Source organism: Capra hircus, chromosome 2 (assembly GCF_001704415.2).
Source record: "Capra hircus breed San Clemente chromosome 2, ASM170441v1, whole genome shotgun sequence".
Lineage (NCBI taxonomy): Eukaryota > Metazoa > Chordata > Mammalia > Artiodactyla > Bovidae > Capra > Capra hircus.
This window is the reverse complement of record NC_030809.1, coordinates 100,895,225-101,017,120: the sequence shown is the minus strand read 5'-3', so window position 1 is coordinate 101,017,120 and position 121,896 is coordinate 100,895,225. Positions and strand designations below refer to the sequence as shown.

Genomic DNA, 121,896 nt, shown 5'->3' with positions numbered 1-121,896 from the left:
TCATAAAAGAGAAGCCATACCTCAAACATTTTAAAAAATTGAGAGTGGGGTGGGGGAGGGAAGAGAAACCTAAATGACAAGAATCATAGGGAAGTCTCATTTTAAACAGAATTCTGCAGTCTTCTGAATTTGGTATCCTCTCTCTTAAATATCCTCCACTGGCCATCAATCAGGCTGCTAACACTGAATTAACAATTTCTCAACCAGAATGTGGATATTTCTAATGTAAATTAATAAATATGAATAATCCTTACAAGGTTTTAGATTTGCTCCCATTAAAGACAAATGTGTTTCTTTAGAAAGTTTACCCTGAAAAATAATTTTAAATTTCAAAGTGATCTATTAGTTGTAATAAAATGTCACCAGATCTGGTATTACCCTTCTTTCAGATTACTGGAAAGAAACATGAATTTTATGAACTTCCCCCAAATGTGATTTATTTTTTTATTCAGGAACAAAGAACACATTAACTATCACAACGTAAGTAACTCTTAATATTTAACTAACTTCATCATGTAGCTATACATACAGAAAAAATTAAACCTATGTCTTTTATTAAAGAAAAAAAAAACACTAAAGGTTTTAAATAATCCCACCAGTGATTTTTATCACTGAGCAACAAATGTCTTAAGTTTGGTATTTACTCAGATATTTATCTTGTCTGCTATTCTCTATTATAGGTTTATTCAAAAAGAACACCCAATGCATAAATAATCTAAATTTTAAAATGAAAACAAATTTTAAAAACCCTATAAACATCTGACTTCACCACATTCAATAGTTCTAACTAGAAACCCAAGCAATAAGCTTAGACATTTGAAAAAACATAAATTATTGTTACACAATTGCATAATCCCATATATAATAAACACTGTAAACATGAATACAATGAATTACAGCTTTGTACAAAACAATCTTTTAAAAGGCAATAAAAGACAGTTACAATATTAAGTTTAGAAATTCAAATAGCAGTGACTGGATTTTTCAGTAAATGATCTTGAGCTAAGTTTGCAATCAAGTATTAATATATAATATTACAAACCCAAAATCATCACGTAGAACTTGACATGTCTGTTTTCAAATGCATCTTAAGTCTCCCCATTAAAGTGTGAATTAAGATGCCGGAGGAAATCCCCCCTGGATGTAATGGATGGTGGGAAAACTGCTTGACAGAATTCACATACGCGAGGTATACGCAGTTCGGAGCCTGTGCCACTTAGTACCAATAAGTCACTGTCTTGATTAGGAAAGGGCTTCCAAATGGGCTGCAGGAAACAAATAAAAACATCTTCTGTTATTTGTATTTAAAATCAACTTGCACTGAATTTCTAATTCAAATTTTTTGAATGGGATATATACATATATATGAAATTCCCTAATATGAAAGCAAATTACCTTTCCATAGAATTAGCATGAGGACATGACTCAATTCTTTTTCATAAAGGGTATAGCTTAACTTAAAGAATCACTTAAAATACACATTCACACACTTTATCTTCACAAACTAAAAAGCTTCCAGTTTTAACACAAGCATGTTTTAATACCCATTATCACAGTGATAACAGTTCTGAAGCAACAGTCAATACTGAGACTTTAAAAAAATTAAAATCTATCTTTTTTATTTTAATTGGGAACTTTCAGATATAGGACCTTTATTAATACACAACACACTAGACCTGATGTGTGTGAACATGCATTTTGATCAAGAGTAATTTGAATTTTACTACTATTTACCAGCAAATCCACAATGAATAAATCATAGAAATAAGTACTTTAATTTTTGAAAATAATTTTTTAAGTATGAAATGAATTCTATTGATCAATTCTCTTTTGAAACCTCAAATATTTAATCATTCAACAAAATCCAACATTGGGTGCATTCTTCTGACTTCTTATTTTGCTTCTGTTATACAGTGCATACTTTGGCCTTCTTACCCTTTCTTGTGGCTAAATAAAGTGAAGCCTGTCAACAGTTGCCCAATTAAAGAATTATGGAAAAGCATAATTCAACAGCACTACCTCCAGTATAATAAGCAGCACATATATACCCTTAACTGCATTTACTATTACAAAAAATACTTAGAAGGGCAAGAGAAAGCATCTAGTTCAAGAGTAGGTGCTCTGTAAATGTTTGTTGACTAGAATATCTTATTTTCCTGAAATGCTATAAGCCAAATTATTTCTAAAATTTGCTTTCTTATCTTAAAATATCTAAACTCTGGCACTTTGAGGAAAATCACCTCAAAAAGCCAACTTAAAGAGACCCCTTTGTGCTATTACTAATTTGCTTTTAAAATAACAACCTAATCCAACTCTTGACACAGTGCTAGTTTTCATTCCCTTAACCAATCTCTTTCATCCTGGTTAACCAATCATTACGTAAACAGTATATTACTAACTGAAGCATTTGGGTTTTACGTCATCACTGTCTTCTTATAAACATTTTACTGGACAGCTGTGTACAGTTGGTGTAAATATACAAAGTCTGTCTAAGCACCCAGATACATTCAAGTATCAGTACAGAGGGCTTATAACATTGACTCAAATCCTTTTGTGAGAAGTGGCAATTTTATAACAAAAAACAGTAATATTTAAAGTACATATTTGAAATTTGGGGTGAAATCATTTCCTTTCTCCCATGATAAAAGAAAAGCAGTACTAACTGTGAGAATATAAGAGTTAACTAGACTTAAATTTTAGTGTTGGCAGTTTAACCAAAAACTACAATTAATAGTACCATTCTAATGGGAAATTGATATGGATATAAATGAAAGATTAATAAGTTAAAGATACTTTTAATTAAAATCTGTAAAATAGTAACAGGCTCAGGAGCAAACATTTGATAAACCAATCTTCTACTACCAATTTATTTTCAAAGTTCATACTTATCCTTCTCTGTTAGGAGCTATTAGTTCAGATTTGATCTTTTCACAGAATTTGGTTGGGACCCCCAATGACTGACTCAGCAAAAGTAGGAAGAAAAGAAAATCACATAGAGCAAAATAAACAGATATGTTTCAGACTTTATTATGATAGCTGAATGTATAAAAAAGGTGTTAAGCAGTAATGATATAAAAGTAAAAATCTGAATTATGAAAACCAAAATTTCACTTCCTTTTGTTATCAACAACTCAAGAATTCTGTATTCCTCATAGAAGCTTTACTAAAGCAAATAAAACAACAAAATGTTTTAAAAAACCCATTTTAAGAAATATCCTTTGAGTCCTAAACTGTAACACAGCATTCAAAACAGATGAATTTCTCTGCCTCTTCTGCCAAAATATCAATTATCTAACCTTATGCCCCATGTCTTGTGACAGCTCAACACCAATTCTCCTGCATTTTTTAAGCTGAATACTTTTCCATCAAGTTGTAATCACATACCAGCTGTTTCCCTTGCTGTAGCACAGAAAGCAAATGCACAATGCAGGGTGCCATCTACTGAAACATGACTGCACAGACTAGTAAAAGAACAAGCAAGAGATATGATGGAGAAAAAAGTAACAAGCATTAGAACGGATGCACTTCACAGCTCCACAGGAATTCTACTTGCAATAAATGAAACTGTTTAATTTGTTTCATTAAGTAGTAACTATAACTGTGACTATGATGTAAAATAAGGTACAATGTAGAACATAAGTGAGTCAATAATTAAAGCTTATTGTCAGAGCTGCCTCCTTTTCTCCACTGCTAAACTATACCACAGCTTGACTATTGCCTTCTTTGTATGTGGATTTAAAAGTCTATAACCTATAAAAATACTGACGAAACCAAAGAGTATTAATCAAGTCGTTGGTGTGTTTTGGTTTTCAGTACGTATCTCAAGGCAAAGGGAAATCAAACAAATGTCCTCAATTTGTTTTAGACACTTGTAGCAATCTGGATTTTTTTAAATAAGCTTCTGTTTATTTTAACAACTGTATATTTTTCAGTTGTCTTCAGGCATTAAACAACCCCCCCCCCATTTTTTTTAAACTTAAAGAAGCATTTTGTAATAGCACCTGAATAAAAGGGAGGGTAGGAGGGGACTGGGGTGGCATTAAGGATGGGCTATAAATAGTCTGCAAGCTTTAGAAGCATTAAAGAATTTGATAAAAATTATACATATGTAGAGACTATTTAAAAAATATATTAGGCTGCATTTTCAGGGCCAGATTAGAAACCAAAACCAAACCCTCCAGATTCTAAGTACTGTATAAATGAGACTGCACAAAAGTATTATTTGAAAGACAGTTCACTTATTTTCAGAAATAGAAACATACAATGTGATTATTTACTTATTAAAAAATGATGCATTCTTATAAAGGTAAGTATGTATATACAACTTTTTGATAAAAAATGGCATCTGCTTCACAGAATGACATTTAATAAAGAATCTTATTATAACAATGATACCGAATAAAAATCTGAGTCAGGGACTAGGTAAGATAATGAAACACACTAGATATAGATAAGGTTTTACATGTATTTCTAAATGTGCCATAAATTTTAAGGTACTTTATAACAGACCTTTGCCATAATCATCTTTTAAATTTCATGTCATTTATTACAAGACCTGGATTTTGTTAGTTGAAAGCTTAACTTTGGCTAGTCAGTAGTTTAAAAAGATGTCTGATAACCTGAAAGAGATGCCTATCTGTGCATGCATAGCAAAATGTGTGTTCACACATAATATATTTGTTAATGCAAAACAGTTACCTGCTGTGGTCCTCGGATAGCTTTTCCTGGGGAATCCAGTGAAGGAAAAGGTGCATCAGATGGGTCCTGAAGTGGGAATGTATTTACAAATAATGCATTATGGTCTCCAGGTGGCAAACACGGAGCTCTATCCAGAGATGTCCTAATACAAGTATTTGAGGGTTTTGTTTTGTCAGTTGTTTTAAGGTTTTGTATAGCTGAAGCTATGGGGTCAATTCCCTGAATTTCAAATAAAGTTTCTCCTGTTTTGACAAAGTTTCCTGGATTGTCTCTGGGCTCCATATTAAATTGATCCTGGCACACAGTCTCAGATGTGACAGAACCAAGGACATCAGGTCTTTCTGGAGTGCTATGTAAGAAAGTAGAGTCATTGTCCGTAGGTGGAAACTTGACATTCAATTTAGAAAGTGATTCAAAAGATGTGTCTTCCTCATCTTGGCCCAGTCCTCTTGGTGTGACAGATGTGACGCACGGTGCACCTCTATTTATATCATCTTTTGCCTGAGGCTTAAACAGCACTTCTTGTTTATCTGTTTTATCCGTACACTGTATAGGCATAGAGCACTGTGTCTCTGCAGGGAAAAAAAACACAAAAGGAAAACAGTCACATTTCAATCATTCTTAAAAATCTGAATGTTCAATTAGCTTTGGATAGATGAGTATTATTTTTTCTATTGGTTTTTATAGTAACTGAAGACAACTGGCATTTTTTTCTTTACATTTGCGACCATCTTACACAGAAATATTAGCAGTCTCCAGTGGGTGAACTGGGATATAACTTACTAGTGCAAGTTTAACTACTTTGTCTTTCCCTAGGTCTTGTGCTGTTGTAAGCCTTGAGTCTTGTTCAGTTATTCTGCTCTACACTTAAAAACATTTGCTTATAGTATACACATTTCAACATTTTGTCAGTAATGGAAGCTGCAACTGTGAGCTTGCTTAGACGAGTAAGTTATTAAAAGGGAAACTCCTTACCAGTCATATATATATTAATATACTGTACAGGTTAAGAATCTGTATGAATTAGGTCATTTACTCCCCTATAACATGTCTGTGTGACAAATATTAATATATCACCAATCAGCTTAGCTACTGTCTACTCTATGTGAGGGAGTGGTGGCGGTGGGTGTTAGGGGGAGAAAAGATTGGAAGCAAAAGAAGGATGAAATTTTAGGATGCATGTTCAGAAAACTCTACGTGAATATAGGATTTTCTCATTTAGAAAAGGCCTCTCTAGATAAGGTAGTTGCTACTGCTACTGCTGCTGCTAAGTCACTTCAGTCGTGTCCGACTCTGTGCGACCCCACAGACGGTAGCCCACCAGGCTCCCCCGTCCCTGGGATTCTCCAGGCAAGAACACTGGAGTGGGTTGCCATTTCCTTCTCCAATGCAAGAAAGTGAGAAGTGAAAGTGAAGTCGCTCAGTCGTGTCCGATTCTTAGCAACCCCATGGATTGCAGCCCATCAGGTTCCGCTGTCCATGGGATTTTCCAGGCAAGAGCACAAGTTATCAGGTATATATTAGAAACTCCAAAGCTCATTTATCTAGAAGATACTTTTCCAACAAATACAGCTCTCAAGGACATAGGCAAAAGCTAGAAAATAAGAAAATAGTGCTTTTGAGGGGTCAGGTTTAGAGCCTCAAGGCCCACAGATGAATTTTGCTCTTATTCTCATTTTAGATTCATTCTAACAAGCTTGATGATGCCTGCCTAGTTCATAGCTGGTTAGAAGCAGCAAACTACAAGGCATGGACCTGAGCTGTTGAAAGCAGATGCAGTTATCAGTAAGAGCTGAAGGCACGAGTCAAGAAAAACAAAAAAGCAGAACTCAGAGAACACTACAGCTCAGTGTGGGGCCAACGAGGGCTATGGTTTTCAATGCAAGAAAAAAAATGATCAAAGCACTCTCCATGTTGATGATATTGGGAGATTAGAAGAAGCTAAATTATGCCCCACAATGTTACTTCTAGAAGACAGTGAAATTGGAGGCTGCTGATATGTATATTTTCATTAAGCGGACAAATGGAAAAAAAAAATTTTTTTTTAAGTGAAAGTGAAGTCGCTCAGTTGTGTCCAACTCTGTAACCCCACAGACTGTAGCCCACCAGGCTCCTCCATCCATGGAATTTTCCAGGCAAGAGTACTAGAGTGGGTTGCCATTTCCTTCGCCACTGGATCTTCCTGACCCAGGGAATGGACTCAGGTCTCCTGCATTGCAGACAGACGCTTTATCATCTGAGCCACCAGGGAAGCCTGGTGATTTTTTTTTTTAATCAGCACGCTAAAAAGGTAGCCATCAGTGAAGCTGTACCTTAACCAATGATGCCAATTTAAGCAGACAGGGTATAGAGAGCACTGTGCAATACAGCATTTGCCCAGATCAGTAAGCACTTAAATGTCATTCTTTTCCTTTCCTTTTGATGTTTACAGTCTCATAACACCTTTCTCTTCTTTGCCAAGACACATTCCAACAGAAGATGTTTACTGTTTGGACATGATTGTAGTCCAAATGCCACGATGCCAACAGCTTCTTTAGTTCATCCTGTTACATACCTCTGCCTCTCTTTAGTATGTACTATCTTCTCTTACTGGATTAACTACAGCAGCCTTTGAACTGCTTCCTTGCATCTAAATTTTTCTCATATTCACTCCACTATCTACACTGCTTTCCCCTACCCTGCCTTAGTTTTTCTAAAATATGTGTTTGGTCAGGTTATTTTCTTAATAAAACCTTTTCATGGCTCTCCAAGACCTTCAGCCCTAAAATTCGTATAAAACTGTGCATGACTGATGCTTGATCACCTCTCCCTGCTGTCATCTTTCACCACATCTGCTCCATTCACTCCTTACTCCAGCTTTAATGAACTTTGGTACAGCTGTCCAAAAGGCCATACTCTCTTGTCTCTGGGCCTTCACACATGCTGTGCAGACTATCTGAACTGCCTCCTTCTGTTACTCTTTGCCTCACTCTTATATGCTCTTCATTTCTTGGCTTAGGCATTCACTTCTCTGGATGGCTGGCTCTGGCTTCCCAAGACTGGTTTAGTCATGACTCGTGGGTGCCCTGAGGACTAAACACTCTGCATTTTATTTGCAAATTACCTCTTTCTCCCATTAAGGTAGATATCTTGAGTTCCTAAACTGTTTTGTTTCCCACTTTCTCCAGTACCCTGCTCAGAACTTGCACATAGTCTGCCTTCAAAAAACGAATTCTAAATCAATCTGTATTCTCTTTTGCATGGAGCTTAGTATAATAATCTACATTTGCTAGATGATCCGTCTGTAACTAGGAGTGAAAGTCAAAGTGCAAGTCTCTCAGTGGTGTCCCACTCTCTGCGACCCCATGGACTACACAGTCCATGGGATTCTCCAGGCCAGAATACTGGAGTGGGTAGCCTTTCCCTTCTCCAGGGGATCTTCCCAACTCAGGGATCGAACCCACGTCTCCCACATTTCAGGCAGATTCTTTACCAGCTGAGCCACAAGGGAAGTGGTACAGTAATTAAGATCAAGCACAACTGGTTGGCAGGATTTCTCCGTCCTCTGAGGTTCTTAAAGTCCATTAACTTTCAAGTAGTCATTTTTCCTCGTAGTAGACTTAAAAATGGTAGGAAATTCTAGGAAATAGTACTTTCTTTGTAGATTACACTTACTAATCGCAAATAATAAATCAGGAAAACCACCTCTTGAGGCAACTAAATTTTGTTAACACCTGAGAAGGAGGAAACACTTATCTAAATGTTCTTCAATAGGAGAACAGGGTGAATGCAAGAGAATCTGCTGCTGCTGCTAATGACAACTATTAATACTAACAGAACTTCTACGTGCCACACACTTACAACCATTGTATGTGTGTTAATTCAGGGGTTAATTCCAGGGCTACACAGCTAATGAATGAGTGGTAGATCTGGAACTGGAACTCAAGCAGCCTAACTCTAGAGCCTGTGTTCTGAATCATTATGACACATTGAACGTGCTGCTTTCTACATTATAGAAAAGAATCTCCAAAATGATAGAAATGTGCTTGAAATTTCTTTTCCAGAAGTAGGTCTATCCCGTTTGTGAACAAAACATAGAAAACCCAAACAAGTGTAAAAAAGCATATATTTTCTTTCAGTATAGCTAGTTGGCATACCTCTCAGCACATTAATCTTCTGAATTAATTTGTCCAAGGAATAAGAGTTACTATTTACAAAAAATTTTTTTTTGTTTAAACCTAAGATTTCTAAGGCTACTAGAAATCTAAGCTTAGAAAATTTAAAACTCAAGCTGCATGAAAGCACTTGTCATTCTGACACTATACTAAGAAACATGATCAGGTGAGCTAATTGTCTTTCTACTTTGTTTACTTCAAGGACACTTATCTCTAAATTTTAGATTTCTAAATTTTAAGAACAGGCTGTCCATTTGGACTACTTCTCAGTTTAATTATCTGATATATGACAAAAGAAAAAGATCTGACGGTTGTTTTAACTTATAGTCCTATATCCTCATCTCCTGATCCCCACTGAAATATGACCCTGCTTCATGGACCAAATAGTACTTCTTCCTGAAGCCATAATTGCTTAAGCATACATTTCATCTTTATCCTTTCTCAAGGTTATTGTCATATGTGGATAAGAAAAAAATTAAAAGAAAATTTATAATTCTACTAATTCAGCAATTTATGAATAATATCTGTTTCTTAAGAGTAAAAATCAAATTTTAACAAAAAATAAGACAGGGGACAACCATGTTAAATATACTCTTTCCAGCTATATTATGCAAATCACATTAAAACAGTTACTTTCTATTTGTATTCAACGTAGTGTTCACCCTTAAAATAACCCTGAACAGGCAGGCATCTTCCTCAACCCATCTCCAAACATTTCTTTTTCTTTTTTCCCCCTTTGATCTACTCCTTTCAGAAGCATATTTGATATGGTGGTTTATTTGGAGTCAGAAAACTTCATTGGAGTTTGTAGCACAAAAGACCTAAAATATTTCAAGAATAATGCTGTATTTATTATTTGTGACACAGTTAATATAAAATGTAAGAATATTGTTATGAGGCAGTTTTAGTGGGAAAGAAATTGAAGTTAAACACTCCAGTTGTTAAGTATTCCAGTTGACAGATACATACTCAGATTTAGACCTGTGTAACTTAAAAATGGTCAAAGTATTATGCCACTGATAATGGGTAGGTTCTCTGTGTAACAATGAATATGTCACCATTAAAATGTTTTGATGAGATGCTGATGTTCAAAGAGGCATGTTTATGATTTCTTAGGTACTACATCTCTACAGCTAGTAGATTTTAAATAAAGATAATTCTTTTACTTCAGAAGTACCGAGTGTTTTCAGTCTGTAGAAAAGATCAATTTCTCATGAAAATGACAGAAATTGAAGGGTAAAAAATCAGAGCTCTTTCTGGGGAAGCACAGCAAAGGGAAGAGAAGTAAACTAAGATTGTTTTGCTTTTCCAACAGAGCACTGTGTACCTTCTCTGAAAACAAAATGGTAGGAGTAGGCAAAAAGTAAATTTACACGATAAAATGATTTCTTAAATAGCCGAGCTATGAGTTTTAAGAAATGGGAAGTGGTCTTGAATTAAAGGGGTGTTAGCACTGCGGCAACATCTTTCAGATTGAAACCTGTACATCACATCTCTTCGGAACTGCATGCAGAATATCTCAAATCACAAGGGTAAAGGAGAATTTATCATTATAAATGATCAGTTCACCTTCTTTTTGTTTACAGAGGTGCTTGGTAGCCAAATTCAATCCTTGGTAATTTGCTATTCATATTTAACTACTGAAGCAAATACCAGGAAGTCTGTCTGGGGTTTTAGGGAAGGGTAGAGCTTTTAAAAACCATACCAAACTATATCTGTAAAACAGATATTCCTTTTGAGTTGTATTTTATACTAAATTTGCACTTTGTGCCTTCAACAGAACTGGACTAATAAAAGGTGAAATGTTCATTTCTTCATTCAAATTAGAAGAATGTATCTATGGTGTCCAATTAACTTTCAGGCAGAAGTTAAAACACAAATCTAATGTTATAATTTTATTTAGCTCATATATGATAGTGTAGCTTCTAGATTATTTAGTAATATATCAATTAATTTTAATAAGATACCCAATAGCAAATGAAGATTTTGAGAGATATAGCCTGTATTTATTTTTCCAAGGTAGGACTTCTTATTAAGAGGATTAGTAATTATGTCAATCAATTCAATCTGTACAGCACCACACAAAATAGACAGGGAAGAGGCCAATAATTCTATAATTAATAATTATAGAATTAAACAGCACTTAGCCATTATAAGTGGTGAAAGGCACAAGTCACAATCCTCAGCACTTAATAAGCATTTAGAAATATTTTCACAATCAAAAAGAAATCAATTTCAACCAATAAAATTAACATTACTGTATATTAAATTAAACCTTACCAGTTGCAGTGGTTGGTACATTAAGTTTGCTTAAGTGGTCTTTTTGTGCTTTAGCTAGCAAGCATAGTCTATGAAATTCTTCTTTCAGATCCCAGAAAGTCTTCTCTATATAGCTTTTAAAAATAAATCAACATTTTAAAATGTAAAGACTATATCTTCAAATTTTAGAAATCATGATTGAATTTACAAGCACCTTTGAATGTACCACAAAATAATTACTGAAAGGTTCAAGTTTAAAAATATCATTTTAAATTCCTAGATAATATTTCCTAAAACAACTTTAATATTTGGTGAGCCAGGCACAAAGTAAGTGATAAAGTTCTAATACATACATATTGCACAAACTAGCATGTCTCCTTATTCATATATTCTACTTATGCTGGCTGTCTCATTTTTACATTAGAACTGCAATGTATTGACTTTTTGTCCTCTGTGGATATTTTAAACAGATAAAACTTAATTTTTTATTTTTCACATTGAAAAGATTAAAGATCTATCCATATAAAATGATGTGGCCATAATACTTATTCTACTGAAATAGAAGAACTTCAGAGAATTCAGTTTTTAGAACCATCTCTGATATTAACTATATGACTTATTTACGTCATTTTAACATGGAGAAGCCTTGAGTTCACCTCTTCTAGTTTCAAAAGGCTGCTGTTTCTTACAATTGCTAAAAACTTAAATATGTAAATAAAAATGTATTTCAATATTTATAATTTGTAGAGTAGGCAAAGAAGGATACAGAACTACCTTTCATGGAATAAAGGAGTGCTAAGACTCCTTGGTGAAGTTTCTTTTCTTGGAGAGGAAACCTCTTGTCTTCTTACCTTAAAGATATAAAATGATTACCACTTTAAATTGCTTCCAAACTCAAATGAGAATGGATTAACAGAAAACAATGGAAAATTTACCTTCCTCACTGAAAAGTAAATTTAGTTTTACATATATATATGTTTATATATATTACAGTGAAAGTGTTAGTCCCTCAGTCGTGTCCAACTCTTTGTGACCCCATGATTGTGGCCCGCCAGGTTCCTCTGTCCATGGGATTCTCCAGGCAAGAATACTGGAGTGAGCAGTCATTCCCTTCTCCAGGGGATCTTCCTGACCCACTGATTAAACCCTGGTCTCTTGCATTGCTGGCAGATTCTTTGTTTACTTCAAAGGTAAGGCATCAGGCAGGGAAGCCCCATATATATATTTATATTACAACAGATTTTTAAAAAATGAGAACATTCAGTGGAAAAAGGAAAATGAAAGCAGAAAAATAAGATGAAGTCATGAAGTATTTCTGGTAACTTCAAAACTACTTCCAGTATTGATAATTCAAGGAATTTCCTCAAATTCGTACCTTGATGAAATTGCTACTCTGATCACCAAGCATCTGACATGACTAGAAACTTTAGGAAAAAAATCCATGTGAGTTTACTTCTTTTCCATTATTGGCCTATACATCTAAACCAATGTCTTTGTATTTTGCTATAGATTCTTTGATGAGAAATGCAGCTGTATAAGAGGAATAAAGAAAACCAAGTTACAGCTCTTTAGCATTTAACAAGCATTTTTAAAGACAGTGCAATTATGAATTTAAGCTCCTTTAACACAAGTTCTTGCCACCACCCTGTGGCTTCCACTGGTATTACACTTATCATGACACAGAAGTCAGCAGTAAAGAACATGCAGTAATCTACTGCATAATTTAGATTTTTAAAAATCTTCAATCACACCTAGAGAACTTTGTGTACCTTTTAAAACTACAAATTGATCAATTCAAGTATTTGAAAAAATCTTAATATTATTCAGTTATTTATAATTTGGCCAAACTGCATGGGATCTTATTTAAGTTCAAATTCAAACCAGTATTTTGTATTAAGTGCCTTTTCAGATTTTTATTGAATTAAGGGTATTGTAGCTATTACTAACATGGATAATTTTACTTCATTGCTTACCACCTGAGTACATCTCCCTTATAACCTTACTTTCCAATAGGTTCTTTCAATTTCTTAAGAGTATTGTTTGTTCTTTAGGGAAAAATCTGATTCTAGTTTGTTTTTCTTAAAATTCATATCTTCTCCAATTTATTCAGTTTATTGTTCTACTTTTCCAGCTTTTCCTAAATACTAGTGTTTGCTTAACATCTCTAAAATAGTGTTATTAGTTTATAGTAAGTAGTAAAATATGATCTTGGCAACACAAACATATGCGATTTTATATATTATGTTTTCATACTGAGGTAAAACAAAGATCATCTGTTGATGCATATTTTTTGTCTGCAATATTTAGGCCATTTCTTCTTCTGGATTAAAACTGCTTTGCTGAGCTTTATGGCTTCCCAGGTGGCTCAGTGGGTAACGAAGCCACCTGCAAAGCTAGAGACGCAGGAGAATGGATTTGATCCCTGGGTCAGGAAATCCCCTGAAGAAGGGTGCTGCAACCCCTCCAGTATTCTTGCCTGGAGAATCCCACGGACGAAGGAGCCTAGTGGGATACTGTCCAGAGTCAGACATAACTGAAGTGACTAAGCATGCATGCATGCACACACTGAGCTTTTCAAAGCAGTCATATAAAAGATATTTTCACATTCACAGTTTGTTTTAAAAAGTGGTAGACAAAGGTTTTTCTTTAGTGTTATGTGCAATTAGAACACTCAGTAGATTTTAGTGTGGAAGAGGCAAAAAGGCAACATTTTAAAGCTAACCAATCATGTCAGGACACTGCAAGAATAAAAACTTCTTAAAAGGTTATATTAAATCTATAGTAACAAAATAGAGAAGAGGTAATATTAAGAGAACAGAAACATCTGACAATTTAAATAATAAAAAAGGTGACTAAACTGACTAATAATCTCCTTTTAAAATTTAGTATCTGAAATACTCAACATGGAAAAAAACCTCTCTTAGGAGCTAGAAATAACCAAAGAGAAGTAACTCCTATGATTTTAGCCTGAAAATGAAGATAGTTAAAGAAAACAGTGAAGACTATTCCAGTTTTCAAAGTATACTGATTCAGACCTAAAGTAGGAATGATTACTTCTGAAACTAAAGCCTGAAGACTAATGGGGGTGGGGGGTGGGGAGAAAGGTGAAGAAAAGCGTAGGAAAAGAATGATGAATTTTTGTTTGGCTTGCCAAATAACTCATGTCGACTTCTGAATTTATCTGGAAAAGATTCCTGGGTTGTACTGGCGGGGGGTAAAGGAAGACAGACTTACTGAGGAATCTCTGAAGCATCTAAATTAGGGACTTCAAGCTTTTTTGGAGTTAGGAATGGCTCTACTTACTATTATTTCTGTTACTATTGATATATTTCAAATGAAATTTTTATGTCACACATCCCAAGAGAAAATTCAAGAGATCTTAATATGACAGTTAAAACGAACAAAGGAAAGTAATTCTCTGACATTTTGAAGCAGGGTTTATCTAGAATGGGTAGAGAAAGTTAATGTTATTTTCCACTGTAGCAATCAAATGCAATTTTCTGAAAAAGATTATCTATTTTCTCATAGGATTTAAGATTAGTATAGTTAATAGCAACTCAGAAGCTCAGAATTTCTTTTAAAGGTAAAATTATCTTACCTAATGAAGACTACTCAGTTTGTGAGCATTTCAGAGAGTACGTAAACATTAGAAAAGATAACTAATATTTTGCTGTTTTCAAATATTATCCAGGTGGGTCCTGTACTGCAGGAAGTTGAAGTTACTACAACTTTAGATAAGGAAGCAAGAAAACTCTGAACGTTATATTTTAGGAGATTTTAACATGAAATCATTCAACAAATGAATTTATTTCGAGGTACTAAAACTTAAAATACTTAACATTATAAACTGTTCCAAGTACTAGTTTGGAAATGGCGAACTTGTGGAATGAATACTGAAATAAGAGTTTTACACGTCGTACTTTTCATTTACACTTCCAGTATGGCACTGGATAAGTCATTCAACTAAATCATTAAGATAAACCCATTTGAAACAGTTGGAAGACGTTGTGAAATGATTCCTTAAATTTCCTCTTATGTAAATTGGGAGAATTTGTTTTAGTGTAAATCAATTTAGGTTTCTCATAGATGAGTAGTATATATAAAAAAATGTTCTGTTCAAGACCTAGTTAAATATGCAAAGATACTTAAGGAAAAAAATGAAAAAGTGCTAATATTTCATTAGTCCAAAACCTTCTTATTCTTAATGCATATGCTAACGGAAAATATTTTTGTGCTGGAATCCAAGATTTGTCACACATCAACATTTCAAAGAAAGAAATGTATATCTCCCCCAACGCCTGCCTTTTTAATATCTGGCACTAAAAGTATTTTGTTCTTTTTATAAATCAATGTAAAAAATACAGAAATGATTCACAATAGCAAACATATGAATTCAATCTCTGTGTCAATTGATGATGGATGAGTAGTGAAAGAAAACGTGGTATATATGCAACAGAAGATTGTGTGTGTATATACACACACACACACATTTTAAGGCTGAAGACATCAGCTTTAAAAAGGAAGAAAATTCTGTCATTTGAGACAATATGGATAAATCTAGAGGACATTATGTTATGTGGAATAAGACAGGCACAGAAAAACAAATATAGCACAATCTCGCTTATATGTGAAATCTAAAAAAGTCAAACTCATAGAAGCAGTGTAGAACAGTGGCTGCCAGGGTTTGGGGGAAAGTAGGGGGGAGATGTTGAGTACAAAGTTTAAGTCATGCAAGATGGATCAATTCTGGAGATCTAAAGCAGAATATGACAACTGCAGTTAATATTACTATACTGTATACTTGAAATCTGCTAAGAGTATAAATCTTAAATGTTTTCACCACAATAAAAAATAAAAATAATTAATGAAGTGATAGATATGTTAATTAGCTTGACTGTGGTGATCATCTCATAATGTATACATATATCAAAACATATTACACACTGTAAATATATATAATTTTTATTTGTCAATTTATACCTCCAAAAAGCTAAGGGAGAAGAAGAAATGCAGAAAACAACTTCAATCAGAATTATTAGTTGACTCTATTAGTTTTTCTTAAAAATCATTAGTTTTTAAAAATTTTGAACAACTAAAGTCAGCAAAATTAAACTGAGTTATTTCAAACTCTTCAATACTTTTAGGGTCTATTCTCTCATGTGGAAGGAATCTTAACTTTACGAGGCTAATACTGAATAAAGGTGGTAAGTCTTCAATGATATGTATTTGAACTATAGCAAGGAATATCACTTTATTCTAGGATTCATATCAAAGATTCTCTCTAAATTTAGCTGAGATCCTTTCGTGCAAAAGGAATATTTATTTTCCAGTATCTCAGGCCACTGAGTGTAGGCTATATTTGATTTTACTTCTGAGATTATGCTTTTAAAACAGAAAAGAGACCTATGTTTTTACTTGGAACCAATATCAACCAAGAAGTCAGGGTGAGATGGGATGGATCAGTAAAGGGAATATAAACTGTGGAACAGTTACAAGCACTAGCTTAATAAAATTTACTACAGAAAAAGAAAAATAAGCAATGGAAAAAGAAACTGAAAATAAGGATTCAGTTATCACTTAGATTTCTGAAACTAAGAATGAAATGTTAAAGGAGAAACTGAGGTTGCATTTATTAGTTTAGATATACTGAGACAAAAATGGACTGAGAAAGGGAAGAGCTTAGAGTAGAAAACAGGAACAAAAAAGTTACAAGAGATTTGATAAGAACATAAAAGCATATTAAAAGTTTGAAGACAAAATATAATTTTAAAAAATACATAGAAACTGTGTTTCTAAGAACTTATGGCCATGTGAAATCTATGGTTCTCTCACTCTCAGTAGCATTACTGAAAATCTAGAAAAGCAAGAGGAGCACAAATTCTAGGAACCTTATTGGTTCTGCATGATGCAATGCGCTAGGCAGATCCACTGCCAGTGCAGGAACAATTCCAGGGCAAGATGGGATCCATCCCAGAGTTCTGAAGGAAGTGACAAGAAAATACACAATAGAAAAATAATGTTAAATATCCCAATTATTCCCAAGTGCTTCATAGGGTTTTGGTTTAATGTTAATACCCCCAAACTACTATCAACTCAATGTTACAATAAAACATCAGAAAAAGTTGTCTTGCTGAGTTTTCTTGACAAATAATTATATCTAATTGTGGGAATGCCTTTTTATGTGGAACAGAAAATAAATGATTAATTTTAAAAAGTAAGGTTTCCCATACTTCCCTCACCCCTTTGCTGAACACTACATTTAAAACAAAATAATCTGGGAAAATTCTTTTCATTAACTACTCATTTTATGTTTTATCATTACCATGGTGAACAGAGAATATCTTCATGAAAACAGCTGTTATTTAAGCAACTTGCATATATTATTTAACTTAATCCACATAATCGTGTGAATTGTTATTTAGTCGCTAAGTCGTGTCTGACTTTGCAACCCAATGGACTGTGGTCCACCAGTTTCCTCTGACCATGGGATTTTCCAGGCAACAATACTCGAGTAGGTTGGCCACTTCCTTCTGCGAGGGATCTTCCCAGGAATTGAACTTGCATCTCTTATGGCAGATGGATTTTTTTACCACTGAGCCACAGAGGAAGCTCAATCTTATGTATTAAGTATTAATACTTGAATTCAATTTTAACACTTGCTAGAGGCTTTGCTAGAGGCCTCCCTGGTGGCAGAAGATGCAGGTTCGATCCCTGTGTCCAGAACATCCCCTGGAGAAAGAAACGGCAAGCCACTCTAGTATTCTTGCCTGGGAAATCCCATGGACAAAGGAGCCTGGCGGGCTACAGTCTATGGAGTTGCAAAGAGTCGTACATGACTTAGTGACTAAACAACAGTTACTAAGGCTTTGGAAAGGTCAAATAATTTGTCTACCGTCTAGTAGAAAGTAAGTAAGTGAAGTCACTCAGTTTTGTCCAACTCTTTGCGACCCCATGGACTGTAGCCCACCAGGCTTCTCTGTCCATGGTATTCTCCAGGCAAGAATCCTGGAGTGGGTTTACAATTGAAACCCATGTCTTACTGCCCCAGGCTTCGAACTTCTTGGTTTATAGGTCCTAATTGCTAGAGAAGTAAAATATTAAGGTTATCTAACCTGGAGAAGGGAAAGGCTACCCACTCCAATATTCTGGCCTAGAGAATTCCATGGACTATATATAGTCCATGGGGTCACAAACAGTTGAACATTACTGAGCGACTTTCACTTCACTTCACTTCACTTCATCTAGCATGGTGAGGAAGATGGATAACACTTACACATTGCATCAGTGGAAACTAATTTTAAGATTCTAAAACTTGTCTGTCATATAACAAATATAGTTCTCAGCGAAGCATAGTTATAAGCCAAGTTTTGAAGTTTAAATATTACCTGGGGGAAGAAACTTTTGGTATGGCCTTTTTTTTGTGCTCAAGAATGTCAAGAAGAAATTTAAACCCCCAAATCACCTGGATAGATTTACTGAAGCTTTACAAACCAGTTCATGTATTCTCAGAAGCAATTTGGCAATAGTTTCTTAACCAAAATTTAAGTGTGTTTCTCAACCTTGTCATTAAAAGCTAACCATCTGACAACGCATAACTGGAGTACCTTACTGTTAATTCTTCTTTCAAAACCTTACTTCTCTACCTGCCTTCCTAAATACCTAATAGACATAGTTATAGTAGCTGACTGAAAATCCCTGTCTGATCATCTCAGTTGGTACATTATCTCATGATTGATATATGTTCCCTTGAAACTGGGTGATATTTTCTTGACTCACCATATGTTGAAAAATTTTGGACTATACCCTAAACACTGTGAATATTACATTGGGGAGACACTATATTATGGTGCCAAAGGGTGTTGATGTTTTTTGTTTTTGCCAGGTAATTAGATTGTTTAGACGCAGACTCCATACTGTCACTCCTCTGAAGAGCTGCAGCTCAGATCTCAGCTCATTCCTTTATGCTTTACCTGCAAACTGCTTTCAGTGTGCCCACACATCCTTGGTTCTGGGGAGATCCAGAGACTTAGGCTTAGTTTAAACACAGAACTTTGAGTGTATTTTCTCTGGCTCTCTCCTCTATGGGGCTTCTTTCCTCTCTGGTGACAGTTGTTATTCTGGGCTCAATTTCCTTTCTGGTTCTTGCAGCCAGGATGGTGGTAAGCTTTCATTTGGAATTTTAGCCACTAGAACTGTGGCCACCCTCAAGGCAAAACCAAAGAAAACTTGTGAATTTACTCTGAGCCAATTATATGCTCCACATTTTGACTCCTCTCCAAAATATGCAAAGTTCATATCCAAAGTCCTCAGATAATTGTTTTGTTTGTATGTTGCACAGTTACTACTGTTATCTGTAGAGGACTGGTTTGCTCAGTACTCATTCCTCACTGTAATATAAGCTGAACTTCCAAACTCAATTTTCTTTTGTTAACCCCTCCATTCTTTTGAGGATTCACCATGGTTTTCTAGAGATGTCTTCATCACCAATCCAATGACCTTTCCTAAAGTTCACCTTCTGCTTAATGCTCTTTTGACAGTTTTTCACTGTAGTGAGCAGCTTTTCTTTCTTGATAATTTTTTGGCTACCAGTATAATATTTAGGTTTTCTTAAGTTCTGGTGTTTTCACTGGTCCTTATTCTTCCAAGACTAAAAATGAAGGTATTCTCTAAGATTAAGACATGAGGGTACACTGTTCTTCCCTTATTATCCACCTTTCTTATTATTCATTCTCATGTTACGTCTATCGAGTATTTATTTCTTAAAGTCTATCTTCAGGCTCACTGTATCTCTTGATAGCCACTCTCAATTTTCTTTGAATCCAATATATTTTTACCTATTCTGTTCCCTATTGTAGAGCACCACATTTTAACATATAATGTAATGACCATTTTCTTAAATCTGATTTACACTGCTAATCTTCATTTTCCCTTATTAATATAAGGCCATTCTCCTTAGCATCAAAAAACCTTAGAGAAAGATAAAACCTTAAGGAAACTGAGATTAGGCTTTCCTGGAATAGTAAAATTCAAAACAAAACTAGAGGTCTGATAAAGTGCTACCAACTTTTTATTTTGCCAAGAAAAAGCTTAGTAAAAACAACTAACTATAAAGATCTATTATCTTTTTCATATAAATGAGAAATTGAGGGACTTCCTTGGTGGTCCAGTGTCTAAGACTCTGCACTCCCTAAGATGGAGGCCTGGGTTTGATCCCTGGTCAGGGAAGAAGATTCCATACGTTGCAAATAAGAGTTCACATGCCGCAACTAAAGATCCCACATGCTGTAAATGAAGACCAAAGATCCTGCGTGCCACAACTAAGACCTGGTGTAACCAAATAAAAAAATGGACATTTATCAAAAAAGTAGAAGGGAGAGTTTTAGATTTAGCTTTACCAAAAGTTTTCACTCTGTCCTCAGGACAAGATAAGAAACAAGAGCTGGGGCAAGAACAGGGATTTTGTGACTGCAACATGGGAAAAGAGGAGGAGGAGAGAAGATTCAGTGAGCAGCATCAAAAAAGAAAGCAAGATTTACTGTGGCAACTGACCATCCAGCAGGGATATATCCTAAATTACACTTTCAGGGAATCTGGACAAGTCAGTGACCCCTTGCAGCATTATTTGGATGAAATGTAGAAGGAGACATGCTGCCTTAATGTTAAATAGTGAAGAGCAATTACAGGTAGAAACAGCAGTGGGTAAACCCATCCAATATGGAATATAAAAATCACTACTGATAAACAAAAGAGGAGAGAGAAAACAAAAGATAGCCACCTCAGAATTATTTGGTTTTCCAAAAGGAACTTATCAGAGAAGGAGAAAAACAAATCACATTTAATGGCTTAGAGAATGCCAAGGAACTAATTTACAATAGTTTTATTAGGATTCTAAGATCTTTCTCTCTATTTTAGAGCAAAGTATCAAGTGTATGGAAAGATGTTTAATTGGCAAAGAAAAAAAAATCTTTCAGGGAAAAAGTCAGCTTGCATAACAGGGCAAGAGTGCCTTAAGTAAGCAACAAAGACACTGAAAGAGCATAACATATTAGGTACAAATGATAAATTAGCTGTGCCCTCCCCATCTCTTTCCCATCAAATTCTAGCAATATCTTAAAGAAGACTACAAATTCAATAAGAGTTGTTAAAGTAGCAACTTTCCCGGTGGTCCAGTGGTTAAGATGCCACGCTTCCACTGCAGGCCACAGAGGTTCGATCCCTGCCTCGGTCAAGATAAATTAGGGATGAACAGAGTACAGTAACTCTGTGTTGTGGACTCTGGAGAAGAGTAGAGAAAAGAAAAATGGGAAATGTAAGAAAGCATACAAAAGGGGGAAATAAGGGGAGAAAAGCCACATTTGAGATATTTAAATTTGCTTAGAAGTTAGAGAAAAAGATTTAAAAAATAATATGCCACGTCTCATTATCTTCTCCCCTCAAAATTTATTTCCAGTATAAAAACAAAGCAAAACCTAGCGGTCTGGCACCGATGCTTGGCTCCCCCATGTCGTTCTTTTCTCGTTTTTCTGGCTGAATTCCCACCTGGAGCGTGGAGGCTCACCGAGTCTACTTATTTGCCCTGGCTTCTAAGACCCACGCGAGAGGGAGCCCAAGGTGGGGCACCCTCCGCTATTCAAGCGGGCGCCGGTGGCCTACGTAGACGGTGCAAGTTCCTTGTCTTGGAACTTAATTGGTTTTCCGCGTAAACCAAGTTATTCAGCCTCTTTTCCCCACTAACTTTCCTACTACACTATTCTTTCCTAATCTCTCTTTATATTTCTAAATAAGTAAGTTTTTCCTCGCCAAAAAAAGCAAAACCTAAAATTACATATTAAATTAAAAACCAGTAACTCACCAAGATTAATATAGAGAGATCTGTTGTGTTTCTTTACGTTAACAATAAAGTATCAGAACTGGAAACTATCAATAAAAGAATAATCTCTTTTAAAATCACATCACAAAATAAATAAAACACTTAGAAATAAACCTGATCAAGGAGGTGAAAGACTTATATTCTGAGAAAAAAAAACATTAATAAAGGAAACAGCAGATGATTCAAGGAAATGGAAAGACATTCTATGCTTTTGGATTGGAAGAATTAATATTGGTTAAATGGCTGTACTACTCAAAGTAATCTATAAATTTAATGTGATCCTTATCAAATTACCCATGACATTTTTCACAGAACTAGAACAAATAAGCCTAAAATTTATACAGAACCCTAAAAAACCCAGAATTGCTGAAGCAATCCTAAGGAAAAAGAACAAAGCTGGAGGTATAACACTCCCAGATTTCAGACAATACTACAAAGCTGTAGTAATTAAAACAGCACTGTACTGGAACAAACAGATGGATCAACGGAACAGAGCAGAGAGCCCAGAAATAAACTCACACACCTACAGTCAATTCATCTTCGAGAAAAGAGGCAAGAATATACAATGGAGAAAAAACAGTTTCTTCAGCAATTAGTTATTGGGAAAGACAGAAATCTATTGTTAGAACACACCCTCACAACATACACAAAAATAAAATGGCTTAAAGACTTAAATATAAGACATGACCCCATAAAGCTCCTAGAAGAGAACATAGGTAAAACATTCTTTAACATAAATTGTACCAATGTTTTCTTTGGTCAGTCTCCCAAAAACAAACAAACGGGGTCTAATCAAACTTATAAGATTCTGCATAGCAAAAGAAAGTATAAACAAAAGGAAAAGATCACCTACAGAATGGAAGAAAATATTTGCAAATGATGTGACTAACAAGAGCTTAATTTCCAAAATATACAAACAGCTGACACAACTCATTAACAGAAAGAAAAAAAAACAACAACAACCCCCAATCAAAATATGGGCAGAAATATATATGGAATTTAGAAAGATGGTAACGATGATCCTATATGCGAGACAGCAAAAGAGACACAGATGTGAAGATGAGACTTTTGGACTCTGTGGGAGAAGGCGAGGGTGGGATGATCTGAGAGAGTAGCAATGAAACATGTGCATTATCATATGTGAAAGAGATCGCCAGTCCAGGTTTGATGCATGAGGCAGGGTGCGCAGGGCTGGTGCACTGGGATGACCCAGAGGGATGGGATGGGGAGGGAGGTGGGAGGGAGGGTTCAGGATGGGGAACACATGTACACCCATGGCTGATTCATGTGAATGTATGGCAAAAATCACCACAATACTGTAAAGTAATTAGCCTCCAATTAAATTAAAAAAAAAATATATGGGCAGAAGACCTAAATAGACATTTCTCCAAAGAAGATGTAAGACTGCCAATAGGCACATGAAAAGATGCTCAACATCATTAATCATTAGATAAATGCAAATCAAAACTACAGTGAGGTACCACCTCACACTGGTCAGAATCAGTTCAGTTTAGTTGCTCAGTTGTGTCCAACTCTCTGCGACCCCATGGACTGCAGCACGCCAGGCTTCCCTGCCCATCACCAACTCCCAGAGCTTGCTCAAACTCATGTCCATCAAGTCAGTGATGCCACCCAATCATCTCATCCTCTGTTGTCCCCTTTTCTTCCTGCCTTCAATCTTTCCCAGCATCAGGGTCTTTTCTAATGAATCAGTTCTTCAATTTTTACAACAGAAATTTCAATGTAAATATTAAAATGATTTGGATATCCATTTTTTTTCTTAGAGTTTGTGATATATTTATTATGACACTTTGGGAAAACTTTAAAGAATAAACTTGTTGAAAGCAACCTTCTAATTGTTATTCTACCAGAAAGTTTATAAACAAAAACTAATCATCAAATAAAGTAATATAGAAGTGTTACATATAAAAAGAAGGCATATTTGATCTAATCTCTAAAAATAAAACCAGGGGGAATGGAACATTTGCTCTGAGAAGGCAAGTTATTATACACAAACACGTTTTCTCCAACTCTTTGTAATCCCTAGGCTAGGCTGTGATGTGCCATTGTATAGTGGGCATTTCTATCTAATAAAAGATGAATCAAGCCTTAAGAGAATAAGGGATATATATATATATACTTTTTTCTTTTTACAAAAGTAAGAACGTAAGAAGTCATATTTTTTTTAAAGTTCCTCTCTCAGGAAAGGTATGGTGTATTTGGTGATGTAAATTATATTTTATTTTGTCATGGAAATCACTTGATAGTTACCTATCTTGACTAATGGTCTAATTTCTATTCAAATAATAAAACAATATTTATCATATACCTGTATATGATAACTTTTATTTTAAAGCATTTACTATATATATAAAACCAAGCACCTGATAATATATAGCAACCTAGCCAACCAATAAATCTAGTTTAAGAGACTTACAACAGAGAAAGTATCTACAGTGGTGAGAGAAGCTGTGGGGGCTTGAAACTCAGATGGAAATCTCAAAGTGAGAAGTGCACTTGGAGTCCAGAGTATATGAGATATGAACAATTCAAGGATGGAAACCTCCCAAGGCCATCCAAGACCTAGACTTGTGAGGCAAAGATTTTATAAGCTACAGTGCCTGCCGAAATTGTCACACATAAATGGAGGAACACACCATGGGTAAATGTCTCTCACTGAAGAACTGTCTACAGAATAAAGAAACAAAAAGAAGCACTATCCTCTGAAGTCATGATTATGTCATTTAAAAAAGTTTATAGTAAATGAAATTGGTTTTTCAAAACCCTCAGTTTTAGCTTTCCATTTATTTTATGTTGCCCATAGTAGCCTGGAATAATATTAGTCCTTGCCTAGAAATTATTCTTTTTCCATTAAAATACTGTATAAAACTTAAGTTTACATGTCTACGCATATAATATTAAGATATAAGCAAGTTAAGAATTTGTTTTTTTCCCTCCTACTTAAACTAAATGTTGAGTGCCTGATCAAGCCTACCTTTAGCTCACTGGGAATATTTCTTTCTAAATTAAGGTTCTATATATTTATCTGTGGGCTTCCCTTGTGGCTCAGCTGGTAAAGAATCTGCCTGCAATGCAGGAGACCTGGACTCAATATCTGGGTTGGGAAGATCCCCTGGAAAAGGGAAAGGCTACCCATTCCAGTATTCTGGCTGGGAGAATTCCATGGACTATGTATAGCCCATGGGGTTGCAAAGAGTTAGACACCACTGAGCGACTTTCACACATATTTATCTGTACCATAAAATGATAATTTGGATTTCATTCTGTCATGTAATTAGGGTTTCATATTGTCTTATAATTTGCTTGTTATTACTATGGATCTGCAAATCTCTGTTTCCCCAACTAGGTTGTAGCTCCTTAAAAGAGGCAAATCTTACCTCCTTTTTTTTTTTTTTTTTTGTATTCTTATCAAAGACTAGCAAGACTGGGAAAATAGAAGGGAGTTCAATAAATACTTCTTGTCTAAGTGATTGACAAGTGAATTTTTAGACATCAGTTTTCTTCAAACATGTCATAGCTTCTATATATACTTGCAATTGCCAGGTACAGCATATCTTATTTCCTTACTGTTAGCTCTGATGGCAGCTCCACAGCTCCATCACTGTTTTACTATTCTGAACCTACAAAATTTTTCCTGCTCCTCAAAGCTACCATATATTTGCTGATCTAATCACAATGATTGTTACATTAGAAATTTGCCAAGTGTCTAACTAGCATCTTTCAGCAACAACTGTGTTCTTTGTATTTTCAAACTTTTGTTTAAATACCTCAGATGAAAAAAAGATGCATAAAGAATAAATTATATAAAACCAGAAACAAAGCATAAAAACAGCTCTTTATACACATGAATACATGGTCTCTAATTAAGTTAAAAGTTCAAATAAACTCATATAATATCTACTTTGTATCCTGGATCCTAGACCACTCAATAATGTCTACTTGGTTATTAAATCAGGACTTTAAGTCAAGAGGGCAGTTTAGAGGTACTGAATGAATGAGTGAAAAAATTTACTAATATTGCTAAATTCTTTTATGTATTTTACCTTATTGCTCTCTATATATTGTGTCAAAACACTCTAGACTTTTATATAACTTACACACACACACACACAAATGGAAAAGATGACAAAATTTTTTGACACACCCTATACACCTAGGATAACATTTAGTTTGACAACTGAAGTGGTTCCTAAAGCACTGTTTCAGAAAATTTTGTTTTCAAGATCATAAAAATGACCCAGGGGATTTTTCTGGAAGTCCAGTGATTAGGAAATCTGTGTTTTCACTGCGCTTGGCCTGGGTTCGAGTCCTGGTCAGGGAACTAAGATCCCACAAGCCATGTGGTGTAGCCAAAAAAACCCCCAGTATATTACCATCCTCGCTTTTTTTACAAAAGTAAATTAAACAATGCCAATTTGTATTTACATTAAAATACAAAATTTGCTAAATACTAACTGCCATCATGACATATGTTACTATGTCTGACAATGGTGTCCTGCAAACAACTGTAGTCTTTGCCAAGAATAAGTATATGTATTTGTGACTGATTTGATTCTTTACAATTTTTAATTTTCACAGCAATAAAATGCAAGTTCCTTGGTTCTCTAAAGCACTGCTCAGCTAATCTCCCCTGGAAAGTCTATATTCATATTAGAATTTTTGAAACTACTCTCAAGAGAAATAAGCTATGATATTTCTTTCCTCTGAGATGAATAATAATAGAATTCAGGAAGTCAAATTCATTATTAAATCCTGCCAGATTCCTCTGCCTTACATTCATATTTATCACATGGTAAATGAAGCACTGTGCTGTCCGCCACACACCCTTGATCTTTTTGGTACCCTCTTCTGTACACCACCATCTACAATCCCTGTAATACTTTTAAATACAGTAGGTCTACAAAAACTTTGATAATATTTTTTTTTTTCAAGAGGAAGAACTTATTTTCTTATTTCTGGAGCACTTAGTGATTCATTCCTAATAAGCAGAATAAAGGACTGTGAAGAAAGCTGAGTGCCGAAGAATTGATGCTTTTGAACTGTGGTGCTGGAGAAGACTATGAGAGTCCCTTGGACTGCAAGGAGATCCAACCAGTCCATTCTGAAGGAGATCAGTCCTGGGTGTTCTTCGGAGGGAACGATGCTGAAGCTGAAACTCCAGTACTTTGGCCACCTCATGCGAAGAGCTGACTCACTGGATAAGACTCTGATGCTGGGAGGGATTGGGGGCAGGAGGAGAAGGGGATGACAGAGGATGAGATGGCTGGATGGCATCACTGACTCAATGAACCAAGTCTGAGTGAACTCCGGGAGTTGGTGATGGACAGAGAGGCCTGGTGTGCTGTGATTCATGGGGTCGCAAAGAGTTGGACAAGACTGAACGACTGAACTGAACTGAACTGAACTGAACTGAACTGAACTGAAAGATGTGATTTTAGAGACTAGATTTTAGAAAGCACTGTGGCCTCCTCCTTGCTATCTTGTATCTCCTTCTTTCTTAGTCTGAGTAAAATACCTGTCAGTGTGAGGAGAGGCCTGTGTGGCCAGACCTCTTGTCAACAGCCATCTTGAAAGTGGATCCTCCACCCACAGTAAAGCCTTCAGATGACTGGAAGGCCTTGGCCACATCTTGACTTCAATAACATGGGATCCTGAACCAGTACCACCCAGCTAAGTCATTCCTGAATTTCTGATTCACAGGAAGTGATAGTTGTTGCTAAGTACTAGGGTAAATCTGAGGTGGTTTGTTAGAAAACATCTATTTCTGCTTTATTGACTATGCCAAAGACTTTGACTGTGTGGATCACAATAAACTGTAGAAAATTCTGAAAGAGATGGGAATACCAGACCACCTGACCTGCCTCTTCAGAAATCTGTATGCAGGTCAGGAAGCAACAGTTAGAACTGGACATGGAACAACAGACTGGTTCCAAATAGGAAAAGGAGTACGTCAAGGCTGTATATTGTCACCCCGCTTATTTAACTTCTATGCAGAGTACATCATGAGAAACGCTGGACTGGAAGAAACACAAGCTGGAATCAAGACTGCCGGGAAAAATATCAATAACCTCAGATATGCAGATGACACCACCCTTATGGCAGAAAGTGAAGAGGAGCTAAAAAGCCTCTTGATGAAAGTGAAAGAGGAGAGCGAAAAAGTTGGCTTAAAGCTCAACATTCAGAAAACGAAGGTCATGGCATCCGGTCCCATCACTTCATGGGAAATAGATGGAGAAACAGTGGAAACAGTGTCAGACTTTATTTTTTGGGGCTCCAAACTCACTGCAGATGGTGACTGCAGCCATGAAATTAAAAGACGCTTACTCCTTGGCAGAAAAGTTATGACCAACCTAGGTAGCATATTCAAAAGCAGGGACATTACTTTGCCAACATAGGTCCGTCTAGTCAAGGCTATGGTTTTTCCTGTGGTCATGTATGGATGTGAGAGTTGGACTGTGAAGGAGGCTGAGTGCCGAAGAATTGATGCTTTTGAACTTGTGGTGTTGGAGAAGACTCTTGAGAGTCCCTTGGACTGCGAGGAGATCCAACCAGTCCATTCTGAAGATCAACCTTGGGATTTCTTTGGAAGGAATGATGCTAAAGCTGAAAGTCCAGTACTTTGGCCACCTCATGCGAAGAGTTGACTCACTGGAAAAGACTCTGATGCTGGGAGGGATTGGGGGCAGGAGGAGAAGGGGATGACAAAGACGAGATGGCTAGATGGCATCACTGACTCGATGGACGTGAGTCTGAGTGAACTCCGGGAGATGGTGATGGACAGGGAGGCCTGGTGTGCTGCGATTCATGGGGTCGCAAAGAGTCGGACACGACTGAGCAACTGAACTGAACTGAACTTGTTATATGATAGATAATATAATGAATTCTATCTCATCAAGAAACACTGTACAAACTACTGTGGTGAACAAGAAGTGAAACTCAGGTTTTTCTTTAAACTGAGGACTTCTCCCCTAATGTCTCTAAACTGTTAACAGAATACTAAGGGTCATTCAATGATACAGGTTCTGCTATCTTGACTCCTCATATCCTTTTAGAAATCAAAGGATTCTTGCATGTTCTTTGTGTAAAAAAAGTGAAAGTGTTAGTCCCTCAGTCATGTCTGATTTTTTGTGACCCCATGGACTTGTGGCTGTCAGGCTCCTTGTGTAGGATTACATAGAACAGAGACTGAACTATAAATTTCATATTTCTCAAATACAATTTTCTAAAAGGGCCTCTTTTCCCTTCACTCTGTCTCATTCTCCAAGGCAGCCATAGTTGATATTTACTATAATGTCCAGAGATCTTTCCCTTTTCAAATACCATAACCAAACCCTAAACAAGATAAATATTCCTCAAAACTACCCACCAAATAGGAGGAGGAAAGGGCTGTGAGTGGTTAGTAGCAGCTTCCTTCTGTTACTGGTTCAAAACATTTCTGTTAAGTCACTAATTCATTAGAGACTTGGCCAACTGATTGGGAATGAAATCAATTAGAGTTTTTTATAATACAGAGGACTATATTCAGTATGATAAACCATAATGGAAAAGAATATACAGAAAAGAATGAGTATAGTATATGTATAACTTTGCTGTACAGGAGAAATTAACACAACACTGTAAATCAACTATACTTCAATTAAAAAAAAACAACAAAATTAGTGTTTGAGAAGGGGATAAACATAAAGTCACATTGAAAACAGGAAAAAAATCGTACCACTATCTTAGCCATTTCTGAATACTACCAGCTAGGTTTTATCTTGTGTAACATGCATACTTTTATAAAACTGTAAACAATATGGAATTTTTTCATTTTGAAAAAATCTTAAATGTATCCATACCATTTAAAGTTTTTAAGAAAGAATTTCATTTGTATTAGCTCAAAGTGTATTTAATTATAACTTAATAAGCATAGACCAACATATATGCCAATGGAAAAGATTTTAATTTCAACTGGCCAGTATTCTTCTAAACTAGGTCTAAGGTTTTACAATGAATATATATCTAGCTCTTAAATAGTCATAAATCCAATTTATTCATTCCTTTAGAATATATTTGTTCCCTTTAATCCTTTATGTTTAGTGCTTATTAGCACTTTGGCTCTAGATATATAAAAGGAGATGAGAAAACTGAAATGGAAATCATTAATTTTTATTATAGTACAAAAAGACTGAGTTGAAGAGCTATTCAAAGTATTTAATACATGTATGTGCTCAGTCACTCAGTAGTGTCCGACTCTTTGCGACCCCATGGACTGTAGCTTGCCAGGCTCTGTCCATGGAACTCTCTAGGCAAAAATGCTGGAGAGGGCTGCCATTTCCTACTCCAGGGGATCTTCCTGACACAGGGATTGAATCTGCATTGCTTGTACCTCTTGCATTGGTAGGTGGATTCCTTACCACTGTGCCACCTGGGAAGCCCATTTTTAATGTATGTGTGTGCTCAACTGCACACATTAAATATACAGTTGTCAAATATAGCAAGAAGAATTAAGAGAACTCAATGAATTTTAGATTTATTTCTTATTTGAAGCTTTATATATTTTCCTCTTATCGTCTGTCCACAAATATAATCAATGCAACATTATTAATTTTTTGATAATAAGCTACCTTTGACATGATTCCTGTTACACTTAATTTCAGCTCGTGTTCATAACTGACAGATGCTAAAACTTTCAAGTAATGACAAATTATCCAAATTCAAAATAAACTAAATTAGTAACACATCTTAGAGTTTTTCACATTATCCCTTTTGTTCTAATCAAGATTGCTATTTTCAAAAATACCTTCTATGTATTTTGAACTGGAGATATTTTATTATCTTCAAAGATATTATAATTAGAATAAACATAAGAATTGTGACTAAAAATTAATAGTAAATCATGACATTTAGAAGTCCTTGAAACAAGAAAATGGTCTGCAAATATTACTTAAGCACTACCTCTATAAGTCAGCATTTTATAGTAGCTTAATGATTTTAAAATGTACTTACTAGGCTCTATCACAAAACTGTATTCTAAAAGTCAGAATCACTGTTTCTGAATTTTGTGTTTGGCAAAATAAATCTAAACATATTCCAGTGGCATGGTTTCTTGTGTTTACTAGCAGTTTTAGATAAATGGAAATTGGAGTGAGGGTGGAGAGCTCAATGATTCAAATAAAAAACTAATACTGATTCTTAATAAAGAACTATGAACTGAGATACTGTAGGAAATTTTTCACTCTAAAATTTTTATTTATAGGGAAGTATCAAACAGGATTTCTCAATTTGATGTTAAATAAAAACAAGTTAAGATAGTCTTAGTTCTCCCCATCTTTATTTTTCTTAAGAAAATATGTACCCTTCCTGCATGCATTTTTCTACTTTTATTATGCACTTATGTTTTTATAAGTGATGTCATGCATTACATTTGCAAAAAATCTAAAGAAATTATTCCTATTTTATCACTTTGTAATCTCCATTATTTATTCAACACTGCTTTTGAAATCCAGGTATAGCAATAGGTAAATATTTAGTTTAATTTTCCTAAAATGTTTAATTGTAATGATGTACCACTGTGCTACTGATGGACGGTTAGGTTATTTCTAACCAAAGTACCATGAACATCCTTGTGCATGTCTCCTCTGCAGATATGCAATATTCATTTTTACACTGCTTCAATGAAGACTTTTGCTTAAGCTAGTTAGGTGAATTTTGTTTTTTAATTAAGCACAGGCAAATGAAAAAACAAAAATGCTATTTTTTAGCCCAGAATTGTCTGTGTCTTGCTATATTATTTTTGTCTTTCTTTGTTAAATCTTTTATCTCTTTGGTAAACACCTGTGACATAGAAAAGTAAATACTAGCAAATAAGAAATTTAAGCCTTTATTTTACTTGGAAATAGTGCTTTAAATATATTTAGGAACATGTAAGTTACTTGCTTGTATATAAAGAACTTCTGTTTAGAATTCCAGTGGTGGATTCACTTCAAGAAAACAAAATGAGGAAGATATGTTATATACTAGCATTTAAATTCTACTTCTTGTAATAACAGTGTTAGGGTTGAAAAGAATCTTGTCTGCTTTCTCCCACTTTTCTGCCCACCCCAAATGTAACAGAATACTGACTAAATAATTCAGAAAGTCTGATTTCTCATTTATTTCCTTTAGGGAATAAAATGGCAGCACAGTCTACCTTTGATTCGTTTTCTCTTGGTATTCCTGATTTTGGTTTATCATGAGGCTGTTCAAGAGTCAAATTATTCTTCCTTGCTTCACTGTCTTCAAGTAGGGGAATATAGCCACAACTGTTATCTGTAAGACAAAAACCTCTTGGACCTTAGTAGGAAATCCTTGTTTCAGGTACCACTTAGAAAAGTAAAAAGAATACACACCCACACCCCTAATTTTAAAGAGCAGAGATTCTGAACTATGGGTTTTAAAAATTCTTTAGATAGTAGTTACTTTAACAATTTAGATTTGCCCACTTAGATTCTGGCATATTTGATTCATATTTTTAAATTTTCATTCCCAAGAAGGACACAAAATTCCTACACTTCCAGCATTAGCAGTATATACAATCTGTAGAATTTACAAAACTAGAGGTATGCCATTTGTATCTGATCATCAGCAACTGCAATTAAATTTTTATTTAAGAAATATATTCAGGTATGCATTTGTTGTTTATTTACTTATATAATGACTCTATGCTTATTATAAAAAAGTCAGAAAATGCAGACATGCTGAAAAGAATAAATAAAAAGCTACTCACAGTTTCTATCATCTGTGAATGATTCCTATTAACATTTTGGTTTATATTTTATGAGAATTTTTCCTTTTCAATACATATAAATTCACAAGAAATAATTTTTTTGCATAGATAAAATTACATGTTTTAGTATCTTGCTTTTCTCATTTTGCTACATATCATGAATATGTCTCATGTCTGTAAGTGAACACCTATTATCATCACTTTACTTGGCTACACAGCTGTTCACTACACAAATGACTGTAATTTAATGGTTGAACATTCCATTATTAGAAATTATTACTGTGATGAGCATCCTTGTAATATATACCTTGAGTACCTGAAGAAATATTTTTTTATGATATACTCTTAGACTCAAATTTTTGGTTTGAAAGGCACACACATTTAAAAAGCTTTTGCTATTTACTGAAAAATTGTCTTCTCCACTTTCCCATTTCCTACATGTGTTCATTTCTTAAATAAACATAAAACTTAACTGCCCCACAGTTATTAAGATACCAGAAATACTGAGAAACACAGGAGAAATAAAACAGAAAAGCTTCATTTCCATCTTTCTTTTCCACACAGGTTTAAGAAATACTAAAAAATTTAACATGAACATACCTCGACTGGAATTCACAAGAAGTAACTGTGATTTTAGCTTGTCAATAATAGTTTGTTGAAGTGACAGCTGTTCCTGTTGCTCACGTATTCTCTGCTCATAGTCTTCAGTCTGCTGACATAAAAACCAGTTAGCCTGATATTTACTGACAGACATGTACATTAGTAATTACATATAGGTATGAGTTACCCATAGTACCATTTCCCAGGTACAGGGGCATTTATTTACAAGCTGAAAACAGGATTCAATCATGTACTTATAATCATTACAAACAAAAGTGATTTAAAACACTTTAAGCACTGTAAAATTTTAAAAACCACCTTAAAGAAATTTCAGTTAAGAGCTCAATGTACAGTTTCTTGGATAAAAATTGTAATTTAGAATTTACTCTGTAATGATAACAAAAAAGCATGAATGATAAAATGGATGCTACATTAAAGTTATTCTATAAAACTAAATGCACTTTTGAATTTATTTTTAGAGTACAAAAACACAAAGGAAGTAGTTACAGCTAAAACACTATGAAAATCAAAGGTATAAGCACAAATTATAAAATTATATTGATCAGAAACTTCCAAGATTAAGACTTAAGAAGTCAAGAAACCACATGGTTCATTTCTAATGGACATCTTAAATACCACAATTTCCCTTATATTTTTAATCCAGTCACCTTACTACTATTGCATTGGCTGTGAGAATTAACCAATGAAAGAGTCTATGGCCATACCACTCTGAATGCGCCCGATCTCGTCTGATCTTGGATGCTAAGCAGTGTCAGGCCTAGTTAGTACTTGGATGGGAGCAGTGAAAGAAGACACAAGTTCGCATTTTGCAGCATACAAATGTTGCAAACCTGATATTCGAAAACACTCCATTACAATGATCAAATTAGCACAAAGTCTGAAAAATATATAACCAAAAAATAATAGAGAATTCTTTACCAATTTCTATCACTAGAACATATAAATGACTAAATTGTAAATTCTTTGAAATATGAAATGGGGTTCTAATAATCTTGGAATGTCCTTCAATAGATACTAAATATTTGATTTTGAATTGATTCTTAATCAATGATCAAAATTAGTGAAGCTCTAGTATTTTCAGAGATCTACAAACATTGCTTTATAAATGACACAGCTGTTTCTAGAGTCCCAAAAGAAATTAGCTTAAGAAATGAAAGCAAAATAGCACATTTTCCCAAATAAAAGGTGAAATTTTGTATTATATTTTAAACATGAATAACTGACAAAGCTGGTAAGTAATCCAAGTGGTGTTTTTTGTCTTGCAGGGTAGTCTCATGTAACTTGATATTTCTATGCAAAGTAACTTATACATAGGACATATTCAGTACAAGCTTATTGAAAAAAAAATCCAATTAAAATAAAGTTCAAGTAAATTTTATTATTGTAAGTAAAAGAATGAATCTTTTGAATCTGTCTGAACATACATCCTATGACTAGGAGTGTGATAATAGAACCTTGGATACCAAACTCCAGCCTAGGGCTAGGTTTCTCAGAACAAGACTTATTCATACATAAATTTGCATCCAAGCCCCTAGAAAGAGTGGGTGGGTTGACAATAAGAAGGGTTTAAACCTCTAAAGCTAATTCTGTAATACTTTAAATTTGCCTGTCTACACAGAGCTACCAGGGCTGAGGAATCAGCAAACATGCCTGATATTATGGTTTGTTCTATCTACTTTTGTGTATTTAGAACTTCCTCTAAAGAACTCCAAACTTTTCACAAACATTAACCAAGAATGATCCATTCTTTCACTATTTTTTGATAGGTATATATATTTTACTATCCAGCATTAAATGACCAGTACAAAAAGCTTACTAAGTTAGAGATACACTCAGAATAAACGTATAAGTTATTCAAACCTCAGCGCATCTACTACATATTTTTTCCCAACCTTAATGAAAATACAAATGACCTGTATTTTCTTTTGGAACCAACTCAGAAAGCATCTGCCAGGTAATTTTTAGTTTTGGGCTTAAAAATATACTTTAGCACATCTCCATAACATATTATAATAAATGAATAACGCTGAAAATGTTTTCATTAGCAGGGAAAAAAATCAAGAGATCAACAATTTCAAGTTGAAGTTTTCCACTATTTAGTAAACCACTTAACAAAGTACTTTATAAACTTAAGCAAATTCTGTAATAATTTAAAAAACTGATACTCTGGAAGTATAGCAGGGGAAATAGAAGAGCAATAACCCATGTTCTTTTAAGTTCTTTCCACACACTTTCATTATATCAATTATTAGTCTAGCCTAATTGTTTATATGTATGATTTCTCTTTAGACTATGACCTCCTCGAGGACACAGACTATTTTCTTCTTATATCTCCAGAGTACCTGGCACATACTGAAATGCTCAATAAGTATTAGTCAAATAAATAATCTAATTAAGGTAAGAAAATATAACAGAAATGGATGTCTTCTAAAGTTAACCTGAAGGAATGGAGATAAGGTTTTGCTTACATTTCTGAAGAAAAATAGGAAAAATAGAGACAGTAAGTCAATAAGTAAATAAGACAAAAGAAAATTAAGTTTTAGAAGATAGATGCAAAAAAAATGGCTATGTCTGAAGATTTTTTTCATTTTTCCTTTTTTTGGAAAAAAAGGGAAGCTTATACTGTCAGAAAAAAAATTACTAATTTGAGAAGAGAAAATATTTAGAAACAGTATGAAGATTTTGACCGCAAAGCCACGAAAGGGAAAGTCCAGAAGAGGATATTGTACCAAATTGGGAAATAACCAGCAGAACTGAGTTTACTTGCTATGTTTGGAAGCTAACAGAAACAAGAGGCTTTTCTTCTTTTTATTAAATGCTTCTCGTTCACTGAATAGATGTACATAAACTTATTATCTGAAAACTCCTTTTAAAAGGTCAGATAATTGTTGCACTGTCACAGTATTTACACACACACAAATCAGTACAATTACAAAGCAAGTACATTCTAGCACTACCAAAGACCCTACAAAACAGAAAAATTACTAACAACCACATTGAAAATGTACAACAGCAATGTCTTGTCAACACTTCTGTACAGAGCACAGACATGACAGCTAAAACAGACAGAAGAGAAGATGCTTTTGACAGCCAGTGTGTGTGAATGATTCTTTGAGTCAGATGGCAGCAACAAGTTACCAACTAGGAGATCTGCATGACAACTAACCATCCATCTGTATCAAACACCATCTGGCCAAGATGACTCTGGCTTCTGTGTATCTGACACTCCTTCCAGTTCCAAAGACTAGCAAAACAAGTGGTCTACCAGCATCTAAAGAGGTAAACAGGTACTGAGGTACTGGTGCCAGAATATACTTTATATCCTTTCTCAGTGTTCAAAAGCAAAACTTATAACAATGGTGATCAAATATAGCACAGACCTTGAATTTACTAAAAATGGTTGTCCATATACTCTCTTGACTATCATAAATAAAGCAAAAAGCTTATCTTAAGAAAAGTCCCTTTATCCTGGCAAAATTTCAATCCGTCTTTAAAATTAAGGCAGCGTATTTTCTATAATTTTGGACATACAGCTGCTCAAGTTTTCATGGGTTTCATAAATATTAAAAGAGTTCTATAAACTTATTTTTTTTCTATTGCTGACACTGAAAATAATTCTCATTTCTCATATTTTCCAAAGCACTTATTTCCTAAATGGGAAAAAAAGTTCAAGTGTCCTCAGTCATCCATAATACTCTAAATAGGTCAAACATAATCTCTCTCATCCTCAAGAACTAATCCCAATATTCTGAGAAATACCATTTTTTTCCTTCCAAGTATAAAAAAGAATAGAAATTTAGTAAATATTGAATGGATTCAAAGAAAAAGTTTAAAAACCTTCCAAACTATTCCAAGATTAACAAAGAGAACAAAAGCTTTATTGAAGGGTTTCCTTGGCTACTACAAAAACTCTCAATAGGGAACTCCATAGTTCATGAAGGAAGATAATTAAATATTAATTATTCCAATACATAACATTTTAGACAAAAACTATCTTGAAACTGGCAAACTAAAAACATCAACTTCAATTTTAGGTTAAGAAAAAGAGAGACTGCATAGGATTAGCAACTGGAGATCTAGTTTCTACAGCTCATTTCTAAACCAAACTGTTATATTCTCCTATAACTAGGGAGTTATAAATCCTGCCCTCTCCCACCCTCCTGATACCAAGATTTATCCAGGAGATATGCAGCCCGACATTAGATTATAAACCTGATTATCTACTATTAAGTGATGGTGCTGTCACCAATTTCTCTGTATGCCAAATGGTAAACTATTTTTATTTGCAATATTGTGTTTTGGTTCAAAATTTACTTATGTTCTTTGAGCCTTGGTTTCTTTCACTTTCAAATAAAAATAATATTTACTTGAAGTACTGAAGTAGATGGCATGTATAAAATGTATGGTATGTAGTAAGCTCTTTGCAAATGTTAGCTCCTTTCCTGTAATAATGAACGAGGTTTCTACCTACTATTATAACGTGTGCATATGTCCATTAACTAAAGCTCTGATTATCACTGATTATCATTACATATACAATTTGTCACCAGACTTACCACACAACCACCCCATGCTTTATGCCAGTTTTTTCAATTCTTCTTATAATTCACTGTAATTTAAGACTCAGAAGCTTTTTCTCTGAAAAATCAGTGTGGTATCCTCACTGAATCAAAAACATTCTATGAAGCAATAAACAAATAAATTAATTAATAAACAAACTCTGGTTGTTCAAAGTTTACAAAGAGATAAAATAGGCTCAAAATGATTAAGAAACAAAATAGTTGTTAAAAATTACAAAAGTAGCACATTTGTTGAAAACAATGCAAAAACCAACAGTATGTCCACCATCACAACCATATCAAAACCTCAGATGTGTACTAAGTAAAAAAATAACAGTCTCTTCCTTTACTTTGCCCTCCATCCCTCCTTAGAGGTAATTCCTATTGACATTTTGGTATGTGTTCTTTCAAAACTTCAGCATACATGTGTATATATCTTTTTTAAAAATGTGAATTGTTCTGCAACCAAATTTTTCATCAACACATTATTATATGATCATTTCACTGACTACTATGCACCAGATACAGCTTTATTTTCCCTATTTCATTTAAAAGCATTAAATTAACCTCCTGAGATTATCTCCCACATTTTATAGATAAGAATACTGAGGTAAAGAGCTAGAAAATAACCTGCTCAAAGCTTCTCAGTAGGAAGCAGAGCTGGGATTTGAATCCAGGTTAGCCTGACTGTAATGCCCACACCCCTTGAATAATCACCATGACTAGACGCACAGGAGTCTATCTAGCTCTACCAAGATCCTCTTTTTGCTATTTACTCTCCCTTTGGATATGCAGATGACACCACCCTTAGGGCAGAAAGCCAAGAGGAACTAAAGAGCCTCTTGATGAAGATGAAAGAGGAGCATGAAAAAGCTGGTTTAAAACTCAACATTCAAAAAACAAAGATCATGGCAGCTGATCCCATCACTTCATGGCAAACAGAAGGGGAAAAAACAGGAACAGTGGCAGATTTTATTTTCTTGGGCTCCAAAATCACTGTGTACTGCAAGGAGATCAAACCAGTCAATCCTCAAGGAAATCAACCCTGACTCTTCATTGAAGACTAATGCTGAAGCTGAAGCTCCACTACTTTGGCCACCTGATATGACGAGCTGACTCACTGGAAAAGACCCTGATGCTGGGAATGACTGAGAGCAGGAAAAGGGGGCGAGAGAGAATGAAATGGTTGGATGGTATCACTGAATCAACGGACATGAGTTTGAGCAAACTCTAGGAGACAGTGAAGTCCATGGGGTCCCAAAGAGTTAGACACAACTTAGTGACTGACAAACAACCCTCCCCTCAGGCAATCTCATTCCCAGTGGTTGGTTATTTGCCAGACTTTCAAATTCTCTTTCCAGCAGCACTCTCCTTTGAACTCTCTATTTATGTGGCCAAGAGCTACTGAAAAAGCATTTGTTATTTGTAGCAATGGGAAGAAAATAGATGGAATACTTGGGAAGGGCTGTGATTTAACTAGGTTAGTATAATGATTACGAACTTAGAGAAGGCAAATAAGCTCAGTTTTTAACTAGGTTGGTATAATGATTACAAACTTAAAGGAGTCAGATAAGCTCAGTTTCAGTATCGATTCTGCCACTTACGTTGCAATACTGATTTATTTCTGAGTCTCAGGTTCTTCATTTGAGAATGGGGCTAAGAATGCCAACTTTGTAGGGCTGGGCATATTTACATGTAAAGGATGTGACATTTGTAAAATATACTTATTCATAAAAAGTTAATTCTCCTTTCTGCTTTATGAAGTAATATGAATTTAAGGATTGAAGGAGCAAAGAGAATACAATTGGTTCAGTATTATCTGGATTACCTGACATTTTAGTATGGTCATATGCAGATGACACCACCCTTATGGCAGAAAGTGAAGAGGAGCTAAAAAGCCTCTTGCTGAAAGTGAAAGAGGAGAGTGAAAAGGTTGGCTTAAAGCTCAACATTCAGAAAACGAAGATCATGGCATCTGGTCCCATCACTTCATGGCAAATAGATGGGGAAACAGTGGAAACAGTGTCAGACTTTATTTTGGGGGGCTCCAAAATCACTGTAGATGGTGACTGCAGCCATGAAATTAAAAGATGCTTACTCTCTGAAAGGAAAGTTATGACCAACCTAGATAGCATATTCAAAAGCAGAGACATTACTTTGCCAACAAAGGTCCGTCTAGTCAAGGCTATGGTTTTTCTAGTGGTCACGTATGGATGTGAGAGTTGGACTGTGAAGAAAGCTGAGCACCGAAGAATTGATGCTTTTGAACTGTGGTGTTAGAAAAGACTCCTAGGAGTCCCTTGGACTGCAAGGAGATCCAACCAGTCCATTCTGAAGGAGATCAACCCTGGGATTTCTTTGGAAGGAATGATGTTGAAGCTGAAACTCCAGTACTTTGGCCACCTCATGCAAAGACTTGACTCATTGGAGAAGACTCTGATGCTGGGAAGGACTGGGGGCAGGAGGAGAAGGGGACGACAGAGGATGAGATGGCTGGATGGCATCACCGACTCGGTGGACATGAGTCTGAGTGAACTCCGGGAGATGGTGATGGACAGGGAGGCCTGGCGTGCTACAATTCATGGGGTTACAAAGAGTTAGACATGACTGAGCGACTGAACTGAACTGATCTGACTGAGGATAAAGGCTATCCTGCCAAGAAAACCTAAAAACAGTCAAGTTTTCATAAAGACTAGAGGTCCTTAGACAAACAATTTAATGTCATGGTGGCAGGAGTGTCTAGGTATAACAATGGAAAATTTGGTATTGAGAAGAACACCTCTCAGGTCCCAGGGAAACTGAATATACTTGATGACCAAGAGGACATTAGTAGCAGTATCAGGAATCATCCTTGGAAATTTGAGTGAGATAATTTAGGATAAATAAAAGGCACTATTATTCTACACAGCAACTTATAAGACTCATTACTCTTTTAATATGGTATAGGTAGGAAAAAATAGTGGATGTATAAGCTCAGGTCTGACATTCAGTAAAATATGGCTTCCAAGTGACAATGAGACATACGGATCTAGAGCTCAGAGGATAAATCTGGAGTACAGAAATAAATTTAGGAGTTATTGTCATAAGTATCTGAAGCCATAGAAGATGAAATAGCTCATACAAGAATATAAAGTAAGATACAAAGAAGGGGTTGAATAAGTCTAATATTTAGTGGCCTGGTGGTAGAGAATAAACCTACAGAGAAAAATGAGGAATTGCAACCCAAAAAGGAATGAGAAAAATCAAATATGGTGTTTGAAATGTTAAGGAAAAATAGTGCTTTAAGGAAGAGGTAGCACAAGAGATATTAAATGGAATCAGTTATTAAATGGAATAAGGTAGTTTTATATGTGTGAACTTGAAAGACTATCAATGATTTTAGGCAAAGAAGTTATAGATATGAAATCCATGGTCAAGCAATTTTTTTCAAATCATAGTTCTACTATTTATTAGTGGAGGGCTTGTTATTTCACCTTTTTGCATTTCAGTTTCATTCAAAAAATTTAAATAACAACTTACTCATAAGAGCCATATAATAATTAAATGAGATGACTATAACATTTTGCCAAACATAAGCCTCAATAAATCTTAGTGATAATGATGGTGAAGGTAAACATAGTTTTAAAATTTTAAAACCTTTTTCAAATTAGCACAACTCCATTTTTGAAAAGATATGATTCACATATTCTGGAAGGATAAAGGTATGTTATTAACAGTGGTTACCTGTGGGAAACGAGGGAGAGGACCATCACTTTATACTCTGTATATCTTAGATTATCTGCATTTTTTTCAATAAGCATGTGCTGCTTTTGTAATTTTAGCTAGTAATATTTTAAAAAAATCACTTACCTGTCTTATTTGTCTTTGTCTCCTTTATTGATTTGGAATACTCGGATGTCTTTGCTTGACAGAATGTTCTACAATGGATGTAGCACACTGACTTTTCAAAGAGGAGCTTCTGAATCTTAAACTGAAGTGAACTAGAAGAAACACTGTGAGAAGAACTGGCCTGGAGTATGGACAGCTGAGTGGTAAAAGGTGGGCAAGTATACACTAATGAATGACAGGTGAATAGCAATAAAACATAAAGAACCTATGCTAATATTTTAGTAATAGGTTTTTTTTAAAGTTGGGTAAAATATATACAGCATACAAAATTTGCAATTTTAATCACTTTTAAGTGTATAGTTCTGTGGCATTAAGTACAGTCACACTGTTGTGCAAACATCACTACCATCCATTTCCAGAGCTTTTTCATTTTCCCCGACTGAAATGCTGTCCTTTTCAACATGAATTCCCCACTCCCTTCCCCCAGCCTCTAGGAACCACCCTACTACTTTCTGTCTCTTTGAAGCCAACTATTCTATCCATTCTGTATAGATATTGCTTTTTTGCATATTGTATATACATATACAAAATGTATCTATATTTTATCTATTTATCCACTCAGGGGCACTTGAGTTGCTTCTACCTTTTGGCCACTGTAAATGAGGCTGCTACAAACATAGGCATACAATTATCTCTTTGAATCCTTGCTTTCAGTTCATTTGGGTATCTATCCAAAAGTGGAATTGCTAGACAATATGGTAATAATTCTATGTTTTGTTTTGAAGAAACATCATTTATCTTTCACAGTTGATACACCATTTTACATTCCCGTCAGCAATGTACAGGAGTTCTAATTTCCCTACATCCTCACCAATTCTTTTCTTAAAATTTCATTTTTTATAATAATAGCCATCCCAATGGGAATAGGATTAGTGTGGTTTCAGGGCTTTCTGGTAGCTCAGTTGGTAAAGAATCCACCTGCAATGCAGGAGACCCTGATTCAGTTCCTGGGTTGGGAAGATCCCCTGCAGAAGGGTTAGGCTACCCACTCCAGTATTCTTGGGCTTCCCTGGTGGCTCATATGGTAAAGAATCTGCCTGCAATGAGGAGACCTGGATTCGATCCCTGGATTGGGAAGATCCCTTGGAGGAGGGCATGGCAACCCACTCCAGTTTTCCTGCCTGGAGAATCCCAGGGACAGAGGAGCCTGGTGGGCTGCAGTTCATGGGGTCACGAGGAGTCAGAACACGACTGGGCGAATAAGCACAGTGATTTCAACTTGCATTTCCCTAATGATGTCGAATTAATGATGGCCTCCCAGGTAGGCTACCCACTCCAGTATTCTTGGGCTTCCCTTGTGGTTCACCTGGTAAAGAATCTGCATGCAATGCGGGAGACCTGGGTTCGATTCCTGGGTTACAAAGATCCCCTGGTGAAGGAAAAGGCTACCCACTCCAGTTTTCTGGCCTGGAGAATTCCATGGATTGTATAGTCCATGGGGTCACAAAGAGTTGGACAGGACCGAGCGACTTTCACTTTCACAGGTGACTCAGTGGTATAAAGAATCTGCCTGCCAATGCAGGAGACACAGGTTCAATCCCTGGGTTGGGAAGATCCCCTGGAGGAAGAAATGGCAACCTACTCTAGTATTCATGCCTGGAAAGTCTCATGGACAGAGCAGCCTAGTGGACTATAGTCATTAGCATCGTAAAGAGCTGGACACGATGGCTGAGTGATGGAACAATGATGTCGAGCATCTTTTTATGTGCTTACTGGTCATTTGTATAACTTCTTCGGAGAATGTCTACTCATGTCCTTGGTTGACTTTTTAATCAGGTTGTTTGTTGTTTTTGAGCGTAGTTCTTTATACACTCTAAGTATCAACCCTTTATCAGATACATGCTTTGCAATTATCTCCCCACATTCCTTAGGTTACCTTTCACTCTGTTGATAGTGTCTTTTGATGCATGAAAGTTTTAATTTTCATGAAGTCCAAATTACTAATTTACTTCTTGCTGTCTGTGCTTTTGGTGTCATAGCTAAGAAAGTGAAAGTGAAGGTCACTCACTCGTGTCCGACTCTTTGTGACCCCATGGACTATACAGTCCATGGAATTTTCCAGGCCAGAAAACTGGAGTGTATAGCCTTTGCCTTCTCCAGGGGATCTTCCCAACCCAGGGATCGAACCCAGGTCTCCTGCATTGCAGGCGGATTCTTTACCAGCTGAGCCACAAGGGAAGCCCAAGAATACTGGAGTGGGTAGCCTATCCCTTCACCAGCAGATCTTCCCGACCCAGGAATTGAACTGGGGTCTCCTGCATTGCAGGCGGATTCTTTTAACAACTGAGGTATGAGGGAAGCCCATAGCTAAGAGCTGTCTCCCAAATCCAATGTCATGAAGCCTTGCCCCTATGATTTCTTCTAAGAGCTTTACAGTATTGGCTCTTGCATTTAGGTCTTTGATCAGGTTTAGGTTGATTTGTACATGGTGCCCTGGTGGCTCAGATGGTAAAGCGTATGCCTACAATGTGGAAGACCAGGGTTCGATCCTTGGGTTGGGAAGATCCCCTGGAGAAGGAAATGGCAACCCACTCCAGTATTCTTGCCTGGAAAATTCCACGGACTGAGGAGCCTGGTAGGCTACAGTTCATGGGTTTGCAAAGAGTCGGACACGACTGAGCAACTTCACTTCAAGGGTCCAACCCATGACACAGACTTTCCCCCAAATGTTCTTTTTTTTTTTTGAGTACACCATGTAGTTTGTGAAATCTCAGTTCCCTGAGCTGGGACTGGACCTGGGCCATGGCAGTGAAAGCTTGGAATCCTACCCATTAGGCCACCAGGGAACTCCCTCTTTTTAAAATTTCTTTCAGCAACATTTTGTAGTTTTCAGTGTATAAGTCTGTCACCTACCTGGTTAAGTCGATTCCTAAGTATATTATTCATTTTAATACTATTGTAAATTGAATTTTCTTAATTTCCTTTTCAGCTTGTTTAATGTTAATGTATAGCAATGCAGTTGATTTTTGTGTTTATTTTATATCTTACAACTTTGCTGAATTTATTACTTCTAACAGTTTGATGGAACCTTTAGGGTTTTCTATACATAGGATCCAGAAATCTGCAAACAGAGATAATTTTTTTTCTCCCTTTCCAATTTAGATAGTTTTTTTTGTCTGACTGCTTTGGATAGGGCTTACAGTGCTATGTTGAATAAAAGTAGTGGAAGTGTACATCTTTGTCTTGTTCCTTATCTCAGAAAAATTAAGCTTTCAGTCTTTCACCATGGAGTATTATGTTAGATGCGGTTTTCTCACACATAGCCTTTATTTTTTTTAAAACTGTGGTTATTTACGGCCAGAAGCAAGTGGCTGGCTGTTTGCTAGAAGCCAAGGTGGTTTTTTTTTTTTAATTTATTTATTTTAGTTGGAGTCTAATTACTTTACAATATTGTAGTGGTTTTTGCCATACATTGACATGAATCAGCCACAGGTGTACATGTGTTCCCCATCCTGAACACCCCTCTCACCTCCCTCCCCATCCCATCCCTCTGGGTCACCCCAGTGCACCAGCCCTGAGCACTCTGTCTCATGTTATCAAACCTGGAGGGGCGATCTATTTCATATGTAATATACATGTTTCAATGACATTCTCTCAGATCACCCCATTCCCGCCTTCTCCTACAGAGCCCAAAATACTGTTCTATACATCTGTGTCTCTTTTGCTGTCTTGCATATAGGGTTATTGTTACCATCTTTCTAAATTCCATATATATGTATTAGTATACTGTATTGGTGTTTTTCTTTCTGGCTCACTTCACTCTGTGTAATAGGCTCCAGTTTCATCCACCTCATTAGAACTGATTCAAATGTATTCTTTTTAATGGCTCAGTAATATTCCATTGTGTATATGCAAAACAGCGTTCTTATCCATTCGTCTGCTGATGGACATCGAGGTTGCTTCCATGTCCTGGCTATTATAAACAGTCACATATAGCCTTTAATATATTGTAATAGTTCCATAATGTCCGTTTGTTGAGTGTTTTTACGTTAAAAAAAAAAGGTGTTGAATTTTGTAAACTCTTCTGCATCAATTGAGATGATCCTGTGCTTCTGTCCCCCTCTCATTCTGTTAAGAGTGATGTATTACATTCACTGATTTGACCATTCTTGCAATGCAGGAATAAGGTGTATAATTGGTTAAGGTGTATAATTCTTTTAACACACTGTTGACTTTGGTTTGCTAGTATTTTGTTGAGGATTTCTGCATCACTGTTGATAAGGGATATCAGCCTGTAGTTTTCTTGTAGTGCCTTTGTCTGGCTTTGAAATTAGAGTAATGCTGGCCTCAAAGAATTGAGTTAGGAAATATTCTACCTTGATCAATTTTTTGAAAGTGTGAGAAGGACTGGTGTTAATTGTTTGAATGTTTGGTAGAAATCATCAGTGAAGCCATTAAGTCCTGGGCTTTCTTTGTTGTAAACTTTTTGGTAACTGCTTCAATTTCTTTACTAGGTATTGGCCTATTCAGATTTTCTAGCTCTGCACCCCATTGTTACTGATGTCACAAATTACACCTTTATATACTGTAAACCCATTAATATAGACTTAAAATTATCTTTATATCTTTGTGTTCTAAATCGGGCTGTAGAAAATAAAAAGCAGAGCTACAAACCAAAATTACAATAATACTGATATTTATATTTGTCTATTATTCACCTTTCCCAAAGGGTTCTGTATTTTCACTTGGCTTCAAGTTACTCTCTAGTACCTTTTCACTTCAACTTGGACATTCCTTAGCACTTCTTATAGGTCAGGTCTAGGGGTAATGAACTCCTCCCACTTTTGTTTGTCTAGGAATATTTTAATGTCTCCCTCAGTTTTGAAGGACAGTTTTGCCAGATATAAAATTCTTGGTTAATAGTTGTCCCCCCCACCCCGCCTTTAATACTTAAATACAACACAGCATTGCCCTCTGGTCTGCAAGCTTTTTGTTGAGAAATCCACTGACAGCCTTAGTAGTGCTTCCTTGTACATGAGTCCCTTTCCTCCTGTGGCTTTCCAGATTCTGTATCTGTCTTTCAACAGTTTGATTATAATTTGTCTTGATGTGGGGCTCTTTAGATTTACTCTACATGAAGTCTGTTGAGCTTCTTGGATTTATATATATATATAGTTCCTCTAATTTGAGAAGCTTTAATAATCTATTTCTTCAAAAGAATCTCTCTCTTCTCTTCCCATAGTGCATATTGCTGTACTTGATAGTGTCTTGTAATTCCCGTAGGCTTTGCTAACTTTTCGTTATTCTTTTTTTCTTTTTGTTCCTTGGATTCCAATCTTTCAAATTACCTGTCTTTCAGTTCACTGATTCTTTTCTCTGCTTGTTCAAGTATATTCTTGAACCTCTAGTGTAAAATTTTTATTTTCTCATTTTGTTCATATTATTGCTTTCCTAATTTACTTTAGCCCTTTGATTCTGTCTTACTTTAGCTCTTTGAGCATGTTTACACAATTATTTGAAATTCTTTGTCTAGTAAATCTGATGCATGTGTTTCTTCAGGGGCTGTTTCTGGGAATTTATTTTTTTCCTTTAGAAGGGCCACATTCGCATTTTTTTTGAATGCCTGCTATGGTTGAAAACTGGGTGTTTGAACAGTCACTCTCCAAGCCTGAAAGCTCATGTGGATGATCTTCACTAATTAGCAGGTCCCTTAACTTTGACATTAGTCCAGGGTAAAGGTTTAAGGTTTTCTCAAGTATTTTCTGGGTGTATATCCTGTTTGGTTCTCTGTGACTTTTTCCCTCCTGATTTTTCCTGGCTGTTTGGAAGTGTCTGCTCAGGGCCTCAGATGTTCCATTATATTCATTTTCCCACATCTCTTGAACCATGTGTTCACTGCAATCTCCTCCCTGCAGTTTCCATATGTTATGATGCCCACCACTACTTTCCACAGTTGCCAGTCTGAGACCTAAACTATGCAGTCATTCCCAACTCCAAGCTTCAATTCAGATTAAGACAGAAAACAGTCCCTTGGGTAGTCCACAGGCTGTCCAGGATGTTTCAAAAATGTTCCACTTTGCTTCTTCCTTTCTTCCCTCCTGAGGGAATCAGGAACTAGGCTGCTTCCTTCCAATTGCACCATGCCATACTGGGGATAAGGTGGGTCAAGGGTGAGTAAAATGCCACTAAATTTTCTCTATTTTCAATGTAGGTTTTTCTTGACTAAGTGTTTGCTTTGTTGCCATACACCACTGACTGAGTTCCAGAATTCCTAGAAAATTTTTTCAGTCTGTTTATCTGATGTTTTTGTGGAAAATCAGGGGATTGGAACGTCCTACTTTGTCACCTTGCTGATGTCACTCAACAGACCAATTATTTTAAGCTTAACGTTTGGAAGCACAGCCAAGCTCACTTAGAGTACAGTTCCTGGGGCCTTTTCAGAAGGCCAGGCAACTTCTCCAAGGTTATTTTCTTGCTTCCCTTCTTCCTTTGCTCTGTTCTCTTTCTCCTTAGTACCTCCTTCTCCTATCACTCCAAGTATCATCTCTACAAAGATGATTTCTAAATTTGTATTTTCAATTGGTACTTTACTTCAAAGATCCGTAACTCAATAGTCTGCTGATAATTTTCCCCAATGATCTTCTAATTCTTGAACTCAAAATATCAGATAATACCAAATAACTTCCTTTATCAAAATCAGCATTCTCTTTTTCTGTGCCTGCATCATCAATCTTCCATTTATCCAGGCTAAAAATCTTGGAAGTGTTATTTGTTCTTATCTTTTCATACTGCAAGTTTGAGAATGTGTATATATCTTATTACTAAAGATTATGAATGGGAATACCTAACTTGATTGAACTTTTCAAAGTTCAATCTCACTTCTAGGAGTAGACAGATAAGGAGAAATTAGTAATTTACACTTGGTACATTTGAGTCTGCAATTTTAAAAAGTAAATGCTCCATAAAGTAAAACCCCCAAAATGTCAAAAGGACGTATAATTGTTTTCTCACAAAAAAGTTTTAGAAAAATGTTAATTTTTTAAAAAAGTAATGAATGAGATCAAATTTCTAACTCTTATTTCACTGTACTATAGACAATGTAATGGCCAATAAAATTGAATTTCAGCAAGTCTAGCATCTCATATTAAAATGGGAATAATTATGTTGTTTCCTAATAATTATAGATGCCTCTGTAACCCCCTCATATGAAGCTGTCTAGTGTTATATCAAACAGGGATTGGGCAATGGAGTTAGATGCAGGAGAACAAAAAGATAAGTCATTTGCTTCATTATTGCCACTTCTGGGCCATTATTCCTTTAAACTTAAGCAAAAAGCTATTCACAAGGTATTTTAATTATACCAGTCTCTCCTCAAAACAGTTATCTCCCAAGACAATAGTCCTTTCCTGGGAGAAGGAAATGGCAACCCACTCCAGTATTCTTGCCTGGAGAATCCCATGGAGGAGGAGCCTGGTAGGCTACAGTCCACCGGGTCGCAAAGAGTCGGACACGACTGAGTGACTTCACTCACTCTACTCTACATTCAAGAATTTTTGCTCTTCCCTTCACAATATCACTCTAAATGTTCTTAAATCTACCACCATTCTGTAAGTGCTCTAGTCTTCACTTAAGAGTTTCCTGAATTCCTCAATCTCATTCCCGCTATCCACTTTCATGGCTCATTATGAAAACAGAGATACTAAACATCAATCTTTGCTCACTGACAGTAATCCATCCTTTGAACTCACATTCTTCTACTCCCTCTGTATCTGTCCTCTCACTTCATGAACAACTCATCCATAAACCCCCTTTTTGTTCTTAGTCTTAGACTCCTCCTGGATTAGCTTCTTTCTGATTTTAACTTATATCTCAAAGCACGTAACTTCAATTGCTTTTGTATGTACTTTCTGGTCACCTAACCAAAAATTCTTTTACTTTAACTCTACAATCTCTTAATTTTGGATCTGGCCATCCAATTACTTCTACATCAAGAAAACTGCTGAAATAGCAGCCAGCAAACACAGATTGACACCACTAAAAATTCATGATAAAGGCTGGATGCCACATTTTTCTTCTTTCACTTAACTGAAGCTTTCAAGTCTTTATTATCACTTTCAGACTACCCTAAAATCCTAAAATCATTTCACTCAGTAGATGATCTTATCTTGTATTTCAGGGGAAAAAAATGGACTCTCATAAGAAAATCTACTCTTTCTTTGTTTGATTTTTTAAATTGAATAAATTTGACATAAAATATTATGTAAGTTAAGGTGCATTGTGAATTACTTTGATGCATTTATTTTGTAATATTATTGTTGTAGTCATACTTAACACATTAAATAATTATACAATATTACTGTTTATATTCATTATAACGTGCATTAGATCTCCATGGCTTATTTACTACTTGTTATAAATTTAAACAACAACAATCTTCTCTGCCTCTCTCCATCTCCCAAGTATCCACCATTTTACTGTTTTTTTTTTTAACAGATTTGACTTTTTTTGGATTCCAGATATAAGTAATACATGAGAATCCCTTTAAACTTCCTGCCATCTCAACTTCTTACATACCAACTTTTCATTTGCAGCTATTTTTCTCTCTTGTGCCCTCCAATTCTCAGAGGAATGGGTGTTTCTTCATGTTCAGAGTAAATTCCTTAACCTATTTCTGAATCTCTAGCAACCACTTGGTTGGCCATATTTCCTTCCTCTTCCTCTTCTGTTCTTCAAATATCCCTTCACCCTACACATTATAATTTGGACATGTACACACTCAGGGCTATAATGAAACTGTTCTTCTATAATCTATATCTATAATCTCCAATTCAGGACATTTTCACCTGTATGTCCCAGAGGTAACCAAACGATTGCCATTCATTTTTCTTTAGTAAACTGAAACGTAATATTCAGTTCAGTTCAGTTGCTCAGTCATATCCGACTCTCTGTGACCCCATGGACTGTAGCATGCCAGGCTTCCTTGTCTATCACCACCTCCCGGAGCTTACTCAAACTCATGTCCATTAAGTCAGTGATGCCATCCAACCATCTCATTCTCTGTCATCCCCTTCTCCCACTTTCAGTCTTTCCCAGCATCAGGCTCTTTTCCAAGGAGTCAGTTCTTCGCATCAGGTGGCCAAAGTATTGGAGTTTCAGCTTCAGCATCAGTCCTTCCAGTGAATATTCAGGACTGATTTCCTTTGAGGATGGACTGGCTGGATCTCCTTGCAGTCCAAGGGACTCTCAAGAGTCTTCTCCAACACCACAGTTCTAAAGTGTCAATTCTTTGGCGCTCAGCTTTCTTTATAGTCCAAATCTCACATCCATACATGATTACTGGAAAAACCGTAGCTTTGACTAGATGGACCTTTGCTGGCAAAGTAATGTCTCTGCTTTTTAATATGCTATCTAGGTTGGTCATAATTTTTCTTCCAAGGAGCAAGCATCTTTTAATTTCATGGCTGCAGTCACCATCTGTAGTGATTTTGGAGCTTCCCAAAATAAAGTCTGTCACTGTTTCCATTGTTTCCCCATCTATTTGCCATGAACTGATGGGACCAGATGCCATGATCTTAAGTTTTCTGAATTTTAAGAAATTCAGAGTTTTAAGCCAACTTTTTCACTCTCCTCTTTCACTTTCATCAAGAGGCTCTTTAGTTCTTCTTGCGTATTGCCATAAGGGTGGTGTCATCTGCATATAGGAGGTTATTGATATTTCTCCCGGCAATCTTGATTCCAGCTTGTGCTTCATCCAGTGCAGCATTTCTCATGATGTATGTAATATATGTATATTAATAGGTGGGCTTCCTCAGTGGCTCAAGGATAAAGAAGCTGCCTGCAATGCAGGAGACACAGGAGATGAAGGTTCGATCCCTGGGTTGGAAAAATCCCCTGGAGAAGGAAATGGCAACCTGCTCCAGTATTCTTGCCTGGAAAACTCCATGGACAGAGGAGCCTGGCAGGCTACAGTTCAAAGGGTCACCAGACAAGACTAAGCACACAGGCATGGCATAACAGGTATATAATTATATATTTATTTATAATAAGGTGCAAATTGATGGTTGCCACTTATTTTTATACTCCTGATCTTAGACCACTGCTTAGCACCAATGTTTGTTGAGCCAATTCCACACTACTCTCTATCCTATCTATCCTCTATCCCACTGTCAGGAAGACTTTTCTAAAGCACGTACTAAGTCCTTCAATATATTTTGAATGAATAAGAATACCGTACAAAACTACTTAGTTATAATCATCATGATAAGGCCCTAATCTATCTTCACAGCTTCTTTTCCTGTACTGCCTTCACTTCTGAGTTTCTACTATATATATTTCTCCCCTGCTTTCAGGATCCATCTTCCCTAATTTACCCAGCTCCTCCTAGTCTTGACTCAAGGGTTGGGCTTAGTGGTAGGCTTATGACCTGATCCTCCCAGAGTGAGTTAAGTGCCTCTTCACTGTGCTCACATGTTATCCTATACAGATCTCTACTACAGCACTTAGCATGCTATAATAATAACTATTGATCTTTTTTACTTATTGAAAGTCCTTAAGGACATAAACCATATTTTATTTCAGTATTCTCAGAACCTTATTAAGAGCTCAGTACATAGCAGACACTCAATAATGTCTCTTAAATAAATTAGAATGTCTAGAGTTTAACATTTTTTCTTCTTCTATTTTTGAGAAACATAAAAAATATTTTCCTTTCCCCTCTTTAGGGGAAAGTGTCATAGTGAATAAAGGTTTCTTCCATGGCAGAGATTAAATTATACAAGTTTTCAGATGCTTACTACTGGCCAGGGCAGAAAGATCAGGAGATAGAGAAATACCTGTCTCTGTCTTATCAGAAGAATATCTCAATACTCCTATTCCCTAATTCTGTATTTCCCAATGTTCCTAGAATAGGCCCAGCATGGTTGAAGTTTCTTAACGAACCTAATGAGAAAATAAGAATAAAAGCTGAGAATTTTTGATACTCTTTTTAAAAAGTGATTATGCCTTATACATGAATTGGAAAGGAAAACAAAACCAAATTCTAAACTTCACTTCAATAATCGAGAAAGTGTCTGTCACTATCCTATCTCTATTTCTCTTATGCACCCCTACTGAAGATCTCTAGACCATTAAGTTTACCTATATAACTGGGAGTATTCTTTTGTAAATCAACCTGAGAATCACAAAAAAAAAGGATAATTTTTGAGAAATGGAGTGCAGTATGTATAACACTAGTTTTACAGTAGATGTATCAAATAGCAAGGAGAAAGGGAATTATGTATTCCTATACTTATGGAGGAAACTAAGAACTCCAATGGCTAGCATATTTCTTAAGACTTCAGAATACCAGACTAGTAAAAAAAAAGTTTCTTTTTTAATTGAAGGAACCAACGTAAGATCCTCTACTTTCAACAGCCTTACAGGAATAATTTAACATAGCAGGGCTTAAGCTATTTATCTTCAGAGAGACCTATTTGCAAGGCTGGCCCCCTGAGTGGCATCTGGGAATATAATCTTTGAAAACATTTCTTAAGTGATAAGATTCTAAGTGCTGTGCCAACCTACTTGGACTACCATGAGATTTGTGGTGAATAACTACTTTCCTTCTGACACAGGGTGCCTATGTAACTAACCCTTAAAAATATCCCAAGTTCTTGAGTCTCAAATGGAGTTCCCCATGCCAAAGCAGTGCATATATGCTGGGTGAACTTCTGGAAGCTGGAGAGAGGGTGCACTCTGTATGACTCCTCACAGAAAGGAAAGAGTATAGGAAACCTGCACAAGGATTCCTCCAGACTCCACCTGGTGTCTTTTTCCATTAATGATCTGGCTGTGTTTCTTTACTAGTCTCTGTAATAAACCTTAGCTCTGAATATGACAGTTTTACTCAGTCCTGTGAATCCTTTTAGAGAATTGCAGAATCTCTGGGTGCACTGGGGACTCCCAAAACACTAAGTAATGATACTAACTCAGCAAAAAAAAAAAAAACAAACAGAAAACTCTATGATCATCATTTGACAAATGGGTATGCTAACAAAATTTTGCTCTTTATTCTGACAGTACAGAAACATAGAAACAATATCAGAATAAAGGATAGAATTTTAAATGGAATAAATTTAGCATTATAAGAAGTTCATTACCTTATTCTTGTTTTTCTTATTTTACTGTAGGTTGGTAAAAACCTTATCAAGGACCATTAACAGACATGCCTAGAAACTACTTAACCAGGTAATTTTTGCCTGGATATACCTTTCTTCCAATTTACTTTCTTTAGAAACTGAAAACAATAAGCAGAAATTTTATGTGAACGGGAGTATTTTAAAAAGCTGAAACTTCTGGTAAGACATTAAAGATTTCACTGAAATAACAGTTTATTTTAAACTTATAGTTAAAGAATAAATTAATAACAAATTTAGTTCCAGGATATTTTAAGATCTGTATCGTCTTCCAGTCAGCCAAGTAACAATATGAAAAAAACAAACAAAATAACTAGCTGAGATAGTGATACTCTGACTTTTAGTTTGTCATTTTACTTAAAAATTATTCATGGAAGATAACATACTTATCTTTCCTCAATACAATCATCTTAAAATGAATTTTTTCCATAGGTCACAATATTCTTTAAAAAGTTAGCAAACAAAAACCTCAAATTTTATCTATTAATATATCCCTGTGTTTTAGTTCTTCAAGTTCTTTCTTTAGTTCTAACAATATATTTTCCATTGCAAAAGATTCAAATTCCATTCACCAGGATAAATAACAACTTTCAAAACTAAAACCATATACCTTTTGCTGTAGTTCTTTTACTGCAGAATCTCTATCCATGCATGCCTGTCGAAAGGCTTCATAAGCTTTATTGAGTTGCTCGCCAATGTTTTTATCCATTCCTCTATGTCCTGTTGCATCACTATAAATGATGGAGTAAATGACAGATCTGAAAAATAATTGAACAATTTAGATAGCTATCAAGTAAGTATAAATCATTTTTAAAATGTGCCTCAAAAATAATTCTGTATTGTTTATCATGAACATTACAGAATCAATTATGATAAAGTTTTTACAAGTATATTTATTTATTTATTTGGCCGTGTCAGGTCTTAGTCTTAGCACACAGGATCTTTCGTTGCAGCACACAGACTCTCTAGTTGCAGCCTCTGGGTTCCCGAGCCACAGGCTTCAGTCATTGCGGTGTGCGGGCTTAGCTGCTCTGTGGCATGTGGGATCTCAGCTCCCCAACCAGGGATTGAACCCATGAACCCTTCATTGCAAGGCGGATTCTTAACCACTGGATCATCAAGGAAGTCCCCATATAAAACAGCTTTATAAAGGCAAAAAAGTCTCATATAAAATCCTGATCATATTTTAATCCTGCAATATTGTGAAACCTTAACTTCTACAGTTTTGAAATATTCTTTATGAATGTTTAAGGAGCAGTTAGGGTTCCAGTTCATAAAGATGCTACTTTGCAAATGGTATTCTATAAATGTAAGTTAAAAATGGAAAAATATAAAAGGCCATTTGTTATTAATCTTTCATTATAGAAATGTACAACAGGCTTAGCAATGTGAGAAGGGATTTCTTTTTACTAAATGGACAGTTACTTCCACTTATAAGGTGAATGCTTGCTATACTGAAATTAGAGCAAAATTAAGTAGATAATAAATGTTTGTGGATGAAGATCACACTGTTGTCATCACACAGCAATTAAAATGTGTGAAAATGCTCTTATTTTAGCACAAAATCTAGCGAAAACTGCCACTGGACTGTACATTAAAAAAGAAAAATCATACCCCATCAGTCTTACCCCTACTCTGTATTAGTTTTCTGACTTCTCTGCTATTTCTGAACTACAGGTGACTTTCTCAGTGGAGGTAATTTCGTTTTATCATCTCAATTTGCATTGTATCTCTAAAGACATTCCCTGACTCTGAGCAGAGCATCATCTATCTAATGACTGATTTTTCTTGTCAAGCTGTAATAACCACACCACTGAGCCTTTCTTTTAATCCTCTGAAAGCCACAAAGTTGTCTATCAGTCACAGGGGGTCTTGGGGATACCCAATTATTTCACACCCTTTATGACTGAAATCCTTCATAATATCAGTCTCTTTCATAACATTTTATCTTTGAGTATACCTGCTTTCCATATTTTACATTAAGATATAATTCATATAAAATAAATTCACCATTTGAAAATATACACTTCTGTAGTTTTCTGTATTCACAATGTTGTGCAACTATCACCAAAATCTAATCATAGAACATTTTTATCATCACAGAAACTCTGTACCTACTAGTAGTTAGTCCCAATTCCTATCTCCCCTGTAACTCCTTACAATCACTAATCTGCTTTCTGACCCTATGGATGTGCTTATTCTGAATGTTTAGAATCATAAAGTATATGCCAGTGTGTCTGGCTTTTTTCATGAAGCATAAAATTTCCAATTTTTAAACATGTTGTAGCATGTAATAGTATTTCATTGCTTTTTATGTCTGAATAATATTCTATTTTATGGAATAAAATAGATTTTATTTATAATGTAAATTTTTTACATTTTATTTATCCATTCCTCAATTAATAGATATTTGGGTTGTTTACACTTTTTGGTTATTTTGAATAAAGTTACAATTTGTGCATATATATCTGTGTGAACACATGTTGTCAGTTCTCTTAAATATACATCTAGGAGCAGAGCTGCTGAGTCAGATGACAGTTATGTTTAACTTTTTGAGGAACTACCACAGACAATACAGCCATTTCCACAGAAGCTGTATCATTTTATATTTTTACTAGCAATGCCCAAGAGTTCAATTTCTCCATATTTTCACCAATAATTATTGTTCATTTAAAAATGTTAGGATCCTATGGGATGTGAAGTGGTAGCTCATCACAGTTTTGATTTTGAGCATCTTTACAGTGCTTATTGGGCATTTGAATATCTTCTTTGGAGAAATGTCTAATCAAATTCTTTGCCTACTTTTCATATATATGTGCATATATACACACATATATGTACATATATATATGTGTGTGTGTATATGTACATCAAACATCTAGTCAAATCTTTTGCTCACTTTATATGTTCATGTATGTATATATATTTAATATATAGGCACATATGTGCCTATTATGTGCCTGTATGTGCATGCTAAGTCATTTCATTCATATCTGACTCTTTGCAACCCCATGGATTGTGACCTGCCAAACTCCTCTATCCATGGAGTTCTCCAGGCAAGAATACCGGAGTGGGCTACCATGCCCTCCCTTCTCCAAGGGATCATCCCAACCCAGGGCTTGAACCTGCATCTCTACGTCTCCTGCATTGGAAGCAGGGTTCCTTACCATTAGTGCCACCTGGGAAGGCATATATATACACATACACACGTGTATGTGTATATATACATGTGCATGCACGCTCAGTCGTGTCTGACTCTTTGTGACCCCTATGAACTGTAGCCTGCTAGGCTCCAGAGTCATGGAATTTACCAGACAAGAACACAGGAATGGGTTGCTATTTCCTTCATATATATATATATATATATATGTATATATGTATATATGTATATGTATATATGTATATGTGAATGCATATATAAATTTTCCAATATTTTCTTCCATTCTGTAGATTCTCTTTTTGTTTGATAGTGTCCTTTGTCAAAGTTTTAATTTTGATGAAGTCCAATTTATCTTTTTTCTTTTGTTCTTGTGCTTTTCATACCTAAGAAACCCCTGCCTAATCCAACCAAGATCACACAGATTTTCACCTATATTTTCTTTTAGAAATTTTATAATTTTAGCTTTTACATTTAGACCTTTGATTTATATTAAGTTAATCTGTGTAATACAGTATGAGGTAGGGCTCCAGATTCATTCCTCTGTATGTGGTTGGTGAGTTGTCGTGGTGTCACGTTGTTGAAAAGGCTATTCTTTTCCCACTGAATCCCCTTGGCATCCTTGTTGAAAACCAGCTAACCATACATCACAGTGCCCTCAAATACTGAGGTAATATTTCAATACTACCAGCCAGTCTTTAATAAGATACTAAGCACACTCCTACATCATTTTCTAGACTTGGTAAAGAAGAATTTTCAAGGATTTTATTATGGGGATCAAACTATGGAAACTCTTCAAGAGATGGGAATTCCAGACCATTTTGAGAAACCTGTATGCTGTTCAAGAAACAACAGTTAGAACCTTGTATGGAACAACTGACTGGTTCAGGATTGAGAAAGGAGTACGACAAGGCTGTTTATTGTTACCTTGTTTATTTAACTTACACATAGAGCACATCATGAGAAATGCCAGGCTAGATGAGTTACAAGCTGGAATCAAGATTGCTGGGAGAAATATCAACAACCTCAGATATGCAGATGATACCACTTTAATGGCAGAAAGCGAAGAGGAAATAAAGAACCTTTTAAGGGTGAAGGAGGAGAGTGAAAAAGCCAGCTTAAGACTCAATATTAAAAAGACTAAGATCATGGAATCCAGCCCCATCACTTCATGGCAAGTAGAAGGCGAAAAGGTGAAAGCAGTGACAGATTTCATCTCCTTGGGCTCTAAATCACCGTGGACGGTGACTGCAGCATGAAATTAGAAGACAACTGCTTCTTGGTAGGAAAGCTATGACAAAGCTAGACAGTGTGTTAAAGAGCAAAGACATCACTTTGCTGACAAAGGTCTGTATAGTCAAGGCTATGGTCCTTCCAGTAGTCATGTATGGTTGTGAGCGCTGGACAATAAAGAAAGCAGAGTGCCAAAGAATTGATGCTTTCGAGTCGATGCTGGAGAAGACTCCTTAGAGTCCCTTGGATAGCAAGGAGATCAAACCAGTCAATTTTAAAGGAAATCAACCCTGAATATTCATTGGAAAGACTGATGCTGAAGCTGAAGCTCCAATACTTTGGCCACCTGATGTGAAGAACTGACTCATTTGAAAAGACCTGATGCTGGGAAAGACTGGAGGCAGGAGAAGAGGACGACATAGGATGAGATGTCTGGATGTCATCACTGACTCAGTGGACATGAACTTTGGCAAATTCCAGGAGATGGTGATGGAAAGGGAAGCCTAGAGTGCTGCAGTCCATGGGGTCATGGAGAGTTTCAGACATGACTTGGTGACTGAACAACAACAACATTATGGGGATCACAGTGTTTTTACCTTGTGAAAGAATGAAGTGACTGAAGTAAGTGAAGTCGCTCAGCTGTGTCCAACTCTTTGCTAACCCATGGACTGCAGCCTACCAGGCTCCTCAGTCCATGGAATTTTCCAGGCAAGAGTACTGGAGTGGGTTGTCATTTCCTTCCCCAGGGGATCTTCCTGAACCAGGGATCAAACCCAGGTCTCTCACATTGCAAGCAGACACTTTACCATCTGAGCCACCAGGGAAGTCCTGAAGCAATGAAAGTGATACTTTTTTAGGCATTCTAGTTAGGAAGTCTGTTTCTATTGGTACCTCTGATAGATGGAAAAGATGAAGTACTGTTAAGATAATTAACACTGCCAGGATCTCTAGCATACCATAGACACTATGGAAACAGAGTAATTAGCATTAGCACAAAGCTTCATTTTGAGTATTTATTCAGATACTATTATCATTCAAAAACGGATTTAGGGTGGCTTTAAAAAGCACATGAGATTCAAAGTAAGTATATGAGCAGGAAAAGAAAAATAAGGGTAGGGAGCTATAGGGACTATAGTATACTATAATACGCTCATACAGAAATCAGACAATTCAAGTAGTTATGTGGCTTGACTGCCTAAAACTGTCTTAACAAACTGCAGATGTCATAATAAACTGTCAATGTAAACCACACTTGTATTTTAAAATCTGGGACAAACAAGAATCTTGAACTGGGAACTCATCTACTTTCTTGTTTTATTCTGTCACTGACTGACCGTGGGACCTTAGTTCAGGGCTACTAAATCTTTTTGGACTAAAGTTTCTCTCCCTTCAAACAAAAAAAGATGTTTGGATTTGATTTCTAAGAAACTTCTTTGTTCTACACCTCTTGCGTCTGTGAATCAAAAAATGCATGTCTGTTCCATCAAGAAGGTGCATTCTTGTTTTTAAAAATGTAAATACAGTACTAAAAATAGCTGCATCATATGCAAGTAAATCATGTGGAGTCTTCATTTCAGGTCCTTGAATTAGATCACACAAATGTCACTATGAAGAGTTACTGAGTAAATTCCACATTCTATTTCCTGAAGTAAGAATGTATGCTGGAGAGATACGATTCAGGTCAATACAACTAAATAAATGATACATTTAATTCCTATCTCACAGCCAAGAAGAAAATTGGGTGTCAGATCAGTGACACTGACTAGAGAAAAAGGAAACAGTCTCTGGAACCCAGCTAGTTAAACTGGACAGATTTCAAACATTAACACCCTGAACTTTAAAGCCACTTGTTCCTCTATTTTTTAAAGCATTTGTTAAGTATAAAATTAATTTCACAATTCAAGAGATAGTCACATTTCAATTACATTTTGGTATCCCTTAAAGTTGCTGGACTCCAAGGAAATGGTTTTTATTTATAATAAACATGTCCAAACTCAAATCTAATGGCCACTGTGCTGTGCTTAGTCACGTCCAATTCCTGGTGACCCCATAGACTGTAGCCCGCCAAGTTCCTCTGTCCATGGGGATTCTCTAGGTAAGAATACTGGAGCAGGCTGCCATGCCCTCTTTCAGGGGATCTTCCCAACCCAGGGATTGAACCCAGGTCTCCCGCACTGCAGGCGGATTCTTTACTATCTGAGCTACCAGGGAAGCCCCTAGTAGCCACTACCATCCCCCAAACCCAGGAGGTCCAAGCTAGAGCTACCTCTGCCGTGGAAACACTCTTTTTAGTTATGGCTTCACTCTTTTAAATGTATTTGCAGGAAAGCCTTCTGTGTTAAATTTATTTCTGGGTATGGTTTGCTGGTTTCCTTACACCAGGAAGAGATTAACTCACTGATGTCCAACACTAGAGCTGGGTGGGCAAAACACAAAGCATGCCACCCCTAGGGTAATCCTCTTGAAGCCAAGGTAGTCTTGTCATATCCACCTCTAATACTCTGACAGTATTTCCTTTTTTCCTTAGGGTACTTCCTGTAAGATGGAAATGGAGAGGGTAGCAAGTTCCTGTTCTACCTCCAAGGTCCAGCAGGTGCTCACCCAGGAGGAAGCACTAAGAAAATTCATGGGCATCACGCTGCTTTCTCTTTTCATTGATCCTTGGTGCATAATGAAAGTGTCCTGGAGTAGGAAAGTCAGCATGCACAAGGGGGATAATTTTATTTTCCCTTGGTAAAATTTCCCAGCTCCAACAAAGATGTATTGACTACAACTGCCAAATTTTAATTTTATAAAATATATACCATTACTATCCAATTAAATGAGAAAAAGTAAAGCACGTGTTTGCTGAATACATGTAAGGCACTGTGCGGGATGCAGCAAGGAGCTTTAGGGATAGTTTTATGCGCCACCTTAGTTTTATGTGCCTTTTACGAAGTTTTTTCCCACCAGTTCTTCATTTCTTATTACTCATATTTCAATTTGACTGACAAGGCTCAGAGGAGTTAAATGACCTGCGTATAGCTACAAAGCTATAACTGAGGTGACTAGGACCAAGTTTCTGAAAATCTTAGTTCAAGGATTGCTTATTACAGCCAGCTGCAAAATATTCTCCCAGGATGCCATGATGGATATTTCATTCAATAAAACAAAAAACAAAGCCTGGGCTGGGCACCACTGATGTTCTCACCACTGTGAGAACAAAACAGACACGAAACCCACCCTCATGAAGGCACCACTAGCTATAATTTAAAGAATATATATGAGTACCTGGATATATCTGAAGGCTAGAGTTTGGAAAGCAGAATGCTCACATCTAATATTTATGAGGTTTAGCAAAGGCTTTGAGAGACAGATGTCATCTGATTTGGGTTCTGAATTATGAGTAGGAATGACTTCACCCATTCCTTTTATTTGACTATCAAATAGCGGTCATCCTTTCTAAAACAGGTTCCTGGTAGCTATACAGACGTTTTTAGTGCTAGATAATACTCATTTGTCACTAAAACAGGCCAGGATTATATGTATTTCTTGTGCACTGGCCAGCCTGAACTTTGAGATCAGGACAACTCTGCAAACCTGAGACAACTGTTAAGTATACCACTGACAGTTACTTAGAGAAATGATGACCTAGGCTAGTGTTTGTCCTACGAAACTTGAGATGAAGCAATGGTGGTGTTGACATCAAGGCTAAGTCCTGCCTCCTCTGGACCTCGATTTTCCTTGCTTTTAAAATGAAGGGGTTAAAGATATCAATACAAGATGGTCAATACCAATATCAGATTGATTCTATTCCTTGCAGCCAAAGATGGAGAAGCTCTATACAGTCAGAAAAAACAACACCAGGAGCTGACTGTGGCTCAGATCATGAACTCCTCTTGCAAAATTCAGACTTAAGTTGAAGAAAGTAGGGAAAACCACTAGACAATTCAGGTATGACCTAAAATCAAATCCCTTACAATTACACAGTAGAATTGACAAATAGACTCAAGGGATTAGACACAGGGCCTGAAGAACTATGGATGGAGGTTCATGACACTGTACAGGAGGCAGGGATCAAAACCATCCCCAAGAAAAAGAAATGCAAAAAAAAAAGGTTGTCTGAGGAGGCCTTACAAATATTTGAGAATAGAAGCAAAAGGCAAAGGTGAAAAGGAGAAACATATCCATTTGATGCAGAGTTCCAAATAACAGCAAGGACAGATAAGAAAGCCTTCCCAAGTGATCAACGCAAAGAAGTAGAGGAAAACAATAGAATGGGAAAGGCTAGCAATCTCTTCAAGAAAATTAGAGACATCAAGGGAATATTTCATACAAAGATGGACACAATAAAGGAAAGAAATGCTATAGACCTAACAGAAGCAGAAGATATTAAGAAGAGGGCAAGAATACACAGAAGAGCCATACGAAAGAGATCTTAATGATTCAGATAATCACAATAGTATGATCACTCACCTAGAGCCAGACATCCTGGAATGGGAAGTCAAGTGGGCCTTAGGAAGCATCACTACAAACAAAGCTAGTGGAGGTGACAGAATTCCAGCTGAGCTACTTCAAATCCTGAAAGATGATGCTGTTAAAGTGCTGCACTCAATATGCCAGCAAGTTTGGAAATCTCAGCAGTGGCCACAAGACTGGAAAAGGTCAGCTTTCATTCCAATCCCAAAGAAAGGCAACGCCAAAGAATGTTCAACTACCACACAATTGTACTCATTTCACACGCTAGCAGAATAATACTCAAAATTATCCAACCGAGGCTTCAATAGTATGTGAATGGAGAACTTCCAAATGTTCAAGCTGGATTTAGAAAAGGCGGAGGAACCCAGGTCAAACTGCCAACATCTGCTGGATCATAGAAAAAGCAAGAGAATTCCAGAGAAAATATCTACTTCTGCTTCATTGAGTGCACTAAAGCCTTTGACTGTGTGATCACAACAAACTGTGGAAAATTCTTAAAGAGACAGGAATACCAGACTACTTTACCTGCTTCCTGAGAAACCTGTATGCAGGTCAAAGAGCAACAGTTAGAACTGGACATGAAACAATGAACTGGCTCCAAACTGGGAAAGGAGTACATCAAGGCTGTACACTGTCACTCTGTTTATTTAACTTATATGCAGAGCACATTATGCAAAATGCCAGGTTTGATGAAGCACAAGCTGGAATCAACACTGCCAGGAGAAATATCAATAACCTCAGATATGCAGATGACACCACACTTATGGCAGAAAGCGAAGAGGAACTAAAGAGCCTCTTGATGAAAGTGAAAGAGGAAAGTGAAAAAGTTGGCTTAAAACTCAACATTCAGAAAACTAAGATTATGGCATCCAATCCCACCACTTCATGGCAAATAGATGGGGAAACAATAGAAACAGTGACAGACTTTATTATCTTGGACTCCAAAATCACTGCAGATGGTGAGTGCAGCCATGAAATTAAAAGATGCTTGCTCCTTGGAAGAAAACTATGACAAACCTAGACAGCACATTAAAAAACAGAGACATTACTTTGCCAACAAAGGTCCTCCTCGTCAAAGCTATGGTTTTTCCAGTAGTCATGTGTGGATGTGAGAGTTGGACTATAAAGAAAGCTGAGTGCCGAAGAATTGATGCTTTTGAACTGTGGTGTTGGAGAAGACTCTTGAGAGTCCCTTGGACTGCAAGGAGATCAAACCAGTCAATTCTAAAAGATTGATTTCCTTTAGAATATTCATTGGAAAGACTGATGATGAAAAGCCAATACTTTGGCCACCTGATGTGAAGAATTGACTCATCAGAAAAGACCTTAATGCTTGGAAAGATTGAAGGCAGGAGGAGAAGGGGACAACAGAGGATGAGATGGTTGGATGGCATCACCGACTCACTGGACATGAGTTTGAGCGAACTCCGGGAGTTGGTGATAGACAGGGAAGCCTGGTGTGCTGCAGTCCATGGGGTCGCAGAGTTGGACACAACTGAGCTGAACTAAACTGACAAGATATCATCCTTGTCAACTTTATGATTAGATAACATTTCAAAACAAATACAAAGTACAGAAGCTTTTGTTCGGCAAACATAGTGATTTATTTTTCCTCATAAATGATATCTTAGATTTAAAAATTAAAAACAAGTTAGCATGGCAATTCATTTCCTGATAGTGAGAAGTATGGAATAAAATTACATGGGATGTCCTAGAAGAGATATGATACTGTGAAAATGTGATATGAAAATACATGATATAACACTGTGAAAATTAATGACTTTAACAATTATATATTTCCTCCTAACACTTTACTAGGTAGAATGGGAAAAAAAGTATAGGCTTTGAATTCAGATCTCAGACCTGCCATTTTCTGGCTATTTACTTAGTTTCTCTGAGTTTAGTTTTTTATATATAGTTTGTAGGTTTATTGTGAAGACTGAGATCATACGTGAAACATATCTGGTAACTGTTTCTCAATATCCATTCTCTACTCCTCTGGTATTCCTGAATTTTAGCTGATGTGGTCACGTGACTATGTTCTGGTCATTGGCAAGCAAGCGTAACTTCCAAGACAAGGTCTCTTTCTTTTCCCCCTTCCTTCTCCTTTATTGTGGTGAGTCACCCGAAACATTGTGGTGAGGGCAATACTTCCGGATGGTGGAGCAACAGTGGATGTGGAACGACAGGAATAAAGAAGCCGAGGTCCCTGACCCTGTGGGGCTGCTGTATCGACTCTGGACATCTTATACTTTGAACTGTCATACATGAGAGAAATAAAATATCCATCTTGTTGGTTTAAGCCACTGCCACTGGGGAGTTCTCAGAAGAGAAGCTGAGCTGTATCCCAACTGGTACCATATTCAAGACTGACCCAGCACTGAAGACACAGTAGGTTCCCTTTTTTTCCCATGGGAAAGAGACAAACTTATATAGTCTTTGCCTTTTTCTCTAATTAGAGCTTATAATTAGTAAGGCAAAAACACATGAGCTCACCCAAGGGTTCACTCCAGATCTGTGCATTTCATTATACATAGGTTTTACCTCAAAGGAAGAAGAGAAGAACTGTTCAGTAAAAGTGTAGGCAGTAAAAAGGTATAATAGAAGGAACAATTAAAACGAGAGAACTGTGGAAGGCTCCACAGAGGATCTGACACTCATACTGGGCCCTGAAATATGAGAATGATTTCAACAAGTGGAGTAAAAGGAGAATGAACATTAACTCTGAAAAAGTAGACGCTCTGAGAAATCACTGCTGCTGCTGCTGCTACTAAGTCGCTTCAGTCGTGTCTGACTCTGTGCGACCCCACAGATGGCAGCCCACCAGGCTCCTCGGTCCCTGGGATGCTCCAGGCAAGAACACTGGAGTGGGTTGCCATTTCCTTCTCCAGTGCATGAAAGTGAAAAGTGAATGTACGACTCTTCGCGACTCCATGGACTGCAGCCTACCAGGCTCCTCTGTCCCTGGGATTCTCCAGGCAAGAGTGCTGGAGTGTGAGCTGCCATCACTAGCATACTGCATTTAGGGACTGGTGGTGAGTATATTTACACAAGTGAGGTATGTATACAGAAAGGATGGAGAGGTCAGGGTGCTGAGACAGGATAGTTGGGGCCACCACATATGACTGTCCTTCACTGAAAAAACCCTATGGGTCCCGATCATGTAGACCATAATTGGAATGAAGCACCCTACAGCTACAGAGTGTAGCTGTAACTACACAAGCTGTACACAGTAGACTTAGATATGGCCAGACTGCAATAGACCTTGAATGTCACTCCAATTTTAACCTGCTGACATTAAGGAATTTTCAAGCAGGAGATGAATATGTTTTAGAAAGATAAACCAGATACCAGCAGAATACAAACTAATGAGGGAGACAAAATGAGTAGATCCATAGGAAACCACTATTGTATTCTGGTAAAAGATAAGGGCTTGAACTAGAGTAAGGGAAATGAAAGCTGAATGGATTCAAGAGACATTTTAAAGGCAAAATTAACAGGACTCACTGGCCAACTGGATGTGTACAACAGACAAGAAGGAAGCATTCAGCAATTCTGAGTGAGTTGTCCTGGGATGGAGTCCTAGCATCTATATTTTAATAAGCAAAGTAACCAGTTTATTTTGTCAAAGGTGGTTTGGCCAGCCATATTTTTCAAAACATAGGGCAAACAGCAATGCCAGTCAGCCACAGAGAAATAGGAAGAAAAACTGAGAGAGACAGGAGAGGATACTGAATTCAATTTTGGACAAAAGTGCTGACAGAGGCATAGTTAACAACAGGCAAGAAAAAATGTGCCAGCTGAGTGACAACGAAATCTAAAGGAAGAAATGATGGCTAAGTAAGCCTTCCCTCCAGCTACTATTCTTAAAGTCCTGTTTTTAATGTCCTCTGATACTGCTGACAGTCAACCAGGCCAAAATCTTTCTACCAAAAAGTAAACAAAACCTCTACATTGTTTTAAAAGAAAACAGTGGAGAGAGAAAGAAGCAAAACTCATTACTGTACCACTTTGTGTCACAAGATATACACCTTTCTTTCTCCCAAATACAAACCAAAATATAGGTAGGAATATTGTCTAGTGCTCTGCTATGTTAACCCTTATACACTGTTAAATAACACGAAAAATAACTTTCTGGTAGAGCGTTTGAATGTGTGATTTTTCTTAAGTCTTTCTAGTCTACTCTACCAAATTATGATAATGAAATAGTATTAGTAATCATCTTTCACAGGAGTAGAACAGTTTCTACCTACTTTCTGGTTTTAACTTAAAAAGTTTGAAAAAGAAGTCCCTCCATCCCGAAGACAACAGTATAAGAGATGCCACAGGCCGTACCAGATTCATAAAAGGCAAAGTTTTGCTTGAAAAAGTAGTTAAAATTTCATGAGTTAACAGATTAGGGGCCCCTCCAACAACTCTGAGTCATTTACTAAATCACAATCACTATGAAAGGAGAGAGCTTGTCTATGAAAAGAGAATGAAACTTCGGGAGACAGAGGACCTTTTTCACAAAAAGGCCTATTTCCTCTTAAACTGTAGTTTAAATTGCTGGGCAGTCATATTTAGCCTTGAGAATATTATCAATGATAAATGGGAACAGGCAAAAGTCTACATAATTATAAGCTATATTCTGTGCTCTAATCACTGGCACAGAACTCTTCAAACCCGGCTTTTAATTTCCCTGAGGACACCTAGAGGCTGTTGGGCCAATGCTTGCCAAGTCACAACTTGTTTTATTAGAAGTAATTGAGAGAACTCCAGGGAGAAAATAAATAAGGTTTCAGAGATTTCCAGATCTCCATTTCCAGGCATTCCCAAGAAGTTTAGGGTGTGACTGTAAATGTGTAATATGATAAAAGTTTAAAACCAGATACAATACTTTTATACCATATAACACACTTTCTTACTCCTACTGTTAAATACTCCTGAATACAGGACCCCAAATCTCTGAAGAACCCTACAAACCAACTTCTCAAACCTGTCTCTGCGCCAAAATTACCCACATTTCCACTCTTTTCAGGGCCACCCCAGTTTTTCTCGAATGTGAATACTCAGATCTAATAAGTCCTTGCATTTGCTATGCTATCCTATTGTGGAGAAGTAAGAGTTTTTATTAAAACTTTTGATTTGACACTTCATCTCCTTTTGTATCTGGAAAAAATAAAAAGATGCTATAAAATAAAAATTTCAAATCTTATTTTTAACTGAGGCATCTTTTGTAAAATATAGTAGCCTCTCTTAATACAAATCAGAGAATCAAAATTAAAAAGCCTAGTCAACCAAAGATAAAATCAGAGCTGGGTTGCAGAATACCTGTCCAAGCTAGACATGCTTGTTGATGGATGAGAGGGAACAAGCTATAACCTTTCTGTGAGCCTCAGTTCCCTCATCTGCCCCAGTTTAGAATGTCTGGAGTACAGCATGCTGTAGGACAATGGTTCTCAACCTGTCAGTACATCAGAATAATTCAGGGCAGTTAAAACAAACAGACAGACAGACAGACAAAAAACACATATCAGCAAACCCCGTCCAAGACTTCTAGGACCATAATTTTTTTTTTGGCATGGGGTGGAGCAGGGGGGAGGTAGGTGAGGGTAGAAAAAAGAGAGAAACAAGTGTGAGAGATTTCTAATCATTGCCACAGAGGGCCAAGTCATAATGGGAAAGCACTGAACTCTGAAAAATACTACACTAATATGTACCAAGGCAGGGAAATGGGCTTCCATAAAGTGTCCTTTTGTTCCACAGTGATCTGCTTTTTTTAATTGTTCTGGAAGTGCAGAGAATTCAGAATCAAAAATAGCAGTTGCTAAGGTAGATGTTCTTTTTTTTAAAAAAAGGTATTTTGATACTTTGGCAGATGGTTCAGAGCAACAGCACTCTCGCTGATCTCGGTTCATGAGATCTCCACAATTCACCAGCCTATGTGACAAGCGCTTTCTCTATTAATTGAAGAGACATCATTAATGGCATCTGCATTGATGTTCGTGCTGACACATCTGAGACCACAGCTTTTCTCCCACCAAGCAAGCAGTCCTTATAACTTGATTCTCTCTGCTACCAACATTCCAGATCATCTTAATTCTTTTTAAATTCTCTATCTACAGATAGTTGATAAAGAACAGAGGTCCCAGTGACAGGCCTTCAATCTGAACAGGCACACACAGAGCTATGAACCAGAAGATTCTGAACACTAAGAACCTTGTATCTGAAAGGTAAGCATCCCAACAATGGTGGTCGTTCCCTATTTCCTCCTGGGAAACATTAGGGACAGGGGTAGAGAGTCTTACACCTACTGAGAGAAAAATTACTTGCCAGCTACTTTACATAAACTACCTTATTTTAATCTTCCCTCTCCAGATAAGGAAGCTGGGGTTCAAAAGGTTAAATAAGTTGCCTAATGTCAACAAATTAGAAAAATAGTAGACCCAAATAAATCCAGGTCTCTTTGATGTGAAAAGACCAGTATCTTAGTTCTTTTCACTGTAATTTAATTTCTATTTTATTTTTAATCAAAGCATAATGCATCAATATTTTAATGAGACAAATAACTTTATAAAGTTTAAGAAAAACAGTAGCCCCTTACTCTCCTCTTCTCCCTCCCCACTTCTTGGCAACAATTTTCAGCTCTTTTGATTCTTTTGGTATTTATCTTTGTATTTCTAAATAATTTGCTAATATTGTCACTACTGATTCCTATTTTACTTGTCTTCCCATTATGCAAGACAAGGATTCAGCTCTCTTTTAAGATCTCCCCTCTCTTTATGGCCTCCTCATCCTTCTAATAGTTATGTATTATTTTGATTAGATTTACATTCCACTTTTACTTTCTTATGACTGTGTGATTATTCACTGCTGAGCCATATAATATACTATGGCTCCTTTTCCTTTCCTGAAAAATATTTTTACTGAAAAAACTTATTTGCTTTATTTATTACTATCAGTAATGCAACTCCTCAATAAGTTCAGACATTACTCTATCAATTTCATTTTCTTACAAGGATCTCTCCTTGAGCTTTCTGACTTGCTCAAGTTTAGACTTATTCATCTCTGTGCAGAGAGGAAGGCCTTCACCTTGAGACCTTCTTTCAACCTGAATTTGACGATTCCCTTTATTCATCTCTCTCTCTCTAGCTGAATCTGCCATTCTCAGTATCCCTAATCTTCATCCTCCCTGTTTTACTCCTCAATTTGGTGGGGTAAACCCTCCAGTAGCTTTCTGATGAAGTGCTTACAAAGTAAATTTTTTGAGACCTTGCTTTTCAGACCTTGCTGAAACTATATTTCAGATAACTGAAAATATCTTCACCCTAAGATTTAACTGACAGTTTGCCAGGTTGAGTCCCAGGTTGGAAGGAATTTTTCCTCAGAATTTTTAAGTTTTGCTACACTCCCTTTTGTTTTTGTTGAAGTTCAGGGCCATTTTGATTCCTGCTCTTGTACTTAACCCATCTGGAAGTTCATCCTTCAGTTGTTGCAAATTTTCTTGAATTACTTTTTGGGCCATTTCATTCCTTCTCTGCGCCTGTTTGGGACTCCTACTATCGGGATGTTAAATTTTCTGAAGTGATACTCTAACACCCCCTACCTCCTTCTTTTTAAACAAACATTTACGCCCTTACTTTATAGATACACATTAAGTTTGTTGTCTTTGACAACAAGCACTGTGATGACAAATGGTGTCTAACTAAGCCTCAATAAAAAGTAATAATCAAGGAAAATAGTGTGCTTCTGGAACTCCACTGAGGCTGTGGGTATGTAGCCCAACAATGCTCTACTACCAATTGACCAGTTCAACCAGAGTAGCTCAACTTTGATTAGTTATACACATTTGGATTTCAAGTTTGAAAAGAATCACATGCTTAAAGATAGATTTCCTCCACCCCTTTCGCTTTTCAGTCACCAAGTCATGTCTGACTCTTTGGACCCCATGGACTGCAGAATGCCAGGGCTCCCTATCCCTCACCATTTCCCTGAGTCCCCCCAAGTTCATGTTCACTGAATCGATGATGTCATCCAACCATCTCATTCTCTGTCACCCACTTCTCCTTCTGCCTTCGATCTTTCCTAGCATTAGGGTTTTCACATCAGGTGACCAAAGTATTGGAGCTTCAGCTTCAGCATCAGTCCTTCCAATGAGTATTCAGAGTTGATTTTCTTAAGGGCTGACTGGTTTGATCTCCATGCTGTCCAAGGTACTCTCAAGAGTCTTCTCCAGCACCACAGTTCAAAAGCATCTTTAACAGGGTCTATGAATCCCAGGGATGCGGGAGCCTGGTGGGCTGCCGTCTCTGGGGTTGCACAGAGTCGGACATGACTGAAGCTACTTAGCAGCAGCAGCAGCAGCAGAGACAAGTGTGGGTGATTTAGCAAGTAGAAAAAGGGTCCTCTCCTGGGTTTTCCCTACTGTTGAGATTAGTATGCTTCTGGGTAAGTGTTCTACCAGGGTTGACACTTGTGGTAAGAGGCCAGTTAAACCTAAAGCAGTTTCAGGATGGGGTGATTCTAGATTAACTCTTTACCTCTTCTACTCTGCCCTAGAAAAGAAAGTCACCTGCTTTCCCCAACCCCTTGGGGTATGAATAATAACAGTTCACATTCTACTTCAGAAAAGTTGCCATCTTAGCAAAGGAAGAGGTAAGTAAGTGAGTGAGAGATACATCCTGTCTTTTCTATTTAGCTCTATGTTTGACTCCTCAGCCACAAAAAGCAACAAAAGCTAAAAGCAGGAAAAAAAGTCAATAATGTAGTATATACACATAAATAAAAGAACATCTTCTGTCTTAGATGGTTAAGGTAAACCTTTGACGGCACTGAAAAGTATGTGTGTTTCCTTACTTGAAGAAAGGAAATGGAAGAGAACTGTCACTCCTGACATTTACTTCCAATCATTTCCCACTTTTAAGAGAGTTCCATTAGTACAAGCAGCCAGTTCCCCAAAATGACAGCTTCCATTTCTATTCTCACTTTCCAGGTTGTAAACTTCAGTTATGGATATACCCATAGCACACTGCACTATACTGTCACTGTGTAACACTGTTCCAATCAGGCAGCTGAAATCACAGAAACTTAAGTTATCCAGCAGAGTCAGAATTTGCATTTCGCATTTTTTTTAATATAAGCTGGTTGGCTAAATGCATCAGGATAGATAAGGTAAGACAATCCCACAGATCAAACCCAAAACTCACCAAACTAGGTTCTCTATTTTTCTGGATGTCAGAACTTGGTGAAACTTTTTGTTATCTTCTAAGAGTTAAAAGGAGACTTCACAGCCAAAGACCACACCCATGAGTCTCAGCTTTGCCTCACCTCCTTTTTTATCTCCAGTAGCACTTCTTTCCCTCAAGTTGTATAAAATTCTATGGGTTAAAGTGCAAAATGAAATAGTGTAACACCAAAAGGGAAACTAGACATGTGATGTTCTACCCATCTGAGGCATTGCTCAGTTAGCTTGCTTAGCCATGTTAAGGAGTATCCTTTCCTCTGAGTAGGGGCCATGTTAGAGTCTGGAGATGTGGGAGAAAGAATTATCAGTTTAAAATGGTTACTTATTAAAAAATCTGTCTTTCATAAGTCATATAAAGTGGGGCTCTACAGAATATTCTTGGATGGGGAAAACTTCAAGAGGAAGTTTACATTCAGTATGAGGAGGTATACGAACTTTGTGGGATGAAAGGTCACATTTTTATCTCCTAGGATTTGTGGTATTTTAACGTTTATAAAAAAGGAAATATGGATTTAAAAAGGCTGAAAAACATCAATATGAAGGAAAAGGCATTTTAGTTTAGGGATAGCAAATATATAAAGTCATGAAATTAATCATGGTAAAAGCCATATACTTACTGGCTAGAAATAGTAAAACCACTTACATATCCCACAAGAATAGCTGATTTTTTTTCGAGTAATTTAAAATCATTATCTTGAAGGGACCTGAGTCCCTGATTTCTGTCCTTAGAGCAAATCATTCTTCACAGCAAAATCACCTGATTGAGTTTATTCTGCTGCTGAAGAGAACAATTCTCCATACCTAATTCTACTGCAAATATCTCAAGGATTCCTATAACTTCAGGTAAGTAACCATCAAACTAGAACTCATTATTTTTCTTAGTCCACTCAATTTCCAATAATTCATAACTACAATGACTTGTAGACAGACTGTTTTCACTGTTAACAACCTGTTTTCAATAGACTCTTCTTTTTTTGCAAAGAAAAAAGCATGGTGGTAAGTGAAAGCTACTACAGCTCATTGCTCAAAATCTTTACCCTCATAATTTAGTAATGATAATTACCATTAAAGAAAGTATATCTCTGAAGTTAAAAAGGAAGAAAACAAGGTTGCTGTTAGGACACTTCTCCCACGAGACAAACAATTTAAAAAGTCTCTTAAGAAATGCTTTTCTTGCTTGAACAACAATATGAATACATTCAACACTACTGAACTGTACACTTAAAAAGGGCTAAGGTGGTAAACTTCACATTATGTGTATTTTACCACAATTAAAAAAAATGTTTTTATAGATTAAGAACTGAAAAACTAACATATACAATTACATAGGTCCCAAAGGCTTGTTTTCAGTTGCCAAGGCTCTGGTACCACTGCCTGTTTCAATTCCCCTCAACTTTTTTGAACAGTTTTCAAACAATGCACCGTTTAAAAGATTCCGTACGCTAATTTGCCACCCACCCACAAGGGAGTTGAATTCATATTGTTATCCTTTTTTGAAAATGATTCAGAATCTTGGTTTTGAACTACAGAGAAATTTTGTTCCCTATTCTTGCTAACAGCCTCCTCTTTTCCTCTACCCATGACTGAAAACCGTAGCAGTAAGCATAAGAGGCAACATGGGATAAATGGCAGCCACAATGTAAATCCTACAGAAAACAGAAACTAAAACTTGGTTTGACATAATTACACACAATCAAGTTGAAACTGAATAGTAATATTCATGCTTAGAAAGCTGTTAGAAAACAAAAGGATATTGAGTAGCAATAGCTAATCAGCTAAAGCATGAGTATATGGCTGGCTCTTGAACAACACCAGTTTGACGTGCACAAGTCCACTTATCCATAGATATTTTCATGAGTAAATACTGTAGTACTATATGATCTGTCGTTGGCTGAATCCCTGGATGTGGAATTGCCGATATGGTGGAACCACAGATACACAGGAACTTTGGATACAGAGGGTTAACTTTACATGCAGATTTTCAATTGAGCAGAGGGTTGCCATGCCTAACCTCCGTGTTGTTCAAGGACCAACTGTAGTTAGAATAGTGTTTTACACCAAGAGGCTATGTATTCTTTTTTTATCATTTCCTGACAGATAATTGGTATGCTTTTAAAAAATATGCAGTTTTTGTCTGTTATAGGTTGTTGTTTAGTTGCTAAGTTGTATTTGACTCTTTGTGACCCCATGGACTGTAGCCCACCAGGATCCTCTGTCCATGGGATTTCCTAGGCAAGAATACTGGAGTGAGTTACCATTTGTTACTCCAAGGAATTTTCCCAACCCAGGGATGGAACCAGTATTTCCTGCACTGGCAGAAGATTCTTTACCAGTGAGCTACCAGGGAAGGGCACACCCCCAAATTATGCCAATAATCACTTGTTCTAGATTAACAGACGTTTAAGTTAAGATACTCAAATATCCAAACACTGACAGAATACCTGCATTACTCTGTAAATAACATTCATGAGCGTCCTGAAGTTTCCTCCAGTTCACAGATCTATATTGCTAAACTGCATTATCTAAGGTAATAGTCTTGCTTGAAAGCAATCAAAAAGTATTTCAAATAATCATTTATAAAAGTGAATAGCTCTCCCAAAGATTACATAATACACTACTATCCACATATTAACAGTAAGCCATTCGTTAGCTGAGTAAAACAGTGGGCTGTGGTTATATGGTTTCTATGCCTCAGAAGCCAGCTCTGTTCTTATGTGTGTCCACAGGCTATTACCTAGACTGTTACTGATTTTCACTTCATATTCAGTATGTAAAAGCATGCTGAGCTTGCATATTTTCTCAGCCACTCATTTTGAAACTCCCCTATAGGATTTGGCTAGAGTAGAATATCAGCTTGGTTACTATCTCCAAAGCAAGAAATTTCCTGGGAAAATTGGGAAGCTGATGACAACAAAGTGAAACTGATGCTTTTTTAGTTGAGTTTCACTCAATGTTTCTCTTAGGGCATAAAAGCTTGCCCATGTAGAAGCAACACCCTTTCCTTTACAAACTGGAGTAGAGGAGAGAAGAAACAGTGAAGCACTTTATCAGCACTTTACTAGACCCTCAGTCTACCTACAGCATTTTCCCTGAAAAATAAAAAAAGGTGGAGGATAAAAGGACCAGGATCAGTACAGCAGTTCTTCATTCTCTACATTATTGGTGCTTCACACCCCTTCAATTATAAGGATTTACTCTAAGGAGCTTTTGTTTGCCTTTTAAAGTTCTGGATCTTTCTGCTCAATATTACTGCTGCCTTAAGAACAATGTACAGTTGACCTTGAACAACATGGGTTTTAACTGCATGGATATACTTACAGGCAAATTTTTTACCCACTAAATACATACTCCAGTACTACACTATGACTGTATCTAAAGATGCAGAACGTCAGAAACAGAGGGCTGACTATAAACTGCTTGCAGATTTTCAACTGCTGGGAGCTGTGGCACCCCTAACCTCCAAGTATTATTTAAGGGTCCACTGTACTTGCAGATGGTTTAATGAATTAATTCTTTCAGACTTTCAAACAGAGAGCTCTTAAACTATTTTAGGTTTCACTGGTGGCTCAGCAAGTTGAGCTGAGTCTGGCAATGCAGCAGATGCTGAGTTCAATCCCTGAGTTAGGAAGATCCCCTGGAAAAGGAAATGGCAACCCACTCCAGTATTCTTGCCTGGGAAATCCCATGGACAGAGGAGCCTCCTGGGCTACAATCCTTGGGGTTGCAAAGAGTCAGATACAACTTAGCAACTAAACAGCAAGCTATTTAAACTACCTCAAAGCAGAGAAAGAAAGAACTATTCTAAATTCTTTTTAGAAAATCAGCATAGCCTTGATATTAAACTCTGGCAAAGATAACAGGAAGAAAGATGACTACAGATGTAACTCAATCACTGATTTTAAATAAAATTGTTACCAAAAGAAACCTATTTACTTAAATTTAACAAAATGATGAAGTGTAAGGTTGTTTCAAAAACTAGAAATCAAAGATACAAATGAACTTATTTACAAAACAGAAGTAGAGCACAGATGTAGAAAACAAACTTACAGTTAACATGAAATAAAGGGGAGAGGGATAAATTGGAAGACTGAGACTGGCATATACACACTATATAAAATAACTAATGAACCTGCTGTATAGCACAGAGAAATCTATTAAATACTCCATAATCAGTATTCAGGTCAAGAAGCAACAATTGTACATGGAACAACAGATTAGTTACGAATCAGGAAAGGAGTATGTCAAGGCCGTATACTGTCACCCTGCTTATTTAATTAATTTGCAGAGAACATCATGCGAAATCCAGGGCTGGATGAAGCACAAGCTGGAATCAAAATTGCCAGGAGAAATATCAATAACCTCAGATACGCAGATGACACCACCCTTATGGCAAAAAGCGAAGAAGAATTAAAGAGCTTCTTGATGAAAGTGAAAGAGGAGAGTGAAAAAGTTGGCTTAAAACTCAACATTCAGGAAACTAAGATCATGGCATCCACATGGCAAATAGATGAGGAAACAATGGAAACTGCAGGTGGTGACTGCAGCCATGAAATTAAAAGATGCTTGTTCCTTGGACGAAAACCTATGACCAACCTAGACAGCATATTAAAAAGCAGAGACATAACTTTGCCAACAAAGGTCTGTTTAGTTAAAGCTACGATTTTTCCAGTAGTCATGTATGGATGTGAGAGTTGGACTATAAAGAAAGCTGAGTGCTGAAGAATTGATGCTTTTGAACTGTGGTGTTGGAGGACTCTCGAGAGTCCCTTGGACTGCAAGGAGATCCAACCAGTCCATCCTAAAGGAAATCAGCCCTGGGTGTTCATTGGAAGGTCTGATGCTGAAGCTGAAAAGCCAATACTTTGGCTACCTGATGCAAAGAACTGACTCACTGGGAAAGACCCTGATACTGGCAAAGACTGAAGGCGGGAGGAGAAGGGGATGACAGAGGATAAGATGGTTGGATGACATTACCGACTCACTGGACATGAATTTGAGCAAGCCCTGGGAGTTGGTGATGGACAGGGAGGCCTGGCATGCTGCAGTCCATGGGGTCGCAAAGAGTCAGACACGACTGAGCAACTGAACTAATGACCTATATGGGAAAACAAACAAACAAACAAAGTGGATATATGTACATATACTTTGCTGTACATCTGAAATTAACACATTATAAATCAACTATACTCCAATAAAAATTAAAAACAACAACAACAACAAAGGTAGAAATCTACTAAAACAATTTGCTATTCTAAAAGGTCAAGGAAGAAAACCACAAGATTGGTCACATTAGATGCCAAAATGCCATATATGACAAAACTCAACTTCCACTCCTGATAAAAATGTTTAGTACTAAAGTAGCAATGAAAATACATCAACAAGAAATATATACACCAAATGAAAACTCAACATCTACTGTTCAAAACTGCTCTCAAAAGTGCTGGCCAATGCGAAAGAAAAAACAAAAAAACCCCAACTTTAGACACAATCCAAAATCTATTCCCTGCAAAAATCCCAGTAGCTAGAAATATTAGACACTTCTTTGATAAATAAAATTATTTGAAATTTATTATAAAATTCATATTCAATGATGACACAATAAAAATAACTGCAAATGAATAAATATGATAAGGATGGCCAGAATCACTGTTATTATATATCACTGTTTTAGAGAAACTATAAATTTATAAACAAAAGAAAGATTTAAATATAAAGAAGGAGTTAAGATTATATTCAGATGACTATTTTCCTAGAAAATTCAAGAGACAATTTATTAAAACCAGTAATTTTAGAAAGTTGGCCAGATATATAAATCATCTACATGTCAATCACAAAATATTAGTGGGTAGTTAAACCCCTCAAGGGCTTCTCTGGTGACTCAGTGGTAAAGAATCTGCCTTCAACGCAGGAGAAATCAGGTTCATTCCCTGGGTTAGAAAGATCTCTCCCTGAGATAAGGAAATGGCAACCCATTTCAGCTTTCTTGCCTGGGAAATCCCATGGACAGAGGAGCCTGGTGGGTTACAGTCCATGAGGTCACAAATAGTCGGACATGACTGAGCAACTATACAGCAACAACAACAAAACTCCCCAAAGAAACCTGCTTTAATGAAATATACATAGTTTACTTTAAATTTTACCTGAGAGAGAACACAATCACCAAGGATATTTGAAGAGGGACTTGCTTTATGAATGACTACAAAATGCCTAATCAAAGAGAGATTGGTAATTGTATAGGAAGAAGCAAATAGAACAAAGGAACACAAGAATCCAAAAAAGACTCATGTAGGCCTGGAAATTTACTCTATTAAGGTAGTTTTTCTAGCCAGTTGGGAATGAATTGATTTCAGCAAATGATTTCAGCAAAAATGGCTAAATCCCTATCTTATACAATATTCAAAAATAATTTTCATACATTTAAATGAGTAAAGCATAATAACTGTAAGAATATTTAATGAACAATATAGGAAAATATTTTAATAATTTTTTAGTGAGGACCATCTTCTTAAGTGAAAACCTGGGCATTTTAACCCAAAGACTGATAGTTCTTGAAAATATTCGCCATATAAATCACAAAGGGTTAATATATCTGTATCCTAATGAAATACAGTTTAAATAATTGTGAAGAACAAGGGCAAAATACATAGACAGGCCATATTAAGAGATGTTTAACTACATTTGGAACACCCAGGCAAAGAAATCCCATGCTGACATTAAGGTAAAGCAGAGCTATATATGGTAAGATTTCCACTATATATATTCTATCTGAAAAACCAAATTATAGGACTGTATGCACATACCATCTTATTTTCATAAGAAAGCGAAATAACACGTTTATGTACACATAAGAGAGATGTGCAAGGCGTTGGAGTACCTGTGGCTGGGGAGAGCGCCGTGAAGGAGTTTCATTTTCTGCTTAAAACATGACTGTTAGCACTTTAGGGTTCTCTTCCCCTCCCCAATGAGAGGGACAAAACATTTTTTCAGCAGACTATAGAGCTCGCTTCTCTGCTCCCCCTCTTTGAAGTGTGTATTCCCGTCGTGGTAGGGAAACAGATCACGCTATTTTCCTCTACTTTCGGGTCACTTCATGACACTTTATATAGCAAAGGCTGCTCTACTTCTCCCTGCTACGGCATAGTAAGAGACACAGAGACTCTTTGGTTTGAGTCTCTTTCCCCTCCTTGCTTCACTTCGTGACGAGCACAGCTTGTTACACGTGTAACTCGTCACTAGTCAGTTTACACCGCGCTAGGGATTCCGCCTAACGCCCGGTTCCCACTGGGGGCAGGGTTTGCTTCTGCTCTTTCCGCCTCAGCCATCGTTTCTCCTTGACCCTCGGGGAGGTTACCCAACTTCTCAGTGACAAGGCTATGATGACACCCCGCAGGAAAGCTGACAGAGAAACTGTGCAATAACCTTGGGGAAAAAACAACAGAAAGAACCTAGGAAGTTTTTGAAAGAGTAACAAAGATAGTATTAACTTCTGGAAGGCAGCCTCCGGTCCTCAAGAGGGGCTGGGACCTCCAGGTGGGGTCTACTGCTCACTCTGACATCACAGGCCTGCCTCCCCGGTTGGCAGGCCAAGAAATCAAGTCACAGAGAGCGGCCGACGCGGAGTCGGGCAGGATCCCTCCCCGGCAGCCGTCGCAGCAGGGGCCGTCGTTGCTGCGCAGACGCCATGGGCCCGGAAAGCCCCTCCCGGTCCGCTCCGGGACAGGGACCCAGGTGATTTCCTTCGCACAAAGTCCCTCCCCACCATGAGAACTGGTTGTCACTGCAGCTCCTCGGCTTCTCTCCCTGTGGCGCCCATACGGCCAGCGCATCCCTCTCGCTCACACACACAAGTTCTCCGTCGCCGTGCCCGATGCATTCGGACACTGCAACTCGCTAGCGAAGTTTCTTACTCACAGCTCAGGGTTTCCGCACCGGTCTCTCCAGTCTCAAGCCGCCCGGCGCCCAGCCGAGTGACTCTAACCGGAAGTTGTTTTCCGTTCCAGTTCAGAGGGCAGCGCCTGCGCGTGGATCCCTTAACCCTTCACCCTCCACCCCTCCAAGCCAGACCTTGCCCCTGTCGCCACTTCCCTCTAACCTCACCCAAGCCCCGCCCAGCCCTGCCCCGCCCGGCGCAGCCCTGCCCCGCCCGGCGCAGCCCTGCCCGGACTCAAGGGGGAAAACTACGGACCGGGAAAGGCACTCGAAGTCAAGTTTAAAGGTCAGCGGAGGGTCTCTTGTTAAAGATATAGATTCACCCTTAGAGATTACCAGAGTTAAGAGCTCAGCTAAGTCTCTTCAGTCTTGTCCAACTCTTTGAGACTTAGTGGATGGTAGCCCATCAAGCTTCTCAGTCCATGGGATTCTCCAGGCAAGAATACTGGAGTGGGTTGCCATGCCTTTCTCCAAGAGTTAAGAGCAACTGGGGTGAATTCCAAGAATCCTCATTTTCAGCAGATGTTCATGTGAATGTGATTAGGGTTATTAAGCTCCACATGCTGAGAAGAACCACACACACACACACACACACACACACAAATATACACACAACACACACCCATTTGGGTTTTCCCCAACTAGCAACACCTATCATTAAAAGTACTTGCTAAAGTTGAGTGATTGCTACATGGAAGTAGATCTCTATTAAAAAAATTTCCCCTAACTTAGGATTCTCCATTATTCCATTTCCTACCCATGCTTGAATATTTTCCAAGATGAAAAGTTTAGACAGATACCTCAAGAAAAGTTTTAGCTCGGATATCTACTATCTCAGGCAAGTTGCTTAATCTAATGAATCTTGATTTTCTAAAATCTGACAGCAAAGGACAATGATAACCTCCTTCACTGGATGGATGGTTGCAGGATCAACTGATAATGTAAGCAAAAAAAAAAAAAAAAAGTAAAATTCAAAATGCTCTGCAAATGAGAGGGGCTGTCTGGAGTCAGTCATGTCATCCTGGCTCCTTCCCACCATCAAGCACATTCCTATTCCTTTTAGGAAAAGAGTAGTCAAATCCACAGCATATACATATATGGACTCTCCCCGAGAACACTGAAGGTTGGGACTCTCCACATTGACTGAAGTATAACTGTATTTGGCTGAATGCATGTAACACTTCCAAAAGCTTCCATGGTGATGACCTACTATTTATTTAATTAAAACAATATTTTAAAGAACTGTCACTATTTTTGCATGTATCTGACAAGAGTTGGTGGTGTTGAAAAAGACTTTATCACCAAGCACAAGCATATTAAGGGTGTTGAAAATAGCAGTTTCAAAACTAAGATTAAAATGACCATGAATACCATATATTGTTGTCCTGCAGAGCCTGCTCTAGAACATAGCTTTATATCCACAGACATGATGAAATTTCCAAATTTGAGAACATGCCTGTCCTAGTGATCTTGGACAAGTGCTTGAACAGATCTTCAGTCCATCAAGATTCTTTCTTCATCCTGAATGTTTCAAGCCTAGCTCTACAGTCTTGAGCTCCTTTTTTTCTAGTTGTACTGCTGTATATGACTTAGAAGCTGCTATCCCTCCAGGGCAGTCCAGGATCTTGCTCCTCCTAGGATAGTAACTTTTCTCTGTTATAGCATAAGGATCAAGTTCTGATTGCCTCAGTTTCTCCCTACACTGCTGAATCATGAACGTTTACACTTCTTTCCTTAGGCCCAGTACATCTAAGGATTTAAAAACTTGCCAAATTACAGTGTATTCTACTGAATTATCTCGAATATTTGGCTTATTTTTTAAGTCAAAGCCAAAACATAATTTTAAAAACATTATCTTTTTAAAAAACAGAAACTTTTTGATAGAGCATTGTGACCAGTTGAACAGTTTTCTCGTAATAAGTAATTGAGTTAATCATGACAGTACAGTACTTTTAAAAAAAAATTTGTGAGCGATTTTAATTTCAAAGCAAATTTGCAAGGAACATATAGAGGTTTACTATACACTCCCTACTCTGAAACATGCATAAGACTCTTCATCATCAACATTTCCCACCAGAGTGATACATTTGTCACAATTGATGAAACTACACTGACATATCATTATCATCCAAAGTCCATAGTTTACATTAGGGTTCATTCTTGGTATTATACATTCTATGAGTGTGGACAGAGGCATAAATGACATATATCTATCATTACAGTATTATACTATACTGGGGGATACCAGTATACTCTATATACTCTGACATGTATCCATAATTGTAGTACCATAAACTCTAACACTTTGGCCACCTGATGCGAAGAGCTGATTCATTGGAAAAGACCCTGATGCTGGGAAAGATTGAGGACAGGAGGAGAAGGGGACAACAGAGGATGAGATGGTTGGATGGCATCATCGAATCGGTGGACATGGGTTTAGGTGGACTCTGGGAGTTGGTGATGGACAGGGAGGCCTGGTGTGCTGCGGTTCATGGGGTCGCAAAGAGTCGGACACGACTGAGCAATTGAACTGAACTGAATTATACTAGAATAATTTCATTATCCTAAAAATCCTCTGTTCTCCGCTTATTCATCTCTTCCTGTCCCTAATCTCTGACAACCACTGATCTTTTTACTGTCTTCATAGTTGTGCCTTTTCCAGAGTGTTATATATTGGAACCACACATTATGTAGCCTTTTCAGATTGGCTTCTTTCACTTAGTAATATGCATTTGAATTTCCTCCATGTCTTTTCATGGCTTGAAAAAAAATTTTTTTTTTTTTACTGCTGAATAATACTCCATTGTCTGGATGTACCACAGTTTATCCATTCCTACTGGAAGACATCTTGGTTGCTTCCAACTTTTGGCGATTATGAATAAAGCTACTATAAACATTAGTGTGCAGGTTTTTGCATGTGTTTTCAGCTACTTTCACACTCCTAAATATAAAGCAGTGTGATTGTTGGGTTGTAGAGCAAAAGCTGGAGAAGGCAATGGCAGCCCACTCCTGTACTCTTGCCTGGAAAATCACATGGATGGAGGACTCAACTGAAGCAACTTAGCAGCAGCAGCAGAGCAAGAGCGTGTTTAGTTTCGTAACAAGCTGCCAAAGTGTATTCCAAAGTGGCTATACCATTTTGTATCCCCATCAACAATGAAAGAGGATTATTTTTGCTTCACATCCTCATCAGCATTTGGTATTGTCAGTGTTCTGGATTTTGGCCATTTTAAAAGGATTGTAGTGGTATCTCATTGTGTTTTAATTTTCATTTCCCTGATGATATATAATGTGGAGCATCTTTTCACATGGTGATTTTAATCTGTATATCTTTTTTGTAAACTATCTGTTAAAGTTCTTGATCCATTTTAAAACTGGATTGTTTGTTCTCTTATTGTTGAACTTTAAGAATTCTCTGTATATTTTGTATAACAGTCCTTTATCAGATGTATCTTTTGAAAATATTTCTACCAGTCTGTGGCTTGTCTTTTAATTCTCTTTACAGTGTCTTTTGCAGAGCAAAAAAAATTTAATTTTAATGAAGTCTAACTTATTCAGCACTGCTTTTGAGCAAATTGAAGGAGCTACTTTGACTATTTCTAATTTAAATAGTAGAATTTAATAATATACTCAGAATCTAAAACTGAATTCATGAGCATTTTGAAATATGAAAGTGCTAAACATTTTAAATAAAGAAAGAAAAAATTAAACATATCCATTTCTTAACTATATATTTTTATCTTTCCACTCCCATAATGTTGTAGTCATGAAGAGAAGTGGCTGCATACTTCTCCAATGGCTGAAATATGCATAAATGCTGGGCTAAATGGATGAGTTTTGTGCTAAAATGGTGTCAAACATTTTCCTTTTTTATAGTGATTTTTTAAAAATTTATTTCTGGCTATGCTGGGCCTTCACTGCTGCGTGGGCTTTTCTCTAGTTGTGGAGAGTGGGGGCTACTCTCTGCTTGTGGTGCATGGCTTTTCATCATGGTGGATTCTCCTGTTTCAGAGCCCGGGCTCTAGGGCACATTTCAGTAGTTGTAGCTCCTGGGCTCTAGAGCACAGGCTCAATAGTTGTGGCACATTGGCTTAGTTACTCTGCAGCATGTGGGGTCTTCCCAGACCAGGGATGGAATCCGTGTCCCCTGCATTGGCAGGTGGATTGTTTACCACTGAGCCACCAGGGAAGCCCGACGATAAACTCTTTAAATACAATATGTTTTATTAAGGTTAGGAATTTGAGGAATAACCCTTTAAAAATGATGTAATTTCACTCTAATTTTCCTTATATTATTATGTACCTAAGGTTACCAAGCTAGAATTGGAGGGTAGGATGGAATGAAAATGAGAACTGCAGGCTTACTAAAACCATTTCAGAACCTATTTTCAAAACTGCTAAATATTTTATTGAGAGTTCTGAATATAAATCCAGAAACAAGGAAAGCTGCCAGTATAAATACTACTACAACTTGGAATGTCAGGTATGCATCAATGAGCTCAGTCAAATCTTTTATGTGAAATATCACTATTAATAGAATCTGGTTGACTTCTGATTTAGGATGACATCTGGACTAGCTGTGTTTGTCTCAGACTCTCTGAATTAAATGCCTTATGAAAAATCAGAAAAATATGAGAACTCATAACAGCATCAAAAGGCAGGATTGATGACCAGACCCATTGCACATAGCTGAGAAGCTATACCCAGTACAGGACCCTCAATTGAAATAGGCACTCACTTGCCGAGCTTTGCTACCTTGGGACTTAAGTCTTCAAGAGTAGATGTAACCCTGTTGATAGGCATCCTACTGACAGAATTTGACAAGATTTTTCACCGTTTTCAAGAACCATAGGACTGAAAGGACATGAAGCTTTGTAGTTTGAAGGTGAGCAAACTTGTGACTTTAAGGATAGTAAGCAAGCTATCTGCCTCATGGTACCTACTAGTGAAATGGACAGTAGTAACTCCACTAGTACGTGTTACCTCCAAATGCTATTTTTTTTTTTTACATCTTGTTGCCCCATCATTCCCCCATTAGTACTTCTTTTTATTATCTATTGATAGTATGGACCTCTGGTTTAGAGAATACCAACATGATTCCAATAGATGTAGACACGTGATATTCTGTATCTAAGGATATGTGAAGCAAATAATGGAAGGGCCTGGGCAGACAGACAGGTGTGTTTGACCCTCTGGGAGTTTAATTTTCATACATGGTGCCGGTCAAGGAAAAGATGAATGATTTTTTTTCTAATTAACCAGGAATTCTCTTCTTCATATCAAAATAACTCGGCAGTAAGGGTGAGGGATCTCGCCTCAGGCCAGTATTCATAGTGAGAATGTTGATAAATGTTAGCTTTAGATTCAAAAGTTAGATATGAGCTATGCATGTCTTTATGTCTCCCAGCTCAAGACCTATGCTGAGGAGCTAGTAGAAATCAGGCAGATAATGAGAAGAACCAAATAAAATCCACACATCTGGTTATAAGGGCTACAAAAAACTTGGAATGAGTTTAATACAAGATAAACTTGTATTAATAAGTGTAATACAAGATCAAGTATCCTTTTGAAAAGATTTTGCTGCACAAAGGAAGAAGAACAAAGTCCCCCCAAATTTTGGGAAAGTGAACACTTTAGAAAATGGTTTGCCATAACCATAAGTAAATGGAAAGAATTGGATTTGTATTCTCTGTGATACAAAACTTGAAATCTAAGACATGATATTAGACTAAAATAAGAAGGGAGAAATAACAAAGATGGGTAAGTTAAGGCTGTAAGGACATAGAACATGCAATGTCAAAATCTGAATATTTATTTGAACATAAAAAAGGGAATCCATACACAGAATGTTAAATCAATGATTAGAGGAAAGATAATGAAGTGAAACGGAGAGGGCAATGGCAACCCACGCCAGTACTCTTGCCTGGAAAATCCCATGGACGGAGGAGCCTGGTAGGCTGTAATCCATGGGGTCACGAAGAGTCGGACATGACTGAGCGACTTCACTTTGACTTTTCACTTTCAGGCACTGGAGAAGGAAATGGCAACCCACTCCAGTGTTCTTGCCTAGAGAATCCCAGGGATGGGGGAGCCTGGTGGGCTGCCATCTATGGGGTCGCACAGAGTCAGACACGACTGAAGCAACTTAGCAGCAGCAGCAGCAATGAAGTGAAAAAGAGAAAGTGTCAGTTGCTCAGTCATGTCTGACTCTTTCTGATCCCATGGACAGAAGCCAGTCTTCTCTGTCCCTGGAATTCTCCAGGCAGGAATGCTGGAGTGGGTAGCCATTCCTTTCTCCAGGGAATCTTCCCAACCCAGGGATTGAACCTGGGTCTACCCACATTGCAGGAGGATTCTTTACCATCTGAGCTACCAGGGAAAGGATAAATGGATGGAAACAATTAAATGGAAATACTAATAATGGAGGGAGAGTGCTCTATCTTCTGAAAAAGAAATCTGAGGAAATGGAACAGAAATAGCAGCTAAAGATATATCAGAATATATCTGAAGTAATACTTTGATATAAGGCAATCAGAGCTGAAAAAAACCTCAGTGAGTTTTGAAACATACCAATAAAAAGAGATTGAACATTTTGATCTATCCGGAGAAAAATTTTGCTATTCAATGATGTATCCATTCATTAATTCAGGAACTATTTTGTGAGTGCTTGCTATATGCTAAAAGTTAGGGTTACAAAGACTACCAAGACACAGTTTTACCTAAAAAAGAATTTAGTGTCTTTTGTGGAGGATATGCATATAACAAACAAGCAATTGCTACACAAGGTGGTATTATAACATTACAATGGGGTAAGAATAGGGTGCTCAAAAAACACTGGAGAGAGGGGGTGAGGGAAAGCTTTCTCAGTCTCAAATATGGAAACAATTCAATAAAAATCCAGAGAAGAGACTTCTCTGGTGGTCCAGTGGCTGATTCCCCACTTCCAATGAAAGAGGGTCAGGTTCAATTCTTGGTCAGGGAACTAGATCCCACATTCCACAAATAAGATCCCACCTGCTGAAGCTAAGACAGTGCAGCTAGAAGAAAAAAAAGAATTCAGAAAAAAATTAACTACTTTCAAAGGAAGAAAAAGAAAAATAGACTTATCTTCAACATTAAACTTCAGAAGCTGAATAGAATCACATACACAGTAGCCTGAAAAAGATTTGACTTACAAAGTTTATACCCACACAAATTATCATTTGCATAGGAAAGGAAAACTAAGACATTCTTAGATACCTCATAGTTCAGAAATATATCACCTCTGTACCGAAATAATTGAATATACACTTTAGTAAGTCAGGAAGGAAATCAAAGTACAAAAACTAAGAAAGATGAAATTCTGTTATAAAAGAAATACCTATAAATATTTGAAATAATTTAAATATTGGATGAGGCAAAAACTTGTCACAAATATAATGAGAATATTAAAAGTGATCTTTAAGGCATACAGTCCAAGTTTAAATAAATAATTTAGTAATAATGTGTTCTAAACTTCCTGATTATAGCAACAAGATCTCAAATGGTTAGAAAAGAGGTGGAAAGAAGGAGAAAGTTCTAATTTCCTCATTTTCTTATTTTCTATTTGTGAAAACAAGGAAATGATAGGTTCTCATTCTTACAATGACATTGTAATTGACATATACTATTTTATGTTTTTTCTTAAAAAACATGAAGGTAAATAATTACAAATATAATTGAAAATTATATATATATATATATATATTTTTTGCCACATCTCATGGCTCATGGGTTCTTAGTTCCTTACCAGGAATTGAACCCAGACCCTCGGCTGTGAAAGCACAGAATCCTAACCACTGGCCCGTCAGGTAATTCCTTATTTTTTCATGTTCCTCAATAGAGGAACAAATAAAGGAAGACATTGCTCAGATAACAAAGATGTGAAACTCTCATCCCAGTGGTTTATCAATCATCCAATAAGGAACTCTTGTGAACATTCCTCTACAACATTAAAAAAATTTTTTTTGGCTGCACCACATGGCATGTGGGATCTTAGTTCCCCAACCAGGGATCAGACCCATGCCCCCTGCAGTCAAAGCTCAGAGCCTTAACCATTGGACTGGCAGGAAAGTCTGAGTTTGGTTTTTTTTTTTTTGCAAGCATATACTCTGTCCTTGGGTTGCCCTTGCGGCCCAGCTGGTAAAGAATCTGCCTGCAATGCAGGAGACCTGGGTTCAATCCCTGGGTTGAGAAGATCCCCTGGAGAAGGGAACAGCTGCCCACTCCAGTATCATGGCCTGGAGTATCCCATAGACTGTGTAGTCCATGGGGTCGCAAGAGTCAGATACGACTGAGTGACTTTCACTTTCACTCTGTCCCCATTGTCACCTGCTGTCCTCACCACCACACTGTTTCTATTGACACTCTTTGTTCAGACTGTCTTCAAATTCATATATTTACCACGTTTGTCTTCTAACTTTTCCCCTAACTTTCTCTCTTGGCAAATTCTAATTTTTTTCTTTTTTAAAAAAATTCTTTTTAAAATTTTTAATTGGAGGATGATTGCTTTACAATACTGTGTTGAAAGAAAGAAAGTGAAGTCGCTCAGTTGTGTCCAACTTGGAGCGACCCGCTAGACTGTAGCCTGTCAGGCTCCTCCGTCCATGGGATTTTCCAGGCAAGAGTACTGGAGTGGGTTGCCATTTCCTTCTCCAGGAGATCTTCCCAACCCAGGGATTGAACCCGGGTCTCCCGCATTGTAGACAGACACTTTACCGTCTGAGCCACGTTTCTGCCATATATTAACATGAATCAGCCATCGGTATACATGTGTTCCTCCCTCTTGAACCTCCCTCGAACCTCCCACTCCATCCCACCCCTCTAGGTTAGCACAGAGCACTCAGTTTGAGTTCCCTGAGTCTGACAACAAATTCTCACTGGCTGTCTATTTCACATATGGTGATGGGTATGTTTCAATGTGACTCTTTCAATTCGTCCCTCTCTCTCCTTCCACAAGTCTGTCCTCTATGTCTGTGTCGCCATTGCTGCTCTGCAATCTTTCTGGACTTCATATATATGCATTAATATATTTGTTTTTCTCTTTCTTTAGTCTGTGATTAAGATACAGACTTACTCTGTTCTGTATAACAGGCTCTAAGATTCATCCACCTCTTTAGAACAGACTCAAGTGCATTCCTTTTTATGGCTGAGTAATACTCCACTACATATATGCAGTGGAATATTATATATGTAACTTCTTTATCCATTCATCTTTTGATGGACATTTAGGTTGTTTCCATGTCCTAGTTATTGTAAAAAACAAACAAAAAAAACAAACCAGTGCTGCAATGAACATTGGAGTATGTGTGTCTTTTTTCAATTATGGTTTCTTCAGGGTATATGCCCAGTAATGGTATTGTTGGGTCATATGGTAGTTTATTCCTAAATTTTAAAGAATTCTCCATACTGTCTAAATTTGATTATGTCCCTTTAGCACCTAAGGTTACTTCCTATTAACCTTAGGATAAAATCCAAACTCTAAACAAAGAGCCTGACTGGACTGAGTGACTGAACTGAACTGAACTGAAACATAGTCTAAGGTTTCTTCTTACTTCTCTATAGACTCATATCCTGCCTCCTCTTCTGGCTTTTTTCAATACCTCAAATGCTCCCTGTTTTGTTCTTTTCAGACAGAATAGTTCTGTCCTGTTTGCTAGTGCGTTTTCTTCATCGCAGAACACGTTTCCTTCACATTTTGCTTGGTCTGTTAAGGCCTCAGCTGAATGGGGTGAGTCAAAGCAAGGCCCTCACTTCACTTCTCTTCCAGGTTAGAACTCATATTTCACCCTTTTCATTTCCCTTTATGATATGTACCACACTTTAAATTCTAAGACACATATTTAGATGTTTTTGAAGTTAGAATGGCAATTACAACTGATATTAAAGAAACTTGCAAACTTGCAGTCTGAGGCCTAGATGGCCATTGCCCTCACAAAGGCAAACTCAAGCTGATACAGGCTAATGCAAACAGACTATAAATGAGAGTTCTCATTAAAATTGCCTCATTCATATGTTGGTATTGCCATTCACTAACCACATGACTACTTTACCAACTCTGAGCTTCAGTTTCTTCTCCTGTCAAGTATAAATTATAATATTACTGGCCTCAAATGTTGAGTCTGTATGTGTGTATGTACAGTGAGATAATGTGTGAACAGAACCTGAATTATAGGAGGAACTCAGTAAATATTAACTAATACAGTTGATAGTTGAACAACCAGAAGGTTGGGACACCAACCCCCTAAGGAGTTGAAAATACACATATAAATTTATAGTCAGCCCTCCATATCCATGGTTCTGTAGCTGCAGATTCAACCAACTACAAATCATGTAGGACTGTGGTGGTGGTAGTTGGTGGTTTAGTCGCTAAGTTGTGTCTGGCTCTTGTGACGCCATGAACAATAGTCTGTCCGTGGGATTTCCCAGATGAGAATACTGGAGTGGGTTGCCATTTCCATCTCCAGGGGATTTTCCTGACCCGAGGACTGAACCCAGATTCCTGCATTGCAGGCAGTCTCCTCTTTTGCAGGTGGATTTTTTACCCTGTGAGCCACCAGAGAATTAGTACTGTAGTGCAAGTTTGTAAAAAAAAAAACCCATGTATTAGTGGCCCCACCAGTTCAAACCCATGTTGTACAGGTAATATCTGTAACTTAAGTAGCTGGTTGTACATGCAGTTGATTTTTAATTTAAGTCAGAATTATCATTTAAAAAGTCTTTAAAAGTTTACCTTAAGGAAATGTAGAGATTGTACTTAGTAGAAAAATATCTTACTTTAAATTAATTGTCTTACATATGCCCAGTGAGCTAAAGGAAACCATGGACAAACAACCAAAGAAAGCCAGAACATGGTATATGAACAAAATGAGATTATCAGTAAAGGGATTAGAAAAATTGTAAAAAGAAACCAGATAGAAATTTCGGAGCTGAACAATACAATAAGTGAAATGGAAAATTCACTAGAGGAGTTTGACGACAGATTTGAGCAGGCAGAATAAGTTAGTAAATTTGATGATAAGATAATTGTAACTATCCAGATAGAGGGACAGAAAAAAAAAAGAATAAAGAAAAGTACATAGAGTCTAAGAGACGTATAAAACATCATCTTGCAAACCAAAATATACATTATGGAAGTTCTGAAGGAGAGGTGAGAGTAAAGGAGTGGAAAATAAATTTAAAGAAATAATGGCTGAAAACTTCCTGATATGTTGAAAGAATGAATCTGTACATTCAAGCAGTTCAATGAACTCAAGTAGGCTAAACTCAGATTCACCCTGAGATACATTATAATCAAAGTGTTAAATGTCAAAGACAATAATAAGAGAATCTTGAAAGCAGCGAGAAGCAACTCTTTATATACAAGGGATCCTCTGTAAGATTAACAGCCGATTTCACTTTAGAATCATGGAGGCCAGAAGGCGGTGGGATGACATACTTAAAATGCTGGGGGAAAAATAGGTGTCAATCAAAAATTCTGTATCTGGCAAAACCATTTTTCAAAAATGAAAGAGAAATTATGACATTCTGAGATACCAAAAAAAAAAAAAAAAAAGCTGAGAAAATTTGTTGCTAATAGATTTACCCTTAAAAGAATTATAGAGGGTCCTTCAGATAAAATGGAGAAGGAAATGGCAACCACTCCAGTAATCTTACCTGGAGAATTCCATGGACAGGGGAGCCTGGCAGGCTACAGTCCATGGGGTTGCAAAGAGTCAAGCATGACTGAGCAACTATCACTCAGATAAAAGGGTCGTTAGACAATAATTCAGAGCAACACAAGGAAATACACTTTGGTTAAGGCAACTATCTAGGTAGCTATAAAGACTGTCATGATTTTGTTTTTGGTTTATAACTTTTTATTTCCTGTATATTTAAAAGAAAATGCTTAAAAATAATTTATCTATGTTAATAGGCACACAATGTATAAAGATGAAATTTGTGATTACAAGGATGTAGAAGAGGGAAATAAACTATATAGGAGTGGAGCTTTCTGTATTATTAAGGCTAAGCTGGTATTAACTCAAATTGGATTGTTATAAATGTTTCAAATTATAATCCCCACGATAACCACTATGACAATATCTGAAAAAATACATAAAAGAAAATGAGAAGGGAATAATATGGTACACAGAAAAGAATCAAACACAAAAGAAGGCAGTAGTGGAGGAAGTGAAGACCAGAAAAATGGTATAAGGTATATAGAAATCAAATAATAAAAATGCAGAAGTAAACCCTGCTGCTAAGTCGCATCAGTCATGTCCAACTATGTGCGACCCCATAGATGGCAGCCCACCAGGCTCCTCCGTCCCTGGGATTCTCCAGGCAAGAATCCTGGAGTGGGTTGCCATTTCCTTCTCCAATGCATGAAAGGGAAAAGTGAAAGTGAAGTCGCTCAGTTGTGTCCTACTCTTAGCGACCCCATGGACTGCAGCCCACCAGGCTCCTCCATCCATGGGATTCTCCAGGCAAGAGTACTGGAGTGGGGTGCCATCGCCTTCTCTGAAACCCTTACTTATCAGTAATTCCTTAACTGTTAATAGATTAACCTCTTAATCAAAAGGTAGAGTTTTGTGGAATGGATAATATAACAAGATCAAGCAGTATACTGTCTATAATAGACTTGCTTTAGACCCATAGACACAAGTATGTTGAAAATAAAATAACAGAAAAAAAATTTTCATGCAAATAGTGGAAGAGAGATGGGGTGACTAAATTGATATCAAACAAAATAGATTAAGTTAAAAACTGTTACTAGAGACAAAAAAGAGACCTTATGTATGACAAAAGTGTCATTTATCAAGAAGACATAACAATTACACACATATACACATCAAACAATACAGCGCCCCCCCCCCGCCAAGTATATAACACAAATTATGATAGAACTGAAGGGAGAAATAGAGAGTACTACACTAACAGTTGGAGACTTCACTATCATTTTTAATGATGGATAGAAAAGCAGAAGACAAAAAAGGATATAGTAGACTTGAATAATAACATAAGTAATAGATCTAACATATATATATATAGAATATTTCACCCAACAGCAGCAAAGTACACACTCTTCTGAAGCAGATATAGATCTGTCTTAGACAGATCAAATGTTAGGCCACAAAAAGTCTCAATATATTTAAAAATGTTGAAATCATGCAAAGTATATTCTCCAACCAAATGAAATGAAGCTGGAAATCAATAACAGAAGGAAAAATGAAAAATCCACAAATATGGAAGTCAACCAACACATTTTTAAATAACCAATGAGTTAAAAAAGGAAGTCATGTTAAAATCATGAGTTAAAAAAGGAAATTACACTTAGAGATGGGTGAAAAAAATAAAATCATACCAAAATTTATAGGATGCAGTAAAAGCAGTGCTCAGAGAGAAATTAATAGAAGTAAATGTCTACATTAAAAAAGAAAAAAGATCTTAAATCAGTAACCTAACTTTACAGCTCAAGGAAGTAGAGAAAAAGAGCAAACTAAATCCAAAGACAGAAGAAGGAAGGAAAGATTGGAGCAGAGATGAATAAAATAAAGAATAGAAAAATAATATCAATGAAGTCAAAGTCAGTTCTTTGAAAAGATCAAAAAAATAGAAGAAACTTTAGCTAGACTTAAGAAAAGGGCAAAGAATAACAAGTAACTAAAATCAGAAATGAAAATGGGGACATTAACACACCAAACAGAAAAAAATAAGATTTATAAAAGAATAGTGTGAATCACCACACACCAAAATATTAGATAATCTAGATGAAATGTATAAATTCCTGTAAACACAAAATACCAAAACTGAATCTAGAAAAAACAACAACTGAAGAGATTTATATCAAATAAAGACATTGACTCAGTACCAAAAACCTCCCAACAAAGCAGTTCAGGACCAGATGGCTTCACCAGTGAATTCTACTGAACACTTAGAGAAGAATGATTCCCTTGTAGCTCAGCTGGTAAAAAATCTACCCGCAATGCCAGAGACCTGGGTTCGATCCCTGGGTTGGGAAGCTCTCCTGAAGAAGGGAAAGGCTACCCACTCCAGTATTCTGGCCCGGAGAATTCCATGGGCTATATAGTCCACGGTGTCACAAAGAGTCGGACACGACTGAGTGACTTTCACTTCACTTCACTTCACTTGTCAAACTCTTAAAAAAATAGAGGAGGAGGGAATACTTCCCAACACATTCTATGAGGCCAGCATTACTCAGATACTGAAGCTAGACAAAGATACTACAAGAAAAGAAAACTAAAAACCAGTGTTCTTTATGGATGCTGCTGCTGCTGCTGCTAAGTCGCTTCAGTTATGTCTGACTCTCTGTGACCCCATAGACAGCAGCCCTCCAGGCTCCCCCTTCCTTGGGATTCTCCAGGCAAGAAAACTGGAGTCGGTTCTTTATGGATGAAGATACAACAATTCTCCACAAAATACTTGCAAACTGAATTTAGTAGCATATTAAGTGGATTATACATGGTGATCAAGTGTGATTTATCCCTGGGATGAAAGACAGGTTAAACATAAAATCATTCGAATGCACAATTACACTGTGAGGCAAATACTTAAAAGAACTGAAATTAGGTACTCAAACAATGCAAGTGCACAGTCATAGCAGCATTGTTTACAACAGCCAAAAAGGGAAAACAGCTCCGCTACCCTGTCCATCAACAGATGAAGGGATTAATAAATTGTGTATACACATTACATAGATGTATCTTGAAAACTTTATGCTAGGTGAAAAAAGTCAGGCAGAAAAAGTCACATGTATGATTTCACTTGAAATATGCAGAATAGCTGTATTCGTATAGACAGAACACAGACTGGTTGTCCCCAGGGACTGAAGAGAGCAGGAAAGCAGAGCAACTGTTTAATGGGCACAGGGTTTCCTTTTGGGGTAATAAAAATGCTTTGAAACTAGATAGATGTGGTGGTTGCACAAGATTGTGAGTGGACCAAATGCCACTGAATTGTTCACTTTACAATGTTTAATTTTGTTCTGTGAATTTTACCTCAATTTTTTAAAAGGAAAAAATAAGGAAATTTAAATAAACTATAAACTGAGTTAATAAGAATGTACCAATATTGTTCCTCAATTGTCACAAATGTACCACACATTAATATGTTAATAATAGGGGAAACTATGTGTCTTGGGGAGCAGGGGAAAGGATGGGGAAGAGGCAGGATTGTACATGGAACTTTCTGTAGGGTTTGTTCACTTTTACTCTAAATCTAAAACTGGTCTTAAAAGATCTATTAGCTAAAGAAAAAAGCCCTTTGTTTTCCTAAATAACTCTGGGATCAGAGAGGAAATAAAATGGCAATTAAAAAACAAAATGATAATGTGAAATTGACACAGCAAACGTGTTTAAGAGTCGTTAAAATGGTATTCAGAAAATTCCTAGAATTAAATACTTTGATTCCAAAATAAGAAAGAATACAAGTAAATGAACTAAGCATCCGACTGTAAAACTGAGGAAAGGAAAAGTAAAATAGTTTAAAAAGAGGGAAGGGCAGTAGGAAAATAGAGTAAAGATAAAGGCAAAAATTAATTATTTTAAAAAGAGCTAACCATAAAAGTGATACATCCAAGAGATTTACACTTTGATGTGTCATATCAGGGAAAAAAGAGAGAGAGAAACATAAATGGACAAAGTTAATAATGAAAATGGTTATCCATATGGTTATGAAGATGATCAGAAATACAATACTTTGCATAATAATACATTTGAAAACGTTCATAAAACTTTACTTATAAAATATATAAAAAACCTAAACTGTGTGAAAAATAAGCGTAAAACTTGAATAGATCAATAACAACAGAAAACATTGAAAAGCTTTTAAAGAATTACTTCCAAAAATGTGTGCCAAGGACAAACGATTTTCTCTTTAAACATCTCAAGGAGCCGCTAAGTCCCATGAAACTTTTTTAGAACATGGAAATGTTTGGTAGTTTTCTCGGAAAATAAAAATGCAGATTAATTTCACTTATAAATAGGAATGCAAAAACTCTCAATATACTATAGGCATTTCTTTTTCAGTATGTATTTTGTTAATATAAACCCGTATAAGGTGAATCAATTTGGACACACGTTTTGCACACCACTTTTGGCTGAACTGTGGCCTGCAGATAGCACTGCTAAAAGAGGGAGAAAGCTTTTTGCACAATGTGTAGGAGCAGCTGCTTTGTTTGAGTAATGGTTGCTCTGCCTTGATAGGGTTCCTTGGCTATGCCACATTGTTTTCATTCTTTTCTGTTAATTTGAGTTGTGAACTGAATTGTGAAGCCAAAATAATAGAGGAGAGGCGTAAAGCATGTGGACTGAAGAGAAAATGAGGAAATGTGTAGGTTTGGTTTGTTCTGTTTTGATCAGCCAATTTATTATCTAGAGCAATAACAAAATACACTTTATAATTATGAACCTACTTTTATTACTGTGGGATGATTTTTATACCATGTACTTTAAAAAATGCAACTACTGTATCATGCAACTACAGGACCCATACAGTTTAAAAGTAGAAACACTATGGTTGTCTCTAATGATATAAAAAAGACAATGAATATAGTTTAACATGAAGTCTTGATTCACTGTTAGCAAATTAGGGTTAGAAGTATATTTGGTAGTTATTTGGTTTTTATGATTAAGGTGTTTATCTCAAACCAATAGCCAACGTCATTTTTAATGTTAACCACTAGGGAAATTCCCACTGAGATCAGAACATGATGAGGTTGGCTGCTATCTCCTGTTATAAACACTGTTCTAGAAGTTCTGGCCAATGTTACCATCAGAAGAAAAAAAGAAGACAAAGTTATGTTTTTCCTATCTGGGCATTGCATGTGAATTACCCAAAATAATTTAGAATAAGTAAAATATCAATGCAATGACTGGATGCAAGGTAAAATTATTACATCAAGAACTTTCCTAAATGCCAGCAGTGTTTAGTTAGAAAATACAATGAAAAGAATGTCCCTATCAAGATTGCATCCCTATTACCCTCATGAAGAAGATAAAATACATTGGAATACATTTTATAATGAACAACCTGTTTCCTGAGGCCTTGGCACACGGAAAGAAAAAATGTTTGCCGACAAGAAGTTTCTTTCCTGTAAAGAATGATTGTTTTCTTCAAATTAGTGCATAAGTTTCATGAAATTCCAACCAACACTTTTGGGGAGGAATTTTAGAAATTTCTTTGAATCTTCCAGTTGGCCATCTCTTTCACTGTCACAAGTGTTTAAGAGAAATAATTGGACATTGCTTTAGTTGACTGCTAGCAGGAACTTCAGTCAGGTTAGACCTGAAATACATTCCCAGGTCCTTGTTCTGCATGGGGGCAGATAAATGTGAGCACCTGTGCCCAGGTGGAAGAGAGTGCTGGAGGGAGTGAGGAGATGGAATGGGCAAGTAAGGACAAGGAAGACCTAGTAATGAATTATACGTTTCTGTAAATGACTTGGCTCTCCTGTGACCTTGGCCCAGTATTATCCTTCCCCTGAAACCCCATCTTTTTGCAGTTTGGATAAGATACCTCAAAATATGTTTCAATGTTATAAAAAGGCAAGGCAGTGGTAACAGCCAGAAAAAAAGAAGTGATGTGGATTTATGGTTAACCCCTGGCTCTGCTAGTTACTCGGAGAAGGCAATGGGACCCCACTCCAGTACTCTTGCCTGGAAAATCCCATGGATGGAGGAGCCTGGTGGGCTGCAGTCCATGGGGTCGCGAAGAGTCAGACACGATTGCGCAACTTCACTTGCACTTTTCACTTTCATGCATTGGAGAAGGAAATGGCAACCCACTCCAGTATTCTTGCCTGGAGAATCCCAGGGATGGGGGAGCCTGGTGGGCTGCTGTCTATGGGGTCGCACAGAGTCGGACACGACTGAAGTGACTTAGCAGCAACAGCTGCTAGTTACTAGTTGGAAGGTCCTGTGATCATTTTCCCTCTGGCAGACACAATAAATGGCAGGTATTATATAACAGTAGTGATGACCCTTGTAGTTTCATCTTTTTTGAACAATCAACTTATTCTCAAGAATACACTACACAATCTTTAATATTCAATTCTTGTGAAAATAAAGGCCAACTGATAATGAAATAAATAGACTGGATTGCTATTATTGTGTAAATTTAAATGTTTGAAGATAGGTAATGCAAAGTTTTCTATTAATATAAGGAAAATACTGTAAAGAAATATTTATAAACATATTTCTTAGAAGATGGAAATGAACACACTGAATCAGGTCAGAATTGATCTTTAAAAATTTAACCAAAAAAGTATGACTATATATATAGTATTTACTTTTCAACCTAATAAGCTATATACAACTTAACTTATGCCAAATATAGATACCTTTTAAGTTTTACGTTATAGAAACCACTCACTGGAAAAGGCTGTATTCCAGACATGAGCTTTAAAAAAACATTTCAAACAGAGACATAAATTTTATCTTAAAAGTTGGGACAGTAGCAAAAGGATCACAGTTTTTTAAAATGTCTCGTAATCTTGGCTAGGGACCACATTTTTTAAAAGGCTGAATTTCCAACTATGGCAATGAACAAAAGACGTTATTGAATCACATCATAAATTACTCACTTAACAGAATCAATTGTAGAGCGAATCTGCAACACAGCAGTTTAAGACATTCAGGCTACCTTGCTAGTCTGTGAATTGGTAAGAACTACTAAAGTTCTAATTACCTCTTTTGCAGGTTACAAGACTCCTTCGTAGATTACTGCTCTTTAAAGAAGTAGACAGTTACAGAGTCTGGAAGTTTTATCTGCAGGCTGTAGTAATGCCGCTTAAACGGTCCTGAGATCTCCCTTGTGTTAAACTGGGAACTTCCACTGAGAAATCCCCCAACTTGAAGACTTCCTTTTTTGTAACTATCAACAGCCAATCATGGCAAGGTATTGAAATGAAGCAAAGGCTACCAGAAATGTCTGTAAACCACCGTGACTGTAGCTTTGACTTCCTTTTGAAGCAAAGATACTTTACTTGAAGAGCTAGGACATTTTAACAAAAATCCAGAAATTGTAAATCCCAAAATACATTTGGATTAAGCACATTTTCATGTTAGAAAATTTTAAAGAAAGCTTATTTGATAAATGGCTTTTTAAGGTTTTAGGAAATCACTTTTGGACCTAAGCAGTATAATTATAAACAGCAGGTGAAGACAAATTATTTTAGTATAGCTGTCTTTGCTTCATGGCCTACAGAGGATGAAGCCTCATAATAATAAAGTTTATGCTGGATTCCAGAGTCTGACCACAATTTTCTGCTTTCTTAAGCGTTTTCTTCCCAGGGAATTAAGATTCACTCCTGTATGGATAAGTGTATGTGCCAGAACACTGGGAAAATGCTTTACAAACACATAGATTCCTTTCAGGCTACTTGGAGCAAAACATCAAATTCTACATGCAAATAGAAGGCAGCATGTGCATCCCAGGTATTTCCTTTGTTGTAAAATTTCAGAGCTGGTGTTCTTAGACCCCATCTGTTCCATTTCCTTTTTATTACAGATGAGGAAATAGGAGAGAGCAAATGCTCAAAGTCACTAAGAAGGTTAGAGGCCAGATTAAAATCTGTTTTTTGAATCTGAGTGTATTTTTCTCAGTGTAGCAAGTTATTAAACAGGAAAAGAACTGTGGCGATGGAACCCTCTCCTCGTTCAACTCCTGCATTGTGCGGATGAGAAATCTGAGATCTTACTCAAAGGTTCCCAGTCAGTAAAAGACTAGAATTTAGAACTTCAGATTCTTGGTCTAGTTTCTTTCCCACTTTAAAACACCACCCTCTCTTAAGTGTCAAATAAGCCCGAGATATTTCTACTCCTGAAGAAATTATTGTATAAAAAGGAAATAATTCTGAATAATCTAAAATAATGAATAAGCTTATGATTAAAAACATTCCATTTACTTATCTAACATATAAGGAAGCATTAATATCCTTTAGCATCTTACATTGTCTAATTAGTTTACTGATATAAACCTCAAACTCTCTTGTGTATAATGGGAAAACAAAGCCTATCTCATACTGTAAATATAGCCAACAAAAAAGTGAACTAGCCTCTAGCGAAAGGAAAATTTTTCTCTCAAGAATTTACTTTCTTGAGTTGGATTTTAAAAACATAGTTTTGTTTGTTTGTTTTTAAATCGCTGTTGATGCTTTAACTGGGAAATGCCCCAATGATCCCTCCATTCTGGGCCCCTTCCCTCTTCTCCCACCCCCCCCCCCTTTTTTTTTCACTTTGGTGTATGAGCTTGGTATGAGCCCAAGTCACAGCAGAACCAGCTAATCCTGGGTAATTGGTCTCAACTTGATGGAGCACTGTTTGCAAGAAGGTCCTGAGGCCAAGATAAAGAAGACACAAAGACTTTTTTGGAGGAAATTTTGGCTGTGTGTGTGGAATGTAGAACCTATGCTGGTTCTGGCTCTAGGCAAAACATGTGAGGCAGATGGAAGTTTTTGTTATCTCTAGTGGTTCCTTTTCCTATTCCCTCCCCCTCCTGTTTTCCTGTCAGAGTCATACACCATGTGACTAGAGCAGACAGAAATACAGTGATTTCTGCAGGGGAGGAAGGAGCAAACTGGTATGGAGAGCCAAGAAAGCCAAGCCAGTGTTGGCAAGGGTTAGAGTATTATGTTTAGGACTGGAGGGGACTCAGTGGGTGGGGAGCTCCAAGCCCAAACTAGGGGTTAGGAGTCACAAGTCAGGTTCCAATTCAGGCAGAAGTGAACGACCAACAGTTTGCTAATCAAAGAATTAAGAGACTGCCACCATAGGACAACAAGGTTCTCTGGGCAGGTCTGGGTGAAAGGCCTCCCGAAGAAGAGTTCCTGGAAAGCAGAGTCTACCCTGGAGGAGGTGGAAGGCGCAAAAGCTGGTGTTCCTCACTGCTGACCGGGATTTAGAGATAAGCTTCTTCCTTCAGGAGGGGACCCAGGTGCCTGTAACTCTGGCCAAGGAGATAGGCAGCCAGGCTGCACGGGTAGGTGTTTAATTGGGAAACTTGATGACAAAGACACCTGCAGTACAAATCCATATTCCAGGCATGGTGTTTGTGGGAGAAGCAGAATTTTCTAGCCTCTACTTGCTGATGGGCTGATGCTCTGGGATTTCATTGGCCAATGGCCACAACAGGGCTGGCATTTGCGTGGATGATGGATACTCTTTTTTCACTACCACCTCAATCACTATAAACGGCACTGGGAGGAATGGTTGGTATGGATAGTTTGCAACATAAATTTCTGCCAAAGTATTGCTCCAGTAGGGATATGTACATTTTCTGCCATAGAGACTTGTAGAATCAAAGTGCCCTTAGAGTGAACAGGGGAAGGAGATTTGGTGGAAGTAGGGAGGAGGTAAGCATGCTAATTCAATAAACATATATTATCTATTAAGTGTTGGGTTCTACGCTGGTTGTAAAAATCACTCAAATGCTTTTTCTTGCCTTTGAGAGGCTTGTGATCTTAAGGAACAGACAGACAGGCAAACAATATTTTCCTCCACCCATTGCCAAAGATGAGAGCAGAGATACGTACAAGGTGCTGTGTGGGCAGAGAGGCAATTCTCAGAGCCAGAGCGACTCATGAGAAGATGCCTGCCTAGACATCCAGGAACTGAGCAAGCAGAAGATCAAGGGTTAAAAATCAATTTTGTACTTTTTGCATATTCTCAGTAAGTTCATTCTGATTTCCTTTAGGCTAACCGTGTGGCTTTTTGTTCATTTCTATAGATTCATAAGTAAAAATTGTCTAAGATCTTAATTCGGCTTTTAACATTCTAAAGGATTATTTATAGTCTTGATGATAGATAGACACCATTTTAGTGTTTTGGGTAACTATTGTTAGGAGCCAAAGCTGCAAGATACCCAGAGAGCCTGAGCATTTAAGAAGTATGTTAGGCCTGTTATTTTAAGACTAGGAATGAAAGTAGGATTCTACCTTTCCCAGTACTCTGTCATCCTCATTGTATGATGGCTACATATTTTTGGCTATCAAAAGAAAGAGGACACTTCCTTATGTATGAAGAAATAAATGTTGATAAAACTAAAATCCAAAAATATCTTGACAAACTCATGTTGTAGACTGATGCCTTATGAACTATAACAGGAGTAACTATAAAGTTGTCTAGTTACTACTTTTACTTATAGACTACATTACTCTACAACCACCCACCATCCTATAAACAAACAAAAAAACAGGAAAAAATTGCATATGGTCAGAAAGGGATGATGAGATGCAATTTGTAGCAGTCATACAAAAAAAGACTTAAGACTTTCACCTGAGATGGATGTAGGGGATGCTAATAAAATTCCAACATGAATAGGACCTTTGAATTCCCTCTAGAATGAGGGAAGCACTAGTTTTTCTTCCAGACCCATCTTTCCAGGTGTTACTGTTTAAAAAGACCATAGACAAACTAGTTATAAACTCATTCGTGTTACATATGTGTGATTGCAGGAATGGAAGATGTTTAGCTTATAGAAAGGAAATAACAGCATTTAAATATCAATTATATTCTTCTGTAGAGTTCCAAGGTAAACCTCAAGGTAAGTAGGAGACGAAAAGAAAACAATTTTGCTTTGCTGTAGAAAGAAAGAAAGGAAAATAGTAAGTTACCTTGGGAGATAATGAGTTCCATGGTCTGGGGAAAAAATCAACAGGATAAATGACTGTTGCTTGGGAACACTGAAAGGTTATAAAAAGTCTCAGCTAAGATAATAGTGACTAATACCTATATAGCATTTCCTGTGGTCCTGGCACAATTCTAAGTGATTTACATGTATTACCTCATTTAATTCTTTGAAGTACCCTACGAAGAAGGTGCTCTTTTACAGATACAAAAACTGAGGCATAAAGAGAGCGAACTAATTTATCCAAGGGCACATAGCTAGTATGGAGAAGGCAGTGGCAACCCACTCCAGTAACCTTGCCTGGAAAATCCCATGGACAGAGGAGTCTGGTAGGCTGCAGCCCATGGGGTCACTAAGAGTCGGGCACGACTGAGCGACTTCACTCTCAATTTTCACTTTTCTGCATTGGAGAGGGAAATGGCAACCCACTCCAGTATTCTTGCCTGGAGAAACACAGGCGCAGGGGCGCTCCTGGGCTGCCATCTATGGGGTCGCACAGAGTCGGACACGACTGAAGCGACTTTGCAGCAGCAACATAGCTAGTAAGTGTAAACCTCTGCCTGGAATGCAGAGACCCTGGTTCATATTCCCGGATGAGGAAGATCCACTGGAAAAGGGACAGGCTACCCACTCCAGCATTCTTGGGCTTCCCTGGTGGCTCAGCTGGTAAAGAATCCGCCTTCAATGCGGGAGACCTGGGTTGGGGAAGATCCCTGGAGAAGGGAAAGGCTACCCACTCCAGTATTCTGGCCTGGAGAATTCCACGCATTGTGTAGTCCATGGGGTCACCAAGAGTTGGACATGACTTAGCAACGTTCACTTTCACTTTCTGACATTTGTCTCTAAAGTCCGTGTTCTTAACAACTTCACTGTAGTGCATCTGGGATGTCCGTTACAGTGTACTTGATTGAATACAGATTCCTTCAGTCACTGAGAGCACGAAATCTTAGAGGGAGAAAGAAATTCAAATGTGTTCTCCACCACTTTTTATTTCTTCTCACGTCCAATTTGAAAGCTTCCAGCTTGCCAGGAAGTTAACAAACGTGTGTCACCTCCGATCCCTGCTGGATATCTACCAGGTTGGTCTTAGGATGGGCATGTAAGGAGGATATTACTAGAGACAGCAAAAGGAGTGTGGGGCAGGAGTAAGGATCATGGGGAGAAGTGGAGGAGGTTTTAGGCTTGCTGCCTTTTCTCAAGTGTCAATTTAGAGCAGCCTTGGAGCAGGTTCAATACCATTAGTTAAGGAAGATGACAGTGCACATTTTGTTTCTGCAGATTTACTTAGCCTTCAATTTTTTCCCCTTCTAATCTGTTATGGATTGCTCGGTAAGTCTCATAAAAAAATCCGTGATACTTCCTACCAGATACAAGGTAAAAGATCTAAGTCTCCATGAAAAATCTCTATAAGTTGACAGAATTTCATCAGGGAATGAAGGTACCTCATCACAGAAAGGTTTGTTTCAGTATTATACATTCTACTTTCTCTTTTAGTGGCCAGTGTAGCAATATATTTAGTTTATTGCCAACTGGTCCTTTCATTTTGATCTATGTACTTGGATTTCTCTTGTCTGAGGTTAATGAGAATCACCAACCAAAAGAATGAGTCTCACAGGCTATCAAGCTGAGAAACCCAGAAAATGGTTTAGGTATTAGAACAGAGAAATTAGAAATTATTTGGATTTTTTTATGAAGGTCAAAAATTTATAAATGGTGGAAAGCAAATTTTGTACTACCTGAGACATATTTATTTTGGATTTATAAATTTATGAAATTGAAATTGTTCTGAGGTGCTTAAGGTGCATCAATAATTTTCTATGCAAGCACACAGCACAGTAATTTAGTCCTGATATAGTTTCTAACATTAGCAGGATTAATAGTTCCAACTTGTAATTCTGTATAAATGAGGAGATAAAAAAACATTTTACCCCATCTATAACCTCTAAGACATAATGGCAGTGAAAAGAGAAGAGAAAAGACGGAGAGACAGGAAGGATAATCCAAAAACTCTGGATTTTTTCTATGGCTTCAATAAAATAAGTCAGGCTTTCAAAGATCTGGCCTTTGAAAATGGTTTAGCTTGATTCCAGGGGGATGTTGGGAGGATTAACTAGCTGAATCTTACAGAGAGATTTCATGATTTCTTCTGTGTTATTTATTCTTTGGTTTACCAGTTAAATTCTTTTTTAATTTTATCATATTTGGAGAAATGCCAGAAACATGATAAAAAATTCAATAAACATGGGTTCCAAGTAAAATCACAAGCTATTGTTTGAGGAGGAAAAATTGAGGTCGTACTAGAAGTGTAGGCGTAATTGTGTGTATATGTGTACATGCTGTTCTTTAGATAACCTAGTTGTAGTCCTCTACTTCAAAGGGGAAGAAACTGAGATTCAGATTGACTTTTTCAATATCAAGCAGCTGATTGATAGTGTTGACAGCTTTCCTATCGTTAAGAATTAGAGATTCTAGATCCCATGTACCTGATCATCTTTGACTTTATAATATGAGGATGCCGTTAAGGTTTGGAAGCTGAGTGGAGGTGACTAGAGAACTTTAGGTTACTCTATAAGTGAGTGGCCTATGTGCTTTATCTCTTGTCGTTGAGTTTCAGGCTTTGAATGGGGAAAATCTCTGCTTTATTGAGAGGTAGTCTAGCAGAAGGGTTAGGCACACAGTTTCTGGAGACTTATTGTCTAGGTTCCAAATCCTAACTCCATTCTTGGATAGCTCCTTGCCTAAATCTTACAATAGTTTTGAGGACTGAATGAGTGTATCTAAAGAATTTAACCACTTAGCACATGATGAGACTATGTGAGATTTTTGTTGTTGTTTATTCACTGTCTATAAAATCAGAATGTGAATTTAAATGAGCTTTACAGGAAAACTAGACAGAGGGAAATTAAATTATTTAAGCAAGATCTTTTTATATCTCTGTGTAGGATCCATATTGTTTTTTCTTTTTCTCCCTTATAGTCTATGTGCAGTTTGGAAAAACTCCACCCTTGATTCCATGCGTAAGCTAGGATTGGCTTAAATCAGTCAGCATATAACATTTCCCTGAACTTCGCTCTTGTGGTGAGCAGATCTACTGGTGAGAGCTATTAAGTGACTCAAGTCAATCTAATCTCGGTGAATTCCAGAACTCTGGTCTGGAATACAGAGCTTACTTTCCTTTATCTCTTGACTTCCCTATTATGTAGCACTTTAAAAAATTGTTTAAGCTAATTTGAGTTGGCTTTTCTGTTACTGGCAACCAAAATCTTCCTGCTATAATACTTGTTATAGTAAAAAAAGAAATCATGAGTAACAGCAATAGCCATCAAAAAAAAAAAAAAAAAAAGACTTTTGGAGAAGTTGCTATGTGGCAAGCACTGTCCTAGGTACTGATCTTTGTAACAACTCCGTGAGACAGTCATGAATCTCATGAGTCAAAGAGCGAAACTCTGAACACCATGTACAAAGTATGACCGTAGGCCTCATGCTTCCAGCAGATCCTGTTTGTGGCATTCAGGTTAGTTCAGTCGCTCAGTCGTGTCCGACTCTTTGCGACCCCATGAGTTGCAGCACGCCAGGCCTCCCTGTCCATCACCAACTCCTGGAGTTCACTCAAACTTACGTCCATAGAGTCAGTGAGGCCATCCAGCCATCTCATCCTCTGTCGTCCCCTTCTCCTCCTGCCCCCAATCCCTCCCAGCATCAGGGTCTTTTCCAATGAGTCAACTCTTTGCACAAAGTGGCATATTTTGTACTAATATTTCTGCAGAAAACAAATATAAAAGTCTAACTAGTTTGGCTTCCTTTTCCTTGATCCCTCAGATGATTTTAAAAATAAGTACATGGCATAATCATTTGGGCACAACAATACTGACACTTGATGATTGATTAGGGCCCTGTGTATTTAGGTTTGAATTTTTAATTTTGTTTGTTTATTTGCTTTGTTTTAGTGCAGGCTTAATGTGAGAATTTTTTCCTAAGATTTGAAGGTTCATTGTTTTTTTTTCTACCTCATTTATTATAATCAAGATATTATGTTCATTTGCAATAGATTGCTGTGGCAGAAAGTCAAACTGTCTGATTCTTTGCATTCTTTGAGTTTTTAAACACATGCTTTGATAGTTTATTCCTCAGAAATGAAGATATTTTCCTCCCCCTTCTTATATCAGTGAGAAGCCAATAGGGGAAACAGACACCATAGAGTAATTTAAACAGGAAAAATTTTATATAAAGAATTATTAATTGTAACAGATGGTGATTTATAAAGGGTAAAGATAACTCAAAAGAATAGCCTAGAGTTCAGGGAGGGTACCCAAAGAGGGGACAAATGTAGAAAATATTCCTCTTACCTAAGACTGAGATTAAGGCCACATTGGAAAAGGTATGGCTGTGGACCCCTGGATTGCAGAGAATTTTGCAATCCAGTTGCCCAGATTAGGACTGATCTGTGGACACTGGACAAGTAGGAACCACTCCTCCAAAGTGCTGATGGGCCAAGGCTGGGTAACTGACTTCTGGGATGCCTATGAGACTCATTAGGAAGCTGTCGATCAGGATGCTGCTGAAACTTGATGAGAAGTTGTCTGTACATGTGCCACAGTAACTTGATGGATATGAGTGCCACTGGATGAACTTCAAACATGAAGCTGGCAGCAATGAGCTGGGAACAAGAAGAAGCAAATGGAAAGTACCAGAATCAGTAGGAGAAGCCTTGTTCCTCTCATAGTGTCTCTCCAGTTCTCTACACTGACAAAGCTTGACATCGCGCTTATTCAAAGAAGAAATATTCCAACATTTCAGCTCCATTTCATAGGGCATACAACAAAGAGTGGTTTTGGAACTGGGAGGAAATATACAGTTTTACCTGGAAACTTTTGAATGTAAGGGATTTGTTTTCATTTTAGCCTGTTATGACAATGTTCAACAGTAGCTTTTATTGAAGTATATTATCTATATTACTTGAAGATAGATATAACGCGTGTTAGCTCTAAAATATTTTTTCAGCTTCTCACTGAAGTCTTGGGGCTCCCCAATTCCTCCTTGACTGGTGTCCAAAATAGGCTAGACCTTTACTTGTAATAGAAATCTTTTACCCCAATTAAAATGTAATTCATAAAGGAGAACCGTTATACTGTTATGGGCCATTAAACCTTAGGGTAACTGAGGACTCTAATGATAACTGTTGATAAGGGAAATGAGAAATTTTTGAGGAACTATGATGGGGTGATCACTGAAGAAGAATGTGGGCTAATAATGAAGAGGTTAGGAGTACCAAAGAGTTGTATCCATTTCTCAGTTTTGTTTAACCTGATGACATAGAGAAGGGGCAGGAGATAAGATTCTTAAGAAAAAATGGGATTTAGCAGTAAATACAGTTACTAGAAACTTTGTGTATAGTAGGATGGCTTAGATATTTTTGAAGAGAAATAATGAGTAACTGAACGGTAGTGGAAGATGGGAAGTCCTTTGCATACAGTGGATGAAAGGAAGGGTAATGATGTCTAAAATGACATCTGGCTCTAACACATCAGTATCATTCTGTTTCTTGTCATCACTGAAACTTCTAACACAGAACTTGTTTCTGAGGGGATAGGACATAGGAGAAAACTGAGAAGAAAAGACGGTGGGGCACAGGTAACTGTGGGGCATGCAGATGTGAACGAGGACAGCTGAGTGCAGGTGGGCTGCAGAGATGGGCTCTTGCCCAGTGTGCAAGGCCGATGTTGGGATTCTTGAGAAGAAAAATTAAATTATCCAGCTTGTAACAAATATAGTTAATTTAGTATTTGATGACACATTCATTGTGAACATTCTGTTCTTGAATTAGAAATCTTTTTTGTTTTTCCTATGCTGAAACTTTCCCCTATCATTAGGGAGACTTTCCTGTCTCTTTGGAACTTTTCTAAGCACCGAAATTCTGAAACACACAGTTTAGCTATATCCTATATATTCTTTTATTGTTCTAAAATTATTCCATGTATTTTGAGAGTAGAGGCCATGACTTGCACATAATTTGTACCCTCACAGTACCCAGAAGTTCTATGAGGTTAATTATACATTTGAGTTAATGATATATCCAAAGGAAGAATTTCCTATTGGCATTACATGTTAAGAAAAACTTCCTATAGTAACAAGACTCTTATTCACAGGAAAAAGAGACTGAAAGGCTTTGGACATTCCTTCTTTTCTGGAATTGAATCCCACCCAGAAACCTGAGGAAACTATACAATTGAATACTTTGGTCTTACCCATTTATAAGAATTATGGTCCAAGGTATACAACAAAGAAACTTTATGACAATGCTCTTTATGAGTCATCACCGGCAGGACTCCAGGCTTTCCCCCAAGATCTTCAAAATAATTCAGGGCACAAGACAAGAGAGCCAAAAATAAATATTAATAAAGAAGATAAAGAAACATATTTACTAAGCAACTTCATTGCGCTAGGTGCCATACTAACTGCTCTGTATTATCATTAATGTCATTATCTCAATGACTCATCTCAACCGCACTATTAAGTAGATTTTGTTCTCATTCTGCAGATGAAAAAACAGAGATGGCAAGGTCACACAGTCACTAAATGGAACCGGGATTTGAATTGAGGCCTGTCTGATTCTGGAGCCCAGGCTCTTTCTGCCATATGACATACTCTTTCTTGAGAAGAGAATCTATAATAATCAGAATAAGTGGAAAATTCACTTAGTTTAGGTGCACAACCTGAGTCTCCTCTAAAAGCAGAGAACATTTCCATGGGGGTTGGGTTTGTAGCTTTGAATAAAATTGGTTGGAATGAAGCGGGGGCTTGTCAGGGAAGCTGCGTGCACAAGAACCAGTTTTTACCCAACTGGTGACCCAGCAGGCAGCAGTGTACTGGGCAAGGTTTTTTTTTTCCAGTTGAGTGCTCCTTGCCATAGTTAGGGGGCCATGCTCTGGAAACAGGTGGAACCACAGCTAGAATAGCTTTGGAGTCTTGTAAATTTCTGAGGCTAAACATACCTTGGATATTTGTTGGGATTTCCCATTATGTTTAAAAAATTTCTATCATCTAGTTGAGACATCTTATGTATATACCATTCTCTTCTGAGCCTTCAGAGGAAATGGTTATTTAATGGCTGAAAGCTCTGAGTAGAAGAAATTACTTTACACTAGTTTGTGGGATACAGAGAGGTATAAAACATTATAATCTAATGAAGAGAAGAAGGCCAGAGGTAAGGAGGTCAGTTAGGAATGATGATTTGACTGTAAAGTTGGCAGAATGTGGGGAGTGATTGTGGAAAAGCAAGGAAAGGCAGTTGTTGACGATGCAACTGGATTTGTAAGTAGATGACTGGAAAGTTGCTAATACCAGTGACAGAGAAACTGCTGTGCCAGACAACATTCTAGATACTGTATGCAAATCTCTCATTTCACTGAAACTTTGTAGTCACTCTAGAACCTAGATGAAGGACGTAGAGAGAATGGGACTATGGTGGTGAGGAGATGTTCAGTTTTATGGAAGTTGATATCCAGGGGCAATCGAGCATCTGTGTGGAGATAAATTCAGTTCAGCTCAGTCACTCAGTCATGTCCGACTCTTTGCAACCCCATGGACTGCAGCACGTCAGGCTTCCCTGTCCATCACCAACTCCTAGAGCTTACTCAGACTCATGTCCATCAAGTCAGTGATGCCATCCAACCATCTCATCCTCTGTCATCCCCTTCTCCTCCTGCCTTCAATCTTTCCCAGCTTCAGGATCTTTTCCAAGGAGTCACTTCTTCGCATCAGGTGGCCAAAGTATTAGAGTTTCAGCTTCAGCATTAGTTCTTCCAATGAATATTCAGGACTGATTTCCTTTAGGATGGACTGGCTGGATCTCCTTGCAGTCCAAGGGACTCTCAAGAGTCTTCTCCAACACCACAGTTCAAAGCATCAATTCTTGGGCACTCAGCTTTCTTTATAGTCCAACTCTCTCACATCCATACATGATTACTGGAAAAACCGTAGCTTTGACTAGATGGACCTTTGTTGGCAAAGTAATATTTCTGCTTTTTAGTGTGCTGTCTCGGTTGGTCATAGCTTTTCCTCCAAGGAGCAAGCATTGTTTAATTTCAAGGCTGCAGTCACATCTGCAGTGATTTTGGAGCCCCCCAGCGTAAGGTCTGTCACTGTTTCTATTGTTTCCCCATCTATTTCCCATGAAGTGATGGGACCGGATGCCATGATAAATTAGCAAGGATTTAAGTCCACCCATCAAGTATTAAGGTGGTAAATCCTATCAAAATCTGAAGAGACTAATTGAAGCTCTGTATCTCAATCATTATTTCCTTTTTTTTCCCCAGAAGTTCACTGAGAAATAATGGGCAGACATCACTGTTTAAGTTTAAGGTATATTGTGTGATGGTTTGATTTACAAATACTGTGAAATAATTACCATACTAGGCTTAGTTAGCATCCATCATTTCTTATAGACACAACAAAAATAAAAGGAAAAAAGTTCCTTGTGATAAGCACTCTCAGGATCTACTCTCTCCACTTTCCTAGACGTCATGTAGCAGTATTAACTATGGTCATCATGTTGGACATTACATCTCTAGCGCTTATTTATGACTGGAAGCTTGTATCTTCTGACCACCTTCCCTGAACTCCTTTTCCTCTCACACTCTACCTCTGGTAACCACAAACCTAATTTCTTTTTCAGTAATTTAGCGAGTTGGTTTGTTTCTTTGTTTTATAGTAGATTCCACATATAAGTGAGATCTTATTCTTTCTTTGTCTTATTTCACCAAGTATAATGACTTCAAGGTCTATCCATGCTTACGGTGGTAACAAACGATAGAATTTCCTTGTGCTTTTGTATGGGTGAATAATATTCATATATATATATATATATATATATATATATATATATATATGCATGTATCTCACAGCTTCTTTATTCATCCGTAGATGGACACTTAAGTGGCTTCTATGTCTTGGCTATTGTAAATAATACTACTGTGAACATGGTGATGCAGATATCTTTTTGAGTTAGTGTTTTCATTTCCTTTGGGTATATCCCCAGAAGTGGAATTGCTGGATCATATAGTAGCTCTATTTTTAATTTTTTTTATGAACCTCCATACTGTTTCCCATGTGGCTATACCAATTTACAATCCCACTAATATTGCAAAAGTGTTCCCTTCTTTCTAAATGCATATCAGTATCTATCTTTTGTCTTTTTTTTTTTTTTTTACCATTTCCTTTTGAAATTTTTCAGTAAATGATTACTCTCTCTGAACAATTCCTTCCCTCACATCCCCCAACCCCAATCCCACCCCCATGCCAAATATAATCTTGTCAGGATTCGTCACGTTACTGCCTTTTATTTTTAAAGTTGAATTTCTGGATTAGTTTTTTTGAGTGACTCCTGAGCAAATTTATGATGTGAACTCTTAACACTGTTCTCTGCTCTGGGACTTCAGAAGAAAACCAGAGGCAACAGGAACAAGTCTACTTTTACTGCTACACACATCAGTGATTTTATTATTGAGACAATTTTAACACAAAGTGTAGATTCAGGCTATATCTATCAACAGAACACAATGGCTTAATTTACAGGCTTATTTTAAATATTGCTTTAGTCAATATGACCAAACCAGTTTGGTGTGTAGAATCAACCTCAGAGGTTTTCATCATTCCTTCAGGGTAGTTTCCACAAACAGGCAATGAATAGACTGTTTAAATGAGAGTTATTTTTTAGGCTATATCCAACAGAGGAGCAGATTTCCAAGAGGTCTATTTAAGGTCTCTTAGGGCTTCTTTCCAGAAAGCCTGAATCAGGGGTTTCACTAAGCATCCTCCTGCCTCTGGCCTTTTATGTTCCTGAGTCTCAAATAATGATCTAATGCTGATCTGTTTGGGGAAGGCAATGGCACCCCACTCCAGTACTCTTGCCTGGAAAATCCCATGGATGGAGGAGCCTGGTGGGCTGCAGTTCATGGGGTCACTAAGAGTCGGACACAACTGAGCAACTTCACTCTCACTTTTCACTTTCCTGCATTGGAGAAGGAAATGGCAACCTAGTCCAGTGTTCTTGCCTGGAGAATCCCAAGGACAGCAGAGCCTGGTGGGCTGCCATCTATGGGGTCACACAGAGTCAGACACGACTGAAGCGACTTAGCAGCAGCAGCAGCTGATCTATTGTGTTCCTAGTTTTGGCATGATCAAAACTCATAGCTGTGGCCTGTGCTATTTCTGCTTTACTCTTGATTCCAATATCATACTTCCAATCTTGATGTTACAGTCTTGGCCTGATTCCTGCCATTCCCTTGCTTGAAATCCTGCCACTGCTTTCACAGCCTACCTGCTAGTAAAGATTTCAAAAGTTATTATTTCTCTAATCCCTCCAATTTTTTTCTTTGATTCCATCTTTTCTGTCATTGAGGCCAGCTTAAGACTTGGAGAAAACATAATTGTTTTGCCCTCTTTTCAAAGCCAATGCAGCTTCTTATAAGCAATGGCAGGATTAAAATCTGACAGAGAATCAGAAACTTGTTCCTCTTGTAAGTGCTTAATACTGTATGGGCTGCCTCATAAGTGGGTTCATAAAAGCAACCCACACAGTGTAAAATAGTCTATGGTGACCTGCTAGAAATTAGAGGTTCACATCCTAGAATAAATGAAGAAAGGGAAAGCTCATTTTGTCCATAAGCTGGCCTTTTCCTCAGTAGGTCAGAGAGAGGATTGCCATATGTAGACATGATAGAAATTATCACTGTGGAAAAGCAGATGAGGGAAAGAAGCTGAGATGGAGCAGACGGATATAGGAGCTGGCCCTACAGGGACAGCTGGGTGTCCTCCATTCAGAGCACAATAAGACGACAGCACAGGGCTGATTTAGGCAGGCACTGATTTCCAAGTCTGGTTTAAATAGAGCCAATTCATTCCCTGAGCAAAGAAAGACCCTAGTTTTTATTGTTGATGAGGAAAACATTACCTGCTACCCAGAGTTCTAAATCCATAGTGCCCAAAGGACAGTATATAGTCTGTTGTCTATGATAAAGTTTTTAACAGACTGTGTGATGAAGAAGATAATGTAGTGATTTTTTCCCTAAAGCTAACTTTATTCACTTTAAAGAACCACTTTTTATTCTGAGAGTTGTTCCCTCCTACTTAATTTTTTTGGTATTAATGTGTGCTTTAAAAAAATAAAACAGCAGTGTTAGTGTATGGTCATTATTTGTTTTATGTCTTTGCTTAGTAAATTAAAGATGAACCGCTTTATATTGGTCTCCAAAATATTTTTTGAAAATATTACTAGTGCATAAAATCCAAACATTTTGGGAGTTCTGATTTAAGCCGCATGCTTTCCAGATGTACACCAGTTGACAGGGAACCAGGAAATGTAGTCAGGGAGAAACCATGTTCTTTGCATGGTAGCCAATGGGGTGTGGAACAAACGTCCTAAATGTCTTCTATGGGTTTTCTATTAAAGCTATGTCATAGTACCATTTGAAGCTATTGCTGTTTGTTGTTGATAGTAGATCAGAAAGACTAAAATCAAGGATTTCAGAAGTATTGATAAAGCACAAATATAATTACATAGTTATGGGTAAAATATATATAATGTTATCTTAAGTGAGTGACCATCTAAACATACTAATTTATTTTCACTGTTAGTTGGTGTCACCAAGAAATGCTATTGTTTGGCCAAAATAAATAAAATTCTACTCCCCTTGGGAAATGCTCTTCTTGGAGTTGTTTCTCATCATATCCACGTCAGGGATGCAAATATTGGATATTGGATACCGTGTTGGGAAGGATTCTAAGGCTAAATTTGTGCTTAAAGAGAAAGAATATTATGAATGGTCACTGATATCTGCCAAGGGCTACAGAGGCGATGTGGTGGTGTTTACTTACCAACTTGCATTGATACCTTCATTGGATATACTGCTCCTGATTGTAGCTTTCAGTTAATTTACACAGAAAAATTCTTTCTTTTTACCATGGTACTTCCTGTGAACTAAATATAAAAGTGGGTTTTCACAAAATGGATTGTGCTTTTGTGTGGGAGCAATGCTTTAATTGTGTTTTAAATGCTCAACATCAAATATACTGGAAGTAGCAAAGACTGTCCCACAAAAGAAAAAAAAAAAGGCCTTGAAACCACAGAATTGATTCTTCCTTAGAATTTAAGGATGAAAAGACCATCCATGTCCTTGCTACCTACATGTGGTTGATGGACCAGCAGCAGCAGCAGCACCATGAGGCTATTAGACATGCAGAATTTGTGGGCTCTGCCTCTGCATTCTGACAAGATCCCCAGGTGATTCTTGCTCTGTCAAGGAAACCAGAACCTGAAGAACTAGCAGAGAGAACAAAATCTCTCATGACCACAGGATGGAGGCATTCTTAGCACAAGTTTAAAAGAGGAGCCCAGTGCAGTGGGGACATGGAACCAAGCCAAGTCATTAGGAGGGTTGAAAGGAACAGCTGTGTCATAGGAAATGCTTCGGGGCTGAGCTTGGGAAGTGAGTGCAGACTCACTGGGCTCTTTCCTGGAAAGGGATGATGTGGCTCTTCTAAAATCCCATCCAGAGCCTTGGCTGGAGTCGGGACTAGAGATTAATCAGCGGGGAGAGGTATAATAAACAAAGAGGAGAGAACTAGTCATGGCTTTTCCATACTGCTTCCCTCAGGCTGCTCATTACAATCATCTGGGGAAACTTAGAAACCCTCCAGTGCCTGGTACCACCCCAAGAGACGCTGATTTAATTGGTCTGAGGTCTGTCCCAAGGGTCATTATTTTTAAAATGTCCCCAGTTGATTGTTCTGTGCAAACAGCATTGCAAAGTCTTGATATTTTATTTCTTTAAAGACCTTTAAAAGAAAACCTGCAGGGGAAAAGTAATAATAAGTATTTATACTTCATAAAAAGTGGCTCTCCTATAGCATAAATATATGTGACATAAATTAATATAAAAATTATTGTAAACATTTAATTAGAAATATCTTTTTATTGTGTTAGAACCTAGAAGGATGGTGTGGGAAGAGCATGAATTTGAAGAGCCATTTATTTTTTAAAACTACAAATAAAGCCTTTACACTTCAGGTTTCCAGTTGCAAACAGATACTCAGAAGTTAAATTGGGATTAAGAATCAGAAGGCCTGAATCTGCTCTGTGACCTCCTTCCAGTGATTAACCCTGTTAAGACTGATGAACACATGGGTGAATGTGAAGAGTGGGTGTTAATTGGACTGCCTTGAAGTGGAGCCGCTCCACAAAAGGCTAATCTTGGAAATTCAGAGATTCTTTTTATTACCTTAACACCTAGTAGGCAAATTCCTATGAAGGAAAAGAGCAGGAAGCTAACATCTTTTTTTTTTTTTTTAATAAGAAGCTAAATTTTATTGAGAGCATATTCTGTGCTGGGCTAGGCTTTCTCATTGCATTTTCACAACTCCCTTGTGAATTAGATGTTTTTTCAGGATAAAACAGGCTCTGAGGGACCAAGTAACTTGGAGGTAGTAAATGGCAGACCAGGATCTGAATCCAGGTATGTCTGTCTCTAGGGCCTGTGATCTTTGTATGGCATACATGCTGTGTTCCCCAGAGGGGAGAAGGGCCTGTTAGATCATCTGTTTTGATATCCATAAAGATATTTCCCAAACATGATGGATGTCTGACAAGTATTTCTTTAAGAATCCATAGTCAAGTTACACCTGACACACACATTAAGTAGGTGTGTCCAGCTGTGTTTTATATCACGACAGTGAGCTGAGATCTGCTCCTCTCACTTTCCATCATCTCTCATCATTCTCTTTCTGATAAATCTTCATCTATTCCGATTCTATAATATGCTCCTTCTCTCCCCTGGAGATGAGAGGCAAATGCCAGTCTAACTCCTAGACTCTCTATAAATCCTATACCTACTAATTCTGGCCTGACAGTCTTTGCCGCTTTAGGTGAAGGGTCAGATTGGACCAAGCCTGGAGACACCAAGAGAATTCAATGAGCTGCATGGTGTCTGAGCTTTGATTTGAATTAGATACAGGTAGAACTGGGATAGACTCATAACTTCAAACAGTCTAATTCAGAGATTTATTCAGTCTTAACACTCAGTGGTTAACATTATGGGTTTCTAAGACTCTTCATATTTCTGAATTATTGATGGAACTGAATAAAACTATTGTCAAAGGTTAATTCTGGGGCTGCTTCTGTATAATTTGATGTATTCAAGACTGGTTGAAAATGTCACATTGCACTTGATAATATGTGGGTTATTTTCAAATATCTTTTGATATTGATTTCTAACACAGTTCCACAATGATATGAGAACAGACCCTGTATGATTTTAATACCTTTAGACCATGAAATTTTGCACCTTGTTTTATGTCCTTGGATATGTTCCAGTGTCTCCTATTTTTATAGCCTATGGGAACTTGAATAGAATTTGTATCCTACTGTTGTGTGAAAATTGTGTAAAGCTTAATTATGTTGAATTGGTTCACACTGATTTTTAGGTCTACTATATCCTTCTACTTCTCTGTATATTTATTTATTTATTCTATTTTTTAGATAGAATAATATTTATTCTATTAATTTTTGAGTTTGATATTGAAACTCCAGCTAAAAATCTTTATCTACTTAAAAATTAATTTTAATATATGGTGGAACTATATGTAATTTTGTTCTGTATTTCCAAGCCTCCTATAAATGTTATCATATTCATAATTTTAAAATATAAATGAAAAAAATAGACTGCTTGAATCACTAAGATGAGCTCATAGGAAAAGTTTTCTGATAGTAACCACAAAATAGACACTATTAAATAACTAAAATTAAAGCTGTAGTTTTTGTTAGAGTTGAATTAGAGAAAAAGCTAAAAATAAGTAGTTCTATAAAAAAATCAGTGGTTAAAGAATTGATAACAATAAGATGGGTTTGGTGGTAGAAGCAGTCTTGTGGTGGTTTGGGGCAGCTGTTTGGGCACATGACTGTCACAAGTTATGGTTTCAATACTAAGCATGCTATGAACATTCATTAATATAGGTAAGGGTAGCTAAGCGGAAAATACAGTTTTGGAACTAGTCTGAAACTTACTTTGTGTTCTTCCCACCTACAATTGAGTGTTTGACTGGTTTCCTCTTTACTCAAAGTTTAGATGAGAGAGACAACAATGATGAGAATATATGTTATCCATTAGGTACACAATGGTTCTGGATTTTGTGTTAAGCACTTATATGCACACATTATTTCTGAAGTTAAAGCTCATAAGGAGAAAAGACATTTTTTTACTTAAAGTTTTTTTCAAGTTTTGAGATATAATTGACATACAGTGGTATAAAAGTTTAAGGTATACAGAAAAATGATTTAATTTACATACATCATGAAATGATTACCATAATAAATTTAATGAACATCTACATCTTACATAGTTGCAAAATTAAAGAAATAGTAAAAATTGTTTTCTTATGATGAGAACTGAGGATAAACTTTCACATATACTGCAGTGTTAATTACATTTATCATATTGTACACTACATCCTGAGTATTTGCCTATTTTATAACTGGAAGTTTGTATCATTTGATAGGGAAGACTTATTGTAGATACAAAGAGCCAGCTTACCTTTTGTTTTCAATATCCTGAAGGAGTTATGGCATTTTTAGGGGCACCAGTATCATTACTATTGAGCTTCCCTGGAATTATGCTTGAGTGGGACAGATGCTAGAGTTAAGTCAGGAAAACATGAGTCATATTCTGTTCAGGACTCTGTATTCCCTGAAGAAATTGAGCACCAGGAGTAGTCTTGGGAGGGTTTGATCTAGTTCTTTTCTTTTCCAGTATGGTTAAAAGGACAGGTGGGGGAAAAGTGCTAAGAAACGGAACAGTTCTGTATTCACAGGTTGTCTGCTATATTGAAGTCTTTCCTGGGTAGGCACTTTGATGGGGTGAAAACCATGCAATCAGGGAGCTTTAAAAATAAACAAACATAAGGAGGATTTCATCTCCCAGTGGAGATTGTGAAAATGAAAGTGTTAATCACTGAGTCATGTCCGATACTTTACGACCCCATGGACAGTAGCTGCCAGGCTCCTCTGTCCATGGAATTCTCCATGAAAGAATACTGGAGTGGGTAACCCATCTCTTCTCCAGGAGATCTTCCTGAGTCAGAGATCGAGTCCAGGTCTCTTGTATTGCAGGTAGATTCTTTACCATCTGAACTACTAGGAAAGCCCTGAGGAGAATGTACAGTCCCTTAAACAGGAACAGATCTAGTGAGCAGGGTTCTGACTCCGTGTTGGCCACCACTTAATCTCTTGCCTAAGCTCTTGTATGCTGCATCTCCTCAACAACATTTCATGGCATCTGTGACACAAGATTTTATTTTATTTACATTAGTTTATTGCTTATGAGAAAAGGGGGTGGTTGAAGATAGGTATTTCATCTTCAGAGTCTCAAGATCATGTTTTCAACTTGTAAGTAGAGGGAAAAAATTCTTTCCTCCTAAACTGAAACTCTAAGAAGAACCAAAAATCTCTAAAAAAAAAAACCCAAGTATGTCTTATTTTCGTAGGTCAATCAGGTGATTTTTGCACTGCAGAGCAAAATTTATTGTGAATTCTATTGTGGGTTTCCAGAGAGGGGAAATGTAGGTACTTTTTGGAGGCTAGATCATGGTGCTATCCCTTGAGAGACAGTGGACAGATGCAGGAACTTGAAGCCACTGGGGGATGGGGGAGAAAAGGGAGAGTATTTGGTTTCTAGTTTGAGAAGTGAGTTAAAAGTCTTAAGAATAAGTGTTTGGATGTTAGGGGGAAGATGATGGAAACGAAAAGACCTTAATACGTTAATGTGAAATCTAGGGCCCATCAGCAATCAAAATATACAGAACTAGTCATTTTCACTTATACTCATTTCATAATGCTTATAAAATAGCACTGTTATTCTACTTGATAGAATTATCAGAGGCTGCAATTTGGATTCCCAAACTCTATCACAATCTATCTCTTTAGCTTAAATTGTAGAAAAAATACATAAATATATTTTTGAAAAAATACAAAGTGGCATATTCATCTACAATCTTATAACGCTGACATTTTCTCTCTTAGTTTTTCCTAAACTCATATATATATTTAGTTGTAGAATTTACATGCATGCAATTTTGTACTCTACATTTTTGTATATCTCTCATAGATATTTTTATATTGCTTAATTAGTTTTCATAATGATCATTTACAACAACTGCAAAATATTCCACTGAGTGGACATATAACACTTTATGTAACCCTTTTCCTATTGTTGTTAAGCAGGCTATTTACATGTATATAATTAAGATATACTTGGTCTGTAGAAGTCATTCTATTTAATTAAAAACAATCATTTTCTCTTTCTTGGCCTATGCATCTGTCTTGTAGTCCATAATTTAGAAAGTGAATACAATTACTGAAGTTCTATTGGTGGTTATTTTAAAGGTTTGTTTCTCAAACTTCAATGACTTCCAGAATCACCTGGGGCCTTTTAATCAGCACATTTCAGGCTCTATCCTTAGATATATCGATTAACTAGATCTAGATTGTGGCTCTAGACTTCCTTGTTTAGGGGATATAGAGTATATATGATAAAGAATCATTGTCTTCAGGAAAAGACATAGGGGTGTGGGGAAGATGTTGTAAGGAGAACCCAGGGTTCCTGAGCTATGCAGCAATGTTACAGACAACAATTCTGTTGGCTTTCTTAAGAAATCTAGACAGTGATTTCAATAAAAACAGAACATTTAAGCACATCTAGGCAATGGCACCCCACTCCAGTACTCTTGCCTGGAAAATCCCATGGGCGAAGGAGCCTGGTGGGCTGCAGTCCATGGGGTCGCTAAGAGTCGGACACGACTGAGCAACTTCACTTTCACTTTTCACTTTCATGCATTGGAGAAGGAAATGGCAACCCACTCCAGTGCTCTTGCCTGGAGAATCCCAGGGATGGGGGAGCCTGGTGGGCTGCTGTCTCTGGTCGCACAGAGTCGGACACGACTGAAGCGACTTAGCAGCAGCAGCAGTCAGCTTTATGGTTTTCCCAGGTGGTGCTAGTGGTAAAGAACCCACCTGCCAATGCAGGAGACCTAAGAGACTCAGGTTGGGAAGATCCCCTGGAGGAGGGCATGGCAACCCACTGTAGTATTTATGCCTGGAGAATCCCATGGACAGAGGAACCTGGTGGGCTACAGTCCCTAGGTTTGCGAACAGTTGAACATGAGTGAAACGACTTAGCAGGCACACAAGCAGTTAGCTTTATGGCTTCCCAGGTGGCTTAGTGGTAAAGAATGTGCCTACCACTGCAAGAGATGCAGAAGAGGCAGGTTTGATCTCTGGGTCAGGAAGATCCCCCTGGAGGAGGAAGTGGTAACCCACTCCAGTATTCTTGCCTGGGAAGTCCCATCAACAGTGGAATCCGGCAAGCTACAGTCCATGCAGTTGCAAAGAATCAGACGTGACTGAGCAACTAAACAAGTCAGCTTTATAGTTTGGTGAATTTAATGGCTTAAATTCACATTCAGCATTAAAAAATGACTATTTTCACATTATTAGAATGAAATATCTGTATGCTTATCATACTTCCTTCAAGGGCATCAGAGAATAAGAGTGTGATTAGAACCCAGAATGTTTTCATATGATGCTCTTCTATTTCAGAGTGTCCATCATGAAACTCAGAGCATTTGTCAGACTGTTCTTTTTCCTTTATTTCTCAAAATAAGCAGTGAGGGAGTAGATATCATTCCTATTTCATAATCACAAGAAAAGAAGCTCTGGAAAATGAAGTTTTCTGTTTCACAAACCAGCTAATTGGTTTCTTTACTGGATTATTTGAGAGTGGAGGTCATGTTAGTTTTTAGCCTTTATAAATGCTACAGCAGGCTCAGCACTGTTTTCTGTGTGTCCATCACATTTCGGCATGTCTCAGGAGCAGAGACACAGACTGAGTTTTGCTCCAAAATGTCTTTTCAAGAAGGTTTGTATAGCAAACAGCCTTTGAAGACAGATTGTTTCCTACCAGAACAAAGGGCAGACATGCTTGCTGTCCAGGATAAAGGATCTAAGTTCCCTAAGTTCCAAGATCTTTTTCTGAAATGCAACCCACACATGTGGGGCATCCGTCTGGGCTCACCGGCACTGCCTCCCTGGGATTTGAAAACAAGGAAGAACTGACCTATGCCACCCATGTTGCTTGCTGTGCTGTGAGTAGTAAGTCCTTCACCTTTGACCCAAGAGTCTTATGCCATCGGCCAACATTCCTGAAACTATGGCAGGCTAACTATTGTTATCTAATCAGTAAGTAAAATCTCACAGCCTTCACAATTCTTGACAA

At 37.2% G+C, this 121,896-nt stretch overlaps 1 protein-coding gene across 6 annotated transcripts; it reads right to left on the bottom strand.

Annotated features, from left to right (window-relative positions):
- TANK (TRAF family member associated NFKB activator) lies at nucleotides 418-98,769 on the bottom strand. Of its 6 annotated transcripts, XM_005676056.3 has the most exons (9): nucleotides 78,879-78,949; nucleotides 54,541-54,688; nucleotides 33,350-33,461; nucleotides 32,174-32,292; nucleotides 11,886-11,962; nucleotides 11,133-11,245; nucleotides 4,699-5,270; nucleotides 3,385-3,461; nucleotides 418-1,265 (listed from the first exon to the last, which is right to left on the bottom strand). In XM_005676056.3, exons 1-9 carry the CDS (start codon nucleotides 78,911-78,913, stop codon nucleotides 1,217-1,219), a joined length of 1,302 nt encoding a protein of 433 aa, XP_005676113.2. In that variant the 5' UTR covers nucleotides 78,914-78,949; the 3' UTR covers nucleotides 418-1,216. The 6 variants fall into 6 exon arrangements, with proteins under 6 accessions (XP_005676113.2, XP_013824825.2, XP_013824824.2 ...); XM_013969371.2 differs by lacking the exons at nucleotides 3,385-3,461; nucleotides 78,879-78,949 and adding an exon at nucleotides 98,639-98,769; XM_013969370.2 differs by lacking the exons at nucleotides 3,385-3,461; nucleotides 78,879-78,949 and adding an exon at nucleotides 79,916-80,081.

Coding starts and splice junctions, on each gene's coding strand:
- TANK (XM_013969367.2), bottom strand. CDS start 78,913: ATGAAACTCCTTCACGGCGCTCTCCCCAGCCACAG. Junction 33,462..54,540: donor TAAAAGAACTACAGCAAAAG/GTATATGGTTTT, acceptor TTTTTATGTCAG/CAGACTGAAGACTATGAGCA. Junction 11,246..11,885: donor ACTCCTTTATTCCATGAAAG/GTAGTTCTGTAT, acceptor TATTTTTAAAAG/CTATATAGAGAAGACTTTCT.